Source organism: Pyrus communis, chromosome 7 (assembly GCF_041283825.1).
Source record: "Pyrus communis isolate YQ-2024b chromosome 7, ASM4128382v1, whole genome shotgun sequence".
NCBI classification, from domain to species: Eukaryota; Viridiplantae; Streptophyta; class Magnoliopsida; order Rosales; family Rosaceae; genus Pyrus; species Pyrus communis.
The window spans coordinates 6,318,556-6,462,734 of NC_142571.1; the positions used below are offsets into that span (position 1 = coordinate 6,318,556).

Here is a 144,179-nt window from a genome sequence, read left to right on the forward strand (position 1 = left end):
TAGGGCATTTTTGTAAATTCACATTATAAAATTTATAAAATAATAAAATTTGGGACTGGTTGTCACATAACGCAATGAGCTAAGTACAACGAAGCGCAAAGTTAAACTTAGATATGGAATTTCAGATTCCATAACATATGGACGATCATAGGTATACTCAAAAGTAACACTTTCAGGGTGTAGTTCGATTGGTAGACCAAAGTACCGTCAGAACAATGCTTCAACTTAAGGTCAAGGCATAAACGAGTTTTCCTAAGATCCTCCATCTCAAATTCCATCTTCAAGTGCAAGGCAGTTTTCTCAAGCTCTTCCGGAGTCTTAGTGAGATTCATGTCAACGACATAAACGCTAACTCTAGCAATTTGGAATAAGACTTCATAGTTTAACATGCAAGGGTATTCATTCATATCCCTGACTGATCAAATAATCACTTAGACGAGTATACCACATCCTTCGGATTGTTTCAATCCGTAAGTGAACGCCTCAAACAAGTTAAGAGGGTGTTATGTGGTTTGGAACTATTTGAACCAGTCCATGTAATTCTTCGGGAACTTACATGCAAATTCCGTATCTATATCCCCATGGAGAAAACACTAACCGCATTTCATAATGTTGCTATCAATCACATGACATTTGAGAGAAACTTTGCCCCGTTAGGCATGCATCATATCGCACTATTTCATTCATCTTATTATGCTTCCTTTCCCACTTGTAACACAACCGGGTTTCCTTGGGCAGTGTAGGAACGATAAGTCCAAAACACACTTTGGTAAAAAAATTGACCTAGATTGTTATTTCGATCATCCAATCAGTTCTACGTTGTCACTTAATCAATGGAACACGGTTCGATATCGTCATTTTTCATTTATGTCGGTAGCTACCATATAAGTGAAAACATCATCAATGGTAATCTTATTTCAATTCCATTAACTCATCCAAACTAGTATACTGGACCAAGAACTTCAAGTCTCGGGAGTAATCCGGATTAATCTCATGAGATAGAAATTATTTAAGATAGCGATCAAGTATAGATTCATTGTTGTGTCGTGATCTTCCTTTTCTAGGGAAATGAATCCTATTAGCCGAGTGATATGTCGTGCTCCAGGCCAAGACAGATTGATTGGCTATCTGCCGGTGTACCAGACCGTCCAACATGGGCGTCTAAACCGTCAAACAGGGACAGCACACCCTCCAGGGATGTTGACTCAACGTCTGTTAAGTAAGTCTATCCTTGCAAGCATGTTTGCAGCTGGTATATGATCTCGTCACTTTAGCTGGATCAGAAGAATGCGTCTGGAGCAACATTCTGAAAGCTAGAATTCATCGCACTTGCTTATCACATTTGTGCGGTACGGGGATCGAGATGAGACATAATGGGTAACATCTACGCAAATTCGCGCCTTTTTACAGGAACGTTGACATTCTTATCTCCCCCTAACGGCAAGAAAACTGTCTCATCGAAGTGACAATCCGTAAATGAGCAGTAAAAAGATTGCATGCAAAGGCTTTAAGAGAGCTAGTGTGAAGAAGAATCATAATCGATAAATATTCATATCCTTACCCTTTTAGGATTACAACTCTAATAGGATATTAACTAGTAAAGGGAATATTCAAAGATATCCCTAGATACACTAGGATTCACACAATCACATTCCTAATCTAATAGGATTGCAACAGATTATTTTTTTATTTATTATTACAAATTTACAAGCGATATTACATTTTAAGCTACATTGAAAGAAATCTTGGAACCTCAAACGCATTGAATTGAAAAAGAATATGCAATTCAATAAGGCAATATTGCAACAGAACTTTCAATAACTTGATTACTTTGAGTCGGTGTTTAAAATTTCTTCCATACAATCGATATTTTCATGAAAATATTCAAAAAATCAGAGAAATACATGAAAATGGGACGTGAAGTCTCAAGCTCACCTTATATTGAAGAAACTCTTAAGTTTAGGCTAAAATTGACATACATTGTCATATTTTTGACACATTTGTTGAATATTAGAGAAACTCCTATATTTCGTCAAAACCAAATTTTGACAATCCCTAAAGTTTCATTTTAAATTTTCATCATTTTGTATCGAAAACAACCAATATCAATATTGATATTTGATATATCCATTAATATTTCCATAAATTTGTATATAGATATTTCTACATTTTAAACATTGTTTTTAGGTGAAAGATATCATCTTTTGCTCTCAGAAAATAAATGATTTATCTCAAAACATGATTATTATTTGTACTCTAAATTGACTTATATTAACAAGACGGTAGCGGTCATGGATGGATAGACAAAAGAAGACTTGGGGTGTGAAAGTATTTACGACAATTACTAAGCGTGATAGAAGTATCGAAAGCTCATAACTCGTTAGGGCCAATTAAGGTTTAGGTGGGTAGTATTTACTACGACCAGAGACTTTGACTTGCATAATGACCTTGCCTGCCGACTGTATGGTCTTTACGTAAGACATTTGACCTATTACCATTGACAAATGTTGCGATAGACATTAAGATGCTAGTTGAGTCGTCCATATATAAATGCACAAGTAGGGCAAACGCATCCGGAGTTGGGTGGCCAAAACATACACCACAAATGGTTTAATTCAAGCCCAAGAATATTCAGTGATCGTTTAGTCATTTATATATATCAAATAAATTAATAGTGTAGGTATGAAGTAACATGCTAATGATGAACCATCTATTTACTTGATACATTTGAATGATGGTTTTTCGCAAGCATGATCTTCAAATGAAGATTAAGAAATTGAATGATTATGATAATAAGATTTCTACAATGAAAATACGTTATTTGCAAGTGAAGGAACAAACTCAACCTGTGGAAGCATAAAGTAACTACATCCAATAGAAAAATGATGCGTGGACTTTCAGCTGAATATGATAGTTTTTTTTCTTAATGTCATGAGCAGACCAATGGGTACCACAAAGGGCCAAGCATCTGCCTGCCCTTCATGTATTGGGCATCTTGGTCAATTACATATCAAGGTACCCTTTAAGCCCATAATATCCCATCCTGAGTCTCCTTTGGGTGCCTGATGTTACGACGTAGTTATTTACCAAAGACCTCCAGGACTATTCATGAACAGTTGTAGAGTCGGGTCTGCATCACACTAGCAGAACATAGCAGTCTGCCTAGTATGTCCTGCGACCTCCTCTCCTAGCTGCCTGCGAGGGTTCACTCCTATAAATAGCCAAGTTCAATAAGAAAACCAGTAATCGTCACTTTTTTATTTTGAATTCTCTATGTTCTAGTTTCTCTCAAACTATCTCTCTGACTTGGGCATTAAAGGCCCTTTGGCAAACAACTTCCCTTTTTTTCTCGGATATTCGTCAATCAAACTAACAGTGTTTATCATTTTGTAGGTAGACTTTCATCAATTCAACATTGAACGAAATTTGCATCCACCAAAACCCCCCAAAGAGAAAAATATAGGTATAAATATTGACAGGCATTATACCTTTTTAATCTATATTACAATTCCATTTTTGATATTCTGAAAAAAAAAAAAAGGCAATTTGGGTCCTCGTCACAACAAATTGGTTAGAACATTTATTTATTTATTTATTTTCATTTCAAATTGTCGAGTCTTCAACACACACGGAAAAAGTGAACCCAAGGGATACATTCTCCCTCTAAAATCCTTCCATCTCATTCAAAACTCCCAATCAAAAGATAAATGGCATCTTACTTTAATTCCTTCTTTCTTTTTCCTTTTTTTTTTTTTTTTTTTTTTTTTTTTTTTGCAATGTGGCTTCTTAGTTAATAAGAAAATAAAAGAAAGGAAAATATTATTTATTAAATGTATTATTTTTTTCATCTCCAGCAACATTTTTTTTCTTCAAATGTTCACTAGGATATTACTACCTAGTATATGGAGATATATTTTGCACAATTTCGAGCTAAAATGACCTTAAGATAAAAAAGGGCCCTTACATCCGACTATATTTTTGGAAGAGTTTATTATTTCTCATTTCATTAGTAAGTAAGAATTAAATAAAAAATAATGATTTTAATTAGCATCAATTTAAATATTGTTAGCAATAAAAATGAAATATATATTTGAAATTTGCTCCATAACCTTTCCCAGCTTAATTATTCTCAACGACGCGCGTTTCATTGACTTCTCCACCAAGGTGGTAAAACTAGCCCAACCAATACTTCTATGCAAACTCCCAACTACCCAAAGATTGAGATAGGATTACTTGCCACATAAGCCCATTTTTTCTTCACCCAATTTATATTATCTATATTATTTATATTTTATATTATTAAGAGAACACACCATGTCAACCTTTTTGCCCTCTTTTTTAAAATTTTCTCCTCACTTTTGAATACATAATGTTGAGATGATAAGGGCAAAAGAGTAATTTTCTACCTTTTGACAAAATGACAATCATATCCCCTTTTTCCTATTTTGTCCTCACTTTTGATACATAATATTTACATAAGAAGGGCAAAATAGTAATTTTGTATCAAAATATTTACATAAGATAAAAATATGCACTTATTAAGAGAAATTGTCCTACTATCATTTTTTCATACAGGTAAGTGAAATCATGAATTTTTTTTAATAGTTTAAATGAACTGAAGCGGTTGCACTTGAGAAGAATGTGGGAGAAGGTGGGCGGTTGTTCACACACACACAAAATATGTGCTCTCTGCTAATGATGATAATATTAAGATAATTTGGTTATCAAAAACCAGAGCTACAATGTAAGAAGTTACTTAGAAGCCACCCAAAAACTAAAGGAAGAATGGATTCATATGAATAATTAGAACAATTATGTTTGGGAGGAATTTGATACCTGCATGAGGCTACCCTCGTTCTGATGGTAATTGTGAGTACTTTGGAACAATCTTTGTAAATATATCATCGTTTGACAAAAAATAAGAAAATTACGTGATTTGTTTTAGTTTTTATTATGAAAATGGAATGGAAAATTGACTATTCAACTTTGTCATTATGCATGAATGACTGTCAACTATCGATGAGAAACCACACATTCGGTTGACAAATAACCGGTCAATTAGCAGATAAGTTCAACAAAATATTTTTTGGGTAATTATGATTAAGAGAGGTTTTGTCTTCCAAATTTATCTCCTAACATAAACATCTTCTTTCCCCCAGCCTCCTCATAAGTAACTGAATTATGACCCCAAACCCAGCACATGTTTTACTTTCACTCTCTAAACTTCTCTCTCTAGATTTTTTATGGGATCTTTTAATATGGGTCCAAAGTAATTAAAAATTTGAGCTATTTAAAAAGTTGGCCTATAAAATTAGACTTATTTCAAAAAATTTCATTATTTATTTATTTATTACAATGATATATTTTACACTAAGAGAAAGGTGGAGTTAGACTAAGTCACACAGTGTCAATCTAATTTGATATCAAATTTGCCACTCACGATATTCGAGTATAAAATTTCTCATTTATAAATGAAAATGAATACTATCGAACCATACTATTAATGTGTTATTTCTCCCCTCTTAATTTAATAAAGATACCATATACTCATTTCCACACACACACATTCATACATAAAAACTATCACCCACTCTCCCTCTCTTCACTGCAAAACCCAAACAAAGAAGAAGAAGACAAGGCTTCCCCTTTTGGCCAGTGCAGAAGAAGCCTTTGGGTTCCCAGAAGAAGAACATCCATCCCTTTCAATTTTGCACCCAGCAATCAAAAGATTCCATGTCCTCTGAAATGCCATAAAAATCCCTGATATTTCTCCGCGTACCCACTTCTTGTATATACACATTTCAACTGACAATTCGATTTTGTGGGTTTGAATAGTAAATGTTTTAAATGAGGTGCAAGAAGCACCTCCCCGACCTCACCAGCACCCTCGGCGTCTGCGCCTCCTGTCTCCGGGAGCGCCTCGCCGCCATCATCGAGGCCCAAACCCAGGCCCAGGCCCAGCTCTCGAGACTCCACTCCCGGACACCCGCCGCGCCGCTCGATGAACCCAACCGCAAGTCCGATGCCAACCCTCGGCCGCTTATTTTCCCCCGCTCCGTCTCCCCTTACGTCTCTCGAAGAAAATCGGACGTCTCAACGTGGCACCAGCACCGGATTCGATTCTACAGTACGCCTCAGGTGGGCCCCACATATGCCACCGCCAACTCCACCTCCACCTCCACCATTGAAGGTTCGTGTAAGAAGAGCAAGACCCGGTTCTCGCTCCTATCGAGTCTTTTTCGATCCAGATCCGTCAAGTTCTGGTCGGGTCCTAGTGATTCGTCGCTTCCGGCCATTTCGTCATCGTCGGCTTCGTCGCCCTCGTGGTTCTCTTCGATCTTCGCCAGAAAAACGCGGAATCGGTCGAAGCATCTCTACGTCGACGAGTCATCCGGTTGCCAGAGACCTCGGGGATTGTCGCCGGACGTAACGCCCAATCCCTTCGAAGACTGCGGTCGATCGCGGCCGGGAAGCGGTGACTCGTCGGCAACGACACCGGAGTGGAAGAAGACGCCGGCGCTGGCTCCGCCGTCCACGCGGAGGGCACGTGCCGGGCAGGGTAAGAACAACATGTCGGGCCTTGCGTTTTGCCTTAGCCCGCTGGTTCGAGCCAGCCCGAACCGGCACTGGAACCAGAAGGGATTGCCACCTGAGATAGCCGGCGAGATTCGTGTCTCGGCGTCGTTCTGCAAGAGCCGGTCTAGGAAGCTGGCGGATTTCGGTAGAGCAAATCCTAACCGTTGATCGTGCTGACTGTTGTGGAGCCGTTGACAACCCCGCTGTTGTGTTTATGGCGTTCCTAGTACGAAAATACGATGTTGCCCCTCCACCCTTAGTGTTTTTATTTTTTTATTTTTAAACATATGGATGGTAACTATAAGGGAATGTTGGGTCCTCTTTTGTGTACAGTGATGTTGTTGTTATTTGTTGGTTATCAATATCACAGGACAGTTTTTTTTTTTTTTTGAGTTATTTACACATCTATTTTTACTTCTCACATATTTTTTTGTTGATTTTTGTTCCTTGATCTTCTTCAATTCATCCGATCCAACGATTGAAAATTAAAAGAGTGTGAGAAGTAAAAAGAGATGTGTGAATATCACATCCCATTTTTTTTCTCTTTTTTTATTGTCTTATAGTTCCGAAAAAGTAATGTTACATTTACAATCTATTTGTACCATTATTTGTAGTATTTATCTAATAAAGATAAGTTTCGTCAACGTATGTAAATCTCAATTGTATTAGATAGATGATACAAATAAGTGATAAAGAGTAATATTTTTTAATACGAAATTGCCCTCCATTCTGGAAATGGTGAGAAGTGCGGATGCTCCACATCAGAAAAGCACAACACAGAGGCCAAATGGGAAGTGGGGTGATCAACGGCTGGCGTGGGTCTAGCGAGCGCTTAAGATCGAGGTGGCATCGTCGCCACTGATTAACTATTAGAATCGTGGTGGGTCCCGCTGTAGGCAATAAACTCCGCGTTGTGTCATTGCGCTTTTAAATTTGATGGATCGGATTCAGATTTCAGATGCTTACTTGTCTGCGGGACCCAATCGAAAGGGCCTCACCTGACCAAATCTACGGCTGCGGCTTTATTAACGGTCATGGAAAGAAGAACTCGATACATGCCGATTTCCTTTTTTTTTTTCTTTTTTTCGGTGACATTCTAAACTATTACAACATATACCGAAGAAAATTTGAATTCTAAGTGCAAAGACCGACATACGTTTTTAACTAATTGAGAAAGCAAACTCACTTTTGTGACAATAAACCAAGGTTAAACCTTTGTTATTCCCAACGTTGTTTGAATTTTTAAACAATCTTTATAGTTTAATTTCTTACATTATCTTCGTTTATTTTTCAGCCTATCGAAGTAAAATTATGTCGGGAGTGGTGTTGTTGTATGCAGTTTGAAGTTTGAAGGGTGTGGTTTCCTAGAGAACTGGATTGAGTACGGTCAATGTCCTTTTTTTAGCTGTTAAAATATTAGGTTCTGCTACTTTTAGTTTTAGTTGCTCTTTTTTTAATTTTTTATTGTAGCTTAATTTATTTGATTTAGAAGCGTGCTATTCGTACATTAATTTTTTATTTTTATATTTTTTTTAATTTTTTATTATCAGATCGGATGAATTAAAGAAGATTAAATGACAGAAATTAATAAGATGTGTGTGAAAAGTAAAAACGATGTGTAAATAGCACAATCCTTAATTTAACGATTTATTTTGGACAAATGTGTTGCGTGTTTTGAATTTGTTTTGTGATTTGAAGTTAAAGCATAATGATGTTACTTTTATTTTCTTCCGTAACAAGTTTAAATCATGGTCTTTTTCTTCTGTGTTTTATTACTCATCATATAAAATAATAATTCTGTTAGTTGTGAACTAGTTTTTTTCGAGAACATGGAATTACAAGCAAAAACTATCATGACAACAAATATCAAATATCACTCAATCCCCTCGCAACTTAATAAAAAAAGAACACTACGTCATTGTGACGATAGAATGATCATAATAATTCATTACGAAAATGCTAATTAAACCACACCTTTTAAATGACAGCAGATAATCTAATGATGCAACAAATACTGTACAATTATCACATGATTATCGTGGTTAGTTACTTGTAATCATATAAGTTATAGATCAGAATGCACAATTTGTTGAGAATCGAAATGATACTCATACCGTACATAATTATTCATGATAAGTACACAGTACTTTCAATTTTGATATTTGCCTGAGAAAAATGTATTCGTCACCAATTTTGCTAATTGAATATTAGTTACACCTTGCTCACACAACATGTAAATTAATGTCAGAATATCAGTTGAATTCACCTTAAATTTTTGCTTGCTCTGGGCCAATGATAAACCCTACTAAATTTGTAATCTGTCAATTATAAATTGAGTTCAAATCTTCATATCTATTATGTGTGTGGCCTTTCTGCGGACTCTATCGTTGATTGACGTGTATTAATAAACTTAACCCTCCTTAACTTTGTAGTCATAAATGTAACATGTGTCAATTAATGATAGATGTCATAGAAAGGCCACACACAAAATATGTGCAGAGGATTTGATCTCTTATATAGTTTGGGATGTTGTTACAATATTATGAGATGAACTAACCTTTTCTCATTTCTAAGAATAATGCTTGGAAGACTAAATTTGTACATAAATATTTGTACACTAAATGACATGAAGGTTAACTATTGGATTATTGCTTAAGCGTTGATAAACGTGCTCATTTCTTATTGTTGACATCAATAGCGGATCTAGGATTTCAAGATCAGGTGATCCCAAGATAAAAATTCAAAAAAAAAAAAAAAATATTAGACTAATTTGGTTTCATATCACTATTTTCTATTGAATTTGGTTCATTGAAATTAAGATTAATCTCAAAGGTAATAAAACCAATAAATTCTCCTTAGCAACCTAACACAATTAGTGACTCTACAAAGATAAATTTGTTAATGTAACATATACATACATATATATATATATATATATATATATATATTATTAATTGGGAGTTGGGATTAGAGTCTAGGATTAAAAAACTTATATGAATTTGGAAGAAATAAAATTAGGCAGCTAAAGGCGATGGAACGGCAAATGGTGGTGGGGGATAAGGTAAGTTAGGTTTAAAGTTGGAAGGTTGCGACGATTGAGGCTCGGAGTTCTTAAATATAATTTAGGGATACTGGAAAAGACCGGGATTCTCGGGCTCTGTAGAGAAAACAGAGATATTTTAGTTTTTAAATTTTTTATAATGACATGGCTCAAAAATGCTATCGTTTTGGCCAGGTCTTTTAAAACAAACATTAAAAACCTCTTCTTCTTCTTTGTTATAAGCACTGCTGTTTGCACATCCATGGAGGCAACAAGCCTCTCCACTGCACCTGCCTAAATTGTTAGGGGTCCGGAAGGTCGATCACAAGTGTTTCTTCGGGCTTTCGAATGATTGAGGGACCTCTCGGGTCCTTATATGGATCCGTCAGTGGATGACACATCATTTAACATGTAAATTACGTCTATAAATTTAAACTCCCTAGCATTACCCATTTCTAAAAAAGAAAATGAAGAATATTGATGAGGCTGCCATTAATAAGTGCGAACGGTATCTATAAATGTGAGCCACATTGATCACCGTATATTGCGTGCATGTTAGCATCAAAGACATTCATTTCTTTGTAAATTCCCGGCAATTTATTCGTGTTGGCTCTGTTGTTGTCTTTTATTCTTAGGTCAATCTTGGAGCACCTCCAATTTATAAAATTTGGTGATTATACGTTTTTAGATTTTAAATGTCGAAAGATTAATTTCAGATAGACGTGTTGACTTTATTGTCCTCTTTTAGTCTTAGTTCAATCTTGGAGCACCCCCAATTTATAAAATTTGGTGATTATACGTTTTTAGATCTTAAATGTCGAAAGATTAATTTCAGATAGACGAGTTATCAGTCCAACACTAACCATGTTTGCATTTCATCAAACTTACAACAAGGAATGTGTAAGAATGTGGGTGAATTTTATCATGAAATATTTCGGTGAATTAAAAGTAGAACCACTTAATATATTTGAAGTTTATCAATATTTAGATGTGGGAATCTTGTATTGTATTATGCAGGGTTAAAGTACCCATTTCTTCTTACAAACAAACAACAATTTAAAAGTGCATAAAATGTTATTTTCATACTTTTAATGAGTTAGTTTTGTATGTGCTGGGTTGTGATTTACAGCTACAGAAAAATGAACTTCAAGATATAAAGAGCCAAGCAATGTTGAAACCAAATTTTCACATCACTGTAGATGAAGGAGTGCAAGAACGGCCACAAAAGAATAAACAACCGTAAATTCCTAAGTATCGAGCAGAAAGAGAATAAGCTCACCATATATGGACTGACCATAAATTGGTCAGCAACCCAAAAACAAAACCATGAATTGGTCGATTCGAATTGGGATCGAAGAGAATGTAGGAAAAAGAATTTTCTTGAGGTAAAATCGTTATAAAATCATTCATCATATTTCATGTATCTACATATATGGAATATGGTGGTTGTTTGTATTCAGTTATATATATTTATATATACACGAGATTTGTAAGTTATTCTTGTATTCTTCCATGCATGTTACTCTTGCATGTACTTTGCCAAGCAAATTAAATTAAAATAGGGGACATGTGTTAGGTAGGCTTTGTTTTCAAAAGGGAAGACAGATATGACCAGTTTTCCCTCACATCGCTTTATTTCCATCTCAACCAAAATGCTTATGTTTAGTTTGTTAATTTGTTAATAATTATTTAAAAATCATCTCAACAAAAAGTCAATCGAATAAGAAAACATATTACTTGATATTCACATTGTCGGTTTGTTCTATATATGTAAATGCATAAATATATTACTTGATATATTATTTGATATTGTATACATGTCCTAGGTTAGGAACATTTATTGTGGGTTAAGAAAAAAATAACTTCACAATGAGTTGTTACTAGGTTACATCATGTGTTAGGCAAATTGAAAGTCGAACCAATTATTTAACTTCGTAGTGGTTTAGTAACCTTGTCTTCAGGTTCTAGAACCCACAATCGATACGTGTTCCTTCCTTGGCCATACTTGTTTAAGTGGAGAAGTCAGTAGCGCATTCGACTCATCATATACATCTACACTTGCCTGACCGAGCTCGGTTAGGAATTAGCATGTCCGCATTTACAAAAATGACGTAATTAGCTCATACTTGTTCTACTTGCACGCCACATAAACATTGTAATTTTCAGGGCCAATACCAAATCTCTTAACAATAATTTTTTTTTTTTTTTTTTTTTTTCAAAAAGAGCCCGATTCCAAATAATTGGGTTTATATTTGTTATATTTTATGTTCTTTATCGCCGGCGGCCTTGGTTTCTGTGGTGGATTGATCTCGGTCCACTTTTCTTGGACCTGTATAAACAAGGAGGAATCAAACTAATATATATTAGGTTTAAGTTAATCTTCACATAATTGTTTATGTATTTTTTAAATTTCTTTTGATTAAAATAAAATATTTTTATTCTAACGTTGGATATAAAGCATTCTTGCCCTATAAACTGACACCTAGTGCTAGACATTCACAACCCAAAGTTCTTGCATTGAATAGTAACACATAGGAAGGAGGATGAGTTGACGATGAAATAAGTAGACTTTCAAATCTTATAGAAACAAGAGACAAATAAAATATAGTTGGGAAAATACGGAATAGGTATAGCATGTGATTATTCAGCAACTTTGCTAAAAAATTACTTTGAAAATTCGGCCTTTTTTATTTATTTATATTGATTTATTTAAAATAGTTATTTATTTTTGGTTTTCAATTGTAAGTTAAATATACATATTGAATATGTGAATTTTATATGTATAATTAAAAAATATATCTAAATAATATGTATTAACGTGAAAAGAAAGTAAGTAAATATATGTTATGTGTATCGTATATTGGAGTTTTAAAAAATGTGCACCTTAACAAATCATTAAGACATGTACATAAAACAAAAGTATTTCAAAAAATATGTATGTATGTATGTGTATAATAAGTGTACCATACGCAAACTTACTAACTATAAAATGAAATTCAAAACAAAATGAAGAATTCCAAGTTAGCAAGCTAGTACAAAAGAACTAATTTTTTTTGTATCGATGTTTACACATAGGCATAGGGATCATTGTATCGATGTTTACACATAGGCATAGGGATCACTGTATCGATTTAAGTATTTTAGCTTATAAGTTTGCGAAGGGAAATGATAAACACACACAATAAAGAGGAGTGTGCAAGGCCGGCCCAAGCTCAATGCGGGCTAGGCGATCATTCGGGGTCCAAAAATATTAGGGGCACCAAATTATTAGGAAGGTATATACATATATATTTTCATAAGAGTGTAAATTTTTAAAAGTTGGTTGAATAACAAAAGAAATTTAAGCAGAGCTGGTGGCTTTTGTTGTTTTAAATTAATGGGGAGGTTTTGGATTCAAAACACCATGTATGTTTATTTATTTTTCAATTTTTACTAATTTCTTTTAATAAGAATACAAATTTATAACATTTGGCCAAATGATCAAAAAGTTTGACCATAAGTGGTGATTTATGTTGTTTAAAATTATCAAGGAGGTCTTGGGTTTGAAACACTATGTGTTTTTTTATACTTTCCCACTTTTATGAATTTATTTTCATAAGAGTTTAAATTTATAAAATTTGTCTAAACAATCAAGAGGTTTAATCAAAAGTAATGGTTTGCTATTGCAATCATATTTAGAATAAGAATGTGATTGTGTAAATCCTAATGTATCTAGGGTAATGATTTAATTTATCCTGCACTATAAATAAAGACACAATGGGATGATACAACACACCCACACAATTAAATCTCTCTTTTCTCTCTCTCTTGCCACCTCCCCCTCTAGTCCTAAATACAGTTCAGTCAAATAGGCCTAGAACATGTGCATGTTTATTCTTTTCATTTTTACGAATTTCTGTTTAGTTGTTAATTTCTTTTTAGTTACTAACTAGTAGCTATGTGGGTTGCAATTTTTGAACATTCGTTCCAACTCAAGTCTAACCTTCAACAAAGAGTAATGCGTAGGCAAAATTTTAGACCAAATTTGCAAATCATATGACATGTCACCAATAGGTTTAATTTAGTGCTCATTCATTGCTTATACATATCGATTGAAGACTAAAAAAATCATTATTTTTTAGTCCTTTATTGAAAAGGTTAGCATATAAGAAAAAATACATCGCGATTTATATGAAAATACTTTAAAAGTTTAGATAGAAAGAAAACAAAACTCACCATTATCTACTTGTAAGCCCGGGGTTTTGTTGGTTCCATTCTCTTGATACAAAATAAAATAGTTTTTCCATGTTTCTACATTATTGTGTTTGAAGTACTTTTCTAAGTATAATTTTATCGAAATCTTACGTGTAAAAACAAATAATTTTTTATATGAAATTAGGGCACATTTTTTGATGTTGCCCCGAACCTCAAAAATCTCAAAACCAGCCCTAGGATTGTGTGAAAGTTAAGAAACGTGTGTGAAAGCCAATCTCATTTGTAAATTTTTCCTAAGCACTCTAACGAGTTTATTATTGTCAGAATGAATTAACTACGGCTTATTCGATAATTATTTTGTTCTTAATTTTCACTTTTATCGTTGAAGAGTTAGAGTGGTAATACATACGAGAAAGGAGACATAAAGAAGAGCGGATGGAGGATGGTGAGGTGCAACCGTGCGAGAGCACCCCTTTGAATCCACTCTTATCCTACCTACTTATCTTCCACATTCCTGTCATCTTTAATTCTGCATTGCCAAAAGCACAGTCAGCAACATCCAGCCAAGCTTTCTAAAGAGCAAGAAAGACAAAAGGGTTCCATTTGAGCTCTTCTTATGCTCGGCTGGATATTGCTGGCTGTGCTTGCTTCTATCTTGGTATTTTCTTTGACAAATCCTTACGCAGCTCAAATGAATAAGACAATTTCGCCTAATCCGTACGAGAATAGGCTGCATATCATAAGACTCATAAACTTGTGTGGGATTCTAATGCAGGTCATTCACACAGATCATCGTTGTTAGCACTACCGCAGATTACTCATAACCAGATCAGGTAAGGGTCCCTATAATGCATATTTAGACGGTAGGGTTTAGGGATCGAAATCAACATTACCTACAACACAAGAATAACTGCATCCCGTGATAGTTTCTGTCATAGTTTTATCTATTTTGACACAAAATAATTCTCCAACCAAAGTAACTACAAACAATATGCTTAAATGTGAGAATGGCATTGATCGAAAACTAAATGAATACATTTCTACAGCATTTAGTGAGATATAAACAATTCAATTCCTGTGCAGTTTTATCATTTCCATTAAGTAGAGGAATCATTTTATGGTTCCCTAGCATCAGCTAGTTTTTTTCTTGCCTTAGAGTCATCGAGATAGTTCTGATAAATATAAGAGGCGAAACCCCAAAGAGCCAGAAGCATAGCAATTACCTTGACACCATTCATCTTGTCATGGAAGATTATCACAGCGGCTATAGGAGTAACAGCCAAAGAGAGAGTACTGATTACATTGGAGAAGAGAGAAGAAACCACGAAAATTAAGCCGACGACACCAACAGAACAAATTTGCCAAGCCACAGCTGCCCAAACTAGGGTCATCACGTAAGAAACTTGTCCCTTGCCATAGTTTTCCATTTCCCCATTCAAACTCCTCCATTCCCCACTTGCAAAAAGACCTATGGTTGCAGCACAAGTAGCGACCAGGGCCGTATAGATTTGCATCTCCAGAACCACAGAAAACGTTTCCTTTTTTAAAACCTTTTGGAAAGAAAGCTGCATGAGGGAAAGCAGAAGAGAGTACAATGCAGAGGCTCCAATGGTACAGATGAAGCCAAGGATATATTTCCCCTTCGAGACTCCTGTTGGTCCTCCGGAATCATCATTGACGGCAATAAGAGCTGCTGAGAATGACACGATAATCACTGAATTAAGAATCAGCATTGTGAACTTCTGAGAGTTGAGGAAGTACGAGAAAACTGCATTAAAAGCTAATTGAGTTGCGCATATGAGGGAATAAGTAGAGGCAGATAGGTACAAGAGTCCGACAGAATACAACATGTTGTCACCAGCTAAGAGCACTCCAATAGAGAAGTAAACCAAGGCAAGAACTTTAATGGAAGGCAGGTTTGAAGAAGTTGCTTGATCTTTGGATGAAGGAAGAAAATAAAGCGGGATGAAAAGGACTGGGAAGGCTGCAGTTTGGACAAGAGTAGCCAACCACTTACTATTACCTCCCTGGTCATAATAGAATCTTCCCAGTAAAACAGCAGCAGACTGCCCCACAAGGACGAAGAAGACGTTGAGTACCACCAAAAACCACCATTGCCAACGACCAAGTTTAACAAATAGTGTCTGCTCAATCACAGTTCCATCTCTGGGTAAAATCGATTCCTGGCTATCTGTATTTGCATACACACACGTAAACAAATTATTAAGGTTACAGTTCATCGAATGGTCACAACCAGAAACTAGAGCATTAAAAAGAGGAGAATCATGAAACATGTAATCAGAAAACACGGCATCTATACAGAGATTTTTATCTACATTTCAAGGTTTGGTACAGATCTGGTAAATATCAGAGCTAGAATTTATATAGAAATTATTGGTCGAGATGCAAGTAACATACGCTCTCATTTCCTCATACGTGTAGTCAATATAGTCCTTCCATAATCCTTGAAATAAATATGACTTACACTACTGATGATTTAAACTTTTGCTGCATCACGTTTCTTGCAAATACAAAAGCACATGCAAGTTAGCTTCTATCAGGTTGGCAAACAAATCACAAGCCGCAACATTGAACACGTTCCTTTTCAAATGACGGTGATTCTAAGATTCAAACAGAAAATAAGGGCCTTTCTATGGTCATCACTTCTTTCCATTCATCAAATGCCCGGGAAGATTTTGATGAAGGGATACAATGGGATAATTAATAAGCACGCATGTACAAGCAAGGACTTAACGATATCTCATTCATAAGCACTAACATAAATGTGTTTGTAAAATTCATTTAGCATTCTTCAATTTCAACAACATTGCCTGCAAGTGCCAATTTAAGCGAGGCGGCGGCAAACAGTAATCAAATGAAACATTGAAAAGATCCAGACTTTCGTATAGGATATCTTTCAATCAATTAAACATTCAAGAGGTCAATTGTGTAACAAATACATGCTTAACAATAACCAGCTAAAAGCATAACAGATTCAAATCCAAAACTAACCAGCGAAAAGCATACAATAATCACCAGAAGCACAGAAAAGTTAATAAATGAATTAAATTAACCAATTTGTCGAAAAAAAGAAGCCGAAAATCGAAAACCCAATTGGAAGTTTCATGTGAGTGATTGACCCTAACTGGGAAAAAAAAAAGAAAAAAATTCTTATATATAAGTGACCAAAATTTAAGCTTTGCATCCTATTCTGTTCTTCTAGTCATACGTACAGTCGGCCAGCGAACCAAATGAAGCCTCAGATTCTGATTATTCTAAATGAAAACCCAATAACATATTAATCAAAATAAACAAAACCCAGATCTAATTTCTCCATTAATCTTCACAACTCAGCACAAAAACATAAAATTAAACATAAAATAATAATAAAAAAACCCCAGAGAGAGAGACCTGGCATTGCCATGTTTGCTTAGTTAGGGTTAGGGTTAGGGTTAGGGTTGGCGTTGGCGTGACTGAATGAGAGACCTTTTGAAGTGGTAGAGGTAGAGCGGCAGTAATCGGTGGGCAGTGTTATTATCATAGTTAAGACTGGAATTAAGAGGTTATTAACTTAATCTTAATCACACAAAATTTACAAAATTTTCCCAATTTTATTTTTTTTATTTATTTACTGTTTTGGTGTTGTTCCAGAATCAGAATTTTAGACTCGTATCGAAAACAGTGGCGAGTTTTCAGAGAAAAACAGAATCGTAGGAATATGCAACTTAAAAAGACAAACAAATACTGTACTTTACATACCTCTCCACCAATCGGATTCTGCCGCGTGTGAACCCATCAGATATCTGCGCGGCCCAGAGAAAAGCAGAAGAGAGCTTTTGAGAACTGAGGAGCGAGAGGGAAAGAAGAGACCTGCGAATCCAACACCAACCTATGATTGGGACCGCGGGGGTATTATTGGTATTTGATATGTGGCCCCCACATAAACCAACTGTGACTAATGATTTGGGAGAAGAGATTTTGGTCACGTTCTGGATTTGTTTTGGTTGGATATTGCTTCTTGCTAGCTTTGTGTTATCCCAATTAAAAGCTAGTTTGAGAGTGCATTCAAAATTACAGAAAACGCTTATAAATAAAATGTTTTTGAATCCTAGAAGCACAATGTTTTTAATTCTAAAAGCACTTGAAATGCTTTATGTAGAAAAAATTAGTTATGTTTTTCTTGTAAAAAACATTTCAAAGCGCTTTTCCAGAATTCATTTGCATTTTTACTAAGGCTTAATCTAAAAACACTTTGAACCATTTTAAAGGCACTTCAAATGTGTAAACATGATCAGCATTTGGATTTCAGTAATTGAAAACAACTCAAGATACCTCTAAGTGAAGGAATTCCAGATAGAAGTCGGTTTTAAAGATGTTCCTCTTCACTTGTAAGCCAAAAATCTAGTTCAATTATGTGACTAATAAGTTTGATACCAATTTATTTTTCTAATTCAACAGTAATCAGCTGCCAATAACTAAAATATTGCGAAACTTTCCGAACAACCATCCGAATTTATTAAAATTAGTTCGCAGAAAAAAAATGTAAATGTTTCTTTTAATTACTTTTAACTGAGAGTCTGAAAGTCTGATATTCTAAGCTTTTACCCAAACAGTGTACACTTGCTTAACAATAAATCAAACACAAAACTCCAAATGCTACAAAATGGTGGAACCCGGACAGCAACTAACTTTACAGATAGCAGGATCAAAGCAGCATATAAGGAAAGGGGCCAAAAAAAAAAAAATTCAGTTTAACACCCATGTAAAAATTAACAAGCGCATCCGCCTGACTGTGCCTGCGACTGTGATGAATTTGCGTTCGAAGACTTCAGGTTCACATCAACCATGTCCTCTTGCTTCGTTGAAGAAAGTGTTTCCATTCCTGGTAAAGCTGCCGCAATCTTCCGAAACAGTGCCTGTTGTGGGAATAACAGATTTAATTTAAATCTATGCATATAGCAAGTACTGAACAGTAGCACAATCACCAGCATTAAGGGAGTAGAGTATGATACAACTCGCTGAGCAGAAATGTAGCTTACCTTGATATTGAAGCCAGCCTTGGCACTGGTCTCGATAAACATAACATTGAGGTCACGAGCTTTGGCTTCTCCTTCCTCTATGGAAACTTGCCTGTCCATCCATCCACAATGCACCCCAAATATGAGCACCAGAAGTGGCAAGAAAAATCAAATGCAACAAGCTAGCCTAACTGACAATGAGATACGACCTGAGGGGAAAACTTGTACCACCCTCCTCGTTCCCATCTACAGTACCAAACACGTATTCACCATACATGTTTTACAAAAAAACATCCACACAGTTTGATAAAAAAAACATCTTCTTAAAGTGCTCAGATTGGTCAAGTATGCAAATGAAATAATAGGAAAAAAGTTGCACTAAATGAACAAGTTATCATTGCCATGCAGACCACGTCCTTGTGTACAAGACTATCAAACTAAAAAGTGAAATTGCAGTTGGAAACACGAGAATCAACATTCTTTATAACTTACTGCAAAGAAGAAAACAAATCACTACCTTTTGTCTACAAGATCTGTTTTGTTTCCAACAAGTACAATGATAACATCACTTCCCCGCTCAGTGCGAACCTCTTCAATCCACTTGGACGTGTTTAGGAATGATTGTCTGCCTACACCATAAGAATGAGCCAAAACTGGTTAGTGAAATTCATCAAACATGAAATCCCAGTCATTGAATCAGAAAGATACAAACTTCAAGTCCAATAAATCAGAAGGATACAAACTTCAACTCCAATAAAGTTACTTTTGCGAGAGAGAGAGAGAGAGAGAGAGAGAGAGAGAGAGAGAGAGAGAGAGAGGGAGAGAGAGAGATCATACTTGCAACATCATATACAATGACAGCCACAGAGGAATCCCTGATGTAGCTAGGAATGAGACTCCTGAACCTTTCCTGCCCAGCAGTATCCCTGTTCAAAATTTCTATGAGTTTATGTATCACAGGATAAAAAATATTCCCACAATGCCAATCTTGTTCTAGGATGACTTAAGTAAACCCTGCTAATCACTGAGAGAAATATAAAACAACCCCACAACTTCAGAGCGAATGTTCAAAAATGAAATGTGAAACATGGCTCGAGTGCTTAAAATGAGTACTACTGAGTGCCAAGAGTCAATATCTTGTATAAAAGAAGCCTAATAACCATTCATTTAAGTCAACAGTAAACTAACATAACATCATGGAATCAGAATGCCGAGCAAGATCATGTCAAAATGAAAATTTAACCTTATACATGAAAACAGGAGTTATACTCCATCAATTGGTCACAAAAATTAGGAAGAAAAAGATAACATCTACAGGACCAAAAACTAAATAAAGGGATAAAGACTAACCAGAGCTGCAACCGAACAGTTCGATCTTCAAGATACATTGTCTTTGACAGAAAATCAATGCCAATGGTAGCCTGGTTGTAATAAATAAACATATAAGCTTAGAAAGAGAAAACTCGAACAAATAATTCACAACATGTAGGTTGAGTATTGAGAATAGATATCAGTACAGTGCAAGAAATGTACGAAAAATGAATGACATTTTACAAACAAAAAATTCACACAATCCCAACAAAAAAAAAAGGTAGTCAAGATATCTGACCAGTTACTAAAAGAGATAAGCAACAACCGAATACACAATATACATATACAAACACACAAAGAAGTATTTTCAAAGGAGCTATTTTCAGGCTTTATACATTAACATTTAAGAAATAGTTCCTTATTTAAGGATCCAATTGCGGGAAGGGTGACACCCATTTTCCCCACATCCCTGTCAATGCCTGAAGTTTTTTTTGAATCTCAGCCCCACCCATACCGGTCAATAGATGTTTAGAATTTACTGTTGCAATATGCGAACAAAGTAGTAAGATTTTTGTTTAATTCTTCTTCCCCACTCCAAAGTGAAATAAATAATCATAATCATCTACAATTTTACACTAGTTCTACCCATTACAACCACTACAAATCCAGTTGATTAGCGTCCATCTCCCGATCAACCTTTCTCTTTTACTTATTTATTTTCACATGTAGGAAATCCAATTAGCACATTTCAAGAAAAAGAAAGAAGAATGCCCTAATGTACTGAACCAGTTGGCAGACACAGTACCGCCCCAATCACATAAGCCGGCCACATCAGTCCCAGAACGAATTTTCGAAAACTACAAGACAGATTTCCGCCACTACAGTACAGCAACCAGTCTTTGGATCCCCACAAACCAAACCAGTATTATTCACAAATTTGACACATACATAACGCAATTTTCGACACCCGAAAGAATTTGAAATTCGACAGCAATCACAGCCCACACTAGTTCGTTTCAACACTAATACCGTAACCGAAAGCAATCGCCACCTAGAAACCTAGCATCAATCAATTACAAGACATTGCTGCAGTTCATAGCAAATATTGACAGAAATGAAACAGAAAAAGGTTGAAGAATCGGAAGATCACACAGAAGTTGCAGAAGAATAGGAAGGGGCTGTAATCCGATTACCTGATAGGTGTTGTCGAACTTGTCGTACATGAAGCGAGTGATGATGCTGGTTTTACCGACGGACTGGTCCCCCAGGAAGACGAGCTTGTACTTGGCGAGAGCCGAAACGGGAGCCATGGTGATTTCGGATCTATGCGGATCGGATCGGGTTCAAGGTCGAGATCTCGCCGGAGATTTAACGAATAAATCGAGATCTCGGAGCCTCGTTCGAAATTCTCTATTTTTTTGTATTTTATTTTTCCTTTGATTTCGGTTGGGTGCGTATTTATATATCGGTGATTGGCCGAGAGAGAGGGGAAACGGAGACGGAGAGAGTGTACTTTGCGCGTGAAATTTGTTTGAGGGGAGGTTTTTCCAAGAAATGGAAAAATTATTTATGTCAAAAAATTCTTCTTTTCGTCAATAATAATAGTATATGGGCACACATAATGCGTGGGAAATTTTTTATTTTTGTTTTTGAAATAGAATGAGCGAGAAAGGGAGTGATAGAGAACGTGTGGGTGGGAATTTTTCTTGTTTTGATTAGAGATATGTTAGGATTATATATAGGTGAGGCTTTGAAAAAAAAAATAGCAAAATTTGGTTGTGTGAAATTACATTTCTACCCCCATATTTCTTATTCACGTTCTGTTTTAATTAGAGGGTTAAATTGATAATTTCATAAAATTTTGATTGACAATGAGTGTTTTGTTAATTAGTAGAGATTGACATTTCTATCATAGGTTTGAATCTCGAAATGCTAAATTAGATTGTTAGCTTAGCCAAATTATTTCCTCTTCTTAATCTTTTTTTTTGACAAAACTAAAAAATAAAAAATTCTTCTTTTTGCCAAAAATAAAAAAAAATTATTTTATCTCATGTAAATTAAAATGTAAAACGTATATTTAAATCTTACTGAACTCCTAAGTGGTTCCGAAAATTAACGATTAGTTCTTGCATATAAAAATCTAACAAATTTATATAGGGGAGTTTAAACGAAAAGTCACAGTACTATTCATTTTAACGAAAAACTATACTTTTACACTAAAAAATCAATTATGTTACTACACACTTTATCCTTTATTTTGTCCTTATCATTAAAATTCAAAGTTTTCAAACTAGCCTGACCAAGAATTCATTCTCGTGAACAAGCACAACTCCTACACACACAGGAGCCTTCATCCACGGAGATTGGTGGCAATAATTAGTTCAAAAAAATGTCCTTCAAATCACATGCAGTACATTTCTCATCGGTTTTTTGTTTTCTGATATGTAGCGGTTCCATTGCCATTTTACACGGTTCATTCTCTACACTATCAGCCTCTTCAATTTTTTGTTAGTTGCAAACAATTAAACCCTAACCCTAGAATATCACTATGAGGTAGATATTTGTACAACCTAATTTATCACACCAAGATAAGAAGAATGAAGAATTAGGGTTAGGTTTAATATACTTAACCTAACAAAAATTCAAGAGACTGAGTGTAGGATTAGATTAAGAGAAAATTAGAATTAGATGCCTCATTTTAGACTTTTGTAGACTAAACATTTATGTTTTTTGAGTTTTTTATTAAACTTTTGAAACATTTGATTAAGATACTCAGACTTAAACTACTTCAGATTAATTGAAATTAATTTACATTTAAATATCTGTTATATATTTTAAATAATGTCAACTATATTTAAGTCTAAAAATTTAAACTTTTCAAATCTAAATGTACACCCACGCCAAATGGTAACGTGCCAACATTAAATGAAAACGTACCAACGTCAAACGAAAACATATCCACCCCAAATTAAAACGTACCCAATTATAAACTATATTAAAATGAATATTCATCTTTTTGTAATGTTTAAAAATATGTTTGATTCATACGCAATGCTCTAGATAGTCTTGTTTTTTGGTAGATAAGTCTCTGGAACAACTTTTAGTTGATAAGAGATAAATCCTTATTATTGTAGATAATGCTAAATAATAACTGACACACCCCGACCGAGATCAAGGCATGCTGGCCGTCACGTGGAAGTGACGTAACCATGTGCACAGTGCGGAAGCTAATAAATTAATAATAAAAGTACGAATAATTAAAAACCAGCTTTACACAAAGTAAGAACATACATGTGCAAGCGAAGTGTGAAAAACAAAGTTCAGAGCACGAAGACCTAATGCAGTCCGGGAGAAATAACACTACAAAACACCCCAAAGGTGGTCATACACTGGTGATAATCTGTCAGATATGCCGGGGAAAACCTCTGGGAAGCCACCAAAAGTGCTAGCCAACTAAAACCTGGAGGGGCGCAAAACAAAAAGTGTGAGTGGGCAAAAACAAAGCTTTTCAAAAACCATTTCATAAACAAGTTCTAACCCCTCGCCGTAAAACCTGTATACTTCCCAGAAAAATAGAATATATATATATATATATATATATATATATATATATATATATATATATATAATCATGCTCAAAAAGATGTCATGCCAAAAGCCTCGAAATAAAATGCAAGTGCTCAGGAAATGTCAAATCAATGCCATGTAATCTGTCAGCCGGAGTCACCTAATGTGACCTATACGGCTGAATCTAGAGCTCAAATCTCTATCTCACTAACTATACCTGCACACGAGTCGGAACCACTTAGAGTGGTCTGTACGACAGGACTGGGTGTATAATAAGTACGCTCAAGTGCTACGATCACGTGAAGGCTGGGTGACTAATCGCGGGTCACCTACGAGTCGGAACCACCTAAAGTGGTCTGTACGACAGGACTGTGCACCTAACTTGGATCCAAGATGAGCGTGTGGTGTGGGAGGTGAACATCACGTGAAGGACTGTGCCCAACTCTGGGCGGGAGCACTAACATCGGGGGTGCAGGTTATGAGCTCTCAATGCATCTCAAACCACTACTGAATATAAGCATAAACCATACTCACCTGGCACTTACCTGTGCGCCCACAACACAAACAAATATATATATAGAGGCTACTAACAATGCATAAACACACTGCAAACATAATGCATGGCATAAAAACGTATAAACGTTTCAATTCATTTTCTGGGAAAAACTTCAGTATGTAGGTATATACGGAAAACAAAAGCCCACTCACTGGTATGTAGAAGGGTCGTAACCCCCTTGCCTCGAGTGACCGCGCTCGTCCTCGGGATAGGTCTCACCTATATGCGAAACAACTATAAAAATGTTAATTTTAAAGCACATAACCAAACTCACGAAATAACTTCTCATACAAAGCTCAAATGGGGTGTATGAATACATCAATGTGATCTACTCAACCTCAGGAACATCCCCATATTTTTAGAAAAATTTTCCACCGCCGCACGCGCAGGCACGTGTCTGGCACACTGACGGCGTCCGTCAGGAATATTCCGTTAATTTTAACGGATTCCGTTAACGCCGTTAGGAATATTCCGTCATCTTCTTCGACGAAGCTCTGGCGCCGAAAAATCGGGAAAACTTTAAAACCTTGTAACTTCTTCGTTTTTCAACCAAAATTCACAAAATTGGTACCAAAATGAAGCTTACAACGAGATGAACAAATCTATACCACTTTCAAGCACTAAAACCCATGGAATCTCGCCGGGAAAACACAACCAACTCCGGCCAAGCTTGTAACTCACGATCTCGACGTCCAAAACCTTCAAACGAACCACCCCAAGCCTCCTAAGGACCTCACCAAGCTTCCTACAAGCTTGAAATTCCCAAAAACACAAGAATTAACATGTGCATGAACAGTGACCAAATCAGGGTATCCCGAGTTCGACGTGAAAACGAAGGTATCCTTACCTGAAATGGGTATGGTTGAACTCCCAAGGACCTCACGAGCACGAATATGTAATTTGTTTCCTCGATCTGTGAAGGTTTGGATGGTTTTTGGGTGTGTCCGTACATAGAGGATAGAAAAGGGAGAGAGAGAGGGCTCGGGACAGGGATGCAGGACAGGGGAAAGGGTGAGGGGGTGTGGGAGAGTGTGTGTGTGGTCCAAAACCTGCCAACAAAATCCAAAAACAACCACACAACGACATAACCACACTAGGGGCAAAAACGTCATTTCACCCCTACGATTTGAAAATCCGGAACGGGCTGTCACAATAACGATAAATCATATAATTTTGAATTAACAAAAAGGCAATTGTCCGTTGATTAATGACTCTTTCTATAAAAACAAAAATTAATTAATTAAAGTAATTCAAACTTTTACATTGTTAACGACTCTTTCTATAAAAAAAAATAATTAATTACAGTAATTCGTCATTATTAGGACAAAAGTAATAAAACTTATGTTTTGAAAATAAACGTACCAAAAATTCAAATGTACCAAAAACTAAATGTACCAAAAATTCAAATGTACCATTATAATCAAACGTACCGATATAACCAAACGTACCTAACAACGAGTTTTGTTACATTCTATTTATTTTACTAAAATAATTATTTTAATAAAAACTACAAAAAAGAATCTTAAATCATCATAATAAGAGATGCATAAAAATAGGAGGAAAAAAAGGAATGCTAACGTGAATAGACTTCTAATGAAATAAAATTAAAGTACTAAAATTGTAGGGAAAATGTTTAATCAAATTTGCAAAATGAATAGATATTTAGTCTATGACATTTAAAAACAATGCGTTTATATCAAAATGTCCCTTAGATTAATTGCTTTGTTTTTATGTTCATCGGAATTAGTACTAATCGAATCAAAGTGACATGTAATGAAGACGTAAGAAATTCAAACATCAAGTCTTTTTGCCCTTGCATGTGATTTATTATCTTAGTGGATAAGGTGTTGGGGTTGCTACCCATACGTCCCGGGTTAGAAGTTCCCATTTTTCCAAAATTATTGTAATAGTTTCGAACGCTCCCCACTTTAATAATAGTAAAATTAAAAATAAAATAAATAAATAAATAAGTCTTTGCCTCCCTCGTGAGTCATGACTTTCAGGTTAGGTCAATCTTTTTTGTCATTTTTCTATTTTTATCATTACTTATTTTATTTTTATGTTAAAATTCACCTCATCTTCCCACGTCATTTATTAATTAAAATGCTTCCACATCACATTTATTTCGGACAATTGGTCATTACAAAATCTAAATATTTTCCAAAATGTACGTTCCTATTTAAAATAGGAAGTATCCACCAAACATTGATGACAAACTTACCCCCTTCTTCATGGACTCCAGTACCAAATGATGTGGTAGCGCACTTTTTGTTCCCAAATTTACCCCTTCCAATCTAACTAGTTATGGGCTTGAAATTAGTGGTCCAATTAGCCTAACACGGGAATGTATGGCTTACATAGGGTTTACCCGAGATTCTAGAATGAACCCTAGGCTACATTGAAATATGATTTGGGTCAAAGTTCTAAAGATGTTAATTGCTAATCAGGCAGTAATTTGAAACTTAGCGTCTAGGCAGATTTGAGCAAATTTATTATTATATCATATAAATAAATGTTTATTTAACCTTTAAAAAAAAATCATACTTGTATTGTGAACAAAATAAAGGTAAAATGCAATAAAAGTCAACAGTAAGCAAATATACAATTCAAAAGCCAAAAGCCAATAAGCTCAGTAAGCAAACTAACAAATTACAAATATAAAAATGGTTTTCACAACTGAATTAATTTAACAAATTCCTTTAGGTAGGTTACGGGTTACTAACTTTATCTTCATTAGACATAGGGAGCATTTTTGCTCACCATAATAACTAGGGGTGTATGTTCACATACACTTAATCAATTGACACGTGTCCTTTCATCTAACTCTAGCTAACTTTCACGTTAAATATTTAGTTTTTTCAATTTTGAAAAAAAATTAACCAAGATTAAGTAAAATGACATGTGTCAATTGATTTGGTGTATGATGAGCATATACCATAGTTTATAGTGGTGAGCAAAAATACTCCCTTAGACTTATTGTATTTTATAAGTTAAAATCCACCTCATTTTCCACGTCATTTATTAATTAAAATCCTTCCGCATCACTTTTATTTAGGACAATGGGTTACTATAAAATGGGGTTTTCAGATCTAGGTCCAAAAGTGTAGGTTGTTTATGGGACTAGGTCCAGTTATCTAATTACATATTTTTGTATCAATTATTTGGTTTTCTTTTTAGATGAAAATTTTTTAAATTCATTAACTTTTGTGATAAAGATATATAAAAAGAAAAAAAAAAGTGTAATACAATTAATCTAGGTTAGAGGTAGACTATGAACAAAAACCTTTGGCCTAGGTAGATAGACAATTAAATGTACATTCTACCTATAAGCAAGGTATCAAACCTAACTACAAAATACAAAAATATAATATCTGCAAGTAAGATATATTAAGCAGTGATACATGTTAATTATAAATATAAATATTTTATATAGGTAGATAAATGCAATCAACCTGTGATATAGGTTGATTATAAAAGAAAATTTATAAATTGGACTTGTATCAAGTTTCTCCTATAAAATGTTGAAAAATATGTAAAAATATTTTTCAAAATGTATGTTCATATTTAAATATAGGAAGCATCCACCAAACATTGATGACAGACTTATTCCCTTCTTCATGGATTTCAGTACTACATGAGGTGGTAGCGTATCGTTTGTTTTCAAATTTACACCATCCATCCAATCTAACTAGTTATGGGCTTTGATTAGTGGTCCAGTTAGCCTAATACTCCCGTGTACTATCCTTGAATGAACCCTAATCTACATTGAAATATGATTTGGGTCAAAGTAATAAAAGATGCTAAGTGCTAATCGGACGGCAAACAGAAGCTTAGCGCCTATACGAATTTAAATAAATTTATTATTATATCATATAAATAAGTATCTATTTAACCTTAAAAAAATTATACTTCTATGAAGAAAATAAAGATAAAATGCAATAAAAGTCAATAAGCTCAGTAAGCAAATTAACAAATTACCAAAAAAAAAAAAAAAAAAAAAAAAAAAAAAGGGTTTTTACAACTGAATTAATCTAACAAATTCCTTTAGATAGGTTACGCGTTACCCATATTAACTTAAATAATTAATTATAATAAAAAAAAACTTGGAACCGCCTAGTCCCTCCTCATTTTTAATCACCATTTTGCCTATTGTCACAAAACCCCACTGTCGAGCACCTAGGATGATTTTTAGAACATTGATCAAAATGAAAAGAAAAAAACCTTTGGCATAGGTAGACAATTAAATGTACATTCTACCTATAAGTAAGGTATCAAACCTAACTACAAAATACAAAAATATAATATCTGCAAGTAAGATACATTAAGCAGTGATACATGTTAATTATAAATATAAATATTTTATATAGGTAGATAAATGCAATCAGCCTGTGATATAGGTTGATTATAAAATCTACATGTTGAAAAATATGTAAAAATATTTTTCAAAATGTATGTTCGTATTTAAATATGGGAAGTATCCACCAAACATTGATGGCAGACTTATCCATTTCTTCATGGATTCCAGTACTACATGAGGTGGTAGCATATCGTTTGTTTCCAAATTTACACCATCCAATCTAACTAGTTATGGGCTTTAATTTAGTGGTCCAGTTAGCCTAATACTCCCATGTACGGCTTACATTGGGTTATGCCAAGATCCTTGAATGAACCCTAATCTACATTGAAATATGATTTGGGTCAAAGTTATAAAAGATGCTAAGTGCTAATCGGGTGGCAGACTGAGGCTTAGCGTGTAGACAGATTTAAGTAAATTTATTATTATATCGTATAAATAAGTATCTATTTAATCTTAAAAAAATTATACTTATATGAATAAAATAAAGATAAAATGCAATAAAAGTCAATAAGCTCAGTAAGCAAATTAACAAATTACAAATAAAAAAATGGTTTTCACAATTGAATTAATCTAACAAATTCTTTTAGGTAGGTTACGCGTTACCCATATTAGCTTAAATAATTAATTATAATTAAAAAAAACTTGGAATCGTCTAGTCCCTACTCGATTTTAATCACCATTTTGCCTAAAATTGTCACAAAACCCCATTGTCGAGCGTCTAGGATGATTTTTAGAACACTAACCAAAATGAATCGATGTCATTACGGCCGCTAATCGAGTTATTATGATATACGCTTGATCATGTTTACGACTAATACAATAGTGTGGTCGCACCAATCTATTCAAGTGTAGAAACAACTTATTCAAATCCCAAGGTCACAACTTTGGTGTGGTACATGATGAGTCTCAGAAATCAAGTCATGCTCAAGACTTTAAATTAAATGTTTGTCAAAGTCCGTGGTCCAGAAACGAAGAGACCTTGAGAAGATCCTCGCATGGAAAGTCTCTAATTAGCAAGGATCAAGGTCGGAAGAGTAATTGAACTCCAACATGATGCAATCAAGGTCCATGCTTCACCAAAGAAGAAGGTCCACGGACATTCTAAAGAGATCTAGAGAAGATTAGCACGTGGAGAAATTCACAAAGTTAAGGACCGAAGTCAGTCAATCCAAAAAGGGATGAACGTTCTAAAATGAGTTTTGCAAACACCATATCCCAAGATTAGAGCGGCCGCTGAAGGAATGTTTTTCGAATGGTTAAAACTCACGAGCCAGACAAATGGTCGATCCAAGGCTAATATTGCTCTATATGAAGTTGCAAATTTCGTACACAGCTGATTTGACGAAATTTCACATGCAAAAGAATGAACAATGTCAGCCTAGTTGACGAACATCCAGAAAAAGGGAGGAGGATGTTCGCCAAAGGGCCTCCAATGCCTACGTCAAAATAGTATAGAGAGAAAAGAGAACTTGAGATAGTTCTAAGTAGTAAGTGGCGATTACCGTTTCCTTTATTTTACTTGGCTATTTATAGGGAAAAACCCTAACGGACAGTTAGGAAGGGAAGTTGCAAAGCATACTAGGTAGTTCTTGATGATGCATGCCTGTCTCGAAAATCTTGCCAGCAAGTAGTTATGCAGGTCTCTGTTATTAAGAGCGCATATGCACTGGATACCCAAGGAGAGAATCTATAGCGTCGATGCTCTGCCACGTTGAACCTAGGATGGCCCAATAGCAAAATGTATTATGGGTGGTTTAGAGAGCCTCTTATATATGTCATGGGCAGCCCAGATAACCCATGACCCGTACCAAGGATGGTGCGCAAAGCCCATGGTCCTTTAGTTGCATAAAAGCCCGTGACCCGTACCATTCCACTTCAACACATATCCTAGGAGTAGTGTAATATAATTCAGTCTAGTTTTTACTTTTTTGCTTTAATTTATTTTACATACATCGTACTACTCTAATTTACATTTTTGTTCTTGCCTTCCAATTACATTTAAATACAAGTCCTAGTTAATTTCCACTACTTTTATCAATCTAATTTACTCTATGCAATTTAATTCATGCACTTGTCTTACAATCCTTTATTTTACGCATTCTACTTTTCTTATCGTCTTATCAATTCTAATTACTTTCAAAGCTCTTTTATTTCATGCATTTGTTCTTATTTATTTTACTTTTCCCACAATTAAATTAATTTTACCCTCTTTTATTTACGATTTCTTTTACTTTCATATACTCTCATCTTCACCTCAACCCATACATTTCATCATTTGGTTGTTTGCTCAAAGCCTTGAATCCGAGTTAGAAAAAGAACCCAGGCTGAGAAGAGTTTCCTTGCTTGACAACACAATCGTTTGATTAAAAGTTAAATCCGCAACGTAAACGCAAATACACTCACATATATTTTCTATGTCTATTAATCTAGGCCACGTAGTGTCACACTTGTGCATCTAAACCAAAGAATGACCAAAATTGCTTATGGGCCCTACAATCTGGCCTAAAAGAGGGACATGTATTTTTTACTCCAGATCAAATGATACGACAAGGCAGAACCGATAGCCCAACAAATGCAAATGGTACGACAAGGCAGAACCGATAGCCCAACAAATGAAACTATGGGAGTTCGAACTCAGGTTGGGTGTTTCACACCTTTGCTTGTTTTCAACAAAACAACCTCTTTCTTTTTTCTTTTCTTCTTTTGCATAATCCCAATTTATTTATTTTCTTCCAAGTACATTAATTAAGAACCAATTTGATAACCTCGGCATCGCAAGATTTTATTTTGCACCCTACATGGTAAGTTGACGAGGACCAAATGTACAAAATGGATATTTTTGGTTAATTCAAAGGTTTTTATATTTCGTATTATACACAATTTCCTATATATATATATATATTTGGTTTCTTTCCTTTTATATTTTATGGGGGGCTGCATTTAGAGAAGTTTCATTATTTCTTACATAAAATAATTTCTTATATGTACGAAAATTGGTATAAATATGGAATACATCCAGCCAACAAATAGGTTGCCAAAACCTCCATAAACTTCCTTCCAAAACATGCATTCCATGACTCACTATAAAACCAATAGCCACAACCCTAATTTTTGCACAATCAAACCTCGGTTTTCTTTGACCCCTGGCCAAAGGAAAAAAGAAACCAAGGGTTTCGTTTCTCATGGCTGATCTCATGAAGAAAACCTTCTACTACAACTTTTACCCAACAAAGGAAGAAGAACTGGAGGAAGCTGTAAAAGGCGGCAGCATCGGAGATGTACCCCGAGTTTTGGTAGAAATCACCGACATTCATTACCAGCCACCATCCCCACTCATAATCAGCGATCCGCGGCACATAGTAAGGGCTATATCTGCAAGTGAAGTCATGACGGGCGTGCTTTTCTTGCCTTTCAAAGAAACATTCGAGCATGTGTTCCGTTACTGGTCGATGGAAGAGGCAAACATTGTAGTGAATGGTCACAACAAGTTCCCTGTTACAGTGTGGGATGTTACTGATTATAATCTCCGCCCGCCTATTGTGCATGGAAAGGATCATGGAATATATTTCCAGAAGGGGCATATGGATGAGTACTATGTTCTTTCCTGTGTGGATGTGATCCGTAACAGGCGTATCAAGGTTGGTGATGAAATTGGGTTAGCTTGGGATAGAAGTAACGGAGTAATGCCCGGAAAGTTCCTGTTCAAGCTGCTGAGCAGAGCCGATGGCGCCAAGAAAGGATGCAGTCTGAGTTTAGGTTAACTCTCGGCTCACTGAGAGGATGCCAATCATGTTAGGATTTTGAAGGAGTTCAAAAATAAGAGTGTTTTGTTCACCAAATACAAGAGTGTTTTGTACACCAAAACAGAAGTGTGTTCTTTTTTTCAAATCTATGTTTCTTTGTTTTAGGGGTTGTGTTAGTTCTTGTGAGATTTTACTTGTCTTCTTATTAAGCCTGGTTGATTTGGATTTTCAATTTAGTTTTTAAGTTTCATTGATTTGAGTTTGATTGATATGATGGTATTTTAGTAAGACCATCTTTAATGGTAGGCTAAAATCTAAAATTCCACCCCCCCGGCCCAAAAATCCACTCCAGACCTAAAATAAACCTAAAATCTAAAACCCAAAAGGGAGTCAAATTCAGGCCCAATTTTAGGCCACAAAGCAAAATAGACCCCACCAACTGATATTGAAACTAGGGCTGTGAAGCCCACTTCCCAAATCCTACACGCCTACACGCTGCATGCGCTAGGGTTTGTTGAAATATGGACAAGCCCAAGTGGGGGTGTTCCCCCGGTTGTTAGACCATCAAGTAGCCCAAAGGGTACTTTTTATCATCCAACGGCAACGTTTAAATGGGCCGTTGGTTAATCCAACGATCCAGGTTCAAATTATTTTTTTTAGTTTTATATTTATATATTTATTGAATCCAATGGCTTAGATCGAATATAATCAAATCTAACGGTAAAAAAAAAGATCTAACGGTCCAAATTTAAATCCAACGGCTAAAATAATTAAAAAAATTATTTAACTTAACATTCAACCAAAAACTCTATAAATACCTATGTATTTGTTCAAACATTCACTCAAAACTCAATTTTCTCCTACAATTCTTCCAATTTTTCTTTCTACCATTTCTTCTCATTTCCAAATTTTTCAAGATGGCAAAAGAGTATTTTAGAGGTTTTAATTGGACCTTTAACGAAGATATTGCTTTATGTTTGGCATGGATTTCTGTTAGCGAAGATGGTGATGTCAACACGAATCAAAATAGAGAGGTTTTGTGGGGTAAAATAGTTGATAAGTTACATGAAAACTCCAACGCCGGTCGAAGGGAAGTTGGTGGTGTTTATGATCGATGGAAGATTATCAACAAAGCATGCACTTTGTGGAAGGGAAGCTTGGAGAGAGTCACAGTTGACATGCCTAGTGGAAAGGACGCCTCAGAAATTGTGAGTTTCTTTGTTGATATTTTAGTTGTCATGTACATAATAGTACTTTTCAACTAATTGTTTTTATGTATTTGTTGCATAGGGTGACAAAGCAATGACAATTTACAAGACAAGAACTACACCAAAAAATCAAGCTTTTAAGTTGCATGATGCTTGGAACATCCTCAAGGATTGTCCAAGGTGGGGAACCGATGCGAACCAACAATGTGGAAGATTATTTTATCGTGAAGCCCCACCCCTAAATAATGTCAATGAAGGTGTGAATTTTGCCGACAATGAAGGTGTCGAACAAATGACCCCAACTTCTTAATTTGCAAGGCCTCCGGGTAGAGATAAGCAAAAGGAAGCAAAGAGAAAAGGGAAGTCCCAAGATCCGATACGTGCACAATTTGCTAGCGAAATGGTAAGATTGAGTGAAAATCATATCTTTCGGCAAGAAGAAACGGTCCAAATGCGTTTGGCCATGAAGGAAGAAGGGGATAAGGAGCAAGAAAGGTTCGAAGTTAATTTGATGACGGAGGACCTCGATAAATACACTCCAGAGAGGAAGAAATACTGACGTGGTAAGCAAAAGGACATTTTACGAAAGAATGCCACAAGGAGTATATTTCAAGATGATGATTAATCTCAAGACTATCACCCAAGTCCATCATCAAGTCAAGATGGTGGATATCATTATTAAGTTTATGTAGTTTATGAGTTTTTTATTGTATTAAGTTTATGTGGTTTATTAATTGTCATTTGTATTAAGTTTCATCAAGTCAAGATGGTGGATATCATTATTAAGTTTATGTAGTTTATGAGTTTTTTATTGTATTAAGTTTATGTGGTTTATTAAATGTCGTTTGTATTAAGTTTATGTGGTTTATCATGATTTTCATGTATTGATTTAGTGATTTTTCAAAATTTATCGGAATTTAAATATTTTTAGGTTAAAATGTTCATATAATTAATTTAGGATAGTCTACATAATTTTTTTTTTAAAGTTAATTTTTAAAAAATATTAGCCTTAATTCATTCTTTGATAATCTCGGGCTAAAATTTTAGGTCAGAAGGGTTGGAGCAGAATAGTTGTTTCTGGGCTAAAACCTAAATTTTCTGGGCTAAATATTTTCAGGTTTTAGGTCCCCATTGGAGATGGTCTAATGGTTTTTGCTCTATGCGAATGGAAATGATAAATTTCATGTTGATTTATTTTGTCAATGAAATTTGATGAGGGATGGAAAAAAAAATGAACTTATTGCATTGTTCTTTCTTATAACATAAGGGGATCCAACCATTGACCTATTCTTGTTCTCATATGATAGCAATTTAATTCAGTTGCGTAATAAATTAATAATGCACCTCAAGTGCAACTTTTTATAGCAAAGGTTTAATTTTTTTTTTTAATTTATAAAATAGATGTATTTGTTACATAAATTAACAGTATGTACAAGAAACGAATTTCAATATCATTACAAAAGCAATAGTTCGAATAGGCTATAAACAAAAGAATAACACTGATAACACAACTAAAAAACACGCAACACCTAATATAACCGTAGTCAAGCCCACGCACTCCAAAACAACCAAAAACCTAAATTAAATAATAAACCTAAATCATGACTACCAAAATGAATCGTAGCCGTGCCGCCAGTGAAGCCACCGCATCTAACCAAGAAGAAAACGTGGAACAATTAGTGAACCTGACAAGGATTAGTCTCCAGCCATTCAACTGCACATGATAGATAGCTCTGTGAAAGTGTATTTAAGTTTGGCTATTTCCTAGCAAATGTAAAGAGTCTGTAAGTTGATTATTCCTAGTCTTAGGATTTTTTTGTAACTTGCAAAGGTTGGAGTCTGCGTTAAATGAGGAGCCTGATTGACCAAGATTGCACGACAAAGCTTTTTTCTGGTAAGAATCATTTGCATTCATTTAGGATTTGTTTTCCCTATTAAAGATTGATTAGGTGTGGGACTCTAGGGTTCTATTCAAATCAGAAAAGAGTCTTAAATAAGGAAGAGGTTTAAATAGGGCCAATCTATTTGTTTATTAGGGTTAATTGTAACCTAGTATATAAAGGGTTGCGCTGGTGGTTTAAATGTAGACCTTTTGCACGCTAATCAAATTGGGAGATTGTTTTATAAGGTCAAGGGGGAGAAACTAAAGGTCGTTAGGTTCTTAGTTTTATCGAGGTGATAATCTGAGAGCATAACATATCATTCATTCATTCATCATGGAACTTTGTGTAAGCTTCACTTGTGAGGAAGATCATCAACCTGCGTGAATCGGTGTTCATCCAAGAGAAGGTGAAGAGGACGTGTTCGACAAGACAAGAGTATTTGAGTCTTGTATAAGTCCTTGCGTTTTTCTTAGTGAAATTGGCTGTGTGCCTTGAGGTTTTTCTCTCCTGTGTGGAGGGTTTTTTCCTCGTGCGAGATTTCGTACAAATACTCTGTCTTTGTTTATTTTCTCATTTTGTTGTGATTTAATTTTTGGGGTGAAGAACCAGGATTGAATCATATTTCAATCCTGCATATTGCTGTTTAACATTGATCCATTCAGGTTTGCAATTTCAATTGGTATCAGAGCAGTTCTCTAAAATTATTTAGAGTGATCCTAGGGACTAGTGTGATGGATCGAGCATCTGGATCAATCTCACATCCACCATACTTTGATGGTGAGAACTATGGCGCTTGGAAAGCAAAGATGAAGGTGTTTCTTTGGTCACTAGATGCTTGTGTTTGGAACACAGTCGTTTTTGGTTACTCTCCTCCAACCAAAACTATAATACACAAATCAAAGAAAATCTCTGAAGAAGGTAAGGCAGATAGTGATGTTGTCGCTGAGGAAATTGTTCTTAAACCTCATGAAGAATGGACATTGGCTGATCAAACTCACTCCATGAATAATCAGAAGGGGTTAAATGCTCTATTTACTGCCCTATCTCCTGATCAGTTTTCTAATATTTCAAATTGTGAGACCTCCAAAGAGGCTTGGGATATCTTGCAGGTCACATATGAAGGAACAAATGCTGTTAAAGAGTCAAAGCTTCAAAGGTATGTCACTCAATTTGAGATTATTAGAATGGAAGAAGATGAAACCTTTTCTGATTTCTATGCTAAGTTAAATAGTATTGTCAATGCCTGTGCTAATCTTGGGGATAAAATTCCTGAATCTAGAGTTGTCAAAAAGGTTCTTAGATCACTACCTTCTAGGTTTCAACCCAAGAAAACTGCAATTGAAGAAGTTAGAGACTTAAACACAATGAAAATTGCAGAATTAGTTGGGTCCTTGAAAACCTATGAAATGGAGCTACCCACTGTGAAAAGAAGTAAAAACATTGCTCTAAAAGCTGTAAAAGAAGAATGGGAAGAAAGTGAGGAAATTGGTGATGAGGAATTTGCTCTAATCACTAGACAGTTTCAAAAATTTCTCAAGAGTAAAAGTTTTAAGGGAAAAGGAACAAGTTCAGGATCTAAACCCTTTAAGTCAAACAATTTTAATTCTGAAAAAGGTTCCAGACTTATTAAACAAACTGAGGGTCGAAAATGCTATGAATGTCAGGGTTTTGGACATGAGGCAAAAGAATGTGCTAACACCTTGAAGAAATTAAATTATGAAAAAAACAAAGCTATGAAGAGTACTTGGAGTGACAGTGAATCTGATTCAGATTTGGAAAGTGAGATAGTTGCATTTGTGGGATTTGCAAATATCGATGATCTCGAGGAATCTGATAGCCAGGAGCTTGATGCTGATGAAATACTTCAAAAATATAATGAACTTTATCATGTCTCTGTCAAAATTAGAAAGCATAGTTATGATATGAAAGAAAAATTGAAAAATCTGGAAACTGAGAAAAATAGGATTGAAACTGTGTTTCAATCTCGGTTGGTTGAACTTGAGAAAGAAAACAAGTCATTGACTTCACAACTTGAGGCTTCTAAAGAAAAAATCATAAGGTTAACCATTGGTGCGGAAAAGATTGACAAAATGCTCAGTATTGGAAAATCCAGTGGAGATAAAACTGGGTTGGGTTTTGATGGTTCCACTGATAGTTCTTCGGGAACAAAATTTGTGAAAGCTTCAGGTACGTGTGCTACACCTAAGACTTGTGTTCTTACTTGTCATGCTTGCGGTGAGGTAGGTCATATTCGACCTTTTTGTGACAAAAAATACTTGAATCATTCTGATAAGTTTTCTGTTGGTGCAGCACGTACTCATCTCTCAAATCTCTTGAGAGAAGTGAATAGGTTGTCTAAACTCGTTCATATTCCAAATTCATATTTGCCTAAGATGAAACTTGTGTGGAGAGAAAAGAAAAGGACTAAATCAGTGAATGAATCACAATGCTGCTTACTGGCTCATTCTTCAATTGAGTCTAATAATTTCAAATGTTTTGTTGCCTTTACTGCCTTGGATTCTTTCAATTCTAACAAGTGGTACTTTGACAGTGGTTGTTTGAGGCATATGACAGGTGATAAACGTTGGTTTCATTCATTCTCAGATAAAAAGGTAAAAGGCACGGTGACCTTTGGTGATGGTAAGAAAGCCAAGGTCTCAGGTGAAGGTACAGTTAAAGCTCCTGGTTTACCTGCTTTGCATAATGTTTTACTTGTTGAAAACCTTACTGCAAACCTTATGAGTATTAGTCAACTATGTGATGATTTTGGTAAGGTTATATTTGATGAAATTGAATGCATAGTGAGTACAAAAACTGGTGAAAAAATCATTTGTGGACCAAGGTCTGATGATAATTGCTATTGTGCTATGGCTAATGGTTTGAATGTTTGCTACAGGGTTGAAAACAATATCACTAATCTATGGCATCGAAGATTAGGACACATGAATTTTAGAGATCTAATCAAAATTTCGAAGAAAGAATATGTAAGGGGGCTGCCCACATTAAGTGGAAAACAGGAAGGAGTCTGTGGTGATTGTCAAATAGGAAAGCAGACCAAAAGCTCACACAGTCCCACCAACTTCTCATCCACATCAAAACCATTGGAACTTATGCATATGGACTTGGTTGGTCCAATGCAAACTCTAAGTTTGGGAGGTAAAAAGTATATACTAGTTCTTGTGGATGATTTCACTCGCTTTACTTGGGTTGCTTTCTTGCATGATAAATCTGAAGCATTTAAATCTTTCTCTGTTTTGTGCATGAAAATTCAGAATGAAAAACATGATACCATCATTAGACTAAGGACCGATCATGGGACAGAATTTGAGAATCATTTCTTTTCTGAATTTTGTGATGAACATGGCATTACACATGAATTTTCTGCTCCTATCACACCTCAACAAAATGGGGTGGTTGAAAGGAAAAATAGAGTCTTGCTTGACATGAGTAGAGTGATGCTTAATTCTGCAAATTTGGCAAAACATTTTTGGGCTGAGGCAATATGTTCTGCTTGCTATACTGCTAACAGAGTGTATTTAAGACCAAAGTCAAAAGCAACTTCTTATGAACCTTGGAAAGGGAAAAAGCCTAATGTGAGTCATTTGAGAGTCTTTGGGAGTACATGTTACATATACAAAGATAGGGAACATCTAGCTAAATTTGACTCACGGAGTGACATTGGTATTTTTCTTGGTTACTCTCTAACTAGCAAGGCTTATAGGGTCTATAACACTCGAACTAAGGCTGTAATGGAGTCCATAAATGTTGTGATTAATGATTCTAATTTGGAGCAGGTCAAGCAGATAAAGGATGATGATGATCTTACTGAAATGCAAACAGAAAGTAGAAGTGATCAAGCTACTGCAGTGAATGATGTTTCAAGTATCCCAAACTCAGAAGACATTCATGACACATCATCTCAAACACTTAAAATTGGAGCTAAGCAAGTAAAAAGAGATCACAAGCCTGAAAACATCATTGGGAAGCTCAATGATAAAATGAGAACTCGAAGTCAAGATGTTGAAGAAATAAGCTACTTGTGTTATGTCTCTCAAATTGAGCCAAAAAATGTCAAAGAAGCCATAGTTGACAATGATTGGATCTTAGCCATTCAAGAAGAGTTAAACCAGTTCGAAAGGAATGATGTTTGGTACTTGGTTCCACGGCCCAAGGATGCAAATGTTATCGGTACCAAGTGGATTTTCAGAAACAAGACAGATGAGAAAGGTAATGTAATTCGCAATAAAGCTAGATTGGTTGCTCAAGGATACACTCAAGTGGAAGGTCTTGACTTTGACGAAACTTTTGCTCCCGTAGCAAGATTGGAATCAGTAAGATTACTGTTAGCAATAGCATGCCATCTCAGGATCAAGTTGTACCAGATGGATGTCAAAAGTGCGTTTCTGAATGGGGTGTTGCAGGAAGAAGTTTATGTGGAACAGCCAGCTGGATTCAAAGATCATTTTCATCCTAATCATGTTTACCGACTGAAAAAAGCATTGTATGGTTTGAAACAGGCACCCCGGACTTGGTATGAGAGGTTGTCATCGTATCTGCTTCAAAATGGTTACACTAGAGGAGCAATTGACAAAACTCTGTTTGTCAAGCGGGTTAAAAGTGATTTAGTTGTTGCTCAAGTTTATGTGGATGATATTGTGTTTGGTTTTACCTCCAATTTTCTAGTTTCTGAATTTACTAATATTATGAGTAATGAATTTGAAATGAGTATGTGTGGAGAGTTGAATTACTTTCTTGGTTTGCAGGTCCAACAACTTAAAGATGGCATGTTTCTCTCCCAAACAAAATATGCAAAGGATCTTGTCGCTAAGTTTGGTTTGGAAAGTGCCAAACCAGTAAGAAATCCTATGAGCACCACAGAGAAGCTTCACAAAGATCCTACTGGAGAACCAATTGATCAAACGTTGTATAGAAGCATGATAGGGAGTCTACTATACCTTACTGCTAGTCGTCCCGACATCTCCTTTAGTGTTGGTGTTTGTGCTCGATTTCAATCATGTCCTAAACAATCACATTTGACTGCTGTTAAAAGAATCATACGATATGTAAGTGGCACTTTAAGCTTTGGAATTCATTACTCATTTGACTCAAATGTGGAAATTGTAGGATTTTCGGATGCAGATTGGGCTGGTAATATAGATGATAGAAAAAGCATTTCCGGCAGTTGTTTTTATCTGGGAAACAACTTAGTCGCGTGGCATAGTAAGAAACAAAATTGTGTCTCACTCTCCACCGCCGAGGCTGAATACATAGCTGCTGGCAGCTGCTGCACACAACTGTTATGGATGAAGCAGATGTTGTGTGACTATGGTATAGTGCAAGGTAAGTTGATAATTTTTTGCGATAACCAAAGTGCCATTAATATCTCAAAGAATCCTGTTGAGCACTCTCGCACAAAACACATTGATATAAGGCATCATTTTATTCGTGATCTTGTAGAAGATGATCTTCTTGCATTGGAATATATTCCCACTGATAAACAACTTGCTAATATCTTCACAAAACCACTGGATAATAATCGATATGAACATCTCAGACAATCCATTGGTGTGTGCGCCATTGCCTGACTGTGTAGTTTTCAAATTGCCAGTAATGCATGTCTTTCGTCTGCATATGTGTCTTTCTATATATATATATTTTTTTTTTTTTAATCCCTCTGTGCTGCTACGATTCTTTTGATCTTAGATTGGATTACTATTATGGTTTCACTGCTCCATTAGATATAAGGTGGTATTTTGTCTATCGAGAACCTGACATTGCTCTTTCCTATTTTGTTTGTTTCAATTTCTCACTATCTCAAGTGTTTGTGGGGGTCCGAATTCATGTTCAATCATACCTTTCTGATTATTGAGGCACTTACGCTAGTTTTTTTGTCCCCACTCTGGTTGACTATAAGCACTGAAAAAAAAAAAAAAAAAAAATGAAGTGAGTGCATGCAGTAGCAAGTTCAAAGTTGCCAGGCACACAACGAAGATATGTAAACGTCTCACCGTTGTGACAACCGCTAGCAATAATGTGTCTCAAATAAACGATGCTAGGCACACAACGAGGATATGCAAACGTCTAAACGTTGTGACAACTGATAGCATCTGTGTCAATTCTTAGTTTGGTACTCTCATTTCATTGCTTAAAGAGAAATTTATAATATGCTTAGAGTTTGGACAAAACAGTTCGTTTGTATGGGCTCTTTTGGTTTGTAAGGGGTGTTGACTATGGTTCCTTAATCCCACACTCTTGAGACACACTTACACTTCCTCACACAAGTTGTTTTAAATTCCCATACTCTGTCCTTGGTTTTCTAGTTCTTAAATTTCATCTTATCTCCTATGGTTTTAGTTAAACTAAATGGATTATCCTGTATGCTGTGCCTAAGAGGAACTAGTACTGCACTTTGGGATTGGCATTCTATTTTTTTTTTCTCATGCATATCTCTCTCTTTATCTACTTACTGGCAATTTGAACTACTATTTCTTGGCATGGCATACCTTCGCTATGTGATTTCTGATCCGCTGCATTTGATCTCTCTTGCTTGGTTATTTTCGTCTATATTTGGATTTCCCTTGACAAAAAGGGGGAGTAGTTATTGGTTGTTAGATTCAGGGGGAGAATACTATCTTTTGTGCTTCACCGGTAATTCGTGCATGTGCAGATAAATGAAGTTCTCTGGCACGGTTGTTATTTTTTTTTTGGGGATTTTGTCTAGGAAATGCCAAAGGGGGAGATTGAAAGTGTATTTAAGTTTGGCTATTTCCTAGCAAATGTAAAGAGTCTGTAAGTTGATTATTCCTAGTCTTAGGATTTTTTTGTAACTTGCAAAGGTTGGAGTCTGCGTTAAATGAGGAGCCTGATTGACCAAGATTGCACGACAAAGCTTTTTTCTGGTAAGAATCATTTGCATTCATTTAGGATTTGTTTTCCCTATTAAAGATTGATTAGGTGTGGGACTCTAGGGTTCTATTCAAATCAGAAAAGAGTCTTAAATAAGGAAGAGGTTTAAATAGGGCCAATCTATTTGTTTATTAGGGTTAATTGTAACCTAGTATATAAAGGGTTGCGCTGGTGGTTTAAATGTAGACCTTTTGCACGCTAATCAAATTGGGAGATTGTTTTATAAGGTCAAGGGGGAGAAACTAAAGGTCGTTAGGTTCTTAGTTTTATCGAGGTGATAATCTGAGAGCATAACATATCATTCATTCATTCATCATGGAACTTTGTGTAAGCTTCACTTGTGAGGAAGATCATCAACCTGCGTGAATCGGTGTTCATCCAAGAGAAGGTGAAGAGGACGTGTTCGACAAGACAAGAGTATTTGATCAAGCTTATGTTATGGTGTAAGAAAGTATCAATTGAGTCTTGTATAAGTCCTTGCGTTTTTCTTAGTGAAATTGGCTGTGTGCCTTGAGGTTTTTCTCTCCTGTGTGGAGGGTTTTTTCCCTCCTGTGTGGAGGGTTTTTTCCTCGTGCGAGATTTCGTACAAATACTCTGTCTTTGTTTATTTTCTCATTTTGTTGTGATTTAATTTTTGGTGTGAAGAACCAGGATTGAATCATATTTCAATCCTGCATATTGCTGTTTAACAAGATGCCTATGAACATGAGCAAATAGCATCGATGTCCTTCAAATCGGGCTTTGGTGGAAGAATTTGAACGAGGGATATTGAAATTTGAGCATAACTCAAATCAAGTCGCCGCAAGGGACTTGATATCTGTTAGGACAAAGATAAAAAATAAAAAAAAATGAATGGGGAGGGGGAAGAAGGAGAACAAAGATTTGTTATTCCCCCTCCCCTATAGCGGCCGCGGGTTTGATTTTGTCTAGCGTTTTATCTAGGTATTAATTGGGTTCGATATACATTGCATAATAAGGGTTAATTATACCTTGGAATATTCTATACTGAAAACTCGCTATGGTAGTGCATTTGACAATTAAGTGAAGTATTTAATGCAGAGCGGAAATAGCATTGACTAAACCAAATAAGTATTTAAATAGAATTTCATTTGAATAATAAAAAAAAAGAAAAAGAAAAAAAAAAAGAAGAGCATGCCGTTGCTAGTGTTTTGTTTCATACAATGATATATTTCCATTACAGGTTGAGGGAAAAAATTAGGATTGAACTCGTCATTCACACAGTTCAAACCTAAGAATCCGGATCCTCTTTGTAAGGATCCCAGAAATTCAGGAATCGTGTCCGTTTATCGTACGTCGTGGGATCATAAATCATTTTAAATATTTTTATTTAAAATTAAACACAAACAATATCTAATAAAAACTGACCGCACGATATACGATGAGCGAATCTCTAGGATCCTCACCAAAAGGATCCTGAGAGGCAAACCTAAGACTTCTTACTTTTAAGTGAAGAGTAATATCACTAAATCGTAGTATTAGGTAGCTACCATTATTGGTGTTTTATTTCAATTGTAAATACAAAAATGAAAACCCATAACCAAATAAATTAAGCATAAAAAGCGTTGTCATGTGAAGCTATTTTATGTTTCCACATTCGTTTATTTTTATTTTATCTCCTTAAAGAGTTAGCGTTAGTGAGTTTAGTAGTTAGGGTTTTTTTTTTTTTTTTTTTTTTTTTTTTTTTTTTTTTTTTTTTTTTTTAATTTGTTAGGATAAAAAGAAATCAGTGAGAATAGAACTTGTATCAATATGCATAAACCTGATTGCTTTATGACACTGCGATAAAACATTGTATGCCTTCATTTTTGTTTTATCATCACTTATATATATGTAAACACTTTTGCCAAATAGACATATACGAAGAATTAATACACATGTATATGAAAATAAAATTATAAGCACTTTATTAATGATTAAGTTTGTAACTGAGTTATAATTGTTACTAAGCAACAATTACAATATTGTCAGTGATACACATTACACGCAAACAAAAAAGTTTTAGCAAACTTAATATTAGACAATTTAGAGACGAAAGTACACATTAACAAAAAAGGATGTTGATGCTTTCATAGGTTAAAATTCATTGATATTATATTTTTTTAGTTCGTTTAGTAATAAAATAAAATAACAATTCAATATAGATCACCTATATTATAGTCACTCGTATGTAAATCAAGACACACGTCATCGTAATGAGCTCACTAAGCTTCATGAAATCTCAACAACACTCTAAGATAAACAGCATACTAGAAACTCGGTTTAGTTGACTAAAAAGTCAACCGTCGATTAAGATCGAGGATAGGGTTCACAACCCTAGTAATCTAATCTGGAAGATCTGATTATCAGATATGTGATCCGTAACTTCCTAAGAGTCTTGTTACACTTCTGGAACAACATACTAAAATTTCATTATGATCCAACAGTTGGATCTCTCCACCAATCACAAATTCAAGTGGCAGTCAACGTTTGATTTTACAAACGAGTGAAGATTCGTTCGTCGGATTCTTGATCCGTAAGTTCCTAAGGTCCTCAAATATTATGTACTATTAATTATTAAAGTTTTGTGTCAATCCAACGGTCAGATTGTCAATTCATATTATAATCAAGTGATGGCAAACTAGGCGGTCAACTGCGGAACTATATTAAAACATCGGAATTTCACTAAACGGATGTCAAATATGGAATCAGGGCATCAAAATTAGCCTAGAAATGTTAGGTGGGGTCTCGGCCCACGAGCCGCCACTGCGCGCCACCGCATGCAACAGCTAGCCGCCCGACTCTTCGGAAAATTCAACAATTTTCAAAAATTAGCAAATTTTACCAAAATGTAGATCTCAAAGAGTGGAGCAAGTTTCATACCTGTGACTAAGACCAATTTGGCCGGTAAAAGCTCCAATTTCCCTCGAACCCGTCGGAAACCTAGAATTTGGGTGTCCTCCAATTCGTCAAATCTACAACTCCATCGCCCCCAAACTTGTTTGGGCTTCGATCCATACCTCAAAGGGAGTTGGAAAAGGGCGGTGATCGCAGACGATACCTACAGAAACGGCGGAATGCCGTAAACCCATGGATAATGTCGAAGTGTTCTTCACCAAAGTAAAGCCAATTTCCTCCTAATTTTGGGGGGAAATGGAAGGGGAAATGATGCTGAATTGTTTCCAGGTGATGGATGGCGGCGATTCACCGCAAAAATCGCCTAAAAAGGCGTCGGAAACAACTAGGCAGTCGGGTCGGGTCGACGTGGAAGACCGGATAAAAGGATCCGGTGTCCCCTTCCCCTCCTTTCCTCTTTTCCCATTCGTCCTTTCCCTTTCTCCCCTTCCTTCCTTGGCCTATTCGTTCCCCCATCTCTCATTTTCCCTCATCTCATTTTTATCTCAGCTATCTATCTTTATCATTTCTCATATTTTTCCTTTCATCTTAGCCACATACGTGGCACATCTCATTGCTCCAGATAATCCAGCACCGTCTAGATTATGATCAAATGACCATTTTGCCCCTATCTTGGTTCGTTTATATCTTTTCGTTATAGCTCTAAATTACATTCCGTTTACGCTCACGCGCTTGTATCGACGAGTACTATCCAAATACATAAAGAAAAATGGAAAAATACATACACATCAAATATGTCCTCGAAAATTCCGTTTAGTCCATTAAGGGCGTTTTCATCCTTTTACTAAAAATTATGCGTCGCAAATATAAACACGTTGAAATTATGGCGTGTTCACGAAACCAGAACTTAAAATCAGGAATTGGATCCCTAAATCTCCAGGAATCGGATCCCCTAGATGGAGGTGATATTTGGATTCCGGGGAGAAGGCTCTTCTAGGAAGCCAACTTCTATACACAAACTACCTTTGTATCTTCTACCTGCCCCTTCGTACCTGCGACTCTCTTTGCCCAATCTATTGACTCCCTTGCACATTCACCACTTTAATCACGATTCTGGATGATTTTGTGCCATGATGGGCTTCGAAGCCTGAGTTGGTGGAATGGGTTGTCGTTGGCGAAGAACAGATTTGAAACTCGTTCAGTGCCACATCTGCCAATTGAACGACACTCTTAACACTTGGAATTGAAGTTGCAGTGTCGGTGGATCCACTGCTACAATGTTGTGGGGTATATTGCAGTGGCTGTGTGGTTGGAGAGAGATGGAGGGAGATGGAGAAGTAGATGGAAAAATAAAAGGGGGAAGCTGAAGATAGTTCAGGTACGAGGGCGGTGTGGACTTTACGAGAAAGAAGAAAAATGGGGGATTGGGAACGGAGCAAGGAGATTTGATGGGGTGGAATTTAATTTAATTAATTAGTATGAAAATAATTTATTTATGTAAGGGTAATTTAGTAATCATACTAGTTTTAATTCTGATTGAAGTGAATTAGTAAACAACTTATATGGACTCAACATCATTCCTACTCCGATTTCAGACGGTTTTAGTAAACAACTTCAATAGGAATCTGATTTTAATTCCACCTCATTTCAATTCCTCCTCAATCCAATTCCTCATCAATCTAATTCCCCTCAATATGATTACGGATTAGTAAACGCGCCCTTAATAGTACAAAAATATGTAATTTTAAATAGTGAAATCCGGGTTTATCATCAACATAGGATGTAAAACCTCTTATATTTATAAAATAAAAATAAATAAAAAATAAAAACACAAAAGAAAGAAGAGGTCAAGAAAATGATAAATCACGCCCCAAACACGTGATTACTAGGCTTTTGTTCGATACGCCATTTCCCTACAGCAACCAAATAGACTGAGAGAGAGCTTATTACAGGACCAGAGGGAGGAGAGAGCGATGGCGCTGAGAGCAGCCGTACTGCGGCACGTGCGAGTTCCGGTTACCCTAAACCCGGCCCTAACCCTAACCGGAGGCAAATGGGCCCCACCCTCTCTCCGATGGATGTCATCGCACGGCGACGATCATCTGACGAAAAGCGAGGTCACCGACAGAGTCCTCTCCGTTGTCAAGAGCTTCCCGAAAGTCGATCCTTCCACGGTCAGCCTTCTTTTCATCTCTACTTTCTGTCACAAATCCGAAATCCGAAATCCCAATTTTTGTTTTTATTCCTTCGGTTTTCTCGGAAACCAAAAGGTTAATTAGAGCTATTGATTGCTAGATTACTTCGATTTCAATTTATTCTTTGGTAAATTGTAGTTAGTGTTTTATCAGTCAGTTTATTATTTCAGCTCAATTTCCCCCATGAATTTTCGAAATAATTCAGGGTCGATTTGGGGTTCCAATTTACAGAATAATACCAGAAGAAAAGAAAAGAAATGAGATTTTGGATCCATTTTTTGTTTGTTTGTAGGCTTAATCTTTCGCCCTCTTTGGGCATTTTAATTATCTTGATTTTTGTGGATCTCAGTGTCCAGGCATCAATACAATGTGGAAATGTTGGTGTAATTTTTCTCTTGAATTCCTTGTTTTCTTTGTTTTCATCAATCTTTAAATGGCAGTAGGCTAAGTAAGTATTACGTACCTCTACCCGTGCCGTATCGTGGTTTTTTTTTGGTGTGTGTTTGATGGTAATTCGGAACTTTGATGAGACATCATTGGTAGAACTTGACCCTGCAGAATAGGCTTGCAGGGTCAGGCTGCCGAAAGAGTTCCCATAGGCTATACCCACTGCTAGTCCTATATTTAGCTGATATGAGAAAGCAAGAGAAAGAAAACAACTTTTGATACTGATTTTTTTTTGGGGTGGTAATGCACATTTTCTTGGTATCAAATGCTGATGTTGTACTATTTCTTCCTTGGGCTTGCACGGGTTGGTGAGATGTTTTTGCAAATCTTCCGAGTAAAGGTCACATGGTTGTAACTTGTAACTATGACCTTTTGACATATTGTCAGCTCACAGTTCTGGGGCTGATTGGGCTATTTGAACCGCATAGGACAGTTGGTGAGGCAAATCCTCTTGATTAATGAAAGAGATCAGGCATGATAAGACTTAAGATGATGATATGCTTTGGTCCTTTGTAACTATTAGCCAAGATCTGAAACTTATTGGGTTTTACAGGGAAAAGTTGGTTATCAATGGGACGCTTTACATAATCTAGATTGAGTATTTGCACAGTGACTGCTTTGATATTTTTATGTTACAATCATGAACAAAATGTAGGTTGTAGCGGTTAAGAATGTAAAACCGTGCCTGTGGAATATGTTTTAGTGCTTATATTATATGTTTGGAAACCTCATACGAGCAGTGGCATGATTGCTAGTCTTCCATATTCAATGAATATAACTTTGTTTCTCCCTTTCAGAATGTTTTTCTTTTTCCATTATCAAGTATCAAATTTTTTTAGCTGAAATTTACTGGGAGTACCGATTTTTCCATCAATTATTGGCAGGTGACTCCTGATGTACATTTTCAGATGGATTTGGGCTTGGATAGCTTGGATAATGTGGAGATTGTGATTGCTCTAGAAGAAGAGTTCAAGCTAGAGATTCCAGATTTGGAAGCTGTTAGGATCGACTCCACTAATCTGGCAATTGAGTACGTCTATAACCATCCAATGGCTGCGTAACTCTCTTTAGCAGTAGCGTTTTCTCTTTGCATGAACTGTTTGAACGTAATTTTGTTTCTGCCTATATGACGCTCGAAGAAATTTGATCACCATGTTGGTTGCAAATAATTTGCATCTTCCTGAAAAAAGAGTTGTTCTTCTGGAACTAAAACCTATCAATGTCTTTGCAATGCTTCAATTGTATACACTGTCAACTTCTATCCAATCAGTCTGATTGGTTGTGTTCCTTCTCAATAACTTAAAATTCATTTTTTATTACATGGTTTCACGTTCTGATTTGTATGGATAACATGTCTCTTTAGATTTGCGAATCCTTGTTTCAAGCATCATGGTTCTGTTGGCAAGCATTGTAACAGTGAAAGGCACGCTTCTACTGAAGTATTACTGACCGTGTTTAAGACGTGCACTTTTGTTCCCTATAAATGCACCTGTTCTCTTAGGAACACTTTTTGTCATTTGGTCTGCCTCTAACAAACCCTTTCCAAATCCAAACTTATTTTTCTTGATTTCATCCGAACACTTTCTGTCATTTGGTCTGCATGATGTATGATAAACGGTCGCGATCACGGGATCTCTAGGATCCCTAGAAAAAGGATCCGGTGAGGATCCTTTTCCCGTTAGAACCCCCCCCCCCCCCCCCCCCCCTTCTCTCTCTCTCTCTCTCTCTCTCTCTCTCTCTCTCTCTTCCAATGCCACTTGTCAGGTGACCTGTCCGAGGCGATATAGGAAGCGAGGGACATATCTCCGGTTGTATACACGATTCTGCCTTGGTCAAACATATCTTGTGCTAACGCAACAAATATTGGAAATTATATCTACAAACGTATCACATTGTGAGGAGGAAATGCTCTTTACTTGTAGGAAGACAATATTTTCCTTTTCGTATATTAAGTTTTGGCATTTTATTATTTTCTATAATTTATAATTATCGAAATAATTATTTTTGGTGATTATTTAACCTTCAGAATATCAACCCATCATGTTGTGAGGGGATATATTGGTCACGTTGTATTCGAAAGTCATCAGGTCCTTCACTGAAAAAGAATTGGCCATATTGTTTTGTCATGTAACAATTAAAGCACCACATAAAGTAGTATTTTTGCACCAACACCTTAATTTCATCCATGACGCAATCTACTTATTTAGTAAACAAAAAAGAGTAGTTGTTGTATACAAGCCACAAGGCTCCACATACTTCACCAAATTTCTATTTATTTTTTATTTTATAATTGTCCAACTTAAAGGACGGGAATCAAATATGAGACATCTTCTATACGGTTAGACTAATAGCTAATTCATTATGAGATTGTTGTAATTGATAATTGTTGAGGTAATAAGATCAACATTGATCAACGTCTAATAGTACGAGGTGTTAATTAGTCGGGAAATTTGAAGCCTCAGTCCATTGCAAACAGAAGATTAACAAATAACGTATATAACACGACACCATGCGAACACATTTCGTGTCCCTAACATTGAACCTTCTAGTTTTCTTTTCCATTCCCAATACCTCTCTCTGAAAAAAAAAAAAAACTAATTTAATATAATAGGATTTATTAGAAGCTACTCTTTCTTGATGTTATCTTCAAGGCACACCATTACCAATTTCCAAATCATATCTTCTGATTAGTTAAATTTTTTTACACACTACACATACAGCTAGCAGAATTCAGAAAGGAAAACTTGCAAACAACAACATCTAGACAATCAAACAAGACAATGAACAAACATAAAATCTAGGTATTGCAGAAAACACACCGGATAATTAACTACAAATGAATAATAAAAACATACAAAATACATAAATAATTCATGAACAAACACAGCTAAATATACTCGTGTGTGTGTATGTATGTATATATATATTTATATATATGTATCTCTTTATTTGATTTAATTTAGTGAATTATGCAGATTGATAAAAGACAGTGCTATTATCGACAACTGAAACGTATAGTTGTTTCGCTTCGTTAATGGCGAAACCAACCGTCCTTGCTTGAATCCATCTTCACAAGTTATGGAGGCATCAATGACAGAACTCACTTCAATGTTGGCGGCGTTGTATTTCTTGGACTTGTAATTCATGAGGGCTTTCTTGATGGTTGGTATGGCGTCCGAGTAAAGCTCCAAGCAGTCGCTCAAACACGCCCTTACGTAGGGGTCGAGCTTTTTGTTTTTCAGCAGGTGTTTGATGTAATGCCTCGTGTCCGTTGCGTTGTTGCGGATTAACTTGATTGAGATTATGCCGAGTTTGTGAAGATCGGTGCGCTGGCTTTTCGGCGCTGCTTGCAGAGAGGTTACGCAGAAATTGTAGCTTAGGTTTGGATCGTATTGAGCAAATTTTTTGCAGGTTTCAGGGATGAGGTTTTTGGCAGTTATGGCATTGAAGGAGAAGAAGAAGAGGAGGAGGTAGAGAGGGAGAGTTGTGAAAGAGAATGTGGGAGTTCTCATTTTTTTTTTGTGTTATGGTGGGATGAGAACTATGCATTTTTCTGAATTGGGTATTTATAGGTAGTTTGGCTAACTTTATTTTTTTGAAAGGAAAATATTGGTGTGAAAATAATTTTATATTATGTTTTGTAAATTAGATGATGTGACGCTTGATGATTGAATTTCTTTTTTACGATTTAGGATAAATGATAGGTAGACCACTTTCATGTACCGTCTGATGCGGCAAGTGATGTGTACGTATCATCTCAATTAAGTAATCCAACTCTCAACTTTAAAATATGATTTCTCTAGCATCACCCTTTCTGAAATTATGAGAAGGGATGCTTGCACACTTAGATTGAAAATTATTAACAAACGATATTATTTACATTAAAGGGAATGAGTGAACTTAATTTCATAATGGATTACCAATAATATGGTTCAAATTAACTTTTGATAAAAATCGAACACAAAATATCTCATTTACAAGTAAAGATGAATATCATTTCACCGTAATACTAAATGACTTGGATTGAAAATTATTATTTCAATAAAATAGACTAGATGGAGCGGTGCACCATGTGTGTAAATAATAAATATAAAAGATTTAAACAGAAAAATATATAGGAAATAAAGAGAAGTTGGAGAGAAATGTGGGATATAATAAATCTTTCGACAGCCAACAATGGCGAACCTGAGGACGGCAATGGACTCAGCCTTCTGGGACTTGGACGTTTCTTCGCCTCAGACCCTTGAGGGCTCCGCCAAGGCCGTTCCCGGCGACCCATTTCCTCTCGACGGTGCTCGAGCCAGCCGAGCCCTTAGGATTCAACAACTCTCTCTTCTGGGAAATGGGTTCCCTTTGGGTGTTATACCTTCCTACTCCCCCACTTCTAACAGGGACTTGGGTTCTTTCTCTCTCCAGTCCCTCTTGCTCAGACCAGCTACCTCTAAACTGGTACACTGCTACAACTTCTTTGCTTGGCTATTGCCTATTGGGTTTTCTCAAATCTATTTTATTTTTCGGATATTCTTTTTCGTTTTACGTGTTTCCGTGGATTGGTTTGTGGTTTGTATGGTTACTGAGAAAATGATGGGAAATGGGTGTGATTCGTTTGTTGTTTGTTTGGTTGCCGGGAAAGTTTGGAGAGAAAAGCAATTGAAATTGTTGTTATGGGGTTGAATTGGGTAAAGGAAAAAGGTTAGGAAAGATAATTTTTTGTTCTCCAAATTCGTATTTTTGTAAACGATTTTTATGTTACTAATTGCTAAGGAGCCTCTGCTTCTAGGTTTGGTTTGTTCTTTGTTTGATATTTAGGAAGATGTTGGTATATTGTATAAACTTTGGGTTATTAGTGAATTACTTGATGTGAGAAAGAGAGCTTGAATGGAAAGCTTGACAGCCGAACAAAGCTTGTTTGCCTAGTTCTAGTGGTATAGCACATAAAGCATGAATTTTTTGTTGCCTTGTTATTTTACTGATTTGCAAGCGGGTTCTTATGTTTTTCCAGAGCATCAAAGCTTTATCAGGTTTATCAGAGCACTGGTTGGGATTATCCAATTTTTTTTTTTTTTTTTTTTATGGGATTTCTTAGGTGAAAAAGTTTGTTTCGATGTTTTGAAATCTGAACAATATCGTCGCTAATGAATGTACTGTGTAAATGCATTGTATTTTTGAAATTACTGTTCCAAATGTGTTGAGTTTAATGTCCTAATTCCTTGAGCATGTTTTCTGTTGGAGGAGTGAATTAAGAGTTACTATGCTTATGCTTAGACCAAAGTCATCTCACATTAATCAGATCCGGTTAGCATTCTTAGTTGTCCGACATACTAATTCCCTTGTTACATGATCTGCGTGAAAATAGGTGGCTTAGATTAATTGGGCAGTTCCGCCCGAAGGAACTCTTTTCTTCTATTAAAGCTGAATTTACCGATGAGATGGAGGTCCCTACATTGAAAGATGTGGCGAAGCATGTCTTGGACAAGTCACTTTATTCGTTTGGATTATGCAATATGCACACAGCTTCTTTTATCTCTGTCATCATCCATAAAGTTGAGCACAGAAGGGCATGGTGAGAAAAAAAGAAAAACCACCTGGTGAAATGGGAGATAGTTATTAAAAGTAAGGAGGAAGGGGGTTTAGGTGTGGGGAATTTGAGGAATCAGAATGAAGCGTTATTGGCTAAGTGGTTGTGGAGATTCCCAAGGGAACCAAATTCTCTCTGGCACAAGGTGATAAGAAGCAAGTATGGGCTGCAGGATAATGGGTGGAATGCAAATCCTCCATTGCGGGGTTCAAGTCGAAGCCCCTGGAAAGATATTTCGTGTGGTCTCCAATCGTTTCTACAATGTTGCAAGTTTGAGGTGGGCAACGGGGAGAGGGTGAGGTGTTGGGAGGATGGTTGGTTGGAAGGGGGACCATTGAAAGAACAATATCCTAGATTATTCTTGCTATCGAGAAAGCACAACCAGAACATCGCAAGGTTTGTGGATCTTTCTATCAATTCTTTGAGCTGGAATTTTGATTTCAGGAGAAATTTGAACGAGGTGGAGATAGAAGAGGCGGCTAGATTATTACAGAAAGTGGAAAATGTTCGCTTGTCTCAATCAAGAGCGGATGACAGAAGGTGGAAACTGGAATTATCAGGATTGTTCACTTGCAAATCCTATCGCTCTTTCTTGAGCAACAATGGGATTGTGCAACATTTTCCACCCTCTTCTCAGATTTGGAAATCAAAAGTTCCTCCGAAGGTCAAAGTTCTTGTGTGGCTAGTGGCTATTGGGAAGCTCAACACTTGTGATCAAATTCAAAGGAGAAGTCCTTTTATTTGCTTCTCTCCCCATTGGTGCAGTTTGTGTAAAGCTAAGGCAGAGAGTGTTAACCACATTTTTCTTCATTGTTCTTACATGATTCAACTGTGGTGGAAATTGTTTCAGGAGGTTAGAGTTAGTTGGGTCATTCCAAAGGGTTGTTTCGAGCTTCTAAGCACCAATTTTGAGGCTCTAGGAATTGGGAGGAAAGCTAAAGCTTTGTGGGGTTGTCTGGTGTCGGCAGTTTTTTGGATTATTTGGTTGGAGCGTAACAAAAGAATTTTTCAGGATTATACTGGTGTGGGGGTAGCAGATCTATGGGGAAGAGTAAGATATTGGGCAGCCCTCTGGGCTTCAGTTTCAAATGATATTAAAAATTACTCTCTTTCTCACATACTGTGGGATATGTTAGCAGTTGTAAAGTGATTTTGGTTGAGGTTTTCCTACTTGTAATCAGATCCTCTTGAGAGATTTTCTTGTTCTGTTCTTGGTGGATTTCTTATCCACTTCTGTGTATTTCTCTTTTCTTTTTTAATAAACTGTTATAGTTTCTTCTCAAAAAAAAAATTTCTTCATTTTTTGTACAATTACTATGGCTAGGTGGATAATTTGTTTACTGATTGGAGTTGTTAGGTTTAAAGTTCTTTTTTGGGTTTGTTCATGCCAGGTTGTAGTATCATCCAACTGCGATTTTTTTCTTTCTTTCATATGACAAATTTCTCTTATAGGGATTGAAGTTAAAAATAAGTAATTATAGGGATGTATCACTTGAACTTTACCAGATTCTGTCAGCATGTATAATCTTAAAGTATTGTTTCCTAATTTCTTAATTGTTGAAAAGTAGGGCCTTGTTTGATCTCTAGAATTGGAATGGAATGGACAAACTACTGAATAAGATGGAGGTGAATGATTTTTCATATTGAGGTGATTAGAAGGGATATGGAAAATAATCCCTTCTGATCCTAACCATTTTGGCTTGGAATGGAAAATAATCCATCTACCTTCAAGTAGGCCACAATTTTTTCATTTCTTTCGTCAACATACCTCGAATATAGTGGGTTGTCCATATATATCAACATGCTTCAAACATCTTAATTTACAAGTTTCTTCTGTTTACCACTTTTATTTATAGGTTACATGACTTTATAACATTGCACATATGCACTGCACGGAACATAGATAAAATTGGAAAGTTTCAGGTCTATAAATTAAGAGCCATGTACTGAAAAAGTTAATATCTGTACCTTTAACATTGCACATGTGCTGCCTAAGCTGTTTTAGTGAATAAGTTCATGTCTGTACCTTTATTTCCTTTATTTATCTTCCTGTTTATATTATGAGCCATGTATTAAATTTTCTCAACCTTTAAGATGTTTGCAGCTTCCTTACCATGATATTACACTTGAGGCTGCATGGCCTGAACTGTTCGTTGACCATAAAGGAAAATACTGGGATGTGCCTGAGTCAATTTCCTTAGATATGTCATAACTTGTTTCCGAATCTGGATTGTGGTACCGCATTGGTGTACATAAAAACAGTGGTCATCCCCAGGCAGTTAATTCCATAGATGATGAGGCACCTACTTCTCTAATGCCTGGATTCTGCGCAAAGGTTGCCTTTTCTTATGGAAAAAGCCAAGATCTTTGGAGGCAAAATGAGGCACGAAAAGACATCATGATACAGAAAGAAAAGGGTTGGTTTTGGAGGCCATCTTATGATGTGCGTCTTAAAGAACCTCATGCTGCATTATCTAGAATTTTTGGTAATTTTACACATTACTCATACTTTCTGTGATAACTTGTATTATCTCGTTACAGTTGTTTGGAAGTTTCATACCAATACTCAGGTGTATCTTATAATTTTTAGCTTATACATGTATACGTGTTTTGGTACCTCTTAGTTTCATTTATATTGTATGTGTGTAGCTTATACATGTATACCATGTGGCTGCGGTAAAAGAAAATAATAGTAATAAAAAATAATTCTAGAGACAAATTCTAACAGAACAATTCAATATTTTTATTTTGTGTTCATGAGTCCAGAACCGTTGCCGACAGTATGCAGTATCTTTAGGTTTTTAGTTTAACTACTTCTTTACGTTTGCCCCTGGTAAGGCCAGATACGAAATTCTATTATAGTCAACATTAATCATTGTTAGTGATATAGTTCCCTTTTGTTTGCAAAATGAAATTGTAATGCCATTCTCACTTCTTCTGGTCAATGGTGGCATTACATTTTTGGTGGAAGCTGCACTGCCTGGTTTCAGGATGGGTACAACCCAGTGGCAGTTGATATGAAGGGGGACGAGGACAATTCTAGGAGCAATAAGAAGAGAAGTCCATTCAGTGCTGATTTTTTCGGCTCTCTCTGCTATACTTTCCAGCACGGGAAATTTAGAGAGTCTACGGTTATCTGACCAGGATTGATGCTCGGGTGGATATTTGTTCTGCTTCAGCTTTGGCTAAAAGGGTGATTAATGGTTTGAAGAGTTCCTCTGCTATTAGTGCAAAAGATCTGATGTCCTCACCTAGGATCAATCTAATCTTTCAGCAGCAGGTATTTCTATTTATTCCCTAACTTTTTAAATGTTTCGCACCTTAAGTTGTAAGAGAGATTTTAAATGCAGTTATGCACAATGTGTTACAAAGCCTGCATAGTCATTTGCTAATTTGTACTTGTGGAAACGTGTCTGCCCTGTCTGATTTCGATAGTCTGCAATCATTTTTGTGCTGATGTATCTGTACGTCGTTTTACTGCTCACGTGCTTTAATGTATGACTAGTAGATCAGCGTAAACTTTAAAATGAGAGGATGAAAAGCTGAGCTCCTTTATATGGCTATTAACATGCGCGGCTTGGGTGAATGTTTTGGTTACTGGGATGAAAATCCAATTGTTATTGACACATTACCTTTCCTTTGTAGATTTATGGGCCTATTGTCTTTAGAGCGGATTCCAGGGTTGCACTTGACTCTTTGCGCGGGAAACAAGCTCCGCATATTGAGGATTTCACATACAGCTTGAGCTACTCCTTGAGACTTTTACGATAAGGGAAGGTCGTTGCTTGGTATTCCCCAAAAAGAAAAGAAGGGATGATTGAGTTGCGCTTATTTGAGTTTTAACTCTCGATTTTCATTTACATGTTGGAAATGTATGTTTTGATGTGTATCGCATTTAGGTAATTTAGCTAGACAGTAGAAAGTGAGAAGGCATCCGGTTCAGAATGTAGTTACAAAGATTTGAGTAATACTGTTTTTATTGATCGAAGGGAACAGATTGTAATCTGCGAGCAAATAGTAATTCTGTGTTTATTGATCAAACAAAATACGAAGGAAAAGTTAGTTTTACATAAGAAACATTACTAACTTGACATGCCAATGCTGCTCAGTATGCTTCTTTCTGATCCGAGACAATTGTGCCGCGTCACTAGTGTCCAGCCTCTCTCTAGGCAACTCTGCAGAGCAAGCAATGCAGATTTCTAAAATCGAAACAATGATTTCTTCAAATTATATGCCAATGCTGGTGATATCCTCGTTAATGTGATGACTAGCATTCATCTGATCACCCTCTTAACATTTTCTTGAACAAGAGAGGGATCGACAATATCTACCAGATGCCTTAACAAAGTTATGCAGGTTTGAAGATCGTTGAAACATGTTATCTGTTGGTCTTTAAACATTTTGCAATAAGAGAATGCCGTAGCTGCACACATCGCCTCGTGTCCAAACTTCATGTCCCATAACATATTGTGCTTTAATCCATAATTAAATTGATCACAAACGCTAGCTAGTTAAGTTTTCAAACAATTAACATACAAAGCTAAGGTTGGGGACGTCTTCAGCTTTCAAAAGAGACCTTTTGAGACTAAATCGAAGTTGATTTGGTCGGTCAAAAGTCTGATTTTCTCTGCCGTCCGAACGTCTTGGTAGAAAAATCTGGAATTTTGACACAATCATCTTGAAAAACTCACGAACATCCTCAAATTAGACTCACTCCAAAATTCGTCCATTTGTTCACTTTATGCTCAAGAGGGAGTTGCACGTCCTACATTGAAAATACATAACAAAGTATCAAAATTCTACCAAAATAAGCAATAAAATAACTAAGAATAGGGTAAAATATATGATATAAATTGATTCATCAACTACAATGAAACATTTGCATCAGTTTAGAACTTTGATAGCTTTGGCTGCACAAAAGGGATGGAGTTTGTTCTAGCTAGATGTGAAAGTTTGTTTTCCTGAATGAAAGAAGAGGTGTTCTGTTGTCGTCTTAACAATCATATGTAGTTCTTCCAATTACTTATGAATTACCCATACATATTTAAGATTAGGTTTTCCTAATATATGTCCTATTTGGAACCTCTAACATATAACGTATATCTAACATGCAACCCGTCTAGAAGTTTGGATCAAATATGAACATAAAAGACTCATTAAGCTTTATGAAAACCCTTTGAAAAACTATGCAACAATTAAGACGTGGTGTTCATCCTAAGTGAAATAACAATTATTACGATAAGAAGCATTTCTGAATTTCAGGGTGACATTCCAACAGAAATTACATCCAAGTACTTATCTAAACATCCTAATGGCCGCGAATCATTAAGACACAAATACAATTTAAGCACAAAGACAATTTAAACACAATGATTAATAATTCAAAGCACGCATGCATAAAATCATAAACAATTAAATAAAGACTACATATTCATGCTAAGGCTCAAGGCACTGCTCTAGCAAAAGAAATTAGTTACAAACAATTATAAAACAAAATATTATTAAGAACATGGATAGAAAACACCTTGTCGGTAAAAGGTCTAAAATTCTCCAAAATAATGCATTTGTAACCCTAATGGCTAAAGCTACAAAATAAAAGACTACCTAGAAAAGGTATAAGAATAAAAATAGGAAACATAATAAAAATAATAAACTAGCAAATAAAAGTGAACTGAAATTCGGACTTCTCACAAAATCAGACTTTTGACCAACCAAATCAACTTCGATTTGGTCCCAAAAGGTCTCTTTTGAAAGCTTAAATCGTCCCCATGAAATCCTTGGAACGAATCTTCCTCCGAATATTCTATTTTGACCTCCAAAATACGCAAAACGTTCAAAAACGTCAATCTGGAAAAGCTGCGCACTGGGCCTTCTTTTCTTTGCCATGGTCAAATGGCTTGCTAGAAAAATCTGAAATTTTGAAACAATCATCTTGAAAGACTCACAAACATCCTTCAATTGGAATCACTCTAAAATTCATCCGTTTGATCACTTGTTGCTCAAGAGGATGTCGCATGCCCTACATTGAAAATACATAACAAAGTATCAAAAATCTACCAAAATGACCAATAAACTATAACTAAGAATAGAGTAAAATATATGGTATAATATGGACTCATCAAATACCCCCAAACTTAGCTTTTTGCTTGTCCTCAAGCAAAACAAAACTCAAAAACAAAAAATAAAAACTAACAAACTAAAAACTTTAACTAAACTTGATTAAGACAAATTTCACCTTCAAGTTGCAATCCATAGAAAATGTTAAAATTAGAACATCTTTTCAAAAATTCCAACCAATACCACCACAGAGTCTAAACCATTTAGAATTAATTAGAAAAGAACTCATGAACTTCCTTTGGTGTAAAGTGAACTAACATGGTTAAAGAGACTCGACTAAAACTCTTACCACTCATCCTTTTTATTTAATACTTACTAACTTCAAACATAAATATTTTTTTTCTTCTTTTCGATTTTTCAATTTTTTTTATAGTAATAGTGGTGGTTTTGCAATGTTAGTTCACTTAAACTTTCGATCCAACCCATGTAATGAGTTTTAGGTCAATGACTCCCAAACCACAAGGGCTTTAGGGCACTAGTGTAGAACACCCCTAAGGACTTACTAACTTGAGTGGAAAAGGATACAAAACCAACTAATCACCTTGCCCCATGCTAAGACTTTACTGTTTGACGCAATAATCATTGTTGATTAGGCAAGACTAACGCGGTTATTAAGCAAAGTCTCGGGTGGAACAATTATTACTCTATTTATAACAAGAACTAAACTTTGCTTTCTTTAGAACCAAAAAAACAAAAAAAACAAAAAAAAAAAACAAAAAAAGAAAAACATAAAAAAAAAACAAAAAAAAAAACTCAGAAGGAAAGCAAGTGCTTCAATCTTACCCCCACAAATCATGTTGGTGTGAACGTGCTAATTGTGAAAGGATAACTCATGAATTAGTGCCTAAACAACAATAAATAGAAAAGACTCTATTGTGAGATTTATCTCTACTACGTCCATTCGTTCAAAATATTGGGAAAAGAAGCAGAATTTCATTGCTCTGGAGAGTTGAACCCGTGACAGGGAGCATGAACCAGAGGCCCATTTCTTCATCTGTCCTAACTAGCGCCGTTTGGGAACCCCTCTCTGTCTACCCACGAGCCCAGAGCCGTGAAGGCTATCTCCTTCATTTCCTCTCTCTCTCTCTCTCTGTCATAGAACTGAAACCCTAGCTTCTATCTTCAACCCAGAACGTCAAAACTTGAATCCATCTCCGTCTCTGTCAAAAAGGGAACCCAGATTGTCACCATCGTGCATTCCTCTCTGAAAACCGAGGTAAAGTAAAGAGCTCTCATTCTCTCTGCGATTATGGTCTCCACTTGGCGATATCTGAAATAAAAATACATCCAACCATTTCTCCCTTTCGTTTTCATGACCAAAGGTCAAATGAAAACGAAATTCTGACTAATGCATGCATGTTTTCTGTAGGTAGACTTGGGAATCCGAGTAAGGCCAAGGGGAATAGGAACTGCAAGGAGCAATGGCTTACACATGGAGCTGCTGTACACACAGCAAAGATGGCTGCAAGAACTCGGATCTACAAAATGAAAGGTAAATCAAATCCCTCCACTGCGTTAAAATTAAGCATGGTTTAATATCTCTGAAAGTCATACGGATTTGTGAAATGTTTCTCTCATGCATTCACAGACCTAAAATTTTGTCAATGCTCATGTAATTTTCTGTGTGCTTGCATGCCTCCATGTGACATATATTGAGCAAAAATACTGGATCTGTGACATGGATTTGATGAATGTCCACCTCTGTGTTGCCTGGACCGGAAAGGGATCCTCTGCGGATCCCTTCTTCCTAATCCACCAAATCAGGGGATCCATGCCATTGAAATTTGATCAAACAGTTGAAGTTATTATAGCTTTAAATGGGCCCTAACCGTTGGATCAAATTTCAATGGCACATATTTCCTGATTTGGTGGATTAAGAGGAAGGGATTGATAAGTTTGATTGTCCTTTTCGTTGTAGGACTCTATTACTTAGGATTGTTTTGTTTTCAATAAGTTCCTATTATGTAGGAAGACTTTTTCTACTTAGACTATTTCCTCGTGCACGTTACCACTTTCCGTTAGTGTGGATCGTGGGCTGTTTTTAGGGTTTCGTTAACTATGTAAGGCTATATAATAGCCAACGTTTCTATTCAATAAATAAGTTATTCTCCCAGTTGGCTTGAGTCAGTTGCAATATTGCTCTTGGTATTTTTGTTCTGGTTCCCAACAAACTGGTATTAGAGCCCCTCACTGGGGCCTGAGAACCGGAAAGCTGCAGCTTTTGAGTGACTTCAAACACAAGAGAGAAAGAGAGGAAAAATGACTTCTGAAGGAAGCTTCGTGCAGCCTTCCATTCCACGTTTTGATGGTCATTATGACCATTGGAGCATGCTCATGGAAAATTTCCTTCGCAGCAAGGAGTATTGGAGTTTGATTGAAACTGGTTATGAAGAACCAACAAAGGGGGCGCAACCTATATCAGAAGCACGACAGAAAGAGCTTGATGCAGTGAAACTCAAGGATCTCAAAGCCAAAAACTATCTTTTCCAGGCAATTGATAGGGGCATCCTAGAGACGATGTTGGAAAAAGACACCTCCAAGAAGATCTGGGATTCCCTGAAGACGAAATATGAAGGGAATGCACGAGTGAAGCGCTCAACTCTTCAAGCCCTACGGAGAGACTTTGAGACACTTGAGATGAAGGTTAGTGAAACAATCACTAACTATTTTGCTAGAGTGATGACAGTAGCAAACAAGATGAGAGTGTATGAGGAGCCTATGACTGACGTCACTATCTGTGAAAAAATCCTGCGATCTCTCACGGAAAAATTTAATTATATAGTTTGTTCGATTGAGGAATCTAAGGACTTGGATGCAATTACCATTGATGAGCTTCAAAGCTCGCTCACTGTACATGAGCAAAAGTTTCACAGAAGCAGCGGTGTGGAGCAAGCTCTGAAGGCAACAACTGATGCCAAAACTGAGGGAGGTTTCAACAATCATAGAGGACGAGGACGTGGAAGAGGAGGCCAAGAGGTGTTCAACAAGGATACGGTGGAATGCTACAAGTGTCATAATCTTGGGCACTTCTAGTATGAATGTCCTAAATGGGATAAGGAGGCTAATTATGCAGAAGTGAATGAAGAAGATATGTTGTTGATGTCATATGTTGAGGTACATGAACGGACTGATGCTTGGTTTCTTGACTCCGGATGTTCCAACCATATGTGTGGCGATCGAGATATCTTCACAAACCCAGATGAAAGTTTTGTTCATTCAGTTAAATTGGGGAACAACAGTAGGATGAATGTGGTTGGCAAGGGAAGTGTCTCGCTGTTTTTAAATGGAATCAATCATGTTGTCAATGAGGTGTACTATGTTCCAGAGCTCAAAAACAATCTCTTGAGCATAGGACAACTTCAAGAAAGGGGCTTGGCTATATTAATTAAAGAAGGAGCCTGCAAAATATATCATCCGACTAAGGGTCTGATTATTCAGACTAAGATGAGTAAGAACATGATGTTTATACTGCTAGCTCAGACTCCAGTCTCTACAAGTGCCCCACCAGAAAGGTGTCTTCACACAAGCTCGCAAGATCCATTTTATCTTTGGCATCGAAGATATGGTCACCTAAGCTACAAGGGATTGAGAACATTGCAACAGAAGAGGATGGTTTGTGGACTTCCTCAGCTTCAAACCTCAAATATCATATGCACAGACTGCATTCAAGGTAAACAGCATCGTAATGACATGCCAACAAGAAGTACGTGGAGAGCAAGTTAGCCTTTGGAGCTCATTCATGCAGACATCTGTGGGCCCATCTCTCCCATATCAAATAGTGGAAGGAGGTATATTTTATGTTTTATTGATGATTTTAGTCGTAAAACATGGGTGTACTTGTTGACAGCAAAGAGTGAGGCACTGCATTGCTTCCAATTTTTCAAAAGAATGGTGGAAAAGGAGAAAGGGCTAAGTGTCAAGTGTCTACGGACAGATAGAGGGGGTGAATTCACCTCAACTGAATTCACTAATTTTTGCAAAGAAAATGGAATCAAGAGGCAGTTAACCACTGCCTACACGCCGCACCAAAACGGGGTGGCTGAAAGGAAAAATCGAACTGTCATGAATATGGTTCGTTCTATGTTGTCTGATAAGAAGCTCCCAAAAACGTTCTGGCCAGAGGCGGTGAACTGGACTATCTATGTTCTGAATAGATGTCCCACATTATCAGTGAAGGATATCACTCCACAAGAGGCTTGGAGTGGAATAAACCCTCAGTCGAGCATTTTCGTGTCTTTGGAAGCTTAGCACATGTTCACGTTCCAGATGTCAAGCGAGGTAAATTAGATGATAAAAGTTTTCCTTGTGTTTTATTGGGAGTTAGTGAGGAGTCCAAGGGATATAGATTGTTTGATCCTATAGCCAAGAAAATTGTTGTGAGCAGGGATGTTATTTTTGAGGAAGAAAAACAGTGGGATTGGGATGTGAGTTATGAGGGACAGATCATGTTAGATTTAGAATGGGGAGAAAATGAAGAAAACAGTGAGGGAGAAGAAAGGGTGAGTGAAAATGAAGATGAAAATGGCAGTGGGGCTAGAGAAGAAAGAAATGTGGGTGAGAGCAATGAAGACACACAGGGTAATGAGGAGAGAAGTTCTAATGAACTTGGCGAGGATGAAGGGAGGGTTTATGAAGGAAGAGTCAGACGTCCTCCTTCTTACTTAAGTGATTATATCACTGGAGAAGGGCTAAGTGACGACGAGGTACACATGGTTCAAATCGTGCCAACCGAAGATCCTCTCTATTTTGAAGAAGCAGTGAAAGAAGAGAAATGGAATCAAGCTATGGACAGTGAGATCAGCTCCATAGAGAAGAATAGAACATGGTCTTTAAGCGAGTTGCCGATTGGAGCAAAAAAGATTGGCGTCAAATGGGTCTACAAGACCAAGTACAACGAACATGGAAAGATTGACAAGCACAAAGCACGTTTAGTAGCCAAAGGCTACTCACAGAAGCATGGCATAGACTACACAGAGGTCTTCGCACTAGTGGCAAGAATGGACACGGTAAGGATGATTATCGCCTTGGCAGCACAAAAGGGTTGGAGGATTTTCCAATTAGATGTCAAGTCAGCATTTCTTCATGGAGAGCTGAGTGAAGAGGTCTATATTGAGCAACCAAGGGGTTACGAGAAGGAAGGAAGGGAGCACTTGGTCTACAAGCTACACAAAGCATTGTATGGATTAAAACAAGCTCCACGAGCTTGGTTTAGTCGGATCGAGGCTCATTTTATCAAGGAAGGTTTTCAGAAGTGTGACAGTGAGCAAACTTTGTTCACAAAGAAGAATGAAGCAGGAAAGATCATCATTGTAAGTATTTACGTTGATGATTTAATTTTTACTGGTAATGACAATGACATGATGTGTGAATTCAAAAAGTCCATGTTGAGAGAATTTGATATGACTGATTTGGGAAGCATGAGATTTTTTCTTGGCATTGAAGTACTTCAAAGAACAGATGGTATTTTCATATATCAAAAAAAATATGCCCTGGAGGTCCTAAAGAGATTTGGAATGTTGGAAAATGATGAAGTAAGCAGCCCGATTGTCCCAGGTTTTAAGATCAGTAAGGATGAGAATGGAATTACTGTGGATGAGACATACTTTAAGCAATTGGTGGGAAGCTTAATGTATCTCACTGCCACAAGACCAGACATGATGTTTGTCACCAGTCTCTTAAGTAGATTTATGGCAAGACCAACTGAGCTTCATCTACAGGCTGCAAAGAGAGCTCTTCGATATTTAAAGGGGACGGTGAATTATGGTATTCAGTACAAGAAAGGTGGAGATGATGGACTGTTTGCTTTCACAGATAGTGATTATGCAGGAGATGTGGAGGATAGGAAGAGCACCAGTGGTTATGTGTTCTTGCTAAGTTCGGGTGCTGTGACATGGAGTTCAAAGAAGCAGCCTATTGTTACACTGTCTACTACAGAAGCAGAATTTGTAGCAGCTGCAGTGTGTGCATGTCAAACAGTATGGATGAAGAGGGTGCTGAAGGAGCTTGAGTACAACAATGAGGCGTGTACTCTAATTAGATGTGATAACAGTTCAACCATTAAGCTGTCAAAGAATCCGGTGATGCATGGTCGCAGTAAACATATTGACGTGAGATATCACTTTTTGAGGAATCTCACAAAGGAGTGTTCGATTGCTTTGATTCACTGTGGGAGCGAGGATCAGGTGGCAGACATAATGACTAAGCCGTTAAAGGTTCGAAATATGCTGGGGGTTTGTGAGATTGTTAGTATAAACTAACTGTTTGATGACAATAAGTTTAAGGGAGGGATTGATAAGTTTGATTGTCCTTTTCGTTGTAGGACTCTATTACTTAGGATTGTTTTGTTTTCAATAAGTTCCTATTATGTAGGAAGACTTGTTCTACGTAGACTATTTCCTTGTGCACGTTACCACTTTCTGTTAGTGTGGATCGTGGGCTGTTTTTAGGGTTTCGTTAACTATGTAAGGCTATATAATAGCCAACGTTTCTATTCAATAAATAAGTTATTCTCCCAGTTTGCTTAAGTCAGTTGCAGTATTGCTCTTGGTATTTTTGTTCTGGTTCCCAACAGGGATCCGTAGAGGATCCCTTTCCTCCTGGACCACCCCCAAACTTATATGTGAAACAATATTTTAATGAAATATGAGAGTGAGTGAGCGAAGGGGATTTCCATGCAACACAGGGGTCTTCTCGGCAATCCCCACTGTAAGTATGACTGAACTCAGCCTCAAATTCTTTTCTGCATTTGTGTAGATGATGAATGCTCGGATAAATGTTGATGAATGCATATTTTTGTATCTTTATTGTTTCGTTTATAGAAGAGTAAGGATTATGTCCCCCTTATTTTTCATGTATTTTTTATTCTTTTTTCTTGTATTACGAGGAGTTAGGTTTATGTTTCCCTGCTTAGGTGTAATTTATTTTTTGTTATTATTAAAGTTTCCCTCGTACTGTCGAGGTTTTTGGAAAAAAAAAAAAAAAAGAAGCAATAAACTACCATGGAACATTTTCATATCAACATAGAGCAGGAACTCCAACATAGGTTTGAAATTTGATGAATACTTTCCACAACTTTGTTTTTTAATTTTAATTTTTAATTCTTTCAGAGTGTTCGTCCTGTAATCTTTGGTAAATCTAGAATGTCATTGTTCAAGCATAATTCGATGCAAATAAGTTTGCTTGGCAAGCATTGATCAACAAATACGATAACGCTTTCGCATAACATCAATACTATTACATACTATACCACATATTAACAATAAGCTTCTATTCACATATCCCATTTGCTCGAAGTTTGTTTCTGATCCAACACATATGTGCCACAGCATTACAGATGTTCGATCTTTCTCTAGGTAACTCCGCTGAGCAAGCAAGACCAATTTCTAAAACAGAGATTAAACTGTCTATGATTAGGACGCGATTCCTTGCCCTTCCCGCATTAGGATGATTGAGCTCTTGAACAAGAACGGGATCCAAAACCTCTTCCACTTGCTCAGGCAGAGCTGCCTTCACAAAGCTATAGAGGTTTGAAGTTCCCTGAAACATGTCATCGGTCGGTCTTTTTCCTGTAAATATTTCCAACAGGAGGATGCCAAAGCTATACACATCACCTTGTGTCCACACTTCATGTCCCATGCCATATTCTGCATTCCACAATTCAGAACATTAGATTCTAATTTTCTAGTGAAGTGCCTAAAAGCTCATTTCATGTTTGAAAAATTTAAAATAAATACTTCCCAATTTTAAAAGACTAGCTAAGAAAAAATAAACTACCAAGTGTATTTACCTGGAGGAGCATAACCAATAGTTCCCTTTATCCCTAAAGAACTTGATTGATTTCCCGAAGAATTTTCAGCAGCTTTTGGTAGGAACCTCGCCAACCCGAAGTCACCTACATGTGCAACCATGTCCTCATTGAGAAGAATATTGCTGGGTTTGAGGTCGCAATGAACTATTGGCGTCTCACAATGATGATGGAGATAATCCAATGCCATAGCAACATCAATAACAATATTCAACCTCTGAGAAATTGTTAAGCTCCTTGGTCTCTCATTTGTCTCACCAATTGTATGAATTGGATACAGCCATTCCTCCAAGCTCCCGTTAACCATGAACTCATAAATTAAGGCCTTGAAGTCATGACCGCGATAATCAAAACCAGAACATACTGAGAGTACCTTGACAAGATTACGGTGTCTAATATTTTTGAAAGCCTCGCACTCAGCAATAAAACTTTTGTAAGCTCCGCGACAAACGAGGTTGAGTACCTTGATGGCAACTGGAGTTTCACCTTGCTCAAGTAGTCCTTTATAAACGGACCCAAAACTGCCCATACCGACCAAGTTGGTTGAGGAGAATCCATTTGTTGCCTTTAGAAGACTTTGGTAAGACACCTGGGGAAATTTGTCCGAATCACTTGCAGCTTGACCCTTTTTGTCCCTCCGTGAGCAATAAAGGTACAAAAAGGTTAGTGCAAAAATGACTCCAAGAATCCCACAAACGAGGGAGAGAACCAATTTCATGGTTAAGCTCAATCCTTTCTTTTTTGCATGCTGGAGTTTGCACTTTGGCAAATGAAACTCAGGTATGCCCCCACAAAGCTTGCTATTTCCTTCAACTGATGTCGCCGTTGCATTCTTGAACGCTCCTTTGATCGGCAACATGCCCTCAAAATTGTTATAAGATAGATCGAGAGATTCCAAAAATACAAAACGTTCTAAGAATTCTGAAATTGTGCCTGACAAGTTATTGTGAGAGAGAGACAATTTTGTAAGAACTCTTAGTGAACTCAAAGTTGATGGAATCGTCCCATTGAAGAAATTTCCATGCATGTCTAGGTACTCTAATTTTATACAACTAACAAGACTTGCCGGAATTTCACCGAATAACATGTTATCAGAGATATCTAAATACTCTAGATTTATTAAAATTCCTATGTTCTCTGGTAGGGAGCCTATAAAATGATTTTGAGGCAAACTTAATCGATACAAGTTCAACAGACCAACGATTTCTTGCGATATGATACCGCTAAAAATGTTGGCACCAAGAGATAAGATCCTCAAATTCTGACACTCTATTAAACTTGGTGGGATATTGCCTTGAAGTTTGTTGACTTCTAAGTATAACTCATTTAATTGACTTAAATTTCTGAAAGAGGATGGAAGATTGCCAGAGAGGGAGTTCCTACCCAAATTTAATTTATATAACTTGTGCAGCTTTCCTACACCTGGGGGAATGTGACCTGATAATTGGTTCTCAGCCATCACCAAAACATCCAAGTTAGCCAGATTTGCAATCTCATTCGGGATGCTTCCTAATATTTTATTTTGAGCAATATGGAAATTTTTAAGAGAAGAAGACAGGTTTCCTATGCATTGAGGTAACGTGCCCCCAAAATTGTTGGTAAATATGATGAGAAGTTCTAAATGGGTGGCATTGCTCAAATCGCAGAGAAAGGTCAAGTCATCAATTCCCCCACTTCCGAGATGGTTGTCAGCAAGGTTTAACCACTCAAGCTTATGCAAATTCGTCAACGGAGGGACCTTTCCATGCAGGTGGTTACCTTCCATCCCCAATCTAAATAGATTTGAGGCCTTTGATAATGAAACAGGAATAGATCCACTGAATTGGTTAATGGAAATGAAAAATGTTTGGAGACTCGGAAAGACCATACCTAAGTTTGAGGGTAGACTCCCTTGGATTTCGTTCTCTCCCATATAAAGGTCTATGAGAGAAGAGAGATTAAAGATTGAGGGAGGAAGCATACCCGAAAAGCTATTTTCATCAAAAGCAAGAAAGCTAAGATTGGTCATTCGGCCAAAAATATCCGGGACAGTGCCACTCAAATAATTAGAATATACGGCGAACACTTCAAGAGATGATAAATTGCTAAAAGAGGTAGGAACTCCCCCTGTAAAGTGGTTACAGTGTATGCCAAAAACTGTTAACCTTGACAAGAGGCCAAGCTCATTTGGAATTTTTCCCATCAGCACATTGTAACTAACAGCGAGCCAGAGGAGCTGAGAGCAACGAGACAAGTTGGTGGGAATTTCTCCGCTTAGTGAATTGTTGTTTAACCGTAGGTGTTGCAATCTGTGCAGGCGGCTGAATTCTGGGGGAATTTCATGGCCTAAGCTGTTGTTTCGGAGATCAATCACTCTCAAAAAACTCAAGTTCCCAACATGCGGCGATATAGATCCTGCAAGTTTCAAGGACGGCAGGCTCAAGCTTGTGACCCTCTTATGACGACGACCACATGTAACGCCATGCCAAGAGCAAAAGTGGATGGTTTCATTCCATGAAGTCAGGACTTTAAAAGGGTCATGAGTTATGCTAGCTTTGATTTCAAGCAAAGCCAGTCTATCTGTCTCATTTCCCGGAAGGGCGAAACAAGGAAGGCAAGAGTGAAGAACGAAGGCATGCATAAAAAAGGATGACAAAAACACTGCAGAAATGGAGTTGTAAAACCCCATCCCCATGATGATGATATTTGTTTTGTGCAAAAGTGGAAATGGAGTTGTAAAAAAGTTGAGCTGTATTGATTGTTTGTCTAGCAGCTTTAGCAGCATCCAATTTATAATCATAATCAGAGTGCTCTGTACGTAGTGGATCAGCCACTCCAAACGCTATCGTAAGATTATAACGAGCCGTATTACTCACGTAAGCCGTATCGTCTAAAGGGGTAAGATCAAGCTAAGGGTCCCGAGGTTAGCGTTCAAAACTATTTATGTACTTTTTTGAGATAGCATTTGGTCTTAGGATTGGTACTAATGAAGTGATCAGAGCCACTTCCTGTTCTCTAGCCGCGTCTAACCACTATGAATCATTAGAAAAAGATCCAACTGTTTTTTTTTAATAAAAAGGGACCAGCTGGTGACTTTGCCACGACAGTCCATTCTTCCAGGGGCAAGGAAGACCCATATAGGCATTTCACCCTTCCCTGGCCACCATCATGCGATTCACTAGCGCTAGGAATCGAACCCAGGACATGTCGTGTGGAATACGGGTCTAAAATTCATCCCTAACCACTAGACCACCCCGTGATGGTTGAAAAAGATCCAACTGAAGCACCTGAAATTTAATTCTTTCTGTTTCTTCTAGCAACTCGTATAGGGAAAGAATGACACATAGAGTGCTATCAGAGTTTGAAATACTAGTAAATAATAACATAACCAACTTCCGTAAATAACCAAACAAGGCATGCCCAAGTCACCGATGCCTTAACTAAATCTTCTTAATCTTGTCACCATTCCCACTACGTACCTGATTTACTCTGCTAGGAGCCTAGGAGCCACATCGTCGACATAATACAACCCCTTTCTCTTAGTACCATGCCTAATTACAACCCTAGTTTGGATATCCGGAAGTAAGCAAAAAAATAGAAACATTAGTACTATATAACCCAATTGATCGATAATTTGACTGACTGATAAAAGATGATTTGATAAATCCGGAAGAAGCAAGGTATTGTGTAAGGATAAGGATGAGGTGAGTGTAATTGGACTAGCCTCTGATTTGAGATAATATTTCCATTGGCAGTGACAACACTCTCTGTTGGAGGATGAATCATGGATGAAAGAGAGACTCATCATGTGGCATGTGGTCACGATCTCTAGAAGTAATTTAGACATTTTCTGAATTTCCTGAATTATCCCGATCAACAGAGAGAGATACTTGATAAAAAAAAGACACTATTGTTTTCTCTCCCATGGTTGCACTAGGTTTAGGTTTAAGATTTTCAATGTCGATTGCCAAGAACAAGCCGCACGACAAGAATTTGGATTATTGTGCTGCTTAAAAAACACGAAGAGGCACCGGGTAAATTTTGGTTCTGTGTAGGATTAATGATTGTCCAAAACACAAGCCAATCAACAAAGTGTAGGGCACTGACATCCAAGGAAGCTACATGACATGAATAGTTTTTTGGGTTTAGGTGTTTTTTTTTTTTTTTTTTTTTTTTTTTTTTCCAGAAAAGAGACAAGCCGAGATCCTTTTCTTTTTATTTTTAAATTTTTTTTTATATAGAAAACCTTGATTGTACGAGTGAAATTTTATTGATAATAAAAAAAGTTCCATCTAGTCAAGAGAGATGTAAACCTAACCCTTCATAATACAAGAAGAAGAAAAAAAAAAAAAGGGATAGAAAACACATGAAAAGGAAGGGGGACATAATATTTTACCCTTCTAGAAACGAAAACAATAATGATACAAGGAAAAGAGGTGGGGGGGGGGGGAGGGGGGACTTGAAACCTAACTCTTCTATAGCCAAACCTAAAAGTCTAAACCTGTAAAACAAATTAAGTAAGATCACATGGTTAAGAAAATAAAATAAGAAAGTGAGACAAACCTGTATGTCGAGATGCACATTCATTTGAGAAGTGGAAGCCAGTAAAGCCAACATAGTCTGAAAACAAAGCAGTACGAGCCACCAGCAGAGGGGAATCATGCCATACCAAAGTTGGAGAAGACGAACCTATATTAGCAAAATTGTATGCAACAACATTCCCTTCGAGATATATGTGAGAGGTGTAGAAAGTCATCTTTCAAATGCGATCTAAACAAATAGACCATTGCGTACGAAGAAGCCAAGGAGGGTCAAAAGCAGTCGATTGGAAAGCAAAAATAACACTAGAACAGTCAATTTCCAACCAAAGACAATGTCATCCCCGCTGGTATGCAAACTCTACACCAATAATAATTGTTGATAATTCTGCATAGAAAGAGTTACAATGACCAATTTGGTACCAAGATAAAAGTGTAAAACTTTTTTTCTTTTTTGAGGATACGAGGGAAATTTTATTGATAACTAAACAAGAAGTTACACTTTATCATTTTCCGAAGTTAAAGTTGGAGAAGACAAGCCCATGTTAGCAAAATTGTCCGCAACAAAATTTCCTTCGTGATATATGTGAGATGTGTAGTAAGTCATTTTCCAAAAATGAAACACTCCCGGTACTGTTCACTTTTAATGAAAAACCACATTTTTACCTTTCCCTAGCACTATTCACTATACCTTTATTTGTCATTTTTCATTAAAACTAAAATATTCTTGGACTTTTCGTTAGTTTTTATTTTTCTGAATGCGGTCCAAACAAATACATCATTGCTTACGAAAAGGCCAATAAGGATCAAAATCAGATGACTAAAAAGTGTAAAACTTGATGAGAGTTTTTGGGTTTGTATTTTTGTGTTGTATTCTTCTCTCAAGGAGAAAATAAGTATACAAGATTAAGGATATCTAGGTACATGAAATCCCCAATTACAAAGCTATAATTGATAGGGAAGTTGACTCACGCAGAACAACTTGCTGGATGGTGGATCCACACCTAAGGCTATCGTAATCATTGACGCATGGTTGAATTGCCCAACACTAACAGAACTATTGAAAGTGAACGTTGGCAAAAGACTTGGAGTATGTGTCAGTTGACATGACTGTCAGCAAAGGTTTCCAAGAGTTGGAGCAATAGTGCATACTCTTTCACACAAACATAGCCCTCTATATGTGGTCACGCCAACCTCATCCGTATGTATATTTTAGTGTACACAAAATATAGACTGGTACATCACGTGTTATAATATAAATAGAGGAACACTTAAAAAAAAAAAAAAACTACTTTCCGCTTCTATTATGACATGTAATGTACTGACTTGTATTATGGGTACATGAAAAAATCTCTCTTCTAAGGATTGTCAAATTTTATTGCCAATAGATGGTGGCAAAGAGGCACTGTTATAAATTGTGTTCGATTCCCCATTTAAAGTAGTGGTGAAATTAGATTGTTGATTTGAATTCATGCTTTGAACGTGTAATCATGACTTATACAACTAATTAATTTGCAAAGTAGGCCAGTAATACTTGACCTATGAGAAGCTATATCAAATCATGATGTAAAACCCAAGAAATTAAATGAAATCATCATTTTCAGATGAACTAGTTTGGCTAAAATGCATCTGTTTTCAGCCTTCAACTTGCTTTTTGGAATATATATAGCACTGGCCTACAACTACTTTAGCTGGTGTTGGAAAATTTCTTCTGCATAATTTAGTCCAGTCAATTATTGATGGTCTCTCAGTGTTGGAAAATGGATGCATAGATGGGGGAAGAGATCTTCTCCGGATCTCTCCCACCAAACTCAGTGATCCGTACCTTTGAAATTTGATTTAACGGCTAAAGTTATTATAACTTTTAAATGGGACCCTTGTTTTTAGCTGTTTGATCAAATTTCAAGGACCTGGATCATTGGATTTGGTTGGAGAGATCCGGACCCATAAATAGCTTTCCATTGCCAATTATTATAGGCCTACCAAATTGCTTACTCAGAAGTCCTACTGGACTTGGCATCAGTCAAGCACTAGTTTGTGTATCCAATATCTGTTATTTTCCAACACTAATGATGAGTTTAAATATACGAAGAAATAGCACTTAAAGTAGTCCATAATGATTTTTCTTTTCTTTTTTTTTTTAAGTGCAATTAACAACTTTGGAATTTCTTTCAACTCACTCAATCAATGGTTCGAGATTACTCATTTCTTGACTAAAAGCCTTCGGTAAAATCTCATTATAGACTTTGTGTAGGTCAACTGTCAAGTATCAATCGTCTGTCATTGTTGCAAAATACTTCACACAGAGCAAGTCGCCGGAGTGAGAACGCTTATGGTTTGTAACTCGGTATTTATATGTGCTTCTATGGGTGTGCCCCTTGATCATAGAGTACAATATGGTGTTTTGTGCTCAAAGTGGTAAGCACAAATAAAAAAATCATGTGCCTCTGTTCTGAAAAAGTTATCAGATGACTTTCCCCATCCATATTAGCCCAATTTTTGTTATTGTGCCCAATACGTTCTATTTTGAAAATGAAAATGTCAAAATTTGAAAGAAATCAAAAAATTTCATAAAATCAAGATGGAACACACAACAAAATCCAATGTCTCAACTGTAAGAAGGATCAAGTAGTAGAAATGGAAACATCACAATTCGTCAAAAAGATGTTCGCATGTTCCACATACACAAACAAATTGTGTGCCACTGTCTATTTATAGACGCTAAAAGTTTTGGATAAATTACACTTTCATACCTCATATTTGGGGTCTATTTCAATTCCTTACAACATCTTCAAAACATTTCACTTTCATACCTTAAGTACTATTTTATTTCAAAATAATACATTCGTTACATTTTCCATCCATTGATTCGTTAAGCGCTGACATGACTGCCACATTTGTGCCACGTCAAATGTGCGCCACGTGGCAAATTTTTATTTATTTTTTTATTTTGAATCTTCAACAAAAAAAAAAAAAAGGAAAAAAAAAAAAAACCTAGGAAACCCAGATCCCATCACACACACAACCCAACCACCCCCTTCACTCGGATCAGGATCCTCTCTTGATCTAAGGATGAGGATCCTCCTGACCAAGGAGTGTGGGCCATTGGATGAAAATCCAACGGCTACGAACAGGGGGTCCCTTTAAAGTTATAATAATTATAACCGTTGGATTTTCATTCAACGGCCCACATTCCTTGGTCAAAAGGATCCTCATCTTTAGATCAGGAGAGGATCCTGATTCCCCCCCCCCCAAAAAAAAATCGTCTTCCCCCCATTCATGTTTCCCATCTGCAACCCAGAAAAGAAGGGGAACAAAAAACAAAAAAACACATCCCATCTGCAACCCAGAAAAGGAGGAAAAAAACAAAAAAAAAACCCATGAACCTAGATCCCGTCTTCCCCAATGGGTGTGGATTTAAGGAGTGGGGTTTATAGAGGAGGGAAGAGGGTGAGGTGCGAGGGTGGGTGCCAAGGATGGGCGTGGTGGGTTTGGGGAAGACGGGAGGGGGAAGAAAGGGGTGGGATGCAAGGAAGGGGGGTTGGGGAAGATGAACATGGGTTTTTGTTTTTTTTTTTTTCCTCCTACTTCTTCTTCTTCTTCTTCTTCTAGGTTGCAGGTTGGGTGGGGGATAAGGAGGGAAGACGAAGTGGGGGTTGGGTATTTTTTTTTCTTCCTCTTCTTCTTCTTTTAGAAGATTCAGGTTTTTTTTTAAAAAAAAAAAAAAAAAATTTGCCATGTGGCACACATTTGGCAGCCACATGGCACAAATGTGGTAGCCACGTCAGCCCTTAACGAATCAATGGATGGAAAATGTAACAGATGTATTATTTTGAAATAAAATAATACTTAAGGTATGAAAGTGAAATGTTTTGAAGATGTTGTAAGAAATTGAAATAAACCCCAAACCTGAGGTATGAAAGTGTAATTTACCCAAAAGTTTTTGTGCCTGTATTTTGTCATACAATTGTCAGACCAATAATTATATATATATGTGCTACTTGGCATGGCTTTGTGCCCAATAATGTGTTTGTATCCATTTTTTTTTACACTGGGCACAATACATTGTATCCTTTATTGAATGAACATTGTTCCACCATATCAGTGTTCTCAAAGACACAAACTCTTCATTTGTGTACACCAAAGCCCATATTTTTCGTAGTGTATCAGCAACTTTTGGTAGGAACCTCACCAACCCAAAGTCACCTACATGTGCAATCATATCCTCATTGAGAAGAATATTGCTAGGTTTGAGGTTGCAATGAACTACTGGCGTCTCACAATGACGATGAAGATAATCCAATGCCATAGCAACATCAAAAACAATATTCAAACTCTGAGAAATTGTTAAGCTCCTTGGCCTCTCATTTGTCTCACCAATTGTATGAATTGGATATAACCATTCCTCCAAGCTCCCGTTAGCCATGAACTCGTAAATTAAGGCCTTGAAGTCGTGACCGCAATAATCAAAACCAGAACATACTAAGACTATTTTGACAAGATTACGGTGTCTAAGATTTCGGAAAGCCTCGCACTCATAAATAAAACTTTTGTAAGCCCTGCTAAACGAAAGTGGTTGAGTACCTTGATCGCAATTGTAGTTTAACCTTGCTCAAGTATTCCCTTATAAATGGACCCAAAACTACCTATACCGACCAAGTTGGTTGAGGATAATCCATTTGTTGCTCTTAGAGCAATTCCACCCCTAAAGACTTTGCGCTAGCATCCAGCCCATTTATCCACTCAAGTGAACAGTAATAGACCACAGTGAACAGAAGCATCTCCACTCCTAAAAAAATAGCCTAGTTCATTTTATTAAAATATTATTATTTTTTATTATAAAATAATAAAAAATAATATTTTTATTTTTAATTTCTGAATTTATAAAAAATAAAATAATAATAATAATAATAATAATAATTTCTAAATTTATTAAAAATTTTCTGTATTTTTTAAAAGCGAAATTCTTAATGTTTTGGGGGAAAAAACATGGACTGTTGATCTGTGATCAGACGGTCCAGTTTAAAAGTGAAATTCAAATTTTTTTTACTGTTGGAAATCCAACGGTAGAAATTGGGCCACGTCGCCCACCCGGGGGAGAGGTTAATGCGCCTGCGCTGCTGGGCCCTATCTCTGATTTTGTTGTCTGATACTCGCTAGGACGCGCACGTGTAGGACACGCGCCAGGCTTAACAACACAAACAGGCCGGTCCCCAGGTCTGTCAAAAATGGGCTGGTCTGGAGACCAGTTTGGGCTGGGTGCCAGGCAAACACACGGGCTGGAGTGGATTGGCTGAGTCCCAGCCTGTTTTTTCCACTGGGTGCTAGCCTCTTGTTGCTCCGGTGAAACTGCTCTTAGAAGACTTTGTTATGATACACCGGGGGACATTTGTCTAAATGACTTGAAGTGCGATCTTTTTTATCCCTCCGTGAGCAATAAGGGGCGTTTGTTTGCCCTCACTAACTCGGACTGGACTGGACTAGCTATTAGTCCAATACTGTGTTTGTTCCATGCTGGGACTAACATTAATGAGACTAAAGGGGACTAGCATGGACAAAACCCTTCACTAAGAGGTCTTAGTGAGACCCCCCAATAACCATGGGACTAGCTAAGACTATCCTCTATTTCTCGTCCTTGTCATGCTCAACGACCACTCCCGACAGACTCCTCGTCATCGCCGGTCACCTAAATCAATCATTAACTTCCCGACTCTCTTTCAGATCCATTTCACAACCAACTTTCATATAAAATATACCAAATTGAAGCTGGGAGTGACAAGATTACGATTTTACTTGAATCGAGGCCAAAAAGGTGGTCGAATGTGGCCGAAAAATGGCCTGGAAGTCTCGGCCTGTTTGGGCTTCTTCAAATCCATGACAAATTCGAGCATGCAAAGCTAAGATCTCGGTCCAGGGATGGTGATGAATTTTTTGGCGGTGCTAACTTCATCCAATTTAATGAGGGTTGGCCAAAAAACACATTAGGAAACCTGCAACTCGTCGGGAAAATTGGAGCCGTGAGGTTCCATTCGAACAACGCATAGCTAGAGAGGGAGGGAGGACAGAGAAATAGAGACTGGAATCAATAAGGAGTTTGACCAGGAATGAGAAAGAGACATGAATTGAGAGGTTTGAGAGGAAAAAAAAAGGGAGAGGAAAATAGTGGGACGGAAATGGTAGGAAAAGATGGAGAAAAAGATAAGATCATAATAAAATATTAATAATTTATATATTAAATAAAATAATATTAGAATTTGTTATTATCCAGCTTCTTAGTCCAATACTGCACCAAACGCTTCACTAAGTTAGTCCAGTTTAGTCTAGTCTAAGCCAGTCCAGCTTAGTCCTTGAAGCTAATCCAGTCCGAGATAGTCCGGCGCAACAAACGCCCCCTAAAGGTACAAAAAGGTTAGTGCAAAAATAACTCCAAAATTCCCACAAATGAGAGACAGAACCAATTTCATGGTTAAGCTCAATCCTTCCTTTTTTGGATGCTGGAGAGTTGCACTTTGGCAAATGAAATTCAGATATGCCCCCCGAAAGCTTGCTATTTCCTTCAACACTCCCTTGATTGGCAACATGCCCTCAAAATTGTTATAAGATAGATTCAGAGATTCCAAAAAATTCAAACGTTCTAAGAATTCTGGAATTGCTCCTGACAAGTTGTCAGAAAGATACAATTATGTAAGAACTCTTAGTGAACTCAAAGTTGATGGAATTGTCCCATGGAAGAAATTTCCATGCATGTCTAGGTACCCTAAGTTTATACAACTAGCAAGACTTGCCAGAATTTCACTGAATAACATGTTTTCAAAGATATCTATATACTCAAGATTTATTAAAATTCCTACGTCCTCTGGTAGGGAGCCGAGAAAATGATCTTGAGGTAAACTAAATATATACAAGTTCAACAGACCAATGATTTCTTACGATATGATACCGCTAAAACTGTTCTCACCAAGATATAAAAGCCACAAATTCTGACACACTATTAAAATTGGCAGGATATTGCCTGGAAGTTGTTGCCTTCTAAGCTTAACTCATTTAATTGACTTAAATTTCCGAAAGAGGATGTAAGATTGCCAGAGAGAGAGTTCCTACTCAAATTTAATAGATATAACTTGTGAAGCTTTCCTACACCCGGGGGAATGTGACCTGAAAATTGGTTCTCAGCATCCCCAAAACCACTAAGTTAGCCAAATTTACAATCTCATTCGGGATACTTATATTTTATTTTGTGCAATATGGAAATCATTTATTTATTTTTATTTGGTTTTTTAGCCAAAATAGTCCTTGAGATTTGCACAACTCCTCACTTTGGTCCCTGAGATTTTAAATCAATAGAAGTGGTTCCTGAGATTGTCCACCATCCATCGTTTTGGTCATTCCGTTAAAAACTATGTTAAGTGTCCTGGAGCTCTTTGCTGGAAGTTTGGGCAATTTTTAAGGCTTCGTAACTCAATCGTTTTTTAATCAAATTCGACCCATAATATATCAAAATGAAGATAGGAAAGTGTACAATAAGATTATACCTATTTGGAAGCCCAATGGTTGCCAGAGATGCTCAGAAAATAGCCTCAAAATTGACTGGTCCGAGGGAAAACTGGAAAACTCGTTTGAAACTAGGTAAACTTTAAACGTCCATAACTTCTTCAATACTCAACGAAATCAAGTGATTCAAAAACGAAAATCATATTTCTCGACAAGGCAAAGAGCATGGTGTCTTTTTCAACCGCTAACTCTCCGTGGTTTGGCCGAAATATGGCTTGAAAGTGGCTAACTCGAGACCAAGACAGCGACTTTCGAGCCATTTTTCGGCCAAACCACAGCAAGTTAGCCGTTGAAAAAAAAAAATCATTCTCTTCGTCTCATTGAGAAGTATGATTTTCGTTTTTTAAATCACTTGTTTTCGTTGAGTATTGAAGAAGTTATGAATGTTTAAAGCTTACCTAGTTTCCAGCGAGTTTTCCAGTTTTCCCTCGGATTAGTCAAATTTGAGGCTATTTTCCGACCATCTCCGGCAACCATTGGGCTTCCAAATATGTATAATCTTATTCTACACTTTCCTATCTTCATTTTGATATATTATAAGTCGAATTTGGTTAATAAACGATTGAGTTACGAATCTTTGAAAATTGCCCAAACTTCCAGCCAAGAGCTCTGGGACACTTAACAGTAGGGCCAAAATGATGGATGGTGAACAATCTCTGGGACCACTTATATTGATTTGAAATCTCAGGGATCAAAGTGAGGAGTTATGCAAATCTCAGGAACCATTTTGGTTAAAAAGCCTTTTCATTTTTTATTCCTGGACGGATGGAAATCATTTTTAGAAATTGGATGTGGAAAAACACAGAATTCACAATTTGGCGAGTACCATGATGATACTAGAAATCAAGTAAACATAACAAAAGGCATAAATTATTCATGGAAATTGTGAAATCAGAAGAAATTTGTACATGTTACTTGAGTGTTTTGTAGTCATTTGAGTAGCGATAAACCACATCAAACCAACTATCCATAGCACTTACAATAAGTATATTGAAACTGTTTTGATCAGTCAAAACTTTAAAAAATTATTCAAAAGTACCAATTATGATTAAGTTTACGGGACTCCATGGAATTCATGTTTAATTGCGGGACTAGATGCATCCATTTCATTCAAATCAAGAAATACAACGCAATCAAATAACAAAATACCTGAATTCGAAGATAAAGCCAGGGAATATAGAAAACTTCAAGTCTTGAAGAGATGGGAGCATCGCCTTGCTTTTTGCAACAGAACAATCCTTTTTTTAGAAAATTAGAGGAAGACAAATAAAATTTGAAACAAATTACTTCAATTGAATAGGGAATCTGCAAATTTGCTACCACTCGATAATTTTGCAAAAGGGACAATTCTGTTTCATTTCCCTGCAATAACAAGAAGTACAATTTTGTAACAGTTCTCCCCACTAACCTAAAAGACTAAACCCACTTCTTCAATTCCTTCTTATTTGTCAATCATAAACCAAGGGAACCTTATGACATTCAAACCTTAATTATCAATTATACCAAGTATATCGGAAATACATAAATAATGAAATTCCACTAACGAACTAAACAAATGGCCCTTCAATACATCCTTACAGAATCACAACTTACCTTCCAAATTGGACACAATGCAATAAGCAAGAATTGCAATGTTCAGAGACTTTTTCGGATCAAGCACACACCTAATTCAGAAAATTTCCCATAAAATTTGACAAAATGCAATAAACAATAATTAAATATCACTACTTATCTTCAAAAAGCGCAGACTTCATAAATGGTAACATTAGGCCCCCTCAACAAATTCCAAATTCTGCAACCAAATCAATCCGATCCAATGAGCAATAATATAATAAAAAGGCATACAGAGATCCAAAATGTTGAATTTACAATAAAAAATCAAATCATGCTTTAAAGAAATGCAACATATATTCATGAAAAACTTGAAATTTTGAGAACAATTCGCTTCATTCATTAGAATCAAAGTAAAGAGATTGAAGCCAAAATTTGAAACAAAAACCATAATCGAATTAACTAAATTATATCACTTGAAAAGGATAATCACTAAGAAATAAAACGGATTGAGAAGTACAATCATGGCCTACCCCCAACTGCTTCGAGAAGAATAATTGCGTCGATTGCTTAGCTGACAAAAGGGTCTCATCAGGTAATGGCACTCCAGTCAAATCTAAGTCAGCTCCACCAATAGGTACTTCTTCATACTTAAAATCAATCTCTAGTTTATGTAAACATATTCAGTTATACAAATATCCAAATGTTATATAATTACTAATTTCCCAACAAAATTTCTCGATTATACAACACACAGAGCAGCTCAAATTGTTAAACATTAACCCAAAGGAAATATGGGAAAATTAAAAGACTTTTCCTTTTAATTTTCCCACCGTTTCTCAGGCACCTGAAATAAAATTGAGAAAAGGAAGAAAACGGAAGCAGAATTAGAAGAAACCATCGATGGAGGGGGCGAGGTTGAGGCCAATGCCATCGCCGGGAAGCAAAGTGATGGGGTAGCGTTTGGAGGGTGAGGCTGCAGCGCAACTGATCTTACCCACTCTGCTTTCATCGACCGCTAAACAGAGAAAAAGGAGACCAAAATTAAAAAAATTCCAAGGACAGCAGGCTCAAGCTTGTGACCCTCTTATGACGACGACCACATGTAACGCCATGCCAAGAGCAAAAGTGGATGGTTTCATTCCATGAAGTCAGGACTTTAAATGGGTCATGAGTTATGCTAGCTTTGATTTCAAGCAAAGCGAGTCTATCTGTCTCATTTCCCGGAAGGGCGAAACAAGGAAGGCAAGAGTGAAGAATGAAGGCCTGAATAAAAAAGGATGACAAAAACACTGCAGAAATGGAGTTGTAAAACCCCATCCCCATGATGATGATATTTGTTTTGTGCGAAAATTGAAATGGAGTTGTAAAAAAGTTGAGCTGTATTGATTGTTTGTCTAGCAGCTTTAGCAGCATCCAATTTATAATCATAATCAGAGTGCTCTGAACGTAGTGGATCAGCCACCCCAAACGCTATCGGACTTGATGAGGGATGTCCTGACAAAAAAATATATCTTTTTCTCTTAATTTTATGAATAAATTCAATATAAATCTAATTTTGTGAACCTAATATTAGGAGTGTTCACTTTTTTGAAATTATTGTATTCATTCTTTAACTTAAAACAAATGAAAAAAGAGAGATTAGTTTTGTATGAAATTTCTCTTTGATTATAAACCGTATGACACAACGACTAAATTGATGAATGTGCTGTTCTTGTTGAGAAATTTTTATGGGTACTAAAAATACAAGTTAGGTGGCGTATTATTCTACGTGTTATAATAAAGGTGGACAACATGGTTGATATATCTTACTTCTTATGTATATTGATAAAAAAAAAAAAAAAAAAAACAAAATTATAAGTTGAGTGAAATAATAACACCATATGATTGTGTTCGAATACATAAAAAATTGCTTGTTCCTGTTCATATCGATAGTCTGCCAATAAAACAATAGTTAGCTTTGGTATTGTACAATGACAATTCCTAATTTTGGTGCATTATTGTGTCATTTGTTTATGCCAACAAATAATGTTCGTCCTCACTCCTCTAGTTCCAGATTGGCTGCGTGCTTGCGTCTTGTGAATGGATTGAGGATATACACAAAAGAATAGGTAATGGGAACTTAGGTATGGGCAAGGCTGAGATCAAACAACCACTGCGGCAGAGGCGGCTTTGGGGGACCAAGAGGTGCAATTGTACATGGTCCCAAATTTATTTGAAAGGACTTTAAAATAATATTTATATTAAAAAAAAAATATTAGTACTATAAAATCTCATTGTGTACTCTTTATAATATACCGTCAAGATTCTCTAGGAAAAAAAAAAAAAAAGGAAACAAAGAGAGTCGCAAGATTATAGCAAGCCGTATTGTCTAAAGGGGTAAGATGAAGCTAAGGGTCCCGAGGTTAGCGTTCAAAACTTTCTATGTACTTTTTTGAGATAGCATTTGGTCTTAGGATTGGTACTAATGAAGTGATCAGAGCCACTTCCTGTTCTCTAGCCGCATCTAACCACTATGAGTCATTAGAAAAAGATCCAACTGTTTTTTTTAATAAAAGGGGACCAGCTGGTGACTTTGCCACAACAGTCCCTTCTTCCGGGGGTAGGGAAGACTCACATAGGCATTTCAGCCTCCCCTTAGCCACCATCGTGCAATTCACCAACGTAGGAATCAAACCCAGGACATGTCATGTGGAATACGGGTCTACAATTCATCCCCAACCACTGGGTCACCCCGTAGTGGTTGAAAAAGATCCAACTGAACCACCTGAAATTTAATTCTTTCTGTTTCTTCTAGCAACTCGTATAGGGAAAGAATGACACGTAGACTGCTATCAGAGTCTGAAATACTAGTAAATAATAACATAACCAACTTCCGTAAATAGCCAAACAAGGCATGCCCAAGTCGCCGATGTCTTAACTAAATCTTCTTAATCTTGTCACCATTCCCACTATGTACTTGATTTACTCTGCTAGGAGCCTAGGAACCACATCGTCGACATAATACAACCCCCTTCTCTTAGTACCATGCCTAATTACAACCCTAGTTTGGATATCCGGACGTAAGCAAAAAATGGAAACATTAGTACGATGTAACCCAATTGATCGATAATATGACTGACTGATAAAAGATGATTTGATAATTCCGGAAAAAGCAAGGTATTGTGTAAGGATAAAGATGAGGTGAGTGCAATTGGACCAGCCTCTGATCTGAGATAATATTTCCATTGGCAATGACAACACTCTCTGTTGGAGGATGAATCATGGATGAAAGAGAGACTCATCATGTGGCATGTGGTCACAATCTCTAGAAGCAATTTAGACACTTCTCGAATTTGCTGAATTATCCCAATCAACAGAGAGAGATACTTGATAAAAAAAAAAACAAAAAACAAAAAAAAAAGACAATATTGTCTTCTCTCCCATGGTTGTAGTAGGCTTAGGTTTAAGATTTTCAATATCGATTGCCAAGAATAAGCCACACGACAAGAATTAGGATTATTGTGCTACTTAAAACACACAAACAGGCACGGGGTAAATTTTGGTTCTGTGTAGGATTAATGATTGTCCAAAACACAAGACAATCAACAAAGTGTAGGGCACTGACATCCAAGGAAGCTACACGACATGAATAGTTTTTTGGGTTTAGGTTGTTTTTTTTTATTTTTTTATTTTTTATTATAGAAAACCTTGATTGTACGAGTGGAATTTTATTGATAATAAAAAAAAGTTCTACCTAGTCAAGAGAGATGTAAACCTAACCCTTCATAATACAAGAAGAAATAAAAAATAAAAAAAAGGATAGAAAGCACATGAAAAGGAAGGGGGACATAATCTTTTACCCTTCTAGAAACGAAAACAATAATGATACAAGGAAAAGAGGTGGGGGGACTTGAAATCTAACCCCTCTATAGCCAAACCTAAAGGTCTAAACCTGTAAAACAAATTAAGTAAGATCACAGGGTTAAGAAAATAAAATAAGAAAGTGAGACAAATCTGTATGTCGAGATGCATATTGATTTGAGAAGCGGAAGCGAGGAAAGCCAGCATAGTCTGAAAACAAAGTAGTACGAGCCACCAGCAGAGGGGAATCATGCCATGCCAAAGTTGGAGAAGATGAAACTATATTAGCAAAATTGTCTGCAACAACATTCCCTTCGAGATATATGTGAGAGATGTAGAAAGTCATCTTTCGAATGTGATCTAAACAAATAGACCATTGCGTACGAAGAGGCCAAGGAGTGTCAAAAGCAGTCGATTGGAAAGCAAAAATAACACTAGAATAGTCACTTTCCAACCAAAGACAATGTCATCCCCGCTAATATGCAAACTCTACTCCAATAATAATTGTTGATAATTCTACATAGAAAGAGTTACAATGACCAATCTGATACCAAGATAAAAGTGTAAAACTTTTTTTCTTTTTTGACGGTACAAGGGAAATTTTATTGATAACGAAAAAAGAAGTTACACTTTATCATTTTCCGAAATTAAAGTTGAAGAAGACAAGCCCCAGTTAGCAAAATTGTCTGCAACAAAATTTCCTTCATGATATATGTGAGTTGCGTAGTAAGTCATTTTCCAAAGGGAGTTTTAACGAAACACCCCCGGTACTATTCACTTTTAACGAAAAACTACATTTTTACCTTTCCCTAGTACTATTCGTGATACCTTTATTTGTCATTTTTCTTTAAAACTAAAGTATTTTTGAACTTTTCGTTAGATTTCCTTTTTCCGAATGCGGTCCAAACAAATACACCATTGCTTACGAAGATGCCAATAAGGATCGAAATCACACGACTAAAAAGTGTAAAACTTGATGAGAGTTTTTGGGTTTGTATTTTTGTGTTGTATTCTTCTCTCAAGGAGAAAATAAGTACACATGTATAAGGATATCTAGGTACATGAAATCCCCAATTACAAAGCTATAATAAATAGGGAAGTTGACTCACGCAGAACAACATGCTGGATGGTGGATCCACACCTAAGGCTATCGTAATCATTGACGCATGGTTGAATTGCCCAACACTAAGGTACCATTTGGTACATGAGGCGGGACGGAACAGAGTGGGACAAGGCGTTCCGTCTCACGTTTGGTGTGCCTAAAACGGATGGAACGAGCTGTTCCACGGGATGAGTTTTGAGTGAATTTTCGTTCCACCTTATCCCCCTGGAACGACTCGTTCCACATCCGTGGAACACAAAATTATAACCTCTCCGTCTCCTTCTTCTTCCTCCTTGTTTCCATCCGAGGGCATCTTTGCTCCCGCTCCGTTCCATTCCGTCTCGTCCTGTCTGCATACCAAACGATACCTAACAGAACTATTGAAAGCGAACGTTGGCAAAAGACTTGGAGTATGTGCCAGTTGACATGACTATCAGCAAAGGTTTCCAAGAGTTGGAGCAATAGTGCATACTCTTTCACACAAACATAGCCCTCTATATTTGGTCACGCCAACCTAATCCATATGTATATTGTAGTGTACACAAAATATGGACTGGTATATCACGTGTCATAATATAAGTAGAATAATACTTGAAAAAAATAACTTCTTCCCTCTTCTCTTATGACATGTAATGCACCGACTTGTGTTATGGGTATATGGAAAAATCTCTCTTCTAAGGACTGTCAAATGTACATGGATAAATCTCTCTTCTAAGGATTGTCCAATTTTATTGCCAATAGATGGTGGCAAAGAGGCACTGTTATAAATCGTGTTCGATTCCCCATTTAAAATAGTGGTGAAATCGTGTTCGATTCCCCATTTAAAGTAGTGGTGAAATTAGATTGTTGATTTGAATTCCTGCTTTTAACGTGTAATCAAGACTTATACAACTAATTAATTTGCAAAGTGGGCCAGTAATACTTGACCTATGAGAAGCTATATCAAATCATGATGTAAAACCCAAGAAATTAAACGAAATCATCATTTTCAGATGAACTAGTTTGGCTAAAATGCATCTGTTTTCGGCTTTCAACTTGCTTTTTGGAATATATATAGCACCGGCCTACAACTACTTTAGCTAGTGTTGGAAAAATTCTTCTGCATAATTTAGTCCAGTCAATTATTGATGGTCTCTCAGTGTTGGAAAATGGATGCATAGATGGGGGAAGAGATCCTCTCCGGATCTCTCCCACCAAGTCCACCAAAATCAGTGATCCGCGCTCTTGAAATTTGACAAAACGGTTAAAGTTATTATAACTTTTAAAGGGACCCTGTTTTTAGCTGTTTGATCAAATTTCAAGAGCCCGGATCACTGGGTTTGGTGGGAGAGATTCGGATCCATAAATAGCTTTCCAATGCCAATTATTACAGGCCTACCAAATTGCTTACTCAGAAGTCCTACTGGACTTGGCATCAGTCGAGCACTAGTTTGTGTATCCAATATCTGTTATTTTCCAACACTAATAATGAGTTTAAATATATGAAGAAATAGCACTTAAAGTAGTCCATAATGATTTTTTATTTTTTTTAAGTGCAAGTAACAACTTTGGAATTTCTTTCAACTCACTCAATCAATGGTTCGAGATTACTCATTTCCTGACTAAAAGCCTTCGGTAAAATCTCATTATAGACTTTGTGTAGGTCAACTGTCAAGTATCAATCGTCTGTCATTGTTGCAAAATACTTCACACAAAGCAAGTCGCCGAAGTGAGAACGCTTATGGTTTGTAACTCGGTATTTATATGTGCCTTTATGGGTGTGCCCTTTGATCATAGAGTACAATATGGTGTTTTGTGCTCAAAGTGGTAAGCACAAATAAAAAAATTTTGTGCCTCTATTCTAAAAAAGTTATCAGATGACTTTCTCCATCCATATTAGCCCAATTTAATAGGTTCTACTTTGAAAATGAAAATGTCAAAATTTGAAATAAATCAGAAAATTTCATAAAATCAAGATGGAACACAACAAAATCCAATGTCTCAGCTGTTAGAAGGATCAATGACACACCCCGACCCAGAAAGTCCACTTAGACCCTGAATCGAGTTGTGCTCGTCGACACCTGAAAGGTGGCGAAGCCATAAAATGTGATAAGAGTGTAGAAAAATGTGAATAATTTGAACCTAAAATTTTTAAATACCAGAGTGTGTTGGGAGCGGAAGCGAACCCATTTCACACACGACGTCAAAGCATAAGTAAAGTACAGAAGTGTGAGTAAGAATCATACCCTCAGAAGTATCCATCAATACTAAGATTCACCACACATCCTTGTCGATACAAACTCAGCAGTTAAAACCTGGAGGGCACCAAACAGAGAGTGAGTGAGCAATAAAACCAAGCTTCCCCAAAGTTATTACCTCTCTAAAAGTAATGCTCCTCAATGTAAAACCCGTATCGTTTTCCATAAGACAAAACAACATATATACATATATCCAAACCATACTAAAAAATGGCCAAAACCACTGTTTGCCATGTCCATCAACTCCACCATGCATTAATAACTAGGCCAAAGGAACATAATCAATACAAAATGATATATCAGTCGAAGTCATCTAATGTGACATGTACAACTTATCCATATCTCATCAATCATGGCTAGCATATAAGTCGGAGTCACCTATAGTGACCTGTACGACTTATCCATATCTCATCACATATCTCATCAATCATGGCTAGCATATAAGTCGGAGTCACCTATAGTGACCTGTACGACTTATCCATATCTCATCACATAGCTCAATAAGTATACATGCACACAAGTCGCAACCACCTAAAGTGGTCTGTACGACAAGACTGGGTGTAAATAAATACGCTCAAGTGCTACGATCACGTGAAGATTGTACGAATAATCCAGGTCACCTACGAGTCGGAACCACCTAAAGTGGTCTGTACAACATGACTGTGCACCTACCTTGGATCCAAGGTGAGCATAAGGTGCGGGAGGTGAACATCACGTGAAGGTCTGTGCCCTGGCCACGGGCGAGAGCACTAACATCGGGGTGCAGGTTTATGAGCTATAATATATCTCAACACAATCATACTCACTACCATCACTATCATCACTATCATCAACATGTACTCACATGAAGCTTAGCTGGGCATCCACGTCGTTATTTAGCACTTCAAAGCATTCACAATAGTTAGGTTCAGGTAATATCCATATGAATATGCCATGATGCAATCTAAACCCAAACATTTCATGATATTCCCAAAATATATAATACAGTGTAACATGTACAATCAATAAAATCCTACTCCCAAACTATTTACTTTTGAGAGTAATCATCAGTGATAAGCCCAATTAGACACTAGTTAAATTAACTATCATTACTTACATTTCCTTACTTCAATTTCTTGATTCATCACGCATTGATTTATGATCAACATTTAATCACCAAATCATAAAGCTAAATCTCACACTTCCCACCAATGTCCCTCACATTGCTCAATTCACTAAACAAGGCTATTGTCTCAATTATTTAATTTCATTTATTATATGGTTGCATCTAACGTCTTGTTCGACTGCCTACGTACCCTAAATAGGGATCAAGTCATTCGTAGTTCGCAATGATTAATTGTCGGTAACAAGCATAGATCACTTTAGAAGTGCTTGTGGAACTATCAATTATATGCCTATAAAAAAAAGACCCACTCACCTGGAGTCCACTCTATGATTATATTGCACGCACATCGAGATATCACGATCTATCGTCGCCTGTGACCAATTATCAAATCACATCTCAAAATTCTTACCGATAGAGTACATAATTTACATAAAACATATCCTCAAGGACCTTCAAGAATAATTTGAGATCCATTGACCAAAAGTCAACCGTCAATCTTTGATCGACGGTAGGGTCTACAACCCTGTATAACTCGATTCAGAAGATCCGCATATCAGATTTCCAATCCGTAACTTCCAAAGATCCACATTATGCTTCTAGAATAACATACTAAAATTTTATTACGATCCAACGGTTGGATCCTCGCCAATTCCCAAAACTGATTAGCGGTTAACGTTTTATTTTATGAACTTACAAATCCAATCCGGAAAGATATGTACGTCGGATTCCCAATCCATAAGTTCCTACATTCTTCAAATATTATGTACTACACTGTAACAAAGTTTGGTGACGATCCAACGGTTGGATCATTGATTCACATAAATACCTATTAACGTATCGTAGAGAATTTAGGTTCCAACGATCAACCTACATCATTCAAATATCAAGACTAAATTCAAGACATCTAACATAGCCCAAAAATAGCATTGGTGGCCCACTGGCCACGTGCCGCCGCACGCGCCGCCGTGGGTGGCGGTCGGCCGTCCCAACTCGCCGGAAAATCCAACTCTTTCCAAAAATTACCAAAATTTACAGGAATGAAGATCTCAAAGAGAGGAACAACTTTCATACCTGCCACAAAGTCCAAAGGTTGACGAAAGGGAGTCAATTTTACCCACAAAGCCGGCGGGTGCATAAAACTTTCCGACGTCGATTCGTCGCCTACGGTGGTCCAATGGGGTCAAGGTTGGTTGGGATTTTCTCCATGATGGGATAAAAAGCCCAAGTGGTGGCATCGGCCATCGCTTTTCCGATTTGCAGGAAAATTGAAAAAGGTGGTATGAGTACTATTGATTTTCGTCGACTTTCGTGGCCTCAAATCACCACATACCGTGGTTAATCAAGGTGGTTCATGGGTGGGTTTTGTAGAGGGGAATGAGAGCTTCAAGATGGTGGTGGTGGTGTCGAAAATCTCCACCGGAGTTGGCCGGAATCAGCCTTGGAAAATGGGAGCTCGCGGTGGGTGTGGGTCGACGGGAAGGCTACTCCCCCTTCTTTTTTTCCTTTTTTTTTTTTTTTTCTTCTTTTCTGATTTCTCATTGGTCCTCCATCCCCTTTTTATTTGATTGGTCCCTTTTTCTCTTTACTCAAGACTGATTAGTTAGTCTTCCCACAAGGTGGGAGTTCAAATAATTTAACTACCTTTAAATAACCAACTTCAAACATCCGTAATTATACCGTTATAATTCGGACTCGCAAACGGCTTTCACCTAAGCGTTCGTAGTGGCAAGTACTATGAGGATATGCTAAAAGAATAAATCATACGTCACTCTAACCGATGATCAACGGAAGTCAAAGTACTTGCCTCTAGGGCATTTTTGTAAATTCACGCTTCTAAAATTAATAAAAACGTAAAATTTGAGACGAGTTGTCACAATCAAATAGTAGAAATGGAAACATCACAATTCAGCAAAAAGATGTTCACATGTTCCACAGACACAAACAAACCGTGCGCTACTACTGTCTATTTATAGACGCTAAAAGTTTTTGTGCCTATATTTTGTCATACAATTGTTAGACCAATAATTATATATATATATATATATATATATATATATATATATATATATATATTTGTGCTACTTGGCATGGCTTCGTGCCCAATAATGTGTTTGTGTCCATTTTTTTTGTGCTACTTGGCATGGCTTCGTGCCCAATAATGTGTTTGTGTCCATTTTTTTTTTTACATTGGGCACAATACATCATATCCTTTATTGAATGGACACTATTCCACCATATTAGTGTTCTCAAAGACACAAACTCTTCATTTGTGTACACCAAAGCCCATATTTTTCGTAGTGTTTCAGCCACTTTTGGTAGGAACCTCACCAACCCAAAGTCACCTACATGTGCAATCATATCCTCATTGAGAAGAATATTGGTAGGTTTAAGGTTGCAATGAACTACTGGCGTCTCACAATGACGATGGAGATAATCCAATGCCATAGCAACATCAAAAACAATATTCAAACTTTGAGAAATTGTTAAGCTCCTTGGCCTCTCATTTGTCTCACCAATTGTATGAATTGGAGATAGCCATTCCTCCAAGCTCCCGTTAGCCATGAACTCGTAAATTAAGGCCTTGAAGTCGTGACTGCGATAATCAAAACGAGAACATGCTGAGACTATCTTGACAAGATTACGGTGTCTAATATTTCAGAAAGCCTCGCACTCATAAATAAAACTTTTGTAAGCCCTGCTAAACGAACGTCGTTGAGTACCTTGATCGCAATTGTAGTTTAACCGTGCTCAAGTATTCCCTTATAAACGGACCCAAAACTGCCCATACCGACCAAGTTGGTTGAGGAGAATCCAGTTGTTGCTCTTAGAAGACTTTGGTATGATACACCTAGGGAAATTTGTCTAAATCACTTGAAGTGAGATTTTTTTTATCCCTCTGTGAGCAATAAAGGTACAAAAAGGTTAGTGCAAAAATAACTCCAAAAATCCCACAAATGAGAGAGAGAACCAATTTCATGGTTAAGCTCAATCCTTCCTTTTTTGGATGCTGGAGAGTTGCACTTTGGCAAATGAAACTCAGATATGCCCCCCAAAAGCTTGCTATTTCCTTCAAATCTCCCTTGATCGGCAACATGCCCTCAAAATTGTTATAAGATAGATTCAGAGATTCCAAAAAATTCAAACGTTCTAAGAATTCTGGAATTGCTCCTGACAAGTTGTCAGAAAGATACAATTCTGTAAGAACTCTTAGTGAACTCAAAGTTGATGGAATCGTCCCATGGAAGAAATTTCCATGCATGTCTAGGTACTCTAATTTTATACAACTAACAAGACTTGCCAGAATTTCACTGAATAACATGTTTTCATAGATATCTATATACTCAAGATTTATTAAAATTCCTACGTCCTTTGGTAGGGAGCCGAGAAAATGATCTTGAGGTAAACTAAATATATACAAGTTCAACAGACCAATGATTTCTTACGATATGATACCGCTAAAACTGTTCTCACCAAGATATACAAGCCTCAAATTCTGACACACTATTAAACTTGGCAGGATATTGCCTGGAAGTTGTTGCCTTCTAAGCTTAACTCATTTAATTGACTTAAATTTCCAAAGAGGATGTAAGATTGCCAGCGAGAGAGTTCCTACTCAAATTTAATAGATATAACTTGTGAAGCTTTCCTACACTCGGGGGAATGTGACCTGATAATTGGTTCTCAGCATCCCCAAAACCTTTAAGTTAGCCAAATTTACAATCTCATTCGGGATACTTATATTTTATTTTGTGCAATATGGAAATCATTTATTTATTTTTATTGCTTTTTAGCCAAAATGGTCCTTGAGATTTGCATAACTCCTCACTTTGGTCCCTGAGATTTCAAATCAATAGAAGTGGTCCCTGAGATTGTCCACCATCCATCATTTTAGTCCTTCCATTAAAAACTCTATTAAGTGCTCCGAAGCTCTTGGCCGAAAGTTTGGGCAATTTTCAAAGCTTCGTAACTCAATTTTTTCTTAACCAAATTCGACCCATAATATATCAAAATGAATATAGGAAAGTGTAGAATAAGATTATACCTATTTGGAAACCCAATGGTTGCCGGAGATGGTCGGAAAATAGCCTCAAAGTTGACTGGTCCGAGGGAAAACTAGAAAACTCGCCAGAAACTGGGTAAACTTTAAACGTTCATAACTTCTTCAATACTCAATGAAATCAAGTGATTCAAAAACGAAAATCATACTTCTCGATGAGACAAAGAGAATGATACCTTTTTCAATGGCTAACTCTCCGTGGTTTGTCCAAAAAATGGCTCGAAAGTGTCTAACTCGAGACCAAGACAGCCACTTTCAAGCCGTTTTTCGGCCAAACCACAAGTAACCGTTGAAAAAAATACCATTCTCTTCATCCCATCGAAAAGTATGATTTTCATTTTAAATCACTTGATTTTGTTGAGTGTTGAAGAAGTTATGAAAGTTTAAAATTTACCTAGTTTCCGGCAAGTTTTTAAATTTTCCCTTGTACCAGTCAACTTTAAGGCTATTTTCCGACCATCTCCGGCAACCATTGGGATTCGAAATGGGTATAATCTTATTCTACACTTTCCGATCTTCATTTTGATATATTATGGATTGAATTTGGTTAAGAAACGATTGAGTTATGAAGATTTGAAAATTGCCCAAACTTCCAACCAAAAGCTCTGGGACACTTAATAGAGTTTTTAATGGAATGACTAAAATGATGGATGGTGGACAATCTCAAGGGCCACTTCTATTGATTTGAAATCTCAGGAACCAAAGTGAGGAGTTATGTAAATCACAGGGATCATTTTGGCTAAAAAGCCTTTTTATTTTTTATTTCTGCACAGATGGAAATCATTTTTAGAAATTAGACGTGGAAAAACACAGAATTCACAATTTGACGAGTAACATGATGATACTAGAAATCAAGTAAACATAACAAAAGGCATGAATTATTCATGGAAATTGTGAAATCAGAAGAAATTTGTACATGTTACTTGAGTGTTTTGTAGTCATTGGAGTAGCGACAAACCACATCAAACCAACCATCCATAGCACTTATAAGTATATTAAAACTGTTTTGATCAGTCAAAACTATAAAAAATTAATCAAAATTACCAATTATGATTAAGTTTAAGGGACTCAATGGAATTCATGTTTAATTGCGGGACTAGATGCATCCATTTCATTCAAATCAAGAAATATAACACAATCAAATAACAAAATACCAGAATTCGAAGATAAAACCAGGGAATATAGAAAACTTCAAGTCTTGAAGAGATGGGAGCATCGCCTTGCTTTTTGCAACAAAACATTCAGAAAATTACAGGAAGACAAATAAAATTTGAAACAAATTACTTCAATTGAATAGGGAATCTGCAAATTGCTACCACTCCATAATTTTGCAGAAGGGACAATTCTGTTTCATTTCCCTGCAATAACAAGAAGTACAATTCTATAACAGTTCTCCCCACTAACCTAAAAGGCTAAACCCACTTCTTCAATTCCTTCTTATTTGTCAATCATAAACCAAGGGAACCTTATGACATTCAAACCTTAACTATCAATTATACCAAGTATATCAGAAATACATAAATAATGAAATTCCACTAACGAACTAAACAAATGGCCCTTCAGTATATCCTTACAGAATCACAACTTACCTTCCATATTGGACACAATGCAATAAGCAAGAATTGCAATGTTCTGAGACTTTTTCGGATCAAGCACACACCTAATTCAGAAAATTTCCCATAAAATTTGACAAAATGCAATAAACAATAATTAAATATCACCACTTACCTTCCAAAGGCGCTTCATCAATGGTAACATTAGGCCCCCTCAACAAATTCCAAATTCTGCACACCAAATCAATCAGATCCAACAAGTAATAATATAATAAAAAGGCATACAGAGATCCAAAATGTTGAAATTACAATAAAAAATCAAATCATGCTTTAAAGAAATGCAACATATTCATGAAAAACTTGAAATTTTGAGAACAATTCTCGTCATTCATTAGAATCTAAGTAAAGAGATTGAAGCCAAAATTTGAAACAAAAACCATAATCGAATTAACTAAATTATATCACTTGAAAAGGAATATAACTAAGAAATAAAACGGATTGAGAAGCAAAGTGATGGGGTAGCGTTTGGAGGGTGAGGCTGCAGAGCAACTGATCTTACCCACTCTGCTTTCATCGACCGCTAAACAGAGAAAAAGGAGACAAAAATTAAAAATAAAAAAAATTCTCGTATAAATAAATTTGTAAAAGTGGGAAAATTGGCGGTGATTACAATTTGTAAAAGAAGCAACTAATCTTACCCACTCTGCTTCATCGATGGATAGCTCACTTGGTTTGCTAAAAATATTGTATAAATAAATATTGGGATGTGGTGGGAGCTTGGGCCGGGATGTGACTGTTGAATTATAAGTCTCTAGCTGATTAAGTATTAGAAATAAGATGAGTTTTAATGTGTGTATTCACTTGAGCATATCTGCCAAGTGTAAGGTTAAATGATGTAAGGCCATGAGTGCCATGTGGTATTTGATCCATGTAATTAGGTGATGAGTGACTAAGATTAAAAGTAGTGTTTTGTGTGGTCCTAAAGCTAAGGCCATCAATTAAATGTAAAGCAGTGTGAGTGCGCAGTGTGTGTGTTGTACAAAGATTATTCCTCTGCAATACTTTTGCATGAGAGAACAAGAAGAAAAAAAAAAAAACTTTTCGGTTCAGCTTCTTCTGGTTTCTTGTTTTCTTGCTTCTGTTCAGCCTTCTGGAATTAAAACCCAGCTAAATCAAGTTACACTAACATGGTATCAGAGCCTTGTTTCGATTAGATCTGGGCGTGTTTCTGTGAGCTCAAACATCACCGTTTCTGGACTCGGTTAAGTTTGCCGGAGCTTATCTGTGATCTAAGAACTACGTGTTTCTGGATTCACACAAGCTCACGATGGCCGGATCTGGGAGTGCTGAAGTGAGGACCCCGATCTTCTCCGGGGAGAACTACGAGTTCTGGAGAATCAAAATGGTTACCATTTTCAAGTCATATGGACTGTGGAATCTGGTGGAAAAAGGGATTCCGGTTTCTGATTCGAAGAAGAAGAAAGCTAAGACTGATGAAGATACAGATGTTGATGCTGACGATGATGAGAAAATGGCTGCAATCTTCATGAAAGATGCAAAAGCTCTCGGAATCATTCAAAACGCAGTCTCTGATCAGATTTTCCCCCGAATCGCAAACGCAGACTCAGCAAAAATGGCATGGGATCTGTTATATGGCGAATATCACGGTGGGGATCAGGTAAGATCTGTGAAACTCCAGAATCTTAGAAGAGAATTTGAATACACTAGAATGCGTGATGATGAATCCTTGACTGGGTATCTTACTCGGTTAAATGATCTGATCAATCAAATGAAAACGTTTGGTGAAACTATGTCAAATGAGAGATTAGTACAGAAGGTATTAATCAGTCTCACTAAGATATATGATCCTATATGCTTAGTGATAGAAAATACCAAATGTTTAGAATATGTTGAACTGCAAGAGGTATAGCTATATTGAAGAGTCAAGAGCAGAGGTTTGATTTGCATTCCTCAGATGCAACTGAGAGAGCATTTTCTTCTCTTACTGTTAGTTCAAAAGGGCAGAATCGAAGTTATGCTCAGTCTAGTACTTTTAAGCCACAAAGAAATTGGAATCAAAAGGGTAAGAAATGGGATTCAAAACCAAAGTTTCAGCAAAAATCATACACAAATGTTGCACAGAATAGTACTTCCTCACAGGGTATGAGTCAAGAGAGTGTAAAACCTCAATGTAAGGTGTGTTCAAAGTTTCATTATGGTGAATGTAGATATAAGGGGAAATCCAAGTGCCATAACTGTGATAGATTTGGTCATTGGGCTAGAGAGTGTACTGTTGGAAAGTCTGTTCAAAAGGCAAACTGTGCAAGTCAAATGGAAGTAACAGGAAACTTATTCTATGCAAATTGTGCAGTTGCTGAGACTAAGGTTAATGGAGATTGGTACATAGATAGTGGCTGCAGCAATCATATGACAGGAAATGTTGATCTTCTTGTTGATGTGAATACAAATGTTGCAGGGAAAGTTCAAATGCCAACAGGAGGGTTAGTTAATGTGGCAGGAATGGGATCACTGGAAATTGAGACTAACAGAGGAAGAAAATACATTCGAGAAGTCATGTACCTACCTGGTTTGAAAGAGAATCTATTAAGTGTAGGACAAATGGATGAGCACGGATATTATCTTGTGTTTGGTGGACATATGTGTACTGTTTTTGATGGTCCTTCTCTGAAATGTCAAATTCTCCGTGTAAAAATGAAAGAAAACAGGTGCTATCCTCTATCTCTAAGGCCTGAGAAGCAACTTGTGTTGAAGACCAGTTTTGCTCATTGTTCTCTGACTTGGCACAGAAGATTAGGCCACCTACACTTTGGTGGAATCAAGAAATTGAAGGATAACGACATGGTTCATGGATTACCATATCTAGATGAGTATGACAAAGTGTGTGAAGGCTGTCAATATGGTAAGCAACACAGAGAAAGGTTTCCTAGTGGTCAAGCACAAAGAGCTGGTGCTCCACTTGAATTGGTTCATGTAGATCTGTGTGGACCGATGAGAATTAAGTCTACTGGAGGAAACAAGTACTTCATGTTGCTTGTAGATGATGCAACCAGGATGACATGGGTGCATTTTCTTAGATTCAAATCTGAAGCTTTTACTTGTTTTCAGAAATTCAAGGCCATGACTGAGTTGCAAAGTGGAATGAAGGTAAAATGTGTAAGGAGTAATAGAGGAGGGGAGTTCTTATCAAATGAATTCAAGCAATACTGTGACACAGAGGGAATCCAAAGGCAACTGTCTCTCTCTTACACTCCACAGCAAAATGGAGTGGTTGAAAGAAAAAACAGAACTGTGATCGAAATGGCCAAGTCTATGCTTCATGACAAAGGAATGCCTTACTGTATGTGGGCAGAAGCTGTGCATACTGATGTCTATCTGTTAAACAGATGTCCTACCAAATCACTGGATAGTATAACACCTTTTGAAGCTTACAGCAAAAGGAAACCAGGCATTGCTCATTTGAAAGTTTTTGGATCAGTTTGTTATGTCCATACTCCATCCGAGTTAAGACACAAGCTAGAACCCAAGAGTATAAAAGGAGTCTTTGTTGGATATGCAAAGTGTGAGAAAGGGTATAGAGTATTTGATCCAATCTCTAAGAGACTAATTCTGTCAAGAGATGTTGTGTTCGATGAAAACTCAGCTTGGGAATGGGAAAGAAGCACAGAAAGATATATGTCACTGCCTACTTATGAGGTTGACTCTGTTGATACACAAAGAAGTGAAAATGCAGAAAATGACCCTCAAGTTTCAAGTGATTTATCACCTGGCATATTGGAAGAAGCTGCAAGTGGTATTGATGATACACAGATCAACTCTCAGTCAAGTGCAGGTGTGAATGACACTCAGTTTTTTGATCATACTCCATTAAAATGGAGAAAGCTGGATGATGTTCTTGCTCAGTGTAATCTGTGTATTATAGAACCAGAGAAATATGAAGATGCAGCTAAGGATGAATCTTGGATGAATGCTATGAAGGATGAGCTCTCCATGATTGAAAAAAATGAAACCTGGAAGTTAGTAGACAGGCCAAGTAACAAGCCTGTAATTGGAGTAAAATGGGTATTTAAAACCAAGCTCAACCTGGATGGAACTGTGCAAAAGAACAAGGCAAGGCTTGTTGCAAAGGGATATGCACAGAAACCAGGAATAGACTACAATGAGACCTTTGCTCCTGTTGCTCGATTAGATACAATCAGAACCCTTATAGCATTGGCTGCACAAAAGAGTTGGAAACTCTATCAACTTGATGTCAAATCGGCTTTTCTAAATGGTGTTCTAGAGGAGGAGGTTTATGTGGAGCAGCCTGATGGTTTTGTAGCTAAAGGGGAGGAAGACAGGGTATATAGACTTCACAAAGCCTTGTATGGTTTAAAGCAGGCACCACGGGCCTGGTATGGAGAGATCAATACATACTTCTTACAATGTGGTTTCACAAGAAGTTTAAGTGAACCAACACTATACATCAAGGCAGAAGAGAAAGACATTTTGATTGTGTCGATTTATGTGGATGACATAATCTATACTGGGAGCAACAAACAAATGCTTGAAGAATTCAAGGAAGACATGACACGAAAGTATGAGATGACTGATTTGGGTCTTCTCCATCATTTCCTTGGAATGGGAATAATTCAATCAACTTCAAGCATTTTCATCCACCAAAAGAAATATGCAAGCTCTTTGTTAGACAAATTTGGTCTAAAAGAGTGCAAACCTGTGCTTACTCCATTGGTTGCAACTGAGAAGTTAACCATGGATGATGGAAGTGGTGCAGCAAGTGAAGAGTTATACAGAAGCATGGTGGGAAGCCTCTTATATCTCACTGCAACCAGGCCTGATATTATGTATGCATCCAGTCTATTAGCCAGATTTATGCACTGCCCTACCAGTAAGCATGTTGGAACTGCTAAAAGAGTGCTAAGATACATTAAGGGTACACTTGATTATGGTCTGGAATATGTGAAGGGTAAGAACTCAATGTTAATTGGGTTCTGTGACAGTGACTGGAGTGGATCAATTGAGGACAGTAAAAGTACTTCTGGTTATGCTTTCTCTTTTGGCAGTGGAGTATTCTCTTGGGCATCTGTGAAGCAAAATTGTGTTGCTCTTTCCACTGCAGAAGCAGAGTACATCAGTGCTTCAGAAGCAACTACTCAAGCCATTTGGTTGAGATTTGTTCTTGAAGACTTTGGAGAATTTCAAACCGAAGCCACTCCAGTGCACTGTGACAACACCTCAGCAATTGCAATCACCAAGAACTCTGTGTTCCATCAAAAGACCAAACACATTAACAGAAGATACCATTTCATCAAGGATGCACTGAAGGATGGCATCATTGATCTGGTGTACTGTCCAACTAATGAGCAACTTGCTGATATCTTCACAAAACCTCTGCCTAAAGATCGGTTTAATTATCTCAGGAGCATGCTAGGAGTGAAATCAGCTCAAGACTTAAAGGGGAGTGTTGAATTATAAGTCTCTAGCTGATTAAGCATTAGAAATAAGATGAGTTTTAATGTGTGTATTCACTTGAGCATATCTGCCAAGTGTAAGGTTAAATGATGTAAGGCCATGAGTGCCATGTGGTATTTGATCCATGTAATTAGGTGATGAGTGACTAAGATTAAAAGTAGTGTTTTGTGTGGTCCTAAAGCTAAGGCCATCAATTAAATGTAAAGCAATGTGAGTGCGCAGTGCGTGTGCTGTACAAAGATTATTCCTCTGCAATACTTTTGCATGAGAGAACAAGAAGAAGAAAAAAAAAACTTTTCGGTTCAGCTTCTTCTGGTTTCTTGTTTTCTTGCTTCTGTTCAGCCTTCTGGAATTAAAACCCAGCTAAATCAAGTTACACTAACAGTGACATTCCCCTTTTTACAGGAAGAACTCGTATGCAAATCGGTGGTGACTGATGATAGAAGCATACCATGGTAAATACATTGAGAAAAATAGTTTGACCAAAATTTTCTTGCAAAGTAGTATTAGTATACCAACCACTGTCATCTCGGCCTTTTTTTGGACCCAAAAGACAATTATTATTTTATATTTCTGGACGGATGAAAATCATTTTTAGAAACTGGATGTGGAAAAACACAGAATTCACAATTTTACAAGTAACATGATGATACTAGAAATCAAGTAAACATAACAAAAGGCATGAAATATTCATGGAAATTGTGAAATCAAAAGAAATTTGTACATGTTACTTGAGTGTTTTGTAGTCATTGGAGTAGCGATAAACCACATCAAACCAACTATGCATAGCACTTACAATAAGTATATTGAAATTGTTCTGATCAGTCAAGACTTTAAAAAATTAATCAAAATTACCAATTATGATTAAGTTTACGGGACACCATGAAATTCATGTTTAATTGCAGGACTAGATGCATCAATTTCATTCAAATCCAGAAATACAACGCAATCAAATAACAAAATACCTGAATTCAAAGATAAAGCCGGGGAATGTAGAAATCTTCAAGTCTTGAAGAGATGGGAGCATAGCCCTGCTTTTTGCAACAAAACAATCCTTTTTCAGAAAATTACAGGAAGACAAATAAAATTTCAAAAAAATTACTTCAATTGAATAGGGAATCAGCAAATTGCTACGACTCGATAATTTTGCAAAAGGCACAATTCTGTTTTATTTCCCTGCAATAATAAGTACAATTCTGTAACAGTTCTCCACAATAACCTAAACCCACTTCTTCAATTCCTTCTTATTTGTCAATCCTAAACCAAGGGAACCTTATGACATTTAAACCTTAATTATCAAAGTATATCGGAAATACATAAACAACGAAATTTCACTAACAAACTACACAAATGGCCCTTCAATACATCCTTACAGAATCACAACTTACCTTCCAAATTGGACACAATGCAATAAGCAAGAATTGCAAAGTTCTGAGACTTTTTCGGATCAAGCACACACCTAATTCAGAATTTTTCCCATAAAATTGGACAAAATGCAATAAGCAATAATTAAATATCACTACTTTCCTTCCAAAAGCGCAGACTTCATCAATGGTAACATTAGGCTCCCTCAACAAATTCCAAATTCTACACACCAAATCAATCAGATCCAACAAGCAATAATATAATAAAAAGGCATACAGAGATCCAAAATGTTGAAATTACAATTAAAAAAATCAAATCATGCTTTAAAGAAATGCAACATATTCATGAAAAACTTGAAATTTTGAGAACGATTCTCTTCATTCATTAGAATCAAAGTAAAGAGATTGAAGCCAAAATTTGAAACAAAGACCATAATCGAATTCAATTATATCACTTGAAAAGGATAATCACTAAGAAAAAAAAACGGATTGAGAAGGACAATCATGACCTACCCCCAACTGCTCCGAGAAGAATTACGTCGATTGCTTAGCTGACAAAAGAGTCTCATCAGGTAATGGCACTCCAGTCAAATCCAAGCCAGCTCCACCAATAGGTACTTCTTCATACTTAAAATCAATCTCTAGTTTATGTAAACATATTCAGTTATACAAATATCCAAATGTTATATAATTACTAATTTCCCAACAAAATTTCTCGATTATACAACACACAGAGCAGCTCAAATTGTTAAACATTAACCCAAAGAAAATATGGGTAAATTAAAAGACTTTTCCTTTTAATTTTCCTACCGTTTCTCAGGCACCTGAAATAAAATTCAGAAAACGGAAGCAGAATTAAAAGAAACCATCGATGGAGGGGGCGAGGTTGAGGCCAATGCCATCGCCGAGAAGCAAAGTGATGGGGTAGCAGAGCAACTGATCTTACCCACTCTGCTTTCATCGACCGCTAAACAGAGAAAAAGGAGACAAAAATATAAAATAAATTATCGTATAAATAAATTTGTAAAAGTGGGAAAATTGGCGGTGATTACAATTTGTAAAAGAAGCAACTAATCCTACCCACTCTGCTTCATCGATGGATAGCTCACTTGGTTTGCTAAAAATGTTGTATAAATAAATTTGAAACCCCTCATACCTTAAATTGGAATTTCGAAACTGAAAGACGAAGGCAAGACGACGACACGGTACGGTTTGCTGGTTTGAAGGTTTTAGGTTTCGAATATTTTTCTGTTAATTGCGAGCAACAGAGCTAATGGGACGATGTTTTGCCAGATGAGGCGAAGAGGCGGAGGGGAAGATTCACTCACTCCAATCCTCCAAGAACCCATAATTTTTTCAATCCTTGGAACCCTAGAAAAATCACCAGAAGATTAATTTCTTTGGTAAAGAATTTTTAAAAATCTAAAGTAGGATAAATTGCTTACCTTCCGTATAGAGGGTTATGGAAAATGCGAGGATGGAGTGGTGGTACGTCGCGGTTCTCGCGTGTTACATCGAATTTGGGTGAACAGGTGGAAAAGCAATTTACAGAGTTGGCGGTGGTTTTGTTTGATTGAAGAATCTCGTTGAAAGATGAGGAAGGCTATCGAAAATGGAGAACTGGAGCAGGAAGGAAGAGGTGCAGGAGATTGGGATGAGTCGATTCGTTCGATGGTGTGAAAACAGTTGATGTCGAATTCCATAAACCACCGAGAAAAGCATGAACGACAGCTCACAACACAGATACACATGTTAACACGGGAAATTTCGTAATTTTACCGTGCATATGGAAAACCAAAGAGCAACTTGAACAATAATATGGGCGCAATTCCGTCTTTACACCGTGCTTAGGAACATTAAACCTGTTGCTGCTGCAATATTTCTATTTTGCAAATATTTGAGAAGAAGTTAATTCGTGTTAGTGTCGTGCCACTTTTACTTAAAAGTTGAAAAGAGTTTGAGTGGCAAAGCGTAGAGATGAAATTGTCTACTAGTTGATGAGTTTTGTAAGTCTCTTAGGTTGTGTTTGTTGTATCGGACTATCTCGGACTGAACTAGTTTTGGGGACTAAGTTTGACTGATTTAGATTAGATTAAGTCGTTAGTGAACTGTTTGGTACAATGTCGGATTAAAAAATAAAATAATTAATAAATTATAATATTATAATATTTAATATATGTCTAATAATATTAAATTATGAGTTCAGGCTTTTCCTTCTATACACTCTTCTACAGTTCTACGTCTCTCTAGAGAATACTTTCTTCCTCTTTGGTTTCATCGCCATTATTTCCTTTCCTCCCATCTTTTTTCCTTCAAAATGCTTCAAAGTTCAATTCCATTTTTTTTTTTTGCAAAACACTTCAAAACCATTTTCCTGCAAAATCATCTCCAAAACTACTCTCTCCTCCCTCTCTATCTCTCCATCTCTTTTTATCCCCAAAGCTACTCTCTCCCCTTCTCTATCCATTTTTCTCCAAAATTTTTTGGGAAAAAGAAAATTATCTGGGAGATTTCTAGGAAGTTTCGGGAATAAGGAAGATTTTTTCTATTGAGAATGTTATTGTTATTGTGTTGCTTTTTCTTTTCGAATTTTGGTGGCTGGATTTTGAGATTTAGGTTGTGGGTGGGATTGAGTTTCAGATCCGGGCATTGGTGGGCAAACAGAGTTGCCCAGAAGCATGCTTGCAGACTTGCAATGCAAACATCGTATGTAGTTCTGGAAACGGGACTAGCAATCCCATGGTTTTTGAGGGGGTTCACTATGACCGGCTAATCCCATGGTTAGTCAAAACGAGTGAAGGTTAGTGTAATTAACGTTAGTCTCAGTGGGTAACAAATAGGGGACCGGACTAACACTTAGTCCAGTCCAATCCAATGAGAGTTAGTGAGGGCAAACAAACGCACCCTCAATGTTTATCCTGACTTGGTACACTCCATTTGTTTATTTAAATGCATATATCTAGGATATTTTCATAAGATGTCGATGTGTAATTAAAGTTAAATAAAATTAAATGTATAATCTAAGGATTTATACGACAAATTTCTCATATAGGAATTAAAGTTATACATATGTAATTCTAAGGATTTATCTATATGAGCTATTAGTCACTTGAACATATACCAGATTCAGTCAGCATGTATAATCTTAAAAGTATTATTCCTAATTTCTTAATTGTTGAAAAATAAGGCCTTGTTTGGTCTCTAGGATTGGAATGGAATGGTTAAACTACTGTATTCATGGTATATTAAAGATAGAGGTGAATGCTTTTTCATATTGAGGGGATTAGAAGGGGGATAAGACGTGATGGAAAATAACCCCTTCTAATCCTTACCATTTTGGCAAATTGGAATGGAAAATAATCCATCTCCTACCTTCAAGTAACCCACAAATTTTTCATTTCTTTCGTCAACATTCCTTGAATATAGTGGGTTATCCATTTCAATCCAATCTTAAAGACCAAATGAGGCCACAATTTTTTCATTTGTTTCCTGAGCATACCTTGGATATAGGTCATATATATCAACATGCTTCAAATGTCTTAATTTACAACTTTCTTATGTTTACCACTTTTAAATATAGGTTACATGGCTTGATAACATTGCACATATGCACTGCACCGAACATAGATAAAAGTAGAAAGTTTCATGTCTGCACATGTGCTCCCCAAGCTGTTTTAGTGAAAAATTGCATGTACGTATCTTTATTTCCTTCATTTATCTTCCTGTTTAAATTATGAGCCATGTATTAAATTTTCTCAACCTTTAAGATGTTTTAGTCTTGCTTACCATGATATTACACTTGGGGCTGCATGGCCTGAACTGTTCGTTGACCAAGGAAAATACTGGGATTTGCCTGAGTCAATTTCCTTAGATATGTCATCACTTGTTTCCGAATCTGGATTGCGGTACCGCATTGGTGTACATAAAAACATCCAGGCAGTTAATTCCGTAGATTCTGCGCAAAGGCTGCCTTTTCTTATGGAAAAAGCCAAGATATTTGGAGGCAAAATGAGACACGAAAAGACATCATGATACATAAAGAAAAGGGTTGGTTTTGGCGGCCATCTTATGATGTGCGTCTTAAAAAACCCCATTCTTCAGTATCTAAAATTTTTGGTAATTTTACACGTTATTCATAATTTTTGTGATAACTTGTATTATCTCATTACATTTTTGTTGGAAGTTTCATACCAATACTACATTTGCCTGTTTTTATACATGTATACATGTTTTGGTACCTCTTAGTGTCACTTATAGTGTATGTGTACTTTTCTACTTTAGTATTAAACCCAGTACATGTAATGAGTATGTCACCTCCTTTCATCTGTTCCGTGGTTGTAGATGTGCCTGCAGTAAAAGAAACATCATAAATAATAGTAATAAAATATAATTCTAGAGACAAAAGTTCTAACGGAACGATTCAATATTTTTGTTTTGTGTTTATGAGTCCAGGTCTGTTGCCGACAGTATGCAATCTCTTAGAGCACTTTCAACGTTGGCTTTTGCTGGGGAACAGGCCAGCAAACAGGGCACGAAAGCCCGGCCTATTGACTCCAATGTGTGGGAGTCCGAGGGACAGCGCAGGCCCGAGTACCAGGTCTGTCACGAATTGCCAACCCGCGAGCCCGAAGGCTATCTGATGCAAGGCTGACGTCAGCCAGGCGTCAACCCCTTTTTTTATTTTTTTTCTATCAGGCGCGTGCACTGCACCCGCGTGTGGGGGAACGTCACCTGACCAACGGATGGGGCTCGCGGCGCAGTTTCAAATTGTTACCGTTGGGAAGCCACGTGGCTTCCCATGGTCCGTTGGATCTCAACGGCAAGAAAATGTGGACCGTCATATTTGCAATGGTAAAAAACATAAAAAAATCTTATTTAATATCAACCGTTGGATCTGAGATCAATGATTAATATTATTTTCCTTTATAAATATAAAAAAAAAGGTTTTAAAATTCAGAAATGTTATCGTTGCGCCACATGGCACAATCTGGAGTGTTGGAATTCAATTTTTTTAAAATCCAACGTCAGAGATTAATTAGTTGAATAAAAAATTTTAAAAAATTGTAAAAAATGAATAAAAATCCGAAAAGAAATTTTAAAATTTTAAATTTTTTTTTTTTAACTTTTCTATAAATACCTTTTCATTATCATCTACCTTACACCACAGCTTTTATCAAGGTTTACAAAATGGTTGGGCTAGCATATCTGACCCACAGCTTGGATGACTCCACAGGAATGTGAAGCTCTGCCCATTCTTGCTTTGTCATCTCTCCTTTTACGCTCCTCATCCTATTCTCTCTCATTTTGGGCCACCTGGAGATTGAACATTCCTTTTGATTGGTTAAACAAATCTTCCTCTTACTGGTCGATTTCCCACATCTGTAGACATCGAAATTTCGGTGAAATGAATGTTAACCAATAATTAAAATTTCAACGCTCACGTGTCACATAAATTTTACATGTAGCGTGTGACTCAACGAAAAATCGAAATAAATTGGAAAAGTCATCAAATAAGACACGTGTCAATACCTGGCAGAAATGATTTATTTCATCTGATTATTTAAATCCAAAAATCAAGTTTTGGAATTCTATAAATAGGAGGCCAAGGCATTCATTTCAGAGGAGGGAAGGAGGAAGAGAAGAAAGAAGGAAGAAGAGAAAGAAAGAAGGGAATTCACATCACACCAAAACCTTGAAGCTTTGAAACTCTAAAGCTCTCAAGCAAATCCCGAAGGATCAAGAAAACACTCTTCGTTCTTCGTCAAATCAACCTTCAAGGTCAAGCCCCAACGGCCCTTGAAGAACTTCCACCAACTCAAGATCAAGCCCCGACGGCCCCTTGAAGAAAGTGTTCATCATCCGTTCATCCCAAGATCAAGCCCCAACGGCCCTTTGGATCAACAACCTCAACAAATTCACACATCCAATCGTTCTTCAAGATTAAGCCCAAAAGCCTTGAAGATCCGTTCATCCATCAACCTTCAAGATCAAGCCCAAAAGCCCTTGAAGAAATCCACACAACCATTATTCAAGATCAAGCCCCGACGGCCCTTGAAGAAAGTGTTCATCGTTCATCATCCGTTCATTCAAGATCAAGCCCAAAAGCCCTTGAAGAAATCCACACAACCATTATTCAAGATCAAGCCCCGACGGCCCTTGAAGAAAGTGTTCATCATCCGTTCATCCTTAGATCAAGCCCCAACGGCCCTTTGGATCAACAGCTCATCCACAAACCTACACCCTACGAAGATAGAATCAGAGGATCAAATTACAAAGAGATTGTAACCCCAAAATCAATACAAACAAAAAGTATATTTTGTACACGTATTCTTGTTTCTTGTTTCAGGAACTTTTTCGTGTTTACAAATTTGGCACGCCCAGTGGGACCATCTCTACCTCTCATCTCTGTCTCCGTTCAAGATATTCAAGCACAGTCCATGGCTTCAAACAAAGAACAAGTCATGACTATCGGCACTACCTCCATTGAAAAACAGCTGGTTCAGATGAAGGAAACAATTGCAAGGCTGATAAAGATTGCAGAGGAGAAAAACTTGCAAACCGCCGGACTCATCAACCGTCTGGAAGCGCAACATGGTGTCATGGTGAAACCAAGCTCTCTTCCAACTAAGAGGACCGAAGAAGGCTTCAACCCAAATGCCTACGAACTCATGTCAAAGGCTAGGCATGACTTTGCTTCCTCTTCAAATCTTGGAAAGAAGGTTTCAAACACCGTCAACGACAAAGATCGCGACCTCACCAAAACTCAAAAGAAGTTGAAGGAGCATGGTTACGGAGTTGACAACAACCAAAGCACACCTCCAAAATCAATGGCATCAAGCAAGGGACAAGCCGTTCTTGCAACCACCAAGGGAAGAAGCATAAGCACTTCCGCCACGAATGGAGCATCCATTGGCACCACAACCACTCATCAACATGCCGCTTCAAAATTGGTACCGCTAAGCGAGCAAAGGGAACATCAAAGGCGCGAGTCTATCATCAACCTAACCTTGCTGGGGGCACCAAAGCATGCTGCTAAGGCGCATAAGATGACATCCCAAAATGGCCAATGGGTTTCTTCATCAGCACCCTGGATGTCTGAAGGAAAGTCATGCCTATTGGTTGCACAAGTCATGACCATCGGCGTCACCTCTGTTGAAGAACAGCTAGCTCAGATGAATGAAGCAATTGCAAAGCTCACACAGACTGTGGAAGAGAAGGACTTGCAGATTGCCGCACTTGTCAACCAACTAGATGCGCTGCCCGACGTAAAAGTCGACCCCAAATATTGGCCTATTAAAGAAAGAAGGTGACAAAGAAGAGGAGCCACCAGTGGAGAAAGCTGAAGAGAAGCCGAAGCCAGACCAAGCAATGACATCCATGGGATCTCTCTCTATCCAGCAGCTACAGGAGATGATTGCAAGCACTATCAAGACACAGTACGAAGGAAGCTCGCACGACTCCGTACTGTACTCAAAGCCTTACTCCAAGAGGATTGATGCTTTGAAGATGCCAAGGGGTTATCAGCCCCCAAAATTCATGCAGTTCGATGGAAAAGGCAACCCGAAACAACATGTCGCCCATTTCGTTGAAACTTGCAACAATGCTGGGACAGAGGGAGACTACCTCGTCAAACAGTTCGTGCGTTCGCTGAAAAGTAATGCTTTTGACTGGTACACTGACCTCGAACCTGAGTCTATCAACAGTTGGGACCAGCTAGAAAGGGAATTCCTCAACCGTTTCTACAGCACTCGTCGTACTGTAAGCATGCTAGAGCTGACCAGTACGAAACAATGGAGAGATGAACCTGTCATCGACTACATAAATAGATGGCGTTCATTAAGCCTGGATTGCAAAGATCGGCTTTCTGAAACCTCCGCCATCGAGATGTACGTTCAAGGCATGCAGTGGGGACTACACTACATCCTTCAAGGCATCAAACCACGAACATTTGAGGAGTTAGCCACCCGCGCCCATGATATGGAGTTAAGCATCACCCGTCATGGGAAGAAAGAGCAGATCGCCGACTATAAGAATGACAAAGTTTTGGGGCCAAAGGTGGATAAGGCTACGTGGAAACCCACCAAGGAAGCGATGACGGTCAACACAACTCCAGTCAAAACCCATACACGAGGCAAGGCGATTCAAACCGAAGCTTTTCGTGATCAAGAGATACATAGACGCACTTTGAAGGAGCTTGAGGAGAAGACTTATCCATTCCCCGACTCTGACGTGGCTGCCATGCTAGATGACTTGCTGGAAAAAAAGGTGATCGACCTACCTGAGTGTAAACGGCCAGAAGATATGAACCGTACTGACAGTCCAAGGTACTGTAAATTCCACCGCTTCATTAGTCATCCGACAGAAAAGTGCTTTGTGCTAAAAGATCTCATCATGAAGTTGGCTCAGAAAGGGATCATCGAGCTAGATCTTAATGATGTGGTGAAGTCAAACTATACCACCGTCACTTCTGGCTCTTTGAACTCAAAATCTTCACCTCAACCGCTGGGGGCATGCTCCGAAACCATGTCAGTCAAGTCAAGTGAAGTTGAAGGATGGACTTATGTCACTCCAAAGAAAATGCACAAGAAACATAGGTCTCCTCCACAAGTTCACCAATCGGAAAGGGGGCAAAGCAGCTACCGTCAACCTTCAAAGCTACATGAAAGTGTTGAGGATGATGAAGTTATGACGCAAAGATCGTCCGTTGCCATCACGATGCGCGACTTCTTCCCCAAAGACTTCTTCAATCACTCAGTCAAGACTCCTTGCTATGAAGATTGCAAGGAATGCCTCTCTAAGATCGTTTGACAAATTCAAAACGCTCCTCGTTCGCACGAGCCTAAAAGGCGACAACCAAAACTCCTCGTTCGCACGAGCCTAAAAGGTGACAACCAACGCTCCTGGCCCGCAAGAGCATAAACTGTGTACGGCAAAATCATCATCAAAACCATCACTCATTTGAACTACGTTATGACTTGATCTCTTCTTTGGAAGAGTACGTAGGCAACTTGAAACTTCAAAACTTCAAGTCAGTCACATCAAAATAAATAAATAAATGTTTCATTAAAGAAAGTCAATTTTATTACAAAAGAAAAGAAAAGAAAAAAAAAATACATATGTTACTATGTATTAGAAAAAAAATATATATTCTCTATCAAAAAAAAAAAAAAAAAAAAAAATTTATACATGATAGAGTGGGTCTTTCTACACTTAAAATCCGTGCTGAATCAAGGAAAACATAAGTCGAGATCCTCAAAAAGAGGAGCCCAAATGCAAGGCCCATCCCTTCTCAAACACACATTGTTTTGAGCTTGCTGTACAAGAAGCTCTGCTTCCTTCCCCCAGGCTCAGGCCCGGCCCTCAAAGCCCAATCCGTGTTTTTTTTGCTTCATCCGTGCCTTCGACTTGCAACTCACCACAGCTCAAGAAGTCAGAAAGAGAGCTTATTCTCACCACTTTCTTCATCAAGCTCCCTCCACATTGGCGCAGTCAATCTCGCCCAACACAAACATCATCATCAGCCGCACACACACTCTCTCTCCCCTCTCTTCCATTTCCAGCTATGGAGCCGCGCCGCCTAATGGGACTTTGGCTCTCCGTCTGCGACCTCGAGGACTAAGTTGACTCGGCGTTCCGGGGAAAAGAGTCCATTAATTTAGCTCGAGCAATTTTGTCGGTTTTTCTCGGAAAATTTTCTCTTTTCTCGGGAAACAATCAGAGAGTTTTTGTTTATTTTAATCAATCAGAACTGAAACCGTAAGTAGTCAGCTTGTTTTTATAGCTTGTTTGAGAGGCTTTGAGCTCAGAGATTTAAAAATTGGAAAATGGGGGAGCTGGATAATTCCTCATCACCGTTACCGAAGGTTTCAACAGCTTCCGGCGGCGAAGCCAGTTTAACTTCCTCCGCTCGCAAAGCCATGACTCGTTCGGAGCCTCCGCAAAAGAAAAAGCGAAACCTTCCCGGAATGCCAGATCCCGAAGCGGATGAGATCGCGCTGTCGCCGACGACTCTGCTTGCTACGAACCGTTCCGTGTGCGAGATCTGCAGCAAAGGCTTCCAGCGGGATCAGAACCTGCAGCTCCACCGGCGGGGCCACAACCTACCATGGAAGCTGAAGCAGCGGACGAGCAAAGAAGTACGGAAGCGGGTCTACGTCTGCCCCGAGACCTCCTGCGTGCACAACAACCCTCCGCCGGACACTTCAAGCGACCAGCCATTTTTTCCATGAATTGCCATCTGGGTCGACCCCAGATCAGACTCAACCCGCACTGCTGCCGTCAAACGCCACCACTGTGCAGAACCCACAAGCGCCGCAACCGACCAAGGGGACGAAGAAAGTCGCCATTGCTGCTTCGGTCGGAATTGTGACTCTCGGAATGCTCTCCGGACTCGCCTTCTTCCTTTACCGCCACCGAGTCAAACACCAGTCCGAATCTCAGAAACTCGTCAATGGCGGAGGACCCGGTTCCCAGAGATTCGCCGACGACCCGAGAGTCCCACCCTCGAGCTTCCTCTACATTGGCACAGTCGAACCCAGCCACTGGGGGCCGACGGCAGCGCCAAGTCGCACAAAATGGCGGTGGTTTTCAACCACGATGGTCTCGACAACCTTAAGCCCCCAATTGTGCTTCAAGAGTTTGTGAACCATGGCGGCGTCATCTTTAAGATGCAGTGGCAGGAGGGTTTCCAAGAAGCAGGGGAATCTGCGTGCTGCTCTGTAAACAAAAAAAAAAAAAAAAAAAAAAAAAAAAAAAAAAAAGGCCTTCTCTTCCATGGTGTTCAAAATCCGAGAACTCCATAGCTACACGTTGCAGATGAGAGAGATTCTCTTCTTCGAAAATTTGCAGGGGATTTTAAGCAGGGTGCAGAGGAGATGCAAGCTTCGTTCGTCTGGCTATTTCAACAGGTCTTCTCTCGGACTAAAGGCTCCGACTGTGGGAGCTGCAAAGGAAGCTGGGCGTGGCTTGGGAGTCCGAAAGGTCACTCCTCCTTCGATCATCGACCTCCTCACGGCTGCGCTCCATCTTCAAACTCTCCGAACTCCGCTGCTTCAGCTCTCCAAACTCCCTCCGCAGCAAGCGGCGTCCCTTGTAGCAAACAGCAACAGCAGTTTAATAGCTCTCCAGCGACGTCGTCTGCAGCGTCTTCGTTGAGCTCTTCGTCCATGTTCTCCATACTGCCCATCTACCCCAGTAAGATCTTCATGCTGCTGTATGGGCAGTTTGTCTCTCTCTAAGGTTGAGCAGCGCACTCCCTCTTACGGAATTCAGGGTGATTCAGCTCAAGCACCTCCAGCACAAAAGCCTCCTGCAAATCCTGCAGTTTATGGGCAAACCGCTCAGTCACCCAGCACTCCAGGAGGCTATGGTCAGTCAGCACCTGTGCAGCCAGGATACCCGCATTCTCAGCCTCCGGCTTCTGCACTTCCGCCATGGTTGCTGCCTGTGAATGTGATTAACAAAAACAAAGTTTGTCAACTCACATCTGCTTGCCTCTGCTGCTGCCTGTGAATGTGATTAACAAAAAACAAAGTTTGTCAACTCACATCTGCCTGCCTCTGCTGCTGCCTGTGAATGTGATTAACAAAAAACAAAGTTTGTCAACTCACATCTGTTTGCCTCTGCTGCTGCCTGTGAATGTGATTAACAAAAACAAAGTTTGTCAACTCACATCTGCTTGCCTTTGCTGCTGCCTTTGAAGGTGATTGACAAAATCAAAGTTTGGCAACTCACACCCAAAGACTTTCTCCGTCTCTTACCTCCTACTACTCCAAGCTCCTCTACATTTCCTCCCTGCACCATGTGGGAAATATATATATATAAAAAATATTATTAATAAAAAAAAAAAAAAAAAAGATCTATCTTGGTGGATCAGTATCACCGAAAGCAAAGAAAAAAAAAATATAATAATAAAAAAAAAAAGATCTATCTAGGTGGATCAGTACCACCGAAAGCAATAAGAAAAAAAAAATAATAATAATAAAAAAGGGGATCTTGGTGCACCGGCACCATGTGAAAAAAATAATATATATATATATATATACGCTCTATTTAGCACATTACGCTAAATAAAATAAAGTTTATTTATTGATATCTCTGATAAATTACAGATATGTGCTTACACATGAGAAAAAAAAAAAAAAAAAAAAAAAAAAATACAAGATTGGAGCTTTCACAAAGGATGTTCACGTGAAGCCCCATTATTTGGCAAAACTCTCGGAGCGGAAGGCATCGGAGCGGGAGGCATCGAAGATAGAGCATTCGAGGCCTCAATACTTGGCCAAACGCTGGAAGACCCAGGAAAAATGTGCCTCTGGAGGAAAGACGAAAACCTTTGACGGTCACTTTGAATCCGACCTTCAGACTCTTGCAGTTCATCAAGCTTCCTCTTCATGCCCGTCGAATAGTTGTTTGCAAGCACGTGCAAACTTCTATTCTCATACTTCAGCTGCTTGATCTCTTGTTTGAGACTTTCCACCTCCGTTATCAAGGATTCAACTTGGCGGGAGCGAGCAAGTAGGCGTTGGCCCATGTTGGACACAGAGCCTGCGCACTGAACACTGAGAGCGAGGGACTCTTGAACGGCCAACTCATCGGACCGTCCTGAAAGCAGCCGACTATCTTCAGGAGTGAGGAGGTTCCTAGCTACTATCGTAGCTGTTGTTGCGTCCTTCATCACAGAGTCTTCACCCTGTAAGAGGACCGTTAGAAGATAAAAAAGAAGGGCGCCATACATTACCTTGATGGGGCACAACCGGATCGCTGCTGAGACTCAAATCTAAGCAAAGGTTCGATGAGTTAGTCATTTTTCAAAGGTGTTCAAAGAGAAGGGATAAAAAATTTCAAAGGGTCGGAGACAATTTTTCAAGAATGGGCAATCTTCAGAGTGTAAATGTTGGGGTGATCAATACCGCTCTATAAAAAGCCAAGCGACACGACCACCGATTCAAAAATCCGAATTTTCCAGCGTGAAGTTCGGCGACGCGTTCGCGGCTTTTCAAAAAACGCGTTCAACTTTGTCAAAAGATATCTGACAAAGTCGAGAACACGTGGAGGCCATCATCGCAACTACACGTCTTTAGCCGACAGGCGCAAAGTTCGGCAACGCTTTCTCTGCTTTTCAGAAAACGCGTGCAACTTTGTCAAAAGTGGCGCTCGTTTAGAAATCGAAGAGGCGTCGTTCAGAAATCGAAGAGGCGTCGTTCAGATATCGAAGAGACGTTTGTCGACAAGGGTAAAAGAACAAGACCACCACTTGCTATTAAGAAATCCCTATACATGTCGACCTTCGTCTCTTATGGCAAGGCAGACCTGAAGAAAATGCCCAAATCTTCCTCACCTCTGAGGGCGCACTCCCAGCAAAGCCTCTCGAAATACACAATTCTTCTTCTTCCCTTGAGAAAACCTATTCAACCTTTGAAGATACCAGATGCCTGGAGTACAGATGACCCAGGAGGAAACGATAGATTGAAGCATGTGCTGATTCATTCACTGCTTCTTCAAAAGCAAAGGTATCTCATATCATCAAGGGCGAAAGCATAGGTATCTCATATCATGCTTTTTCCCTATCTTTTCCTTTGCCCTTGTTCTCACCTGCCAAGACAAGGACAGAGGAAGCAATATGTCGGAACCTCCACTCAAACCAGTTGCCACCAAGGAGTGAAGCACCATTTAAATGCAAAGGTTGCATTCAACTCCTGCATCGGAGGACAAATACTACAAGAAAAGATGCTAAACCTGCATAAGGAAATACCACTTCTGCAAAGGGGAGCAAGTAAGGCAAGTGAAAATGATACATCGAAGCATGTGGAGACAAGCATAACAAATATATGTGCTGATTCATTTGCTGCTTCTTCGAAAGCAAAGGTATCTCATATCATGCTTTTTCCCTGTCTTTTCCTTTGTCTTTGTTATTACTCGCATGGCAAAGTGAAAGAGAGCAGTCAGCGGCACTTGGAGTCAGTCTTCCGATCTGGAACCGACTACCTGGAATCTATTCCTGATTGCTTACCTAGTATTGCTCTCGAGTAGTCATCTTCAACGGTTGATACACTGCCAGAGAAGGGATAAGGAAACTTCAATCTTTCCAACCCTCTTCAATACGAATTGGAAAGATTGAACAAAGAAACAGGTCAGCACCTCCACCTCGTACTTGCCTGCCATATCCTGAAACCGCTCGTAGACCTTCGGGGGGAGACCAAAAGAATCTTGCTGCCCAGTTCAAGAGTAGCACAAAGGAAAATCAACGAGCGGAGGAGACCAGAAGAATCCTCCAGCCCAGTTCAAGATCAAGCCTCAATGGCCCTTGAAGAAATCACAAGTCCGATTCAAAATCAAGTGATTCACCACCCTTGAATCAAATTCAACTCCAGATAAAAGGAGTAAGTTCAGACCTTCGGGGGAGACCAAAAGAATCCTGCTGCCCAGTTCAAGAGTAGCACAAAGGAAAATCAACGATTGGAGGAAACCAGAAAATCTTCCAGTCGAACTCAAGATCAAGCCTCGATGGCCCTTGAAGAAATCTCCAGCCCAGTTCAAGGTTAAGCCTGTGGAAAATCAACGATTGGAGGAAACCAGAAAATCTTCCAGTCGAACTCAAGATCAAGCCTCGATGGCCCTTGAAGAAATTTCCAGCTCAATTCAAGATCAAGCCCCGACGGCCCTTGGGTTGACATCTACATTAAGGGACTTCAAAACGCATCTTCCACATGTGACAAGCACATGTCAACGACGCGCCTTGAAGTGGGGGCATTTGTAGACATCGAAATTTCGGTGAAATGAATGTTAACCAATAATTAAAATTTCAACGCTCACGTGTCACATAAATTTTACATGTAGCGTGTGACTCAACGAAAAATCGAAATAAATTGGAAAAGTCATCAAATAAGACACGTGTCAATACCTGGCAGAAATGATTTATTTCATCTGATTATTTAAATCCAAAAATCAAGTTTTGGAATTCTATAAATAGGAGGCCAAGGCATTCATTTCAGAGGAGGGAAGGAGGAAGAGAAGAAAGAAGGAAGAAGAGAAAGAAAGAAGGGAATTCACATCACACCAAAACCTTGAAGCTTTGAAACTCTAAAGCTCTCAAGCAAATCCCGAAGGATCAAGAAAACACTCTTCGTTCTTCGTCAAATCAACCTTCAAGGTCAAGCCCCAACGGCCCTTGAAGAACTTCCACCAACTCAAGATCAAGCCCCGACGGCCCCTTGAAGAAAGTGTTCATCATCCGTTCATCCCAAGATCAAGCCCCAACGGCCCTTTGGATCAACAACCTCAACAAATTCACACATCCAATCGTTCTTCAAGATTAAGCCCAAAAGCCTTGAAGATCCGTTCATCCATCAACCTTCAAGATCAAGCCCAAAAGCCCTTGAAGAAATCCACACAACCATTATTCAAGATCAAGCCCCGACGGCCCTTGAAGAAAGTGTTCATCGTTCATCATCCGTTCATTCAAGATCAAGCCCAAAAGCCCTTGAAGAAATCCACACAACCATTATTCAAGATCAAGCCCCGACGGCCCTTGAAGAAAGTGTTCATCATCCGTTCATCCTTAGATCAAGCCCCAACGGCCCTTTGGATCAACAGCTCATCCACAAACCTACACCCTACGAAGATAGAATCAGAGGATCAAATTACAAAGAGATTGTAACCCCAAAATCAATACAAACAAAAAGTATATTTTGTACACGTATTCTTGTTTCTTGTTTCAGGAACTTTTTCGTGTTTACAACATCATCCTTGAAGAAGAAGACATTGTAAAAATGAATCAGAAACTATGAATAATGATAGAGATACTGTTGACCGGTGCTTAGTAGTTTTAGGATTGGTCAAGTATGGTACAAACAGTGCTCCCCTAACTTCCCGAGTGAGGGAAGCTCCTCGATTGGGGACTTGCAAGATCAAAGCCATTGAGTAATCACGAAACTTCCAAGTACCGAAGTGTGGTGTCGCCTTCACTTGCCTTCTCTGTCCTGTAAGTAGATGTGGCATCTTCTCTTGGAAGTACTTTTCCTTCATCCAGGAGTGGTATCTTTAGTTGGCGTTGACGCACAAGGTAATGTATCATTTTCATTTAAAGCTTACTTGTAGTTTCGGGTTTGGTCAAGTGCGATACAAACCATATAGTAGGAGTCCCCCAAGTCTCTAAGCGAGGAGATCTGCCGAAGGAGGTGACAGACAAGGTAAGCAATCAGGGTTCCAAGCAATCAGTCTCAGATCGGTAGGTTGATCTTGGGTTTCGGCTGATTGTACTCATTCTCTCTGTCTCTCATTCAGCAACAAGGATAAAGAGAAGAAACAGGGAGAAGAGATGATATGAGGTACTCTTGTTTTTGGAGAAGACGGACGAATCGGCACGTGCTTTGTTGTACTTGACTTTCCACAGGTGTATTCTTGAACTAGGCTGGAAGGTTTTCTGGTTTCCTCCAAAGGAGCGAGCCCACTCCAGAATTTGAGGGTCCAAACAAGTCCGTCAAACCTGGAGTATGTTCGAACCTGATGATATGGGATACTTTTGCTGTTTGACAAAGTAGTAGATGTGGTATGGCGAAGCTTTGTTCTTCGCCAACGGTGTTAGCAAAAGGTTGTTGAGGCTTCTCGATCTCTTCAATTAGAGTAATGATGCTAAGCTTGTGTTTTTTATTTTGTTGAAGTTTGCATGTTGAAACTTTGTGGGTGGATCCTATAGGTTGAAGTAGTGCTCCCTTAATTTCTTGAGTGAGGAAAACTTCTCGGTTGGGGACTTGAAAAATCCAAGGCACTGAGTAGTCGCGAAATTTTTGAGTACCAAGGTATAGTGGTATATGGTAGGAGTCACCTAAGTCTCCGGTCAAGGGAGGTGTCTTGCTAGTAGGCAATTTTCCAAACAAAACTTCACCATTTTCCTTTCTAAGTGGTTGCCCAAAACTCTTCCTTCATATATATTTGGTATGAAAGTTGTTAGGCCCAAAGAAAGGGAGGCCTAGACTCATTTCTTTCTTTTTTTCTTTCCTTTTTTTTTTTTTTTTTTGGGTGAAGCTTTGATGTTGAAGTTCTGGTGTTGAAGCTTTTGTGTTGAAACTTTGGTGTTGAAGCTTTTGTGTTGAAGCTTTTGTGTTGAAGCTTTGTAGGTGAAACTTTTGTATTGAAGCTTTGTAGGTGAAACTCTTGTATTGAAGCTTTGTAGGTGAAGCTTTGTTGGGCATCATAAATTGATTTTGCTTCACTATCTTAATCAAGAGTGTGTGAAGCTTTTGAGAATTGTAGTTGCTCTCCATTGATGAAGCTTTGTTTGATGTTGAAGCTTTGTTGTTGAAGCTTTGTTTGATGTTAAAACTTTGTAGTTGAGAGTTGAACCTTTGTAGGTGAAGTTTTGGTGCTGAAGTTTTTGTGTTAAAGCTTTGTAGTTGAGAGTTGAACCTTTGTAGGTGAAGTTTTGGTGTTGAAGTTTTTGTGTTGAAGCTTTGGTGTTGAAGCTTTGTAGTTGAGAGTTGAACCTTTGTAGTTGAAGCTTTGGTGTTGAAGCTTTTGTGTTGAAGCTTTGGTGTTGAGAGTTGAACCTTTGTAGATGAAACTTTTGTATTGAAGCTTTGTAGGTGAAGCTCTTGTGTTGAAACTTTGTAAGTGAAGCTTTTGTGTTGAAGCTTTGTTTGGCACCATAAATTGATTTTGCTTCACACTATCTTGATCAAAAGTGTGTGAAGCTTTTGAGAATTGTAGTTGCTCTCTATCGATGAAGCTTTGTTGTTGAAGCTTTGTTTGATGTTGAAGCTTTGTACGTGAAGCTTTTGTGTTAGTCACCATAAATTAGTTTTGCTTCACACTATCTTGATCAAGAGTGTGTGAGGCTTTTGGCATTTATTGAAGCTTTTGTTGGCACTATAAATTGAGTGTGTGAAGCTTTTGACATTTGTTGTTGCCCTTCACTTGTTGATTGGCACCATAAATTTATTTTGCTTCACACTATCTTGATCAAGAGTGTGTGAAGCTTTTGAGAATTGTTGTTGTCTTCCATTGATGAAGTTGTTGCGTTCCATAAATTGATTTTGCTTCACACTATCTTGATCAAGAGTGTGTGAGCCTTTTGACATTTGTTGTTGCCCTCCATTTGTTAAAGCTCTTGTGGTGAAGCTTTTGTGTTAAAGTTTTGTAGGTAAAGCTTTGAGGTTAAAGCTTTGTTGGGCACCATGAATTGATTTTGCTTCACACTATCTTGATCAAGAGTGTGTGAAGCTTTTGAGAATTGTAGTTACCCTCAATTTGTTGAAGTTGTTGAATTTCCCAATTTCCTTTTTTTTTTTTTTTTTTTTTTTTTTTTTTGTGGGGGGTGGAAAATTAGAAGTTTGAAAATGTGGGAGAGACAACATATACAAATTTTTTGGAAGAGAGACAGCATATACAAATTTTGCTTCCACATTGTTGAGCAAGAAATTGTGATGCAAGCCACACCTTGTAGTAGTCGAAGGTTTGGATGAATCATATAAATTGAATTTGCTTCGAACAATCTTGATCAAGAGTGTGTGAAGCTTTCTATGAGCTCTAGTGTTTGCATTATTACAGACGAGAAATGTCTAAAGCAGATGTAAGAGGGCTGAAGAGCTTAATCTTCGTATACCATGCACTGAAGCCATTGTTGGCTTGCAATAAGACTTTGTTGGTGACTATAACTCTTGTTAGGCATAAGTGCTCCCCTAGTTGAGTTGTAAAGCTTGAGGGTTTTTTACTATTTATGAATGCTAGGAGTTCACATGTACAAGTTGTACCACTCGTCTTTTGGTTGGTAGAATGAATGGTGAGTTGCTTTCATCACTTGGTTAGTGGTACGAATGTGAGTTCCTTTATCACCTTTCATCACATTTTATCACCTGGTTGGTGGCACGAAGATGAGTTCCTTCTTCACCTGGTTGGTGGCATGAGTGGCAAGTTGCCAAATGATGTTAGAGTACGGGTTGTACATTTCATCACCTGGTTGGTGGCACTAAGATGAGTTCTTTCTTCACTTGGTTGGTGGCATGAATGGCAAGTTGCCAAATGATATTAGAGTACGGGTTGTACATTTCATCACCTGGTTAGTGGCATGAAGGAGAGTACGAGTTGTACATTTCATCACCTGTTTGGTGGCATGAAAATAAGTTCCTTCTTCACCTGGTTGGTGGCATGAGTGGCAAGTTGCCAAATGATATTAGAGTACAGGTTGTACATTTCATCACCTCGTTGGTGGCATGAAGATGAGTTCTTTCTTCACATTTCATCACTTGGTTGGTAAGAATAAGGGCGAGGTGTCGAGGCACATTGTAGCAAGTGTCGAATGACACAAAGTATGTTGAACCCTTTCGAAGCACAGTTGGCTTATGTATGGATGTGTTGAAATGTATGATGTTTATGTTGATTGACATGAGTGATGCTTATGAATATTTTGCTATGCATGAATCCATGCTTTCGATAGATGAACCATGTTGGTTGTAACACTTAGTATCACATACTTTGTGTCAAAGTATGCATGTTGAAGCTCTGAGTTGGAGTATAGGGGTAGGTCAGCGTAGACCAAATGTTCTAGTGCTAAGAATGCAAAAGACTCAGAAGAAGTTGTCTGAATTCCTTCTTCTTTAAATATTTGCCGAATGGCTTGTGTGACAAAAGATCTCAAGTGGTTGAGAGTTAAAACATTTGTAATGTGTATGCCTTCTTATAATAGCATTTTCTTCAGTACCCAGTCCTTCACTTTGAAAAAGTGAGGCTTGGCCCCATAGTCATAATAGTCAACAGTACGTTCACCCCTGGTTGTCTTGATATTTACTTTTATCCCTCTTGTTGTAATAGGCTTGCTGAGAGTAAAAATTTTTCCTCTTACCAAAAGACAAATACGTTTGGTGACTTAGCGAGTAGCTAAATAAGGTAGGAGATGATGCAATGGGTGTTTGAATGGCCAAGATCTCCTCACTTGGTAGAACTTGACTTCCACTTCCCACTTGTTGATAGGGGTTAGCCATATGGGGGTTCCCTTGTTATGTCCTTGCTTCGGCGGAGGCGTGGTTGTAAGCTTGTGCCATCACCCCAAAGTAAGTCTTCCAAGTGTTAGCATTGATCATGTACTTGAAGAAACAATCACGTAGGTCTGCCGTGAAGGCTTTGAGGGTGATCTTGTCATCTGCCTCAGCGCAGCGAGAATACTTATGGCTGAAGCGGCCGGCATACTTTCGTAGTGGCTCGTCCGGCTTTTGGCAAATAGTGTACAAGTCATATGCGGAATGCAAGTAATCTGTTTGGAATATGTGTTGAGAGAAACAGTTTCCTCAGTTCCTCAAATGAGTCTACTGTCTCAAGTGGAAGACGGCAATACCAATTCAGATCTCCGCCAAAGAAGGTAGAGGGGAAGAGAAGACATCGTTCTTCGTCGGTGTGCATCCGATATGCCATGGTGGACTCAAGGAGGTTAAAGTGTTCAATCGGGTCCTCCTTTCCAGCGTAGAGCTGTAAGCCAAGCTTCTGCTTTGTCTTTGCTTGGAGAGGGTGTCGAGGATCCTCCTTGTAAGAGGGCCATGCCTAGGTTGGTTCCAGTCAGGTATTTCGGCCTGACGTTCGGCCTTCAACTTGTTTACTTCCTCAAGGAGTTGTAGAACAAAGGGGTCCTGAGTGGAGTCAGGTACTGCTGGATCCTTCTTCCGTAAGTCTCCATCTCCTCTTGGAAGTAGGAAAGCTTGATCAAGGGCATGAGATTTTTCTTTGGACTCACTGTACTGACTTCTAGGGCGAGCCTGTCGAAACGCCCCCGAGTCCCCCGTACCTTCATATTCCTCTAGGACATGCCATTCATCCCCTAGATTGGCAGTTGGCTTGGGGCATAGGAGATGACTGAATCTTTCAGAAACCCTTGGGTCATTGACCTTCGAGCTTATGTGGATGGGGTTCTCTCGACGTTGCCTCAGGAAGTCCCGAAAATCGCGATAAACGGCTTTTGATCATTCTACTCCTTCTGCAAGAATGTGCCTTCCTCCACTTCTCTTGCTTCGGGTCGAAGTAGCTGGGTCGAGAAAGGTCTCATGTTGATCAACACCTTGATGAGTAACTCGCTCCCCATTAGGGATATCCATGTTGAAGGCAAGTGATCCCTCGTGTTGGGGGGCACCCAAGTGGTGGTTGACTTCCTCAGGGACGATGAGTTCGTGTGTTTGAGTATGCCTAGCTTCATGGAGCATCCCGAAGAGCTTCTCATACTGCTCCTAGAGGATCTCATTCTTTATCGCTATCTTGTTGTTCTGAGCCTCTAGCTCATCAACTTTAGCCTGAAGAGAAAACTTCTTTCGTTGCTTCGCACAAAGTGCGAGGGGGATGTCGTTCTGCGTGCTATGGCTCCCTTCACTCCCCATGTTGGAGAAAGGTGCCTGGTCGAAAGAAAGTGTACGAATGGTGGAAACCAGCTTGACAAAGCTGGAGAGAGTTGGAATAAGTGCGATTCCCACAGACGGCGCCAAATATTGATGCACAAAATCGGCAAGGACTTTGGTACAACATAAAGTGTCAAGTTTGTGACCTTCGCTAGGTTGCTCTGGTCATTAGTGTGGATAGGTATGTAAATGAATAGAGATAGGGAAGCAAACAACACAAGATGTACGTGGTTCACCCAAATTGGCTACGTCCACGGAGTAGAGGAGTTCTCATTAGTTGTAAAGGGTTTACACAAATACATAGGTTCAAGCTCTCTTTTAGTGAGTTGTAGTGAATAGTTTAGTACAAATGACATTAGGGGTTATTGTGGGAGAATGATCTCCTTTTATAGAAGAGAGTTTCTAGTTTTGTTCTGACATTGACACGTGTCCTGTTGTGATTGGCCTCTGATATCGACACGTGTTGCGCTATGATTGGCCTCTGATATCAACATGTGTCGCGTTGTAATTGGCCTCCTGGTTGGAGGAAAAGTCTTGTGGGTCCTTGATGGTGTACTGTTGACCGGTGCATAGTAGTTTTGGGATTGGTCAAGTATGGTACAAACATATTATTTTATAAAACATATTATTTTATAACTTTTCGGATAATAACACGTGGCGCAACGAGAACGATTAAAAATTTTATCCGAAATTAGAAATAAAATTATTTTGTATTATTTTATAAATAAAAATAATAATAATATTTTATTGCCTATTGTCAGGGCTATTGAAGTGCAACGGTGGAGATGCAAAAGGTGATTACTATTCATTAAGGGCAGTTACTGTTCATTGGGTGGATAGCATAGTATATTACCTGGGGGTTCCCATGTTGGAAGTGCTCTTAAGTTTTTTACTTTACCATTTCCTGATGTTTGCACCAGAGAAGACCAAATACAGAATTCTATAATTGTAAAAAATAATGGGTAGTCAACCTAGTCATTGTTAGTGATATAGTTCCTTTTTATTTGCAAAATGAAATTGTAATGCCATTTCCCACTTTTTCTTCTGGTCAATGGTGGCATTACATTTTTGGTGGAAGCTGCACTGCCTGGTTTCAGGATGGGTACAACCCAGTGGCGGTTGATATGAAGGGAGACGAGGACAATTCTAGGAGCAATAAGAAGAGAAATCCATTCAGTGCTGATTTTTTCGGCTCTCTCTGCTATACTTTCCAGCACGGGAAACTTATAGAGCTCTACGGTGATCTAACCAGGATTGATTCTCGTCTCGATATTTGTTCAGCTTCAGCTTTGGCTAAAAGGGTTATTTATGGTTTGAAGAGTTCCTCTGCTAATAGTGCAAAAGATCTGGTGTCCTCCCCTAGGATCAATATAATCTTTCAGCAGCATGTATTTCTATTTATACCTTAATTGTCTAAATGTTGTGCACCTTAAGTTGGAAGAGAATTTTTAAATGCAGTTATGCACAATATGTTACAAAATCCACATAGTCATTTGCTAATTGGTACTTGTGGAAGCGCGTATGTAACATCCCACATCGACCAACGGAGAGAGGGTGACGTGCCTTATATGCACATGTGCACCTTCATATAACACAAGGCCTTTTGGAAACTCACTGGCTTCGGGTTCCATTGGAACTCCGAAGTTAAGCGAGCTCGGGCGAGAGCAATCCCAGTATGGGTGACATACTGGGAAGTTCTCGTGTGAGTTCCCAAAAACAAAACCATGAGGGCGTGATCGGGGCCCAAAACGGACAATATCGTGTTACGGCGGAGTTGACACTAGGATGTGATAGTGTATGCCCTGTCTGATTTCAATAATTTGCAGTCATTTTTCTGCTGACGTATCTATACAGTCGTTTTACTGCTCATGTGTTTTAATGTACGACTATTAGATCAGCGTAGAACTTTAAAATGAGAGGATGAAAAGCTGAGCTCCTTTATATGGCTATTAACATGCGTGGCTGGGGTGAATGTTTTGGTTACTGGGATGAAAATCCAATTGTTATTGACACATTACGTTTCCTTTGTAGATTTAAGGGCCAATTGTCTTTCGAACGGATTCCAGGATTGCACTTGACTGTGTTAGTATCGTGCCACTTTCACTTGAAGGTTGAAGAGAGTTTGAGTAGCAAAGCTTGGAGATAAAATTGCCTACTAGTTGATGAGTTTTGTAAGTCTTTCCGTCCTCATTTGTCCTGACTTGGGAGGGAGCCCGAGGATTTTCCTACGTCCATGTGTACATTTATTTGTTTATTATGTAGGATATTTCATATGATGCGAATGTGAAATTTGAGAATCGATATTAACATTAAATTTATAAATTGGAACCTATTCACCTCCCTTAAACTAGCATCTTCCTTCATTGAAATATAACATATGAGCACTCTATGACCACTATCTCCTTTCACACCATGGTGGATTTTGCGGATTTCCCAACCATCAATCTCTTTCTTGCAAAGTACTTCTATGACAATGATACATCGCCATGGTAAAGTCTCAAGCCAATGAAACAATTATAACTCATAAGTTTTTCTCCACTTAATATCATGTCATTAGCACAAATGCGATAGAGATGATACACCATGTTCAAACTCATTTCAAGACAGATGAGGACCCAAAGGAAGAGACAAATAAAACCTTCACAAACCCACCACTTGAACCCCAAAACCGAAACCAAAAAGAATTCGCGCTCCCTCACTCTTTCGACAGCCAACAATGGCGAACCTGAGGACGGCGATGGACTCAGCCTTCTGGGACTTGAACGTTTCTTCGCCTCAGACCCTTGAGGGCTCGGCCAAGGCCACCCCTTTCCTCTCGACGGTGCTCGAGCCAGCCGAGCCCTTAGGATTCAGCAACTCTTTCTTCTGGGTGTTATACCTTCCTACAACCCCAATTCTTACAGGGACTTGGGTTCTTTCTCTCACCAGTCCCTCTGCTCAGACCAGCTACCTCTAACTGGTACACGACTACAACTTCTTTGCTTAGTTATTGCCTATTGGGTTTTCTCAAATTTATTTTATTTTTCGTTTAATGGATATTCTTTTTCGTTTTACGTGTTTCTGTTGATTGGTTTGTGGTTTGTATGGTTACTGAGAAAATGATGGGAAATGCGTGTGATTCATTTGTTGTTTGTTTGGTTGCCGGGAAAGTTTGGAGAGAAGAACAATTGAAATTGTTGTTATGGGGTTGAATTGGGTAAAGGAAAAAGGTTAGGAAAGATAATTTGTCTCCTGTTTCCTGAGAAATGAACCTTTTTTTTGTTCTCCAAATTCGTATTTTTGTAAACAATTTTTATGTTACTAATTGCTAAGGAGCCTCTGCTTCTAGGTTTGGTTTGTTCTTTGTTTGATATTTAGGAAGATGTTGGTATATTGTATAAACTTTGGGTTATTGGTGAATTACTTGATGTGAGAAAGAGAGATTGAGTGGAAAGCTTGACAGCCGAACAAAGCTTGTTTGCCTAGTTCTAGTGGTATGGCACATAAAGCATGAATTTTTTGTTGCCTTGTTATTTTACTGATTTGCAAGCGAGTTCTTATGTTTTTCGAGAGCATCAAAGCTTTATCAGGTTTATCAGAGCACTGGTTGGGATTATCCCTATGCTTAGACCAAAGTCATCTCACATTAGCATTCTTAGTTGTCCGACATACTAATTCCCTTGTTACATGATCTGCGTGAAAATAGGTGGCTTGGATTAATTGGGCAGTTCCGCCCGGAGAAACTCTTTTCTTGTATTAAAGCTGAAGTTACCAATGATGAGATGGGGGTCCCTACTTTGAAAGATGTCGTGAAGCATGTCTTGGACAAGTCACTTTTTTCGTTTGGATTATGCACACAGCTTCTTTTGTCTCCGTCCTCATCCATAAAGTTGAGCACAGAAGGACATGGTGAGAAAAAAGGACGCCGCAACAAATTGATGCTCTTTCATAAGGCACGCATTTACTTTCCTGTTTTGACCTTTAATCAAATGTTTAAACTGTCAGAATTCCTTTTGTCCCTTGTTTGCCGGCTAGTTTGAGGGATTTATGGGTGTCAATTTCTTCATTTTTTGTACAATTGCTATGGCTAGGTGGATAATTTGTTTACTGATTGGAGTTGTTAGGTTTAAAGTTCTTTTTTGGGTTTGTTCATGCCAGGTTGTAGTATCATCCAACTGCGATTTTTTCTTTCTTTCATATGACAAATTTCTCTTATAGGAATTGAAGTTAAAAATAAGTAATTATAGGGATGTATCACTTGAACTTTACCAGATTCCGTCAGCATGTATAATCTTAAAGTATTGTTTCCTAATTTCTTAATTGTTGAAAAGTAGGGCCTTGTTTGGTCTCTAGGTGAAAGATTTTTCATATTGAGGTGATTAGAAGGGGGATATGGAAAATAATCCCTTCTGATCCTTACCATTTTGGTGGATTGGAATGGAAAATAATCCATCTCCTACCTTCAGGTATGCCACAATTTTTTCATTTCTTTCATCAACATACCTTGAATATAGTGGGTTGTCCATTTCAAACCAATCTTAGAGACTAAATGAGGCCACAATTTTTTCATTTCTTTCATCAACATACCTTGAATATAGTGGGTTGTCCATTTCAAACCAATCTTAGAGACTAAATGAGGCCACAATTTTTTCATTTCTTTCCTGAACATACCTTGTATATAGGTTCGTATATATCAACATGCTTCAAAAATCTTAATTTACAAGTGTCTTCTGTTTACCACTTTTCTTTATAGGTTACATGACTTGATAACATTGCACATATGCACTGCAGGGAACATAGATAAAATTGGAAAGTTTCATGTCTATAAATTAAGAGCCATGTACTGACAAAGTTAATATCAGTACCTTTAACATTGCACATGTGCTGCCTAAGCTGTTTGAGTGAAAAAGTTCATGCCTGTACCTTTATTTCCTTTATTTATCTTCCTGTTTAAATTATGAGCCATGCATTAAATTTTCTCGACCTTTAAGATGTTTGCAGCTTCCTTACCATGATATTACACTTGAGGCTGCATGGCCTGAACTGTTTGTTGACCATAAGGGAATATACTGGGATGTGCCTGAGTCAATTTCCTTAGATATATCATCACTTGTCTCCAAATCTGGATTTCGGTACCACATTGGTGTACATAAAAACAGTGGTCATCCCCAGGCAGTCAATTCCATAGATGATGAGGCACCTACTTCTCTAATGCCTGGATTCGGCGCAAAGGCTGCCTTTTCTTATGAAAAAAGCCAAGATCTTTGGAGGCAAAATGAGACACGAAAAGACATCATGATACAGAAAGAAAAGGGTTTGTTTTGGCGGCCATCTTATGATGCGTGTCTTAAAGAACCTCATGCTGCAGTATATGGAGTTTTTGGTAATTTAACACGTTACTTATATTTTCTGTGATAACTTGTATTATCTCGTTGCAGTTTTTTGGAAGTTTCATACCAATACTCAGGTGTATATTATAATTTTCTAGTTTATACATTTGCATGTTTTTATACATGTATACATGTTTTGGTACCTCTTAGTTTCATTTATATTGTATGTGTGTAGTTTTCTACTTTAGTATATTAAAAGCCAGTAGACTTAAGGAGTATGTCACCTCCTTTCTTGGTGTTCCGTGGTGGTAGGTGTGACTGCAGTAAAAGAAAATAATAGTAATAAAAATAATTCTAGAGACAAATTCTAACAGAACAATTCTATATTTTTATTTTGTGTTTACGAGTCCAGATCTGTTGCCGACAGTATGCAGTATCTTTAGTTTTTACTTTAACTATTTCCTGATGTTTGCCCCAGGGAAGGCCAGGTACAAAATTCTTTAATTGTCAAAATTAATCATTGTTAGTGATATAGTTCCCTTTCGTTTGCAAAATTAATTTGTAATGCCATTCTCACTTCTTCTGGTCAATGGTGGCATTAAATTTTAGGTGGAGGCTGCACTGCCTGGTTTCAGGATGGGTACAACCCAGTGGCAGTTGATCTGAGGGGAGACGAGGGCAATTCTTGGAGCAGTAAGAAGAGAAGTCCATTCAGTGCTGATTTTTTCGGCTCTCTCTGCTATACTTTCCAGCACGGAAAATTTGGAGAGCTCTACGGTGATCTGACCTGGATTGATGCTCGCCTGGATATTTGTTCAGCGTCAGGTTTGGCTAAAAGGGTGATAATGGTTTGAAGAGTTCCTCAGCTAATAGTGCAAAAGATCCGATGTCCTCCCCTAGGATCAATCTAATCTTTCAGCAGCAGGTATTTCTATTTATTCCTTAACTTTTTAAATGTTTCACACCTTAAGTTGTAAGAGATATTTTAAATGCAGTTATGCACAATGTGTTACAAAACCTGCATCGTCCCCATCAAATCCTCAAAACAAATCTTCCTCAAAATATTCCATCTTCACCTCCAAAATACCCATAATGTTCAAAAACGTCAATCTGGGAAAGCTACGCGCTGTGCCTTCTTTTCTTCGCCGCGGTTAAACGACTTGGTAGAAAAATTTGAAATTTTGGGACAATCATCTTGAAAGACTCATGAACATCCTTCAATTGAAATCTCTAAAATTCATCCGCTTGATCACTTTTTACTCAAGAGGAAGTCGAATGCCTTGCATTGAAAATACATAACAATGTATCAAAATTCTACCAAAATAACCAATAAACTATAACTAAGAATAGGGTAAAATATATGGTATAATATGTACTCATCAAATACTCCCAAACTTAGCTTTTTGCCTGTCCTCTAGCAAAACAAAACTCAAAAACAAAAAATAAAAACTAACAAACTAAAAACTTTAACAAAAATTGACTATGACAATTTTCACTTTCAAGTTGCAATCCATAAAAAATGTTAAAATTAGAACATCTTTTAAAAAATTCCAACCAATACCACCACAGAATCTAAGCCATTTAGAATTAATTAGAAAAAAACTCATGAACTTCATTTGGTATAAAATGAATCAACATGGTTAAAAAGACTCGACTAAAACCCTTACCACTTGTCCATTTTAGTTAATACTTACTAACTTCAAACACCACCACAGAGTCTAGTCCATCCGAACTCCAAAGTTAAACGAGTTTGAACGAGAGTAGTACTAGGATGGGTGACCGCCTAGAAAGTCCTCGTGTTGCATCCCTCACAGCCGTCCCCACATGGTGGGAAAAGGCTTAAGAAAAAGAAGAAGAAGATGGTAATAAAAGTGGTTGTGCAATGTTAGTTCACTTAAACTTTCGATCCAACCCATGTAATGAGTTTTAGGTCAATGGCTCCCAAACCACAAGGGCTTTGGGGCACTAGGTGTAGAATGCCTCTAAGGACTTACTAACTCGAGCTGAAAAGGCTATGAAACCAACTAACCACCTCATCCCATGCCAAGACTCTACTATTTGACACGAGATCACTGCTGATTAGGCATGACTAACCTAGTTACTAAGCAAAATACAATAAATAAACTTTATTTTTTTTTAGAACAAAAATATAAAAAATTAACTTAGATGAAAAGCAAGTGCTTCAATCTCACCCCCACAAATCATGTTGGTGTGAATGTGCTAATTGTGAAAGGATAACTCATGAATTAGTGCCAAAACAACAATAAATAGAAAAGACTCTACTGTGGAATTAATTTCCACCATGTCCATTTGTTCAAATGTTTAAAATAATCTATGAATATTAACTTAAAAAGAATGAAAAATTTTAGCATACTTAAAAATTAAAAATCTAAAAATTTTACCTTTCCACTCCTAAACTTAAATCACACATTATCCTCAAGGTGCGGAAAAAATAAAGAAAGAAAACAAAAATATTAAAACCTTAAAAACTGAAAAATAGCTAACGAAGACAAAAGAAAATAAAAGAAAGAAACAATAAAAGAAAATATAAAATAACAAAGGAAACAGGAACAGAAATAAAAGAAAAGACAATGAAACCGACACACCTGCGATTCGAAGTGGTGACCTGCTGACAAGAAAGAAACAGAGGCGCTGGAAAATATTGGGAAAAGAAGCAAAATTTCAGTGCTCTGGAGGGTTGAACCCGTGACAGGAAACATGAACTAGAGGCCCGTTTCCTCGTCTCTCCTAACTGGCGCCGTACCCACAAGCCCAGAGCCGTGAAACCCTAGCTTCCATCATCAACCCAGAACGTCAAAACATGAATCCATCTCCATCTCTGTCAAAAACGGAACCCAGCCATGGCGATCTTTGATTCTAGCCCAGATTGTCACCATCGTACATTCCTCTGCGAAAACCGAGGTAAAGATCTCTCATTCTCTCTGCGATTATGGTCTCCACTTGGCGATATGTGAAATAAAAATGCATCCAACCATTTCTCCCTCTCATTTTCACAACCGAAGCTCAAATGAAAACGAAATTCTGACTCATGCATGTATGTTTTCTGTATGTGGACTTGGGGATCCGAGTAAGGCCCCGGGGAATAGGAAATGCAAGGAGCAATGGCTCACAAATGAAGGTGCTGTACACACAGCAAAGATGGCTGCAAGAACTCGGATCTACAAAATGAAAGGTAAATCAAATCCCTCCACTGCGTTAAAATTAAGCATGGTTTAATATCTCTGAAAGTCATACGGATTTGTGAAATGTTTCTCTCATGCATTTATAGACCTAAAATTTCGTCAATGCTCATGTAATTTTCTGTGACATGGCTTTTATGAATGCCCACCTCTGTGTTGCCTGGACCACCCCCAAACTATATGTAAAACAATATTTTAATGAAATATGAGAGTGAGCGAGCGAAAGATAAATGTTGATGAATGGGTGATGAATGCTCACATAAATGTTGAAGAATGGATGACTGATGAATGCGTATTTTTGTATCTTTATTGTTTCGTTTATAGAAGAGTAAGGTTTATATCCCCCTTCTTTTTTCATGTATTTTTTTTCTTTTTTCTTGTATTACGAGGAGTTAGGTTTATGTTCCCTTGACTAGGTGTAACTTACTTTTTGTTATTAATAAAATTCTCCTCATACCGTTTAGGTTTTCTAAAAAAATAAATTAACAAAAGCAATAAACTACTATGGAACGCTTCCCATTTTCAACCAGGGTAAGCCTCTCAACAGAGAGCGGGAAATCCAACATAGGTTTGAAATTTGATGAATACTTTCCACAACTTTGTTTTTTAATTTTTAATTTTAATTCTTTCAGAGTGTTCGTCCTGTAATGTTTGGCAAAGCTAGAACGTCATTGTTCAAGCATAATTCGATGCAAATAAGTTTGTTTGGCAAACATTGATCGACTAGCCATTTGCACTGCATTTTTTATCTAACAAATACGAGAACGCTTTCACATAACATCAATACTATTACATGCTATACCACATTATTGACAATAAGCTTCTATTCGCATATACCATTTGCTCGAAGTTTGTTTCTGATTCGACACATATGTGCCACAGCATCACAGATGTTCAATCTTTCTCTAGGCAACTCCGCTGAGCAAGCAACACCAATTTCTAAAACAGAGATTAAACTTTCTATGATTAGGATGTGATTCCTTGCCCTCCCCTCATGAGGATGATTGCTCTCTTGAACAAGAACGGGATCCAAAACCTCTTCCACTTGCTCAGGCAGAGCTGCCTTTACAAAGCTATAAAGGTTTGAAGTTCCCTGAAACATGTCATCGGTCGGTCTTTTTCCTGTAAATATTTCCAACAGGAGGATGCCAAAGCTGTACACATCACCTTGTGTCCACACTTCATGTCCCATGCCATATTCTGCATTCCACAATTCAGAACATTAGATTCTAATTTTCTAGTGAAGTGTTAAAAGCTCATTTCATGTTTGAAAATTTTAAAATAAATACTGCACAATTTTAAAATACTAGCTAGGGAAAAATAAACCACCAAGTGTATTTACCTGGAGGAGCATAACCAATAGTTCCCTTGATCCCTAAAGAGCTTGATTGATTTCCTGAAGAATTTTCAGCAGCTTTTGGTAGGAACCTCACCAACCCGAAGTCACCTACATGTGCAACCATGTCCTCATTGAGAAGAATATTGCTGGGTTTGAGGTCGCAATGAACTATTGGCGTCTCACAATGATGATGGAGATAATCCAATGCCATAGCAACATCAATAACAATATTCAACCTCTGAGAAATTGTTAAGCTCCTTGGCCTCTCATTTGTCTCACCAATGGTATGAATTGGATACAGCCATTCCTCCAAGCTCCCGTTAACCATGAACTCATAAATTAAGGCCTTGAAGTCGTGACCGCGATAATCAAAACCAGAACATGCTGAGAGTACCTTGACAAGATTACGGTGTCTAATATTTCTGAAAGCCTCGCACTCAGCAATAAAACTTTTGTAAGCTCCGCGACGAACGAGGTTGAGTACCTTGATGGCAACTGTAGTTTCACCTTGCTCAAATACTCCTTTATAAACGGACCCAAAACTGCCCATACCGACCAAGTTGGTTGAGGAGAATCCATTTGTTGCCTTTAGAAGACTTTGGTAAGACACCTGGGGAAATTTGTCCGAATCAGTTGCAGCTTGACCCTTTTTGTCCCTCCGTGAGCAATAAAGGTACAAAAAGGTTAGTGCAAAAATGACTCCAAGAATCCCACAAACGAGGGAGAGAACCAATTTCATGGTTAAGCTCAATCCTTTCTTTTTTGCATGCTGGAGTTTGCACTTTGGCAAATGAAACTCAGGTATGCCCCCACAAAGCTTGCTATTTCCTTCAACTGATGTCGCCGTTGCATTCTTGAACACTCCTTTGATCGGCAACATGCCCTCAAAATTGTTATAAGATAGATTCAGAGATTCCAAAAATACAAAACCTTCTAAGAATTCTGGAATGGTGCCTGACAAGTTGTTGTGAGAAAGATACAATTTTGAAAGACCTCTTAGTGAGCTCAAAGTTGATGGAATTGTCCCATTGAAGAAATTTCCATGCATGTCTAGGTACTCTAATTTTACACAACTAACAAGACTAGCCGGAATTTTACCGAATAACATGTTATCAGAGATATCTAAATACTCTAGATTTATTAAAGTTCCTATGTTCTCTGGCAGGGAGCCTGTAAAATGATTTTGAGGTAAACTCAATACATACAAGTTCAACAGACCAACGATTTCTTGCGATATCATACCGCTAAAATTGTTAGCATCAAGAGATAAAATCCTCAAATTCTGACACTTAATTAAACACGGCAGGATGTTGCCTTGAAGTTTGTTGCCGTCTAAGTATAACACATTTAATTGACTTAAATTTCTGAAAGAGGATGGAAGATTGCCAGAGAGCGAGTTCATAGCCAAACTTAATTTATATAACTTGTGCAGCTTTCCCAGACCAGGGGGAATGTGACCTGAAATTTGGTTCTCGTCCATCTCCAAATCCTCTAAGTTAGCCAGATTTACAATCTCATTCGGGATACTTCCTAATATTTTATTTTGAGCTATAGTGAAGATTTGAAGAGAAGAAAACAGGTTTCCTATGCACTGAGGTAACGTGCCCCAAAAATTGTTGGTAAACATTTGGAGAAATTTTAAATGGGTGGCGTTGGTCAAATCGCAGAGAAAGGTCAAGTCATCAATTCCCCCACTTCCGAGATGGTTGTCAGCAAGGTCTAACAACTCAAGCTTATGCAAATTCGTCAATGGAGGGACTTTTCCATGCAGGTGGTTACCTCCGATCCCCAATCTAAATAGATTTGAGGCATTTGATAATGAAACAGGAATAGATCCACTGAATTGGTTACTGGTAATAGAAAATGTTTGGAGACTCGGAAAGACCATACCTAAGTTTGAGGGTAGACTCCCTTGGATTTCGTTGTCTCCCATGGAAAGGAGTGTGAGAGAAGAGAGATTAAAGATTGAGGGAGGAAGCATACCCGAAAAGCTATTTTCACTAGAAGAAAGAAAGCTAAGATTGGTCATTCGTCCAAAAATATCCGGGACAGTGCCACTCAAATTATTAGTAGTTGCGGAGAACCCTTCAAGAGATGATAAATTGCTAAAAGAAGTAGGGACTCCTCCTGTAAAGTGGTTAGAGTGGATGATAAAAACCCTTAACTTTGACAAGAGGCCAAGCTCCTTTGGAATTTTTCCCATCAGCACATTGAAACCAACAGCGAGCCTGAGGAGCTGAGAGCAACGCGACAAGTTGGTAGGAATTTCTCCACTCAGTGAATTGTTGTTTAACAGTAGGTGTTGCAATCTGTGCAGGCGGCTGAATTCTGGAGGAATTTCATGGCCTAAGCTGTTGTTTTGGAGATCAATGACTCTCAAAAAACTCAAGTTCCCAACATGCGGCGATATAGATCCTGCAAGTTTCATGGACGTTAGGTTCAAGCTTGTGACCCTCTTATGACGACGACCACATGTAACGCCATGCCAAGAGCAAAAGTGGATGGTTTCATTCCATGAAGTCAGGACTTTAAAAGGGTCATGAGTTATGCTAGCCTTGATTTCAAGCAAAGCGAGTCTATCTGTCTCATTTCCCGGAAGGGCGAAACAAGGAAGGCAAGAGTGAAGAATGAAAGCATGCATAAAAAAGGATGACAAAAACACTGCAGAAATGGAGTTGTAAAACCCCATCCCCATGACGATGATATTTGTTTTGTGCGAAAGTAGAAATGGAGTTGTAAAAAAGTTGAGCTGTATTGATTGTTTCTCTAGCAGCTTTAGCAGCATCCAATTTATAATCATAATCAGAGTGCTCTGTACGTAGTGGATCAGCCACCCCAATCGCTATCGTACTCGATGAGGGATGTCCTGACAAAAAAAATATATCTTTTTCTCTTAATTTGATGAATAAATTCAATATAAATATAATTTTGTGAACTAATATTAGGAATGTTCACTTTTTGAAGTTATTGTATTCATTCTTTTAACTTAAAACAAACTCACGAGTTATAAGTTGAGTGAAATTATAACATCATATGATCGTGTTCGAATAAATAAAAAATTGCGCGTTCCTGTTCATATCGATAGTATGCCAATAAAACAATAGTTAGCTTTGGTATTGTATAATGACAATTCCTAATTTTGGTGTATTATCGTGTCATTTGTTTATGCCAACAAGTAATGTTCGTCCTCACTCCTCTAGTTCCAGATTGGGCGCATGGTTGCGTCTTGTGAATGGATTGAGGATATACACAAAAGAATAGGTAATGGGAACTTAGGTATGAGCAAGGCTGAGATCGAATAAGAAACTACTTTATGTGGAAGACATGACACCCCATTTGACTATCACTAGTTGTAAAATCATTGTAGCTAGTTATGGTGTGGAAAAGCTGAATAAGTCTTCGCCATGATCTTCACTCAAAGATTTATGCCTGAAGCATGGGTCATCCTGTGGTGGTTGAAAAAAGATCCAACTGAACCACCTGAAATCTAATTCTTTATGTTTCTTCGAGCAACTCGTATAGGGAAAGAAAGACACATGTGGCTATCAAAGTCTGAAATACTAGTAAATAATAACATAACCAACTTCCGTAAATAGCCAAACGAGGCATGCCCAAGTCGCCAATGCCTTAACTAAATCTTCTAAATCTTGTCACGATTCCCACTGCGTACTTGATTCACTCTGCTAGGAGCCACATCATCGACATAATACAACCCCCTTCTCTTAGACCATCTCCAACCCTGGGCTAAATGCTATTTTTTAGGTTTTATTCTCCCCCCAAATCCAACCCAATTCATGCTAAATGTGTGGGCTAAAAGTTAAAAGCTAAACAAAAGCCAGATTTAGCCCATGATTAGTGGGGTTGGCCCACCATATATATGTATTTTATTTAGTTTTATATTTATAAATTCATTGAATCCAACGGTTAAGATCTAATTTGATGAAATTCAACAGTAAAAAAAATATTTAACGGTTCAAATTTAAATCTAACGGCTAAATTAATTAAAAAAAATCTTTTATGTGTTTCATATTTTTTCATAGCGTTTAACGAGTTTCATGGTGTCTGTTTGTGATTTTTCAATATTTATCAGAATCTAAATATTTTTAGGTTAAAATGTTCATAAAATTAAATTATGATAGTCTACATAATTTTTTCTTTTAAAAAAGTTACTTTAAGAAAAAAAAAATTAGCCTAAATTCATTATTTAATAATCTGAGGCTAAAAATTTAGGCCAGAAGTAGTGGAGCAGAAAAACTGTTTCTGGACTAAAAATTTTAGGTTTTAGCCCAAAGGTTGGTACCTTTTAAAAAATGTACTAGAAACATTAGTACGATATAACCTAATCGATCGGTAATTTGACTGACTGATAAAAGATGATTTGATAATTCTGGAAGAAGCAAGGTATTGTGTAAGGATAAAGATGGGGTGAGTGCAATTGGACCAGGCTCTGTTACTGAGATTATAGTTCCATTGGCAGTGACGACACTCTCTTTTGGAGGATAAATCATGGATGAAAGAGAGACTCGTCATGCGTCATGTAGTCACGATCTCTAGAAGCAATTTAAACTCTTCCCGAATTTCCTGAATTATCCCGATCAATAGAGAGAGATACTTGATCAAAAAAAGACAATATTGTCTTTTCTCCCATGGTTGCAGTAGGCTTAGGTAGTTAGGTTTAAGATTTTCAGTGTCAATTACCAAGAACAAGCCACACGACAAGAATTAGGATTATTGTGCTACTTAAAGTTGATGGAATCGTCCCATGGAAGAAATTTCCATGCATGTCTAGGTACTCTAATTTTATACAACTAACTACACTTTGCTGGAATTTCACTGAATAACATATTTTCAAAGATATCTATATGCTCAAGATTTATTAAAATTCCTACATCCTTTGGTAGGGAGCCAAGAAAATGATCTTGAGGTAAACTAAATATATACAAGTTCAACAGACCAATGATTTCTTTCGATATGATACCACTAAAACTGTTCTCACCAAGATATAAGAGCCTCAAATTCTGACACTCTATTAAACTTGGCAGGATATTGCCTGGAAGTTGTTGCCTTTTAAGCTTAACTCATTTAATTGACTTAAATTTCCGAAAGAGGATGTAAGATTGCCAAAGAGAGAGAGTTCCTACTCAAATTTAATAGATATAACTTGTGAAGCTTTCCTACACCAGGGGGAATGTGACCTGATAATTGGTTCTCAGCATCCCCAAAACCTCCAAGCTAGCCAAATTTACAATCTCATTCGGGATACTTACTAATATTTTATTTTGTGCAATATGGAATATTTGAAGAGAAGAAGACAGGTTTCCTAAGCATTGAGGTAACGTACCCCTAAACTTGTCGGTAAACATTTCGAGAAATTCTTGACCCAAAAAAAAAAAAAAAAAAAGCATTTCGAGAAATTCTAAATGGGCGGCATTAGGGATTGGCAAATACTCATTGGTTATGAGTAATCGCGGTTACCCGCCCATTTAAATTAAACGGTTACGGTTATAGGTAACCGTTTAGATAAATAAACGGTTATGGGTATAACCGTTTACCCGCGAAATTTAAATGGGCAGTTATGGGCATTAACCATGGTTATAAACAGGTAACTGTTTACCCATTTATTTTATATATGTAAAATTAACACAAATCATGTTCTCGATCCAATAATACTTAGCACCCAACAAATTAGCAAGGAATTCATCGGTCCTTCTCTCAATAACACTACTACAGGAATGATGATTCTCATCATCAAGGAATTCGCCAAATTAATTTAAATTCCTTGCGAGTAACCATGAAATTGACAGAAATGCTTTGACAGAAATGTCTTCTAAACAATTTTTGTAACCCAATAATACTTACCAAATATTATATTTACCTTCATTGGTAACAGTTAAAAATATTGTCCTTAAACTATTATTTCAATTATTAGAATTGTATAAGGACTTAAAAAATTAAAATACGGAAATGTATGATGAATGTACCTATAACGGTGTTTAATTATTAAAAAAAAAAGAAAATTATGAAATTTTTTTTTAACTTTCAAGTTGTTAAAAAACATGTAGACGGGGTATGGGTATAACCGTTTAGGCAATTACCCAACCAGTAAACGGTTATGCACGTATGAGGATAAACAGTTATGGGTAAATAACCGCGGTTACTCGCCCACCATAACCGTTGCCCACCGTGGCATTGCTCAAATCACAGAGAAAGGTCGAGCCGTCAATTCCCCCACTTTTGAGATGGTTGTTAGCAAGGATTAACCACTCAAGCTTATGCAAATCTGTCAAAGGAGGGGCCTTTTCACGCGATGATGGTGGGTGATTTGGTCCTGCGTGTAGGATGAGTCCCCTTAACTTTACATGATTGTTGATTTGTGGATCTTTTACGTGTGACTCACTAATTGGGTCTCATGTGAGGGAGCGTGTTGAAATGTCCTACGTTGACCTTATCAATGACAAAAGAAGAGTTTAAGTATCATTACCCCAGTCTAACTAACACCGAGGTTTTTTATGATAAAACCCAACAACTGACAAATTATGCAAATAATACTTATCAAGTAGATAACAATACCAATGTTGTTAGAAGTGGGCATTCAATCCGTCACTTTAATAATTCTACAAGACCAACTTTAAGGTGATCAGCTTTTGTGCATCAACACTTTGGTTGTAAATTATCTGATTCCAAATTTTTAAATATTTGGACTTGACTCGCCAAATATGGGTCAAGTATATTGTCTCTAGTGTTGGAAAGTGCCACGGTAGATTGGTAGATACATAGCTCTAGCATTCATCAAATATAACTGGCCGACCGGCTTGTTGGAAAGTAGCTTCTAAACTGTCTATTTTTTAGCTTAGCTTACAAGTTAAGTTGAAAAAAGTGTGCTAGTAGACTTTGCCATGGTCAAGTTAGGGTTGGAAATTGCCCATCCATACAGATTTAGCACACTTTTCTCTTTCTTAACAATTATTTATTTAATTCACAAACACTGTAGTTTTAATATATATATATATATTATGGACTTGACTTGATATATATGGGTCGACCATATTGTCTCATTGCACAGTGCCATGGTAAACTGGTAGATATATAGCTGGCATTCATAAATCATTACTGGCCGACAAGCTTTAAATAAGGCGTTGGAAAAGTTAAGTTGGAAAAAGTGTGTGCTCGTAGAATTTGGCAGGGTCAAGTTAGTGTTGGAAATTGCCATCTGAATAGTTTTAGCAGTTTGGATTTCAAATTAAAATTTTATTTTTTCAAAATATCAAACTTTTTCACCGACTCCTTTGCACGTAACAATTGTTTGTCTAACCCACCAACTCTATCGCATTATTAAATAAATAAATATATATATATATATATATATATATATATATATATATATTTAACTTTCTAATAAACTTCTTAAGGAAAAATATAGAAAGTGAGGGTAGGAAAGGGACGGTAAGAGAGAAAGCGCTCTCAACTTTCTATAATTGCTTATTTTCTCTTGTAGCCTTACACCTTTAATTATATTAATTATGTGGGTTTTACTTGCCTTACAAGTAACACGAGTCTTCCAAATCTTATTGGAATCCTACTTCAAGATTTACAAAATCACACTCTTAAATAATATTAACTACGATACTTCCCCTTGATGTGTAAAGCTTAAGAAATAGTTGTATCAGGTTTTTTCGGATGATTGTTGGAGCCTTCAATTGGCATATAGAGAGTCACACATGCAATCTAGATCAAGGTTGCTTAAAGGAAACATAAACTCACAAAACTAACAATGGTATAACAACTGACGGAGGCACATAAGGACTATAGTAGTCCAAGGCCTACCCTGACTTGAAAAAATAAGATTAGTAGTAACTTATTTCTATTGCTTTGCAACCCTTCTCAATACTTTTAAAAAAATTCAATCATTATTTATCTTTTTCATCCAACAGATCTCATCCCAAAATTAAGTATAATATTTCAAATGATCATTTATCACAAATCAATAACATTTAAATTAAAACCCATCATTCACTTTAATTATAAAAAAAATCGTCTTTCACGTATGCATTGGTAGAGCTATTCCCCCTATTCTTCTTGAATTTCATATATTTAGCCATTCTAAATTTCAAATTTATTGAATAAAGACAATAAGGTTTGTAAAACTCTATGATTCTCTATAACATATTTGTTTCTATTCTATCCTACCTCTTACTTGGGTTTTAGGATTTGCAAAATTCCAGTAATTCTCTCTATTGAATTTGATAATTCTTTCAATGGTGTAGATGACATCATGCAATGGTTCCAAAATATGAAATTCATCGAGAGTAATTATGATTACTATGAATAGATAAATTATCTATGTATACAAGATGAGACGGAAAAAAATTTCCTTACTAGGAATTGGAATCACTTCAAAAGAATGAAACTTGAAAGTGAGGACGAATTCAAAAGAGGAAAGTAAAACAAAGAAATAGTCGAAGAAAATAAATAAATAAACATCGAAAGAAACACATCTTCAAATTGTTAAGCTTCCCCTAAACAAATGCTTTCCAAAAAATAATGAAATGCAACATGCAAATGATATATATATATATATATATATATATATATATATAATTTGTATGAGAAGCCAATCATTATACCAACAAGAATGATAGAGTACAAAAACACATGTAGTTTTGAATCCTTCTTCACAAATTAGCACATTCTCTAAAATATAACATGTTTGAGCAATATAGCCGAAAATTGACGTTACAAAATGTAATTAAGTCTTACATCATCAACTTAACTTTAACCCTTAACCTTACCAGACATAGGCTCCACTTGTCACTTAAAGTGTTTTGGGGTGAATATACACAAAACATCTTTACATGAATGCTCTATCATAGACCTGCAAATTGATCCCGTCTCCACTTGTCACTTAATGTTTGGTAAAGCTAGAATTTCATCGATCAAGCATAATTCGTATGCAAATAAGTTTGTTTGGCAAGCATTGATCAACTAGCCATATGTACTGTATTTTTTTATTTAACAAATACGAGAACTCTCTCACATAAAATACATTAATATTACATGCTATACCACGTACTAACAATAAGCTTCTATTCACATATACCACTTGCTCGAAGTTTGTTTCTGATCCGACACATTTGTGCCGTAGCATCACTGATGTCCAATCTTTCTCTAGGCAACTCTGCTGAGCAAGCAACACCAATTTCTAAAACTGACATTAAACTTTTTTCAATTTGGACGTGATTCCTTTTGCTATCCTCGTCATGACAATCACTCTCTTGAACAAGAACAGGATCCAAAACCTCTTCCACTTTCTCCGGCAGAGCTGCCTTCACAAAGTTATGAAGGTTTGAAGCTCCCTCAAACATGTTATCGGTTGGTCGCTTTCCTGTAAATATTTCCAACAGGAGGATACCAAAGCTGTACACATCACCTTGTGTCCACACTTCATGTCCCATGCCATATTCTGCATTCCACAATTCAGAACTTATATTCTAATTTTCTAGTGAAGTGCTAAAAGCCCATTTCATATTTGAAAATTTTAAAATAAATATTGCACAATCTTAAAATACTAGCTAGGAAAAAATAGACAACTGTGTATTTACCTGGAGGAGCATAACCAATAGTTCCCTTGATCCCTAAAGAACTTGATTGATTTCCCGAAGAATTTTCAGCAGCTTTTGGGAGGAACCTCACCAACCCGAAGTCACCAACATGTGCAACCATGTCCTCATTGAGAAGAATATTGCTGGGTTTGAGGTCGCAATGAACTATTGGCGTCTCACAATGATGATGGAGATAATCCAGTGCCATAGAAACATCAATAACAATATTCAACCTCTGAGAAATTGTTAAGCTCCTTGGCCTCTGACTTGTCTCACCAATTGTATGAGTTGGATGCAACCATTCCTCCAAGCTCCCGTTAACCATGAACTCATAAATTAAGGCCTTGAAGTCGTGACCGCGATAATCAAAACCAGAACATGCCGAGAGTACCTTGACAAGATTACGGTGTCTAATATTTCTTAAAGCCTCGCACTCAGCAATAAAACTTTTGTAAGCTCCCAGACGAGCAAGGTTGAGTGCTTTGACAGCAATTGTTTCACCTTGCTCAAGTACTCCTTTATAGACAGACCCAAAACTGCCCATACCAATCAAGTTGACAGAGGAAAATCCATCAGTAGCTTTGAGAAGACTTTGGTAAGAGACTGAGAGAAATTTTTCTGAATCACTTGAAGTCCGCTCTATTTTTGCCCTCTGTGGCCGACGGTGGTACAAAAAGACTAGTGCAAAAGTAACCCCAAGAATCCCACAAACCAGAGAAATTATCAATTTCATTTTTGGGCTTAATCCTCCCTTGTTGGAATGTTGGAGTTTGCACTTGGGCAAATGGAATCCAGGAATTCCCCCACAAAGCTTGCTATTTCCTTCAATCGATGTGGCAGTTGCATTCCTGAAAACCCCCTTCATTGGTACCATGCCCTCAAAGTTGTTATAAGATAGATTCAAAGATTGCAAAACTTGAAGACGCTCTAAGAATTCTGGAATCGAGCCTGACAAGTTGTTGCGAGAAAGATATAATTCTTTGCTTCCTCTTAGTGAACTCAGAGATGATGGAATCGTCCCTTGAAAGAAGTTTCCTTGCAGGTCTAGAGATTCAATTTTTATGCAACTACCAAGACTTGTTGGAATTTCCCCAGACAGCATGTTTTGAGAAACACGAAATTTCTCCAGATTTATCAAATTTCCTACTTCTTTGGGAAGGAAACCAGTCAATTGATTTTTAGAGAAATCCAATTCCACAAAGGAAGATGACAGACCAATGACTTGAGGGGATATGATACCGCTGAGGTTGTTATTAGCAAGGATCAAGGTAATCAATTTCCGGCACTTACCTAGACTTGAGGGAATATTGCCGTCAAGTTTGTTACTGGCTAATCTCAATATGGATAGTTCACTTAAATTCCCAAATGGCGATGGGATATAGCCGGAGAGATTGTTAAAACCCAAATCTAATTCGTACAACTTCCGAAGCTTTCTGAAAATTGGTTCTGGGCAAACCAAATGCTCTCTAGCTTAGCCAGATTTCCAATCCCATGGGGGATGCTTCCCGATATTTTATTGTGTTCTACATACAAGAATACAAGAGAAGAAGACAAGTTGGCCATGCATTGAGTTAAATTGCCCCCAAAATTGTTTGTATCGAACATCAGTTGTTGTAAACGGGTAGCATTAGTCAGATC

At 37.5% G+C, this 144,179-nt stretch overlaps 10 protein-coding genes, 1 long non-coding RNA gene and 2 pseudogenes across 19 annotated transcripts in view; 5 read left to right on the forward strand and 8 right to left on the reverse strand.

Moving 5' to 3' along the window:
* Nucleotides 1-5,560: 5,560 nt before the first annotated feature.
* LOC137735530 (uncharacterized) lies at nucleotides 5,561-6,962 on the forward strand. The gene has a single exon (XM_068474958.2). The coding sequence runs from the start codon at nucleotides 5,848-5,850 to the stop codon at nucleotides 6,742-6,744; it is 897 nt and encodes a 298-aa protein (XP_068331059.2). The 5' UTR covers nucleotides 5,561-5,847; the 3' UTR covers nucleotides 6,745-6,962.
* Nucleotides 6,963-14,802: 7,840 nt separating this feature from the next.
* LOC137735332 (putative purine permease 11) lies at nucleotides 14,803-17,712 on the reverse strand. Of its 4 annotated transcripts, none has more exons than XM_088697804.1 (3): nucleotides 17,570-17,712; nucleotides 15,834-16,001; nucleotides 14,803-15,500 (listed from the first exon to the last, which is right to left on the reverse strand). In XM_088697804.1, the coding sequence occupies exons 1-3, from the start codon at nucleotides 17,604-17,606 to the stop codon at nucleotides 14,926-14,928; spliced, it is 780 nt and encodes a 259-aa protein (XP_088553930.1). In that variant the 5' UTR covers nucleotides 17,607-17,712; the 3' UTR covers nucleotides 14,803-14,925. The 4 variants fall into 4 exon arrangements, with proteins under 4 accessions (XP_088553930.1, XP_088553929.1, XP_068330852.2 ...); XM_088697803.1 differs by having other exon boundaries at nucleotides 14,803-15,503; XM_068474751.2 differs by having other exon boundaries at nucleotides 14,803-16,001.
* A 638-nt stretch (nucleotides 17,713-18,350) lies between these two features.
* Nucleotides 18,351-21,717, reverse strand: LOC137734749 (ras-related protein RABH1b). The gene is made up of 6 exons (XM_068474026.2): nucleotides 21,333-21,717; nucleotides 20,179-20,249; nucleotides 19,666-19,754; nucleotides 19,346-19,457; nucleotides 18,850-18,940; nucleotides 18,351-18,726 (listed from the first exon to the last, which is right to left on the reverse strand). The coding sequence occupies exons 1-6, from the start codon at nucleotides 21,447-21,449 to the stop codon at nucleotides 18,580-18,582; spliced, it is 627 nt and encodes a 208-aa protein (XP_068330127.1). The 5' UTR covers nucleotides 21,450-21,717; the 3' UTR covers nucleotides 18,351-18,579.
* Nucleotides 21,718-47,131: 25,414 nt separating this feature from the next.
* LOC137735053 (acyl carrier protein 1, mitochondrial) lies at nucleotides 47,132-49,173 on the forward strand. The gene is made up of 2 exons (XM_068474414.2): nucleotides 47,132-47,386; nucleotides 48,739-49,173. Exons 1-2 carry the CDS (start codon nucleotides 47,186-47,188, stop codon nucleotides 48,913-48,915), a joined length of 378 nt encoding a protein of 125 aa, XP_068330515.2. The 5' UTR covers nucleotides 47,132-47,185; the 3' UTR covers nucleotides 48,916-49,173.
* A 1,347-nt stretch (nucleotides 49,174-50,520) lies between these two features.
* On the reverse strand, nucleotides 50,521-51,396 carry LOC137734196 (putative invertase inhibitor). Its single transcript, XM_088697704.1, has one exon. It carries the CDS (start codon nucleotides 51,364-51,366, stop codon nucleotides 50,809-50,811), a length of 558 nt encoding a protein of 185 aa, XP_088553830.1. The 5' UTR covers nucleotides 51,367-51,396; the 3' UTR covers nucleotides 50,521-50,808.
* A 604-nt stretch (nucleotides 51,397-52,000) lies between these two features.
* On the forward strand, nucleotides 52,001-57,509 carry LOC148695522 (protein TRIGALACTOSYLDIACYLGLYCEROL 4, chloroplastic-like; annotated as a pseudogene). Its single transcript, XR_015964648.1, has 5 exons — nucleotides 52,001-52,329; nucleotides 53,211-53,442; nucleotides 55,527-55,911; nucleotides 56,390-56,712; nucleotides 57,078-57,509. The product of XR_015964648.1 is annotated as a protein TRIGALACTOSYLDIACYLGLYCEROL 4, chloroplastic-like (transcript).
* Nucleotides 57,510-61,808: 4,299 nt separating this feature from the next.
* Nucleotides 61,809-62,582, forward strand: LOC148695523 (uncharacterized). Its single transcript, XM_088697339.1, has one exon. The coding sequence runs from the start codon at nucleotides 61,809-61,811 to the stop codon at nucleotides 62,580-62,582; it is 774 nt and encodes a 257-aa protein (XP_088553465.1).
* A 4,233-nt stretch (nucleotides 62,583-66,815) lies between these two features.
* On the reverse strand, nucleotides 66,816-70,040 carry LOC148695524 (LRR receptor-like serine/threonine-protein kinase EFR). The gene is made up of 2 exons (XM_088697904.1): nucleotides 67,336-70,040; nucleotides 66,816-67,192 (listed from the first exon to the last, which is right to left on the reverse strand). Exons 1-2 carry the CDS (start codon nucleotides 70,025-70,027, stop codon nucleotides 66,816-66,818), a joined length of 3,069 nt encoding a protein of 1,022 aa, XP_088554030.1. The 5' UTR covers nucleotides 70,028-70,040.
* Nucleotides 70,041-80,269: 10,229 nt separating this feature from the next.
* LOC148695525 (3-isopropylmalate dehydrogenase, chloroplastic-like) lies at nucleotides 80,270-83,620 on the reverse strand. The gene is made up of 4 exons (XM_088697340.1): nucleotides 83,536-83,620; nucleotides 81,871-81,990; nucleotides 81,506-81,645; nucleotides 80,270-81,213 (listed from the first exon to the last, which is right to left on the reverse strand). The coding sequence occupies exons 1-4, from the start codon at nucleotides 83,618-83,620 to the stop codon at nucleotides 81,187-81,189; spliced, it is 372 nt and encodes a 123-aa protein (XP_088553466.1). The 3' UTR covers nucleotides 80,270-81,186.
* A 10,726-nt stretch (nucleotides 83,621-94,346) lies between these two features.
* Nucleotides 94,347-103,552, reverse strand: LOC148695526 (uncharacterized). 2 transcript variants are annotated; one of them, XR_015963862.1, is made up of 5 exons: nucleotides 103,169-103,552; nucleotides 102,880-103,094; nucleotides 101,325-102,690; nucleotides 94,721-95,100; nucleotides 94,347-94,539 (listed from the first exon to the last, which is right to left on the reverse strand). It is a non-coding gene; the product is annotated as an uncharacterized LOC148695526 (long non-coding RNA). The 2 variants fall into 2 exon arrangements; XR_015963861.1 differs by having other exon boundaries at nucleotides 94,499-95,100; nucleotides 103,169-103,551.
* Nucleotides 103,553-125,613: 22,061 nt separating this feature from the next.
* LOC148695527 (protein TRIGALACTOSYLDIACYLGLYCEROL 4, chloroplastic-like) lies at nucleotides 125,614-130,102 on the forward strand (annotated as a pseudogene). The gene is made up of 4 exons (XR_015964626.1): nucleotides 125,614-126,053; nucleotides 126,780-127,026; nucleotides 128,075-128,456; nucleotides 129,013-130,102. The product of XR_015964626.1 is annotated as a protein TRIGALACTOSYLDIACYLGLYCEROL 4, chloroplastic-like (transcript).
* Nucleotides 130,103-132,426: 2,324 nt separating this feature from the next.
* LOC148695528 (uncharacterized) lies at nucleotides 132,427-135,690 on the reverse strand. The gene is made up of 2 exons (XM_088697805.1): nucleotides 132,946-135,690; nucleotides 132,427-132,803 (listed from the first exon to the last, which is right to left on the reverse strand). The coding sequence occupies exons 1-2, from the start codon at nucleotides 135,635-135,637 to the stop codon at nucleotides 132,427-132,429; spliced, it is 3,069 nt and encodes a 1,022-aa protein (XP_088553931.1). The 5' UTR covers nucleotides 135,638-135,690.
* Nucleotides 135,691-141,901: 6,211 nt separating this feature from the next.
* LOC148695529 (putative LRR receptor-like serine/threonine-protein kinase At3g47570) overlaps nucleotides 141,902-144,179 on the reverse strand; it is a 10,106-nt gene continuing 7,828 nt past the window's right edge. For 2 of the 3 annotated variants that reach the window (XR_015964647.1, XR_015964646.1), the window contains exon 5: nucleotides 141,902-142,402. Coding sequence is in view for 1 of the 3 variants with exons in the window: in XM_088697806.1 (XP_088553932.1) it covers nucleotides 142,026-142,402; nucleotides 142,542-143,643 (1,479 nt within the window). In the remaining 2 variants the exon portion in view is untranslated. Of the gene's footprint in view, nucleotides 142,403-142,541; nucleotides 143,970-144,179 lie in introns of those variants that run through there. The other variant, XM_088697806.1, reaches the window with a different exon arrangement.

Coding starts and splice junctions, on each gene's coding strand:
- LOC137735530 (XM_068474958.2), top strand. CDS start 5,848: ATGAGGTGCAAGAAGCACCTCCCCGACCTCACCAGCACCCTCGGCGTC.
- LOC137735332 (XM_068474751.2), bottom strand. CDS start 17,606: ATGGGTTCACACGCGGCAGAATCCGATTGGTGGAGAG. Junction 16,002..17,569: donor AGAATCCGATTGGTGGAGAG/GTATGTAAAGTA, acceptor ATGCAAATACAG/ATAGCCAGGAATCGATTTTA.
- LOC137734749 (XM_068474026.2), bottom strand. CDS start 21,449: ATGGCTCCCGTTTCGGCTCTCGCCAAGTACAAGCTCGTCTTCCTGGGG. Junction 19,755..20,178: donor ACTGTTCGGTTGCAGCTCTG/GTTAGTCTTTAT, acceptor AATTTTGAACAG/GGATACTGCTGGGCAGGAAA. Junction 19,458..19,665: donor CATTGTATATGATGTTGCAA/GTATGATCTCTC, acceptor CTTATGGTGTAG/GCAGACAATCATTCCTAAAC.
- LOC137735053 (XM_068474414.2), top strand. CDS start 47,186: ATGGCGCTGAGAGCAGCCGTACTGCGGCACGTGCGAGTTCCGGTTACC. Junction 47,387..48,738: donor CGAAAGTCGATCCTTCCACG/GTCAGCCTTCTT, acceptor AATTATTGGCAG/GTGACTCCTGATGTACATTT.
- LOC137734196 (XM_088697704.1), bottom strand. CDS start 51,366: ATGAGAACTCCCACATTCTCTTTCACAACTCTCCCTCTCTACCTCCTC.
- LOC148695523 (XM_088697339.1), top strand. CDS start 61,809: ATGACTTCTGAAGGAAGCTTCGTGCAGCCTTCCATTCCACGTTTTGAT.
- LOC148695524 (XM_088697904.1), bottom strand. CDS start 70,027: ATGGGGATGGGGTTTTACAACTCCATTTCTGCAGTGTTTTTGTCATCC. Junction 67,193..67,335: donor TATTGGTTATGCTCCTCCAG/GTAAATACACTT, acceptor TGTGGAATGCAG/AATATGGCATGGGACATGAA.
- LOC148695525 (XM_088697340.1), bottom strand. CDS start 83,620: ATGGTGGCTAAGGGGAGGCTGAAATGCCTATGTGAGTCTTCCCTACCC. Junction 81,991..83,535: donor TGTGGCAAAGTCACCAGCTG/GTCCCCTTTTAT, acceptor TTCTCTGTTTAG/CGGTCGATGAAAGCAGAGTG. Junction 81,214..81,505: donor TCTTCTCGAAGCAGTTGGGG/GTAGGCCATGAT, acceptor ATTTGGTTGCAG/AATTTGGAATTTGTTGAGGG.
- LOC148695528 (XM_088697805.1), bottom strand. CDS start 135,637: ATGGGGATGGGGTTTTACAACTCCATTTCTGCAGTGTTTTTGTCATCC. Junction 132,804..132,945: donor TATTGGTTATGCTCCTCCAG/GTAAATACACTT, acceptor TGTGGAATGCAG/AATATGGCATGGGACATGAA.